We start from the raw sequence: 143,723 nt of genomic DNA on the forward strand, positions 1-143,723 counted from the left end.
GGACAGAGGAGCCTGGTGGGCTGCTGTCCATGTGGTCGCAAAGAGTCGGACACGACTGAGTGACTTCACTTTCACTTTTCACTTTCATGCACTGGAAAAGGAAATGGCAACCCACTCCAGTGTTCTTGCCTGGAGAATCCCAGGGACGGCGGAGCCTGGTAGGCTGCTGTCTATGGGCTCGCACAGAGTTGGACACGACTGGCATGACTTAGCAGCAGGAGCAGCAAGCTGACTTTTTTGAAGGTCTGCCTTGATGCTTCAGCCCATAGAGTCTCAGTCCTTATCAGTCCACACTGTCTGACACTGAGCAAGTGACTGTATTAATCACGGTCCTCTGGAGAAACAGAACCATCAGGATCTCCATATTATCTATCTAAATAAATACAATGATTTATGATAAGGCTGAGAATAATGTGATTATGAAGGCAGAGAAGTCCCAACATCTGCAGTCAACCGGAGATCGGGAAAGCTGATGGTGTAAGTTCCAGGTCTGAAGTCTGGCCGGCTTGAAACTCAAGTAGAGGGGTGTTTCAGGAACAGACTGATGTCCTAGTCCAACGGTCAGGACATCGTCCTTATCATCCCACCTGCCTAGGACTCTGACTTGAAGGCCTGCAGTCATAATCCCACAGATGGTAGCTTCACCCCACTGACTCCTCAGCCAAACACATACACCAAAGGCATGTTTCTTTAGCTGTTACCTTTCCATGAGGATAGGTAATTTTGCCCTCTAAACTCTCTAAGGACAAAGTTTTTCTTACAGTTTCTGTTGTGCGTGGGTGTGTTCATTCCTTGTTCTGCCTACCTCCCTATTATGGACAACTTGAAAGTTGTCTACCAAGGGCCACTCAGAAGCATGTATACTTATACAGTATCAACTGTTATTTCAGGAGTCAATGAAGTTTAGAGACGTGGCTGTGGTCTTTTCTCCGGACCAGTGGGCTCATCTGACCCCTGAAAAGAGAGAACTGTATCGGGATGTGATGCTGGATACCTGTGATCACCTTGTGTCACTGGGTAAGAGACCTTTCTTTGTTAGTTTAAAATTGCCCAAGGTGGAATTTTTCCTTCCATGGGAATATCTGCAAAGGCCCTAGAAACACTTGGCTGAATTCAACTCGATGTTCCTCAGTAAAGCACTGGTGCTGTGTGATGATTCAGTTCAGTTCAGTCACTCAGTCGTGTCTGACTCTTTGCGACCCCATGAATCGCAGCACGCCAGGCCTCCCTGTCCATCACCAACTCCCGGAGTTCACTCAGACTCACGTCCACTGAGTCGGTGATGCCATCTAGCCATCTCATCCTCTCTTGTCCCCTTCTCCTCCTGCCCCCAATCCCTCCCAGCATCAGAGTCTTTTCCAATGAGTCAACTCTTTGCATGAGGTGGCCAAAGTACTGGAGTTTCAGCTTCAGCATCATTCCCTCCAAAGAAATCCCAGGGCTGATCTCCTTCAGAATGGACTGGTTGGATCTCCTTGTGATGACAGGAGAGGGCATTATCATTCGGTGATGATGGATTCTTCATATTCGCCATCGTCTTCCAGACGATCACACTTTTTAAAAAACATCAGGCCTCTTAGGCTAATGTCTGCCTAAGAAATACCAAAAAAAAAAAAAAAGAAAGAAAAAAGAAAAAAAACCTAAAAAAAACAAAAACAAAAACAGCTCCTGAAAGATTTTTGAGGTGATAATGAATCTCATTAGAAGTCTAGGTTGGATTTCTGTAATTACTACAGCATGGTGAAGATCATTTATTTTTCTTAGGACACTGGGCTTACAAAGCAGAAGTGATGTCCTCTTTGAGGCAAGGGAAGGAGCCCTGGCTACTGGAGAAAGAGGTGACGAGTGCTCCATGCCCAGGTAATTGACAAGGAACAAACATGTGGAGGCTGTCCCCACTCATACCCTAACTGGTCAGAGTGACCTGGACCCCCAAGGTGACGAGAAGTGAGCTCCCCAAAGAAACCCTATTCCTACCCCACATCCATTCCTCCCCCTGTACTCCCCTTGATCTCTGGCCTTAGGATGCTAAATGGTGCGCTGGGAAACTTCTGAAACTTAAATGACCACACGAAAGGACAGAGGTATGAATTCTTGCTATCCACTCAGTATTCAGCTTTTCTGAATCGCCTCTTTGTATTCTTTGCCCATTTCTAATGGTTTTCTCTTTTCTTTGTTGGAAATTGAATTTTCTTTTATGTTCTAGATAATTTTTGCTTGGTTTAAGACATATGAAAACTTCCACCAATCTGTCATCTGCCTCTTGATTCTGAAGCTTTTCTTGACCAGAAATCTTCATTTTGATGTAATCACATCCTTCACATTTTTGTGGTAGCTTTTACTTAATATCTTTCTGTTGTTGTTTAAGAAGCCCATTCCATCCTAGGTAACACACATAGTTTCATGTTAGCTTTGCGTGCGTGCTCAGTGGCTTCAGTCATGTCTGACTCTTTGTGACCCCGTGGACTGTAGCCCGCCAGTTTCCTCTGTCCACAGGATTCTCCACTCAAGAATACCAGAGTGGGTTGCCATTCCCTCCTCCAGGGGATCTTCCCAAACCAAGGATCGAACCTGCAACTCCTACATTGCAGGCAGATTCTTTTACTGCTGAGCCACTGGAGAAGCCCCTTGTTAACTTTTGAGGCTTAAAATTCATACTTACATCTTTAATCTCTCTGGTTTTGAAAGAGAGAGATTTTTGTACACAGTGTAAGAAATCAATCAGCCCCATTTTTTTTCCTGGATAGTGAGCCAGTTTTTATGACACTACCAACTCACCCATCCTGTCCTCACGGCCTTGTGATGCCGTCCTTATCGCATACAAGGCTGCTGCTTACTCGCTCAGTCATGTCCAACCCTTTGCAACTCCATGGACTGTTGTTCGCCAGGCACCTCTGTCCATGGGACTTTTCAGGCAGGAATACTGGAGTGGGCTGCCTTTTGCTTCTCCAGGGACATATAAGGTATCTATACAGATAAGGCATCTTCTGAACTTGTTCTTTCATTCCATTAATGTATTTGTCTGTTCTGTGTTAGTGCCATATTCTTCCTGTTAGTTTCCTAGGGAGTATTCATTCATACTTGGGAGGTATTCCCATTGGTTCTTTTGTCTAAAATCAGTTACCTAGCCATGGACTGGATTCTTCCCCTGATGTTTGTACTGTATTTTAATACTTTTACTTGATACTTTAAAACTGAGCCTCCTCCTGCTTTGGTTCTTTTATTAAAACTATTCAACATAACATTGCTGCTAAGTCGCTTCAGTCGTGTCCGACTCTGTGCGACCCCACAGACGGCAGCCCACCAGGCTCCCCTGTCCCTGGGATTCTCCAGGCAAGAACACTGGAGTGGGTTGCCATTTCCTTCTCCAATGCATGAAAGTGAAAAGTGAAAATGAAGTCGCTCAGGCGTGTCCGACTCTTCGCAACCCCATGGACTGCAGCCTACCAGGCTCCTCCGTCCATGGGATTTTCCAGGCAAGAGTACTGGAGTGGGGTGCCATTGCCTTCTCTGCAACATAACACAGTAAAGGCCAATATTCAAAGTCTCAAAAATAACAATTATGACCATAACAAATATACATGACCTAATAGATGTGTGCAAAAATGAATGGTTTTATGAACTAAATTAAGTGGCTCTGATAGTTTAAATTGTGTGCGGTGTCTTATAATGATTACTCATTCATGAATGACATGGGAAAAGACCATGTTTTTAAAAGAAATGCTTAAAACACAACTAAGTTTATATAAGTGTTATTAATTCAGTCAAATAAACTTTCTCAATAAGGAAAAAAACTCAATAGAATACAAATACCAAGTCTGTAAGTCCATAAACATTTAAGCTTGCCATGCTTCAGATTAAACCTCTTTATCATTATTAAACAAACTTACATATTTAGCATATAGGTATGGTCTCTGATTTCTTTTTTCATTCCTTTGGTTAAATTCAAATTTCGTATGAGAGAAAATGTCTTTTTTTTTTTTTTTGCTTTCATTTTTGAAAGGGTTTTGCTGGGCATGAACTCTGGTTGACAGATTTTTGTTTTCTCTTAATACATTAAAGATTTTCCTTTTTTCTTTTTTTGCTTGCAGTGTTCCAATGAAGAATCTGATGTACATGTACAGCATCTTTTTCCCCTCTGGCTGATTCTACAGTTTTCTCTGCATCACTGACTTTGAGCAGTTTGACAATGATGTCTTGGTGTGATTCTCCTCATGTTTCCTATGCTTGACTTCATTGGACTTCTTGGATCTGTGGGTTTATAAGTGTTCACTCGGCTTGGACATTTTTTGGCCATTACTTCTTTAAGTATTTTTCTCTCTGGTCCTTCTTTCTCCATTTCTCATCTCTTTTCAGAGATCCTAGTTGCCCATATATTAAGCCATTTGAAGTTGGCAAATCTTCTAACATTTTTATCCTTCTTTTGGGACTTATATTAATGGATGGTAATACTTCTCTTTGAATCCTGACTGTTCTAGCTTTTGCGTTCTAACTATTTCTTCATCATTTTCCCTCCGGGTTCTCCAACAAGGTTTCCCATGTTACTGTGTTGTCTTTGACCATATAATTTTGTCTTTGGCATACAATGTTTCTATGCATGTGAATTATTAGGTTGAAATATTGTATTTCCAAACCAATTTTCACCACTAGATTTCATCTTACGGGGCAATGTCTCATTGTTTAGACAGATCACTTGTGTGTGTCTTTAAACTGTTCCTCTGCATTCATACATTTTCTAATAACGTCAGTAGCATTTTAAAATCTAGAATCATAAAGTTAACAGAAACCCATGCTAATTCTCCACCATCAATTAACCTTCTTAATTAAAAATTTCCTAGCAGTTAATCTATTTTATTTAGATTTCTTTATTACAAAAAAAAAAACCCTAGAAATTATCTTTTTTGTCAAATTGGGGGGGGTCATAAGGTTGATAAAGTCTAGAGTGATTAAGATATGGAAAGTAATGATGAGCTCACGCAATGTAAGAACTTGAGTAGGTGTGGGTATACATAAACAATAAGGCTCCTTTTCATTTCGAAGAATCTATGTCTAGAATACATTTCAACAAATTAACAAAGATGTGTATATATGACTGTTCTTAGTGTTCTCAGAAATAACAAAATGAACAGAACTCAAATATCCAAGTAGAGCTCTGGCCCAGTCAATAATAGCCCTGTCCTGTAGTAAAATGTTAAATATTAATACAGTGGATAGACCAGGTTCATATTTACTCACAGAGAGACCCTCTCCCAGTTTGTTGCTCAAAGGAAAGTATTTAAAGTCTAATTACTTTCACAAATTGCTGTATCTCTAGAGAGAAAATTTAAAGGACCTTAAGGAAAGTAAAACTTTAATCCTTGCTTAGAATCACCTGTGGCTGCTTTTAGAGTCTTTAAACATTTCTGTTTTGGTGATTACAATGGCAACAAATCATTTTTCAGTTACAAAAAGAAGTATTTCAAGTTTAAAGAAATTTTTCATTGGATTTATGTTGATCACTTAAATTATTCTTGTGCTCAGAGAACACTTCTCTCGCGCTCCTCTCCTGGTAAACTCCAGCTTCTCATCCCACCCCTCCCAAGTCCCCAGTCGCTGAACCCTTCTGTCCCCGCTCCCCCACTAGCAGCCTCATTTGCTGTGATGCCTGGCTTTAATTTTATTTTTCTCCCGCTGTCTTCCCATCAGCATGTCAACCAGCACTGGCGGATTATCAGGCCCTTTATGAATCTATGAGTACCTGCAGGCAGAACCCTCACCAAGCAAAATACCAAGAACTTTCTGTTTTCGTTCAGCGTCATGAATGTGATGACTGCAGCACGGCATTCAGCTGTAGCTCACAGCTTGCTGAACACCAGCGGATCCACCAGGTAGAGAAAGCCCCCAGAGACGACGAAGAGACAAAGGCCTTTAGGCATCGCGCATCATTTACAAGGCTCCAGAGCATCGACACTCTGGATAAACACCTTGAATGTGACCAATGTGGCAAAACCTTTAACAGAGCTTCCAAGTTCATTCAGCATCAGAGCACCCACAGCAGGCTGAAACCACACAAGTGTGACGTGTGTCCGAGGGCCTTCCAGTTCCTTTCATCCCTGATTACACATCAGAGATTTCATGCCGGCAAGAGCCCACGACTGGCTCAGCATCAGAGAACTCCTGAACGAAACAAACTCTTTGTCTGTACGTTTTGTGGAAGGGCCTTTCACAGTTTCTCAGAAAAAATTCAACACCACAAAACTCATACTAGAAAGAAATATTACACATGTAATCACTGCAAAAAGGACTTCAACCCATACTCACAGTTTCTCTTACATCAAAGAGTTCACTCTGGAGAGAGACCCTACAAATGTAATGATTGTGAAAAATCCTTTAAAAGCCAATCGAATCTTAACAAACATCAGAAAACTCATACTGGAGAGAAGCCCTTTTCATGTGATGAATGCGAGAAGACCTTCACCCAGCTCATAGATCTTAAGCGTCATAAACAAATCCACACTGGGGAGAAACTTTACAGCTGTGATCATTGTCAAAAGACCTTTATCCGTTTCTCATATCTAAAGCGACATCAAAGAACCCATACTGGAGAGAGACCCTACAAGTGTAATGTTTGTGAAAAAACCTTTAAACATCAGTCAAATGTTATTAGACACCAGAAAAGTCATTCTGAAGAGAGGCCAGAGACACCCTTTCCATGCGATGGATGTGAAAAGACCTTTCGTTATTACTCTGACCTTAACCAACATAAAAAAATTCATACTGGAGAAAAATCTTATAAATGTAGTGAATGTCAAAAGGCTTTTAACCATAGTTCAAATCTTAGTAAGCACATGAAAATCCATACTGGAGAGAAGCCCTTTGTATGTGACCAGTGTGGAAAAGCGTTCAGTCTAAATTCGAAACTGTCTCGACATCTGCAAACTCATGATAAAAAGAATCCCTGACTGCTTAGAAATCACTTACCTTTTACTAGAAATCAAAAATCTAAACCAAATAGATCAACGTGGGAAGGGTGTTAGCCAAAGTCCAATTCTTCTGCATGAATTCATCCCGTGTGGAATATTTTAGAAATTTAAATACAAGTTGAAGAAACGGGGAGATGCGATCAGAGACATATTCTCTGTATTTCACTGACTCAGTTCTTTGAGCAAAAGCAGCTAAACGGGCCCAAGCAGAATTTGAACCTGAAAACAGCAGTTCCTCTGATGGGAAGTAGACTCATAGGCAGCTTGAGGGTGGAGTAACAAGAACAGACTCATTTTGCTGATTGTTCATTATCTATTTTCACTGGATGAGTAAAATCCTAGTTTTAACAGAGGTGGCTCTCTATTTTGTGTGGAGGGGATACAAGTTTGATCCAGGTGTAAGTAAGGACCACAAAAGCCATTTCTTTGGAATTAAAACTTCAGAGAAGAAGAAACTTTGCCAGTGGACAATGAAAACAAAAGGTGGGTCACGATTTAAAAACCTAAGAGAAAGTTAAGAGGGAAGACATGAGAAATTTAAAGGCGGTGGGTCAGTGGGCTACCAGACAGTGTTTCTGCTCCATGTCTAAATGGATAGAATTCATAGGCATCCAGCTTCCTGGAGTAGTTGGCACCATTATTGAATGTACCCAGAGAACCAAGAGGAGACGGAGAGATGGCAACAATTCTATGACTTCGATTCAGGACTTGGAGAATCCATAGTAGTGTTATTCAAAATGAGTGGATTTCCTGTATTCCCTGATAAATAAGTCACAAGTTTTCCAGGGCCTGCTAACACTGGTGGGAAATGTTGCAAACATTCAAGTCTTGTGTCAGAAATCTACACTTTTCTGAATCAGTTCCCATAATCATTGGCAGCAGCTTAGCCCTGTTCAGTCAAGTGGGGTTGGGTGTAGTCGAACACGTCTCTTTAGGACTGGTCTCAGCCATAGAAATTGATGGAAAGACATTCAGTTTCTTCTTTGAGGGTCATTCTCGCATCTTTCTGACCTCCGCTTTCCCAGAGTATTATAGTGGCTGCCACATAGCTACATTGTTGTGTAATCATTGGAGGCAGCTCCTCATCCCATGTTAATTCCTTACGTGCTTTCTTTTTAATCTCTAAGAAAGGGTATGGACATAAGCTCACTTTTTGCAAATCACCTATGAAATTATGTGTCTGAGTTATATATACAAAGAAAATGCAACTGAAGTAAGTTTAAAAGATGGGTATAAAATAAATGTGATCAATGCAATTATGAAAGTGTAAAATGATTATTGGGGTAAGGAGGGGAAAATGGGGCAATTACTCCTTTGGTTTTCAAAATTCTGGTTTAAAGTCAAATTAAACGGGAACTATTCTATGTGTTTAAAATATATTAAGAATTTCCAACATGGCTCTTAACTCTGGAGTCTTTATTATAAGGAGGAAAGAAAGAAGCTTAACAGAACAGCTTGTTCTAAAAAGTCTAGTATTCCAAATTTGCTAACAGATTTAATAGAAACCTAGATTCCAATAAATGTCTTTCTTTGGGGTGGTGGGGGAGGGCTTCCCTGGTGGCTCAGAGGTTAAAGCATCTACCTGCAATGTGGGAGACCCAGGTTCGATCCCTGGAGAAGGAAATGGCAATTTTTTTTAAATATCTGTTGCCATGATTCCTGGGAATAATCACTATAAACCCTAAGTCTCTAATTACATGAAAAAGGAAAAAGTTAGAAAATAAAAACAGGAAATAGCCATTATGCAAAAGTTAGGCCATTCAAGACATTCTCATTGGAAAGTTTCAGCTGAAAAAATTTCCTATTGGATTTTAACATTAAAACCACGTAAGATATTTCTACTGTTTAAGAAAATAATAAGAGTTGTTGGTATGATAAATGGAGAGTGAGCTAGAACTGCTTATATAGAGATTTAAAATGTCATCTAAACACTAACTTAGCGTGTACAACTTTTTCTTTTTGCTTTTAATAATTCCTTATTTAAATTGAGTTTTCACTGTCACACATTTGAGGATAGAATCCAACAGGGTGTTGATGTGAGCTACCCCCTGGCCCCCAACGAAAGATACATTGAAGTCTTAACCCCCGCGTGCAGGAAAAACTCAGTTCTCCTGTGTTCTCCTTAACTCTCACACTACCACCACACTGACACTTCTCGCACCAGATATGTGGGGGGTTTTCCCACACCAAGCCATTCTGTGATATTGCTTGGGGGTCATAATTCAACCCAATTCTGACTATCTACCTGGGGATTGTGTCAGATTAAGGTTAAGGGCCCAAGTCCCAAAAGACTGCCCCTCATCCCTAACTTCAAATCCCAAGTTAAGGTGGTCACCTGTGCTTTGGTAGGTTGACTCTAAATCAGAAGTTCCTCTGACCACACCCCACTCCCTGCTGGAGTTTGCCTGAGCAATTCACAGAACTTGCTTGAGCAAGTTGCTAGAGCAACTCAGGTGAACAGCTTATTGTAAAAGGAAATTAGCGATATGGACAAACATTCAGATGGAAGAGATGTGTAGGGCATGTATGTGGGAAGGAGCCTGGGGTTTCTGGGCCTGTCATTCACCCAGCAACTCCACTTGGAAGCTCTCCAAATCCCATTCTGTTGGGATTTTTATGGAGGCAGCATCATCATTTCTCCATTTCTATTTCTCCATTTCTCAAATCTCTTGAGATCCACTCCAAAACGTGGGAAGTAAATCCCTAAACAACTTACCTGGGATTTGTTCATCTTCAAAGAAGAGAACCAAGAGTGATGACTTCAAAGCTGGATAAGAAAGAATGAAGAATGGAATCATGAGACATCTAACATAGCAGCTCTTACTATTATTTACCAAGAAAATGGCCCTTTGATCCATCTGGTCCAAGAAGCACAGGAAACAACGCAGTGAGGGAATATCCACTTGTCAGAATTCTGGAATGATCATGTAGAACTTTTTATACTGAGAAAATGGAAGTAGTGGGCTTGCTTCCCTGGTGGCTTGGCAGTAAAGAATCTGCCTGCCAATGCAGGAGACTCAAGTTTGATCCCTGGGTCAGGAAGATCCCCTGGAGAAGGGAATGGCAAACCCACTCCAGTATTCTTGCCTGGGAAATCCCATGGACAGAGGAGTCTGGCGGGCTACAGTCCATGGGTAGAAAAAGAGTCAGAGGTGACTTAGCAACCAAAGAAAAAAGGTAAGCGATGGTTTTCATATGGAATGAGTCCTCAAGAAGTGCCTTTTTCTCTTTAACACATCTGCACCCTTCCTTTGCCCTTCCATTGCAATGCACATTTTTTCTTCTGAAAGTTGAACGGAGGCTTTCATGAATCACAATGATCAATCAATGGTCTTCGAATATGGTGCGATCACCCAGGTTTTGCTCACCCTGGAGAGGAAAATTCTGACCCCCAAACTCTTCTTTCAGGGATTCTTCTGTCTCTGCCTTAACATCCTAGGGAGAGGTTTCAGTTTAGAAATATGTTCTTCCAGGTGTGATTTCTGTCCTTGGGGCCTCCTGCTTTTTCCTTCACTGGGATGGTTTTCTCTCTACCTGGGCAGAGCAGCCACATTTCCATCAGCTGGACTCTGCATTTGGACTCCCAGTGTTCAAGTGCCTGCTGAGCTGGACCTTTTCTAAAGTCCAATTAAGACTGCAGAGTGAGACAAAGCTGCAGGAGGCGGAACGAGCCTAGAAGCCTCGATTATACCTTGTGACCTAAGGAAAATAGGTCCAATGCTGTGATTATCAAAATACATAGTATAATTGCTTCCTAGGGCACACAGAAGGCAAGTCATCATGCCAGAAAAAACCCAATGAGGGTAAGCAGGGGGGAATATATATTACAAAGATCATGCATGTGTGCTAGGTTGCTTCAGTCATGGCCAACTCTTTATGACCCCGTGGACTCCTGCCAGGCTCCTCTGTCCATGGGATTCTCTAGGCAGGAATACTGGAGTGGGTTGCCATGCCCTCCTGCAGGGGATCTTCCTGACCCAGGGATTGAGCCTGCATCTCCTGCATTGCCAGGTGGGTTCTTCGCCACCAGTGCCACCTGGGAAGCCCCACAAATAAAGCCCCACAAAGAGACTGGGAGTAAAACAGACCTCACTAAAACAGATTTTCAAACAGTTTTAAAATTTATTCATTTACCAGGGAATAAATCACTTTAGCTCCCTGTAAACGAAGTTTCAAAATGTGCTCCTAAAGGTGGGTAATGCCAACTTCACAGCCTGACTGGGTGGACTGAGTGAGATATCTAAGTCTTTATAACACTGATCGCAAGGGATACAAGTCCGAAATGTATTGTATTCTGGCTTGCTCCCGGCAACACGTGGGCTCTTATGTTCCCTGACCAGAGATCCAACCCAAGCCCCGGTGGCGGAAGTGGGGACTTAACTCCTGGACTGCCAGGGAAGTCCCACGGGCTTGCTTTTTACAAGCGCTCTCTCGCTTTACCTCAGAACAACCCAATGAGGCAAATATTATTCCTAGGCTCACTTTTCAGATGAGAAAACACGATGAGTGTAAATAAGATGCCCTGGGAAGCAGTGCTCTACTGTGACAGGACCTGGTCTAAACACAAACATCGTGCTCTGAAAACCTCATGCGGCACAGCAGACATCACCCCCGCCCCCCAGCCCCCTGAAATCTTTTCCGGTCGAATCTGCTCCCTGCCCATTCCCGCCAACTGAAGCTCACATTTTTTTCTTCCAATATATGCGCAGTATAAAACAACTAATACAATGATTATAATATTTGTTTCTAAAATAAATATTCCTTCCCTTCCTGCTGTTTTCCACTACTCTTCAACCCAGCCCAACAGGCTGCAGATCTAAGTTGCATCAGTGGAACTTTGGGGACAAGATTTTAGCTATTTGTTTACTGGCTCAGTTGTGTCCGACTCTCTGCGACCCCATGGACTGCAGCACATAGGGCTTCCCTGTACATCACCTGGAGTTTGCTCAAACTCATGTCCATTGAGTCGGTGATGCCATCCAACCATCTCATCCTCTGTCGCTGCCCCCTTCTCCTCTTGCCTTCTTTGCTGCTGCTAAGTTGCTTCAGTCGTGTCCGACTCTGTGCGACCCCACAGACGGCAGCCCACAAGGCTCCCCCATCCCTGGGATTCTCTAGGCAAGAACACTGGAGTGGGTTGCCATTTCCTTCTCCAATGCATGAAAGTGAAAAGTCAAAGTGAAGTCGCTCAGTCGTGTCCGATTCTTCGCGACCCCATGGACTGCAGCCTACCAGGCTCCTCCATCCCTGGGATTTTCCAGGCAAGAGTACTGGAGTGGGGTGCCATTGCCTTCTTGCCTTGCCTTCTTTAGCCATGTACAAACCTTGCACCTTCTCAGAGCACCTTCTTTTTTCAAAAGGGGGGCTGCAGGGAGCGCCCGTCAGGAGGCCTGCAAGTCAGGAGCTCTGCCCCCTGTCGCCTTTCTCCCGACCATCGACCATAGGGGAACCCACCTCGGGGAGTCCTTGGAAAGGGATGTGGGCAGAGAGCACGTCCACTATCCGAGTACCAAGGCCAGCTCTGCCCAGCCCTTCGTCCCCGGCCCCGAGGGCTCAGAGCTCCCTGCCAACCCTTTAACTTGCGGGTGCACCTGCTTCGCCCAGGTGACCGCGGAAGGGCGGGTTCCGGACGCTGCAGGACTCTTTCCCCTGAACAGCCTACAGAACTGGAACACGGACTCGGCAGAAAACTGGAAAGCACGGTAGGTAGCTCACTGGCAACGGCGCGTGCGCAGAAGAGGCCGCCGGGCCGTCCTCCCCAGGGTTCCCCAAGGGGGGGTCCACGCTTTTCCGGACTACATTCTCCATAAAGCGCCGCGGCCGCCGCCCACAGCGGGGGCTCCTTAGAGGAGCTTCTAGGGTCATCACCCGGCTTGGGTGATTGCCCGGAACCATTAATACAAAAAGAAAAGGTGCAAATGAACTTCATCGAAGACTACAGACGAGAAGTGAAGATGACAGACTGTGAAATGTCCCCCCAAATGCAAGTGATTCCCCAGGCCTTATGCTTCTCTTAAACCTCGAGGAACATCAGAAGGCCTTCCCAGGTGGCGCTACAAGTAAAGAATCCGCCTGTCAACGTAGGAGAAGTAAGAGATGCGGGTTCAATCCCTGTATCCGGAAGATCCCCTGGAGGAGGGCATGGCAGCCCACTTCTGTGTTTTTACCTGGAGAATCCCATGGATTCTAGCCTGGTGGGCTAGCTCAATAGGGTCACACAGAGTCAGACAGGCAAAAGCGACTTAGCAGCAGCAGAAACACTAGAGGCTGATAGTCTCTTATTCTTCCTGCTGTTGTTCCCACTCAACATCAGAAAATGCACTGGGGAGTATGCCCACTGAGCATTTCACATGTGAGAAAGCTCTCTGCCATAGCCTGGATCTCATAGGGGAGCAATCAGAAAAATGTGTGTTGCATGGTTGCCTGGTTTAGTGGCTTGGAAAGAGTAGGATTGAAGCATTGAGTGCAGACAAGAATATTAGAGGAAAAAGAGGAAATTTATCAGTTCAGTTCAGTTCAGTCGCTCAGTCATGTCCGACTCTTTGCGACCCCATGAATTGCAGCACACCAGGCCTCCCTGTCCATCACCAACTCCCGGAGTTTACTCAAACTCATGTCTATCAGTTGGTGATGCCATCCAGCCATCTCATCCTCTGTCGTCCCCTTCTCCTCCTGCCCCCAATCCCCGCCCTGCATCAGGGTCTTTTCCAGTGAGTCAACTCTTCACATGAGGTGGCCAAAGTATTGGAGTTTCAGCTTTAGCATCAGTCCTTCCAATGAACACCCAGGATTGATCTCCTTTAGAATGGACTGGTTGGATCTCCTTGCAATCCAAGGGACTCTCAAGAGTCTTCTCCAACACCACAGTTCAAAAGCATCAATTCTTCAATGCTCAGCTTTCTTCACAGTCTAGCTCTCACAACCATACATGACCACTGGAAAAACCATAGCCTTGACTACACGGACCTTTGTTGGCAAAGTAATGTCTCTGCTTTTGAATATGCTATCTAGGTTGGTCATAACTTTCCTTCCAAGGAGTAAGCGTCTTTTAATTTCATGGCTGAAATCACCATCTGCAGTGATTTTGGAGCCCCAAAATATAAAGTCTGCTACTGTTTCCACTGTTTCCCCATCTATTTCCCATGAACTGATGGGACCAGATGCCATGGTCTTCGTGTTCTGAATGTTGAGCTTTAAGCCAACTTTTTCGCTCTCCTCTTTCACTTTCATCCAGAGGCTTTTTAGTTCCTCTTCACTTTCTGCCATAAGGGTGGTGTCATCTGCACATCTGAGGTGACTGACATTTCTCCCGGCAGTCTATGGCACTGGGCAAAAACTGTGAAGATCTTTGTGTTTGTATTAGTTTTCTATGACTGTGTAACAAAGTGTTAACGACCAGGGTTCTTGGTCTCCTTAATCAATAGGAATCGATAAGAAGCCAGACAAGAAATTCAGGCAAGGCTTTATTGGGGCCCCTGCTGCAGCAGTGGGGAGTGAAGGCAGAGGATACAGGTTAGATTCCTAGTCGGGGAGCTAGAAGGCCACGTTCCTGTCAGCCAAAAAGCCAGCCTATAACAACAAGAGAAATATTGCAACAAATTCAATAATGACTTTTAACATTGTCCACACATAGTATTTTTTAAAGAAATAAAACATAAGACAAATCTATTAAGCATAATTCTGTGGTTTTTTTACATATACACGTTTAGATAAAGTTATGTACATAAAATACATATGATTGTGTAAATTTAGATAAAATGTAGAAAGATATTGCAAGAATGAGGGGGAAACAGGGAAAGGGGCTGGGGTCTTGAGTTCTATAGCTTCCTAGGTCTCCAACTCCATGCCTCAGGCCTGTCATCACAGAGCTCAGGGACTGGTCCTCGGAGGCGATGATCAGTCAGGGAGTCTAGGGGAGGGGAGGGGAGAAGTAGGGAAGGGGTGGGAGAGGAGGGTAGATGGCTGGAGGGCAGATGGCTGGAGGGCAGATAGGAAAGAGAAGAAACCAATAAAAAGGCAGACGAGCAAGCAGATATTGGATAATGCAGTTTCCACTGTGGCCACTAGGTGGAGGTATTATCGCAGATCAGCGGCCATTGAGGGCAGGTGCACTTCTTTCCCCGGGCAGAAGGCTCCGGGGCTGTTAATCTGGGTCGGCTCCTCTGGGGTGGATATCTGTTATTGCTGGTTGTTTCGCTCTTTCATGTGTTGGAGAAGGAAATGGCCACCCACTCCAGTATTCTTGCCTGGAGAATCCCAGGGACGGAGGAGCCTAGTGGGCTGCCGTCTATGGGGTCACACGGAGTCGGACACGACTGAAGCGACTTAGCAGATCGCTTTTGTTTGGTCCTCCTGACATCTATACCACTTTTCCCTGATAACAAGCACGTCCATGTTTCTTTGGGGAACAGCCCTATCCCCATTAAGGTCTACCATATACGCTCACACAGGCTGCGCACTGCACAGCTTCATGGGATCTGTCCATGTTAGACTGCTGGGTGGTGCCCACTGGAACCGAGCAGTACTCAGCCCGCATAGCCGTCAGTGTCAGCCATGGAACGATGGTCCAGTAAGCTACCCATCCTACTTCTAGCCTAGGTGGAGTTGATTCATTCTGATATGGATGCCATAAAGTCACTGCCCATGAACTCCTGCTGTGTGGATCCCTGGAGTTATCCTGGTTACGATTCTTTCCAGCTCCAACCAATTCCTTTCTGATTTCATTAGCCAGAGATACTTTCTGCTGCCAACAAAGAACTTAACAAGTCACAATCTGCACCTCAAATCTTCCTCAAACTGGAAGCCAGATCTCAACAACGGGTCTTGAGTATTAGGATGAAAATTTGTTTTTATTCATTATCTATTCATTTGTGGCTCAGCTGGTAAAGAATCCGCCTGCAGTGGGGGAGACCTAGGTTCGATCCCAGGGTTGGGAGGATCCCCTGGAGAAAGGGAAAGGCTACCCACCCCAGTATTCTGGCCTGGAGAATCCCATGTACTGTATAGTCCATGGGGTCATAAAGAGTCAGACACGACTGAGCAACTTTCATTTTCATTCATTCATTTATTCATATAATAAATATTTGGGAGCATCTCTTAGATTTGTATATTTATTGAATTTGTATATTTATTTAAATATTTGTATATTTATTGAAACTGTTTTACTAAATACACAGATCTAGGCTGTCTGTGATGTAAATAGAGATCCCTAGGGTTGTGCAGTGCACAGCTCATGCACCTCTCCCAAGCAGCCCTGGACACCATTCTCTCCTCCAATCCCATGTCTCCTCCGATGCATGGAGACCCCTTCACCTCAATAGGGGTAAATGGGGGGTCTCGCCGTGAAGTGGCAGGATCCCCTTCCCGTATGGACATCACGCTCCCTAGTTTCTTCCTAGAGCCCAGTCTGTCCTGGGAACAGTCTCCGATGACCCTGTCATAAACAGGGCTGGCCTCCTGGGGAGGGGGCTTGGGCCGGGCCAGGTGGCACTGAAACAGTCCATGGAAGGCCTCCCGGAAATGCTGGGACATGAGGGCATAGACGATGGGGTTGACGGCGCTGTTCACGTAGATGCAAAGGCGGCAGAAGAGAAGGAAGCCAAGGTTGAGGTAGGGCGGGCTCAGGAAGGAATTCACTACCACCAGGGCGCAGTAGGGCAGTCACAGCAGAGCGAGAAGGACCACCGCCACAGCCAGCATCTTGGTGACCTGCCGGGTGAGACAGGAAAACAAGAAACGCGTGGGTGCCAAGGGAGAATCCTGGCTTCCAGGTCTCTCTGTAACACAAGAGTGTCCGGGCCTGGCCAATCTGTGATTGCACGCATGTCCTCACTTCAACTCCATCCTCACCGAGAAAACCGCTCCGCATCCTTCTCTGCTCTGCTCAGGTCTTCGGAAACCTCCCAGCGCCAATCCACCTCCAAAGCCTTTGAATGGGCGGCTCCCACATACTGGACGCAAATTCACTCATCCACTGAGCTTCAGGCCCTTTCTCTATAGGATGGAGACACGGTACTGCTGTCATCATAGGTGGACACGAGGACTGAAGGAGTTCATGCCAGTAAAGAATGTAGAATAGTGCCAGCCATATGAGAGATGCTTTTGTGGGTTTATTGTGGGTTTACTGCTGCTGCTGCTGCTACTAACATAACCTCTACTACCACTATTGCAACTGTGTGAGGTTCAGAGCTGGCACAGCTGGGTTAGAATCCTTGACCACTGCAAACCAGCTGTTTGGCCTCGGACTGTCCCTCTCTCCAGCTACATTGCTTCTCCCCAACAGACCCAGCCACACGCTTCCTTCCGGTTCTTTCACTCACCCTGCCCCCTCCCTTCTGAGTCTCCTGCCTTTGCTCTTGGCCACCTGTTTGCCCCTCCCTGCTCCCTGCTCTTCACTTCCTAACTCTTCAGATCTCCGCAGCACTTCTCTCAAAGCACAGACTAAATGAAGCCTCCAAGAGGAGTGCACGCTGGAAGGTGTTTCAAAAGATGCAGTTTCTAAATTCTGGAATGAAATCGCCACAAGGGGGCGTCTGTCAAGGGAGCCGGGACATCACTAACACTGCGGAGGCTAGCAGCGCCCACGAGCCCCGGACCCTGGAGTCCTCAGTGACCCCTCCAGAGACCAAACATGGTGGCAAACGTTATGAGCTTCAACTGCTCAAATAGTCCTTGATGAGCTTAATGAGCTGCAACTGCTCAAATAGTCCTGTCACCGGTTCTGTGACCAGCAAACCCTGGATACATTCAATCAGCTCTGGGGAACCGGGGAGAGACAACTTTCTCATCAAGGCAGAAGCTAGCCTGGTTTTCCAGAGTACAATTACTTCTTAGAGTCTGTGAGTTTAGTTCCTCTCCTAAGAGGCTTGGCTCTGGCTGAGTCAATAAATTCATGTTATATAATATTCTCCAGGAACCATGAAAAATCACAGGAATTCCCTAGAAGGTCTTGACTTCTGACTGTACCAAATTCAGATCCTGTTCCATTCTATTTTACGTTCACTTGAGTGAGAAATACCAGCAGTGTGGTGGGCCCTGGAGCCAGGTTTCCTGGGTTCAAATCTTGGTTCTGTCACTTACCAACTCTGTGACCTTGGGCAGCCTTTCTGTGACCCAGTTTCCTCTGAGATGATGACATGATACATCATGGAGTTGGTGTAAAAACTCAATGTTATAAAAATAAAACATAAATGCCCCAGCAAAACAATAGCAATAGGTACCATATATTGACCACTTACTATACGTCAGATTTATATTTACTACCATCCACTGAGGTAGATAGACACTATAATTATTTTTATTTCCCAGTGGATGAAATCAAGTCTCAGCAAGGTGAAGTGACTTACCCAAAGCCACACAGCAAGACATTAACAAAGCTAGGGGCCAGAACCTAGGTCTAGAATACTCTTTTTACTTCTAGAAGTTTCACCTACAGCATAGGTCAGGCAGGATTTTGATCCCAGTCCTTCCGGGTTGAGCCTGAGAGCAGAAACAGTAGTAAATAAGTGTGAGGACAGGAGTTACATTTGTCTGGAACCAAAACTTTCTATTTTAGACTTGTTCAGCCCATGTCCTGCCACCTTCCCTCTAAATACTACTTTGATCTAAGTTGTTTGCAAGCAGGATGGGCCAAAGGGGCTTTTTGGGGCAGTTGGAAGAGCCCCCCCCCAACAGTGTGCCCATTCCAAGAGGGAGGGAGATGGCACAGATGGTTCTTGCCTGGCTCAGGAGTGATTCAGCCAGGACAAGGTGCCTCCGCCTCCCACACGAGCTGTGGGTCGGGGTGGCAGGCTGAAGATAAAGACCAGCTGGACCCAGAGAGTGGTCCTCCCACCTCTATTCCTGGAAACCCCCGTGGTATGGTGAAACTGCTGGAACAGGGGTGAAGATACAGGGATGGGCAGTTGGGTTCCTGCTCCCAGGTCCCCTGCCGTGTCACCTCAGTCCCTCCCTTGTCCCCTCTGCCTGTTGCCTTGTCCGTAAATTCAGGTAGTAAACCTCCTGAACAGGAGTGATTTCAGGAACCATCAGATAATCAGGCACACAGCAAGCGCTCAGTAAATGCTGGATTCCTCCCCAGGATCCTTTCTCCTCTTGTGCTTTCAGACTGTCCACTGAAGCAGCTTTAGCACCAGAGGGTGTGGAATTGCCTTGGAAAGTCACTTCACCTCTCTGAGCCTCACTTTCCTCATCAGTAGAAGAAGGGGAATAATGGCTATGGTGGAGGGACTCACTGAGGAAGTATAATAATAAATCAACATGAATTTAGCCTTTAGCGTCTGACTCTTTGCGACCCCATGGACTGTAGCCTGCCAGGCTTCCCTGTCCATGGGATTTTCCAGGCAAGAATAATGGACTGGGTTGCCATTTCCTTCTCCAGGGGATCTTCCCGACCCAGGGATTGAACTTGGGTCTCCTGCACTGCAGGCAGACTCTTCACCACACGAGCCACGAGGAAAGCCCAAGTTTGTGACATTGACTCTAAATGAATTTTTCCATTTCTGCGGGCACTCCAAAGTGCTGCACATTGCCCTTATCTCGTACAACAGGAGAGGAAACAAGCTCAGAAAGGCAGAAGTGATCTCTCCTCAAACAAGCCCAATAAGTGTCACCACCCGGATTTGAGCTTGACTCCAGAGGGCTTCCCTGGTGGCTCAGACCGTCAAGAATCTGCCTGCAATGCAGGAAACCTGGGTTCCATCCCTGGGTGGGGAAGCTCCCCGCCCTGGAGAAGGAATGGCTCCCCACTGCAGTATTCTTGCGTAAAGAATTTGGACAGAGGCTCCTGGTGGGTTACAGTCCACGGGGTCGCAAAGTCGGACACGACTGAGCCACTAACCCTTTCACTACATTTTTGACTGCAGAAGGGCCCAAGGTGCCATCCACCAATCTGCTGCAGGCTCAGTACAGGGGTCTGAAAGAGGGGGGAGGAGGGCCCTACCTGCTTCCAGGAGTTGAGGGCGCCCCTCCTGCCGCGGGAAGACAAGCGCCCTTGGCCAGCGGGGCCGCCCTGGTGCACAGAGCCCGACCGTCCCGGGTCGCCAGGAGGCAGCGGCCCCGCGAAGAGGACGCGCGCTATGAGCGCGTAGCACACGGTGGCCAAGCCCACGGGCAGCACGTAGAAGAGCGCGAAGTCCAGGAAGCAGACAGGCAGGTAGAGGGAGCGCGACACGCGGTAGCCGCACTGCACCTGCACGCCGTCGGCGTACGCAGTCTCGCGCGTGTCCACCAGGAAGAGCCAGAGCACGCAGTAGGCGCCGGTGCCCAGCCACACCAGCGCAGCGATGCGCTTGGCCCGCGCCGCCGTGCACAGAGCCTGGGCGCTCAGAGGGCGGCAGATGGCGAGGTATCGCTCCACCGTGAACGCGGTGATGGAGCCCGTGGACGCGTTGATGCCCACGTACTGCAGGTAGGTGATGCCCAGGCAGCCGGCGTGGCCGAAGATCCAAACCCGGGCGGAGGCCGCCTCGGTCACAGCGGGCACTCCAGCCGCCAGGAGCACCAGCAGGTCCGCGGTGGCCAGGCTCACCAGGTAACAGTTGGTGGACGTGACCATGTGGCGGCTCCGGGCCACCACCAGGACCACCATGGCGTTGCCCGCCACCCCCACGGCGCACACGAGGGGCACCAGGGTCAAGGTCACTGCCTGGACAGTCAGTGGGGGGCGGGGCATGAAGCCCGGGCCCGACGCGTTTACGCGCTCAGAGTGCTCGGAGCGGGGGGGGGGCTTCTCCATGCGCCCCGGTCCGCGCTACCCCCCGAAGGCTGCAGCGAGTTGGGGAATGACTCCAGGTGCAAAGGTGTCCTGGGAGAATCTCCCTGAAGGAAGCTGCGCGCGTCTCGGGGAGGAGGGGCGGGTCTAGCAGCTGTCTCCAGCTTAACTGGTTTCTCCAACTCCAGGCAGGGTCTCACTGCCCCCACCCGGGACGCTGGGAACTCGGAGGCATCAGGAATTAGGCTTGTGCTGCTCAGTTGGCGCGATCGCTCCCGGGGTGGGGTTGACTGCAGTAGAGCATTCTGGATTGTAGGGTGGCGCTCTAGCAGGGGACCGGGCACCCGAATGCCGCGTCCTTCAGGACCAACTGCTGGAGCGCTCTCAGCTCCTACCTTTCCTCTCCGGTTCTGGAGGCTCAGGACTCGAGACTCGGGGACCCAGTCGATGAAGCTCGGTGCGCGGACTGACCGATCCTTTGCCTCTGACCTCTTCGCTCGGCTCTGCACGACTCCCGCAGGCAGGCTCCCCTACTGTCGCCTTGTCCTCTCCACAGATGTCACTTGGCTCATTCCGGTTGCCCCAGCTCGGCACCAGTTCTTTCCACCAGCTCCTGGCACCGCACGAGGTCAGATCGGGGACGGTGCGGTGGGGAACGGAAGTTGAAAAAGGAACGGTGCGCCCTGCTCGCGCCCCTACCCTGGGCTTTGCTTCCTCCCTTCTTTCTCTACAGGAGCATCTCCTCTGGACCCGGAGGTGGTCGGCGAGATAGGGGAGGAGTCGAAGACCCGCTGGCTTTCCAACACAGTTCCGGGATCCTATCCCATTCTCCCTGGCAGAAACCTCTGCCCTGCTCCTGACAAATGGGGAGCAGAGACCCAGAGCTGCCGGAAAGGAAAGCTACTTGCTTCTCTGTACTTGGGTTGCTCCTGTCTCCTCCTAAACCAGTGAAGTTGCTCAATCGTGTCCGACTCTGCGATCCCAACGACTGTAGCCTACCAGGCTCTTCCATTCATGGAATTTTCCAGGCAAGAGTACTGGAGTAGGTTGCCATTTCATTCTCTTGCTTACTTTTCCCAATTTTCTTTTCTTCCTCCTGAAGCTGACCTGTAAATTCTTGGAGGGTGCCCCGCCCCACAAGAATCTCTCCCGTCCAGATGGTGCCATTCACAGGGCGCAAACCTGTTAGGAATCTTAAGCTCTGTTCTTGCTGTCGAAAAGATGCTTAAGGGTAGTTGAATGAATGAAAGGACTTGTCTCTTCACTAGAGGAAGCTCCTTGAAGGTGGGACCACACTAAGCTTCATAAGAGGCATAGAGGCTGCTTCCAGGGAGCCTAGCTTCCTGCCTGCACCTAGCAGATGCTGACAGTTGTTTGCTGCTGACGATCCGTCAATTATGCTCTCTAAAAATTATTTCTTCATCAGTGAAATGGAATAATAATGATAAAACACATCTCGGAGTGTCCTTGGGAGGCTCATATGATTGATGTGGGGAAAATCCATGTGAAACACTTAGCTGTGCTTGACTGTGGCAAGGGGTGAATATATGGGTAGTTACAGTTCTATCCCTGTCTCTCCATCTCTATCATCCATCTATCTATCACTGTATCCCTCTCCTCCCCCTTCTTCTTCCCCTTCTTCTCTGAAGAGCTTGCTCTGTCTACAAATCTGATAAATGGACAAAAAAAGAATGAGAGGGAACTTACCAGGGGAGTATTCTGGGGGCACCAGCCAAAATTCCATTGTCCCCATTGTCAGTCTTTATCACAAATGATGACTCATGTGTATGAACCACCAGATATTGCCTGGCGATGCTCTGTGTGCTCCCCAAATATGTAATTCTATACTCTCTGTGTCCTATGGGGAAAGTACTATTAGATCCCCACTCTGCCCTGTTCAAAGTTCTGACACACAATCCATGAGCTTTATAACATGGGTGGTTGTCAGATAATGATAACGGAACACAAGTGAACCAAACTGTCCTCAATTATCAGAAAGCAAAGACTTTCCAAGTGGGAAGGGAAACCCACTCAATAATTTAACACATGTGCACTGATGGTCTTCTGTTGTGTTAGGGTCTGAGCTGGGTTGTTGTTATGAATAGCCAACTTAGAATTAGGCAAAGTGGGCATGATTGCTCCCCTTTTACAGATGTGGAAACAGGGTTTTAGAGAGATGAAGTGATCTACTTGGTGTTAATTGACAGTAGAGATAAAGTCGGTGTTGGAACCAGATCTATCTGGTTCTAAACCTTCCACCAGACCCTGCCCTTTGGAAGGCATTTCAGTTAGGGGGCCACTGTGAACACAAAAAAACTTGGTCCTTGGCTTCCTAGCACTTATAGTGTAGTAAGGGAGGAAGGCAGGAAGCAAATAGATAATTACACGTTGTCATAAGAGTTTTGAAGACACTACAGCAGTGTGAGTTGGAGAGCCATAGTTTTTTTTTTTTTTTAGGTTTTGACCACACCGTGTAGGAAGTGGGATCTCAGTTCCGCAACCAGTGACTGAACCCGCACCCCCTGCATTGGAAGCGCAGAGTCCTAGTCACTAGACCACCAGGGAAGTCGTGGTAATGCAATCCCAAGAAAGTGACATTTAAGCAGAGTTCCTGGTCATTCTATTTGTCCATCATCAATTCTATCCCAAACAATTTAAGTTACTAGTTTTCTTTTCACCCAGGATCCACAGAAAATAAATTTCATATAGTATCTTAGTATACCTCTCACACTCACATGCACGCAATGAGCTGAAACGATTTTTACAAAATTACACTTGGGCTTACTAGGAGCAACGTGTGCTGGTATTGTCTATTCTATTTTATTTTTTAGAAAGACTGGTTGCCATCTGTTAATTTGGTTCCTGATCCACATTTTGTGGCCCATCCTTTGAAAAACATTTCAGCCAGTCTTGCTAGTCCCGTCTCCCCTCCCAGTGATCAGGGTGGAAAGAAGCAAGAGACTAATTCTAGTTAATGAATCATGAAGGATTATTGCTGCGGGGGGTGGGGGGGTGCTCTGGGGAGGTTATATTCTTATATAACCAGCTCTAGTGGAAGGGAGGGGTGGGGCAGAGAAAGAGAGAGAGAGGGAGAGAGGGGAGGGAAGACTCTAGGAGAGTCACGGGAGGGACACACCGGGCCGTCTGCAGTCCAATGGTTGTGATGGTGTTACAAGAGGGAGCCTTCTTCCTCTCACTCCTGTAAATTGCTGCATGAAGAACCTCTGGTCTGAGACCTGAGCACAGGTGGGTGGTCTTGCTGTTTCACAGACTGCTTCCACCCTCTTTGATCAACAGGGAAGAGACAAGAGCCCCTGAGAGCTGATGCTACAGAGTTGCCCAGTCCTTGACCTGAGATTGGAACCCAGCACTTGAACTCACGTCTAGGATCAGCTTGGCATTTCCAGGTGGGCAGTGAGGCGGGGCAGCAGAGTTGTTGGCCTTCTTACCTGGTACCTTTTCCTCCCGGCAGTCATCCCAAGGATGTTCCTGTGGCAGCCAGCAGAGGGCGTCAGCTGCTGCCAGCTTTCCAGGTCCCTGGACCATTCACCATCTCCGGCTGGAGACCCCAGGGCTCTCTCCATCACCTCAATCAAGGGAAATTAGCACCACCTCGCCCATCTGACTTGCTCTGAAGTCAGAGTAGGAGAAAGGTCAACATTCACATTTGTGACTCTGGGAAAAATCCCATAATCCTCTCTGAACCTCAGGCTTCTCATCTGTAGACTGGGGATGACGATGGTGCCTTTGCTCATGTCAGAGGGCTCTTGGGATAGAAGACAGAAGGAGGTTCCAGCCCCGTGTTTTCCAGTCTCTAGGCCAAAGAGGAAGAGGCTCCTGAGGTACAGTGTGGGACTGTCCGGAGAGCTGGAACTGGGCTTCACTCTGCTCCGTCCTTCTGGGCCGGGCGCCCAGCAGGGAGCCTGGTGGGTGTCCTGAAAGGAGCTAAGCCTCAGACAAGCGATCTGACAACCTCCTCCTCCTCATTTCTGTCCTTCACAAACATCAAACTTGTCTCCACTTCAGGGCCTTTGCACTTGCAGCTTTTCCTGTCTGGAATGTTCTTCCCCTTTCTCTTTGCAGGTCTGTCTCCTGCTTATCCTTCAGGCCTCAAATCAAAAGCTATCTCCTTAGAGAGGCTGTCCCTGACCACCCCATCTAAGATTGCTGACCACTCTCTTTGTCTCCAGGTGAAATTATCTTGCTAACTTATTACCTTGTTTGTTGCCAGTCTTTCATCTAGGATGTAAGTTTCATAAGGAGCTTCATGTGTCCCTTTTACCGCCGGATCACCAGACCTCAGCACAGGGCTTAATGTACAGAGTTGTCCAATAAATATTTGTTGAGTAAACATAAGAAATGTTGGACATCTCAGGTGGTGCTAGTGGTAAAGAACTTGCCTGCCAGTGCAGGAGATGTAAGTCATGTGATTGTGACTTAATCCCTGGGTTGGGCAGATCCCCTGGAGGAGGGCAGGGCAACCTAGTATTCTTGCCTGGAGAATCCCATGAACAGAGGAGCCTGGTGGGCCGCAGTCCATAGGGGCACAAAGAGTCAGACACGACAGAAGCAACTTATCACAGCACAGCACACAGCACGTGAAATGTTGGTGAATTCCGTGCATTTGTAAAGCCTGGGCCAGACACTTCTTTCCATGCGTATCTCACATGGATAGAGGAAAGTTCTGTTAGCTCCCATTGAAAGGAAGGGAAAATGACGTACAGAGAGACTTAGTGATTTGTTCAATGTCACACAGCTACTAACTAAGTGGTGGAGTCTGAACTCTGCTGTTTGTTAGCTGTGTGGCTTTGGGGAAAATAGTTAACCCCTCTGAATCTCAATTTCTTTGCCTCTAAAAAAAGATAACAATAATACCATTGATCTCATACACTTCTCTGAGGTTTAAACCAGATGATGTACATGGGGGTTTTATAGAGTTTGGGACACATCTGATGGCGTGCTGGAGCCAGCTCATGAGAGTCAGTTGCAGGCATCTATTCCTAGGTCCTCTTCCAGTGACAACATGTGGGTTGCTTGAAATCACATGGTAGGTGTATTTACACCATGGAAATCGGCAAACGCTATATATGAGGGCTTTTTTTTTTCTTAAAGAGCCAGTTGTTAAGCATTTACTAGCAAACTCCCCACACCCAGCAACTGCTAGCTATTATTATCTGTAATGCTCTCATTTTTATAGGGGCAAAAGTTCATGTAACACTTGGGAAATTTTTAAAAAATGTGTGGGTGAGTTACTGCCCACGCAAATGACAAGGCAGCTTTGTGAGAATGGACGTGATGGGGGCTGGGTGTTGGGGAGACCAGCGTGCTCCTCGGGGATGAGGACAAACACCTTTGGGGAGTGGGTGGAAGAGTGGCTGGAGTGCGGCCAGCTCAGTGCAATTGCTGACTCACAGCTGAAAAATACCCCAGAGCTGAGGGCGTAGGGGTGGAGGGGGCGGATGGCAGGATTTCTGTTCTCCATCCTTGTGAAAACCCAACCACCGGGATGTTCCTTTGGATGTCAGTTCCATTAAAGGACGGATCAGAGGCGCTGGCTTGAAGCTCCACCTGTGTGTCCTCCCTCTGTAATGACATGTGACTGCAGGGAACCCTGCTCACGGGGCTCGCCTTGAGTCCTGGCATTCAGATAAACACTTTGGTAGCAACATAAAGTGAAAGGGAAAGTAATTTTATTTTTAGTGGAATTTCTGGAGAAAACCCCAAGGGGAGTAATACACCACAAAAATGTTTTTAAAAATCCCCTTTTCTCATCTCTGTGTCTCAGTGTTTCATCCTCCAGGTAGCAAAGTTATGAATATTTTCTCTTTCCCTCTTATTTCTAACCTGCCTGCCTCCCATCTGAAAAGTATCCATCTCTAGGGCAAATATGATACGCAATCCATTCTTCTTCCTAATAGCCAATCAATCCTCCTTTTCAATGGGGTTTTCAATTGGGTAAAACCTTAACCCGTACCATTCAGTAGAGTAGAGGAGACCAGAATGGAACAGATAGACTGCGCTAGAATAGAACAGAACCGGATACGATTACATGGATTGGGACAGAATAGGACAGGAGAAAAAACATCAAAGTGCGTTGCACAAGTTAAGACTAAATGTGGGGTCTTCCCTGGGGGTCCAGGTTTGATCCCTGGTCAGGAAACTAAGATCCTATTTGCTGTGGAGCAACCATGCCCACGTGGGGCAAATACTGAGGCTGTGAGCTCTGGAGCCTGTGTGAGATGAATGAGTCCACGTGCCACAACCAAAGACCCTGTATGACACAAGGAAGACCCCACATGCCACAACAAAAACCCGACGTGGACAAACGAATAAATAATTTAAAAAAACTTTTTCATTAAACTTTTATTTTAGTTTGCATGTGTGTGTGTGTGTGTGTGTGTGTATGTGTGTGTGCACGTACATGCTCAGTTGCTTCAGTCATGTTCAACCCTTTGTGACCCCATGGGCTGTAGCCCACCGGGCTCCTCTGTGCATGGGATTCTCCAGGCAAGAATACCGGAGTGGGTTGCCATTCCCTTCTCCAGGGGATCTTCCCCACCCAGGGATCGAACCCAGGTCTCCTGCATTGCAGGTGGTTTCTTTACCACGGAGCCCCTGGAAAAGCCCGTGTGTGTGTATGTGTGTGTGTGTAGTTGCAAAGAAACAAGTATTTTCTGTGTGGGCCGAGGTCAAAAAAGTTTCAAAGTCATTGTTTTGGCATGTCTTCTCAAAGTATAGTTTTTCAGTCTTTGGAAAACTGAAATCTGTTTCCCAGCCTTACAGATTGGATTCCAGTGTGATTGTGGTTCTCTCGCTAGTGGTAAAGAACCCGCCTGCCAATGCAGGAGATGTAAGAGACACGGGTTTGATCCCTGGGTCAGGAAGATCCTCTGGAGGAGGGCATGGCAACCCACTCCAGTATTCTTGCCTGGAGAATCCCATGGACAGAGGAGCCTGCTGGGTCAGAGTCCATGGGGTCGCACAGAATCAGACACCCCTGAGGCAATACAGCATACACGTGCAATTTGTGAAGTGAAAGTAGAGTTGCAGTTTCGTTGCTTCTATTTCTCTTGGTAAGCAGTGTCCTGAAAGCCCGATCACCGTGTACAGCCATGCAAGGCAGGGATGCTCAGCCCTTCACCTGGGGATGCATTATTCATGTGGCCGTGCTATGGACCGCTTCCCCTACAGGTGCGCCTGTGGGATCTCAGCATTAGGGGACTAGTATTTTGGGAGTCGAAAGGCCAAGCCTGGGCATCCAGGTTTTTGGGGCCCAGTCTCCCACATGCAGCCTGGCTCTGGTCACAGAGGCATCTTTCTCATCTGTCGACCCAGCTAAGAGAGTGCATCCTGAGAGCCAGCAGTTTGAACCCTGCTTCCTGATTTCGTACCTTCCTGATTTATTCCAGAGCCAAGTTCCTTGGTTAAGGCAGCTCTGGACCCTCATTCCTGGAAGTCCTTTCCTCTAGTACTTCCAACCTTTCATAAGGACTCATTCCCTGTGTTAAATATCTCCTGGCTTAAAATATCTAAGGAATTTTCTTTAATCTGTAATCAAACCCTAACTGAGAGGGCACCCAGTTCAGGTCACATTAGTTCTTTTCAAATTAGATCAAATTAGTTTCATATTTCTTTTTTTTTTTTTCAAACTTCAAACTTTTTATTTTGTATTAGGGTATCAGTTCAATTCAGTCACTCAGTCACGTCTGAATCTTTGCGACCCCATGGACTGAAGCACACCAGGCCTCCCTGTCCATCACCAACTCCCAGAGTTCACTCAAACTCAGGTCCATCGAGTTGGTAATGCCATCCAACCATCTCTTCCTCTGTGGTCCCCTTCTCCTCTTGCCTTCACTCTCTCCCAGCATCAGGGTCTTTTCCAATGAGTCAGTTCTTCACATCAGGTGGCCAAAGTATTGGAGTTTCAGCCTCAGCATCAGTCCTTCCAATGAATATTCAGGACTGATTTATTTTACGATTGACTGGTTTGATCTCCTTGCAGTCCGAGAAACACTCAAGAGTCTTCTCCAACACCACAGTTCAAAACATCAGTTCTTCAAAGTACTTAGCTTTCTTTATGGTCCAACTCTCACATCCATACATGACTACTGGAAAAACCATAGCTTTGACTAGACAGACCTTTGTTGGCAAAGTAATGTCTCTCTCTGCTTTTTAATATGCTGTCTAGGTTGGTCATAGCTTTTCTTCGAAGGAACAAGCATCTTTTAATTTCATGGCTGCAGTCATCATCTGCAGTGATTTTGGAGCCCAAGAAAATAAAGTCTCTCACTGTTTCCATTGTTTTCCCATCTATTTGCCATGAGGGGATACCATGATCTTAGTTTTTTGAATGTTGAGTTTTAAGCCAGCTTTGAAGTCAGGCGTATACATGTAACCACACCCCCCTCCCATCCAGGTTGGCACATAACATTGAATAGAGTTGCACGTGCTATACAGTAGGTTCTAGTTGGTTATCCATTTTGAATACAGGAGTGTGTACGTGACCTTATCTATTACTCAGATTGCACACAAAGGAAGACCTAGAAACTGACTCAGAAGCAAGAAAACTTTTTTTAGATGTTTAGGAGTGATGATGAACAGATTCCATCTCCTATTTTGTTTTTTAAATCTCTGTGGTTATAAACAACAGCAAAAGACAACTCATGGCTTTATGGTACTTAATCAGGATGTGGGCTGCCATCTATGGGGTCGCACAGAGTTGGACATGACTGAAGCGACTTAGCAGCAGCAGCAGATCTGCTCTAGCCAGAATCTGGAGGGGAGCGGAGGGCATCAGGGGAGAGAGGAGTGCTTGCCTCTGGGGACCCCACAGCCCCACTTTCTCCTACTCTGCCAGCCTGGGACAACAGGCTGCCCACACTCCTTGGCTCACGGCCCCTCCCTCACAACAAAATCACCCAAACCTCTGCTCTGGCCATCATATCCCCTCTTCCCGACTCTGTCCTTCCTTCTCCCTCTTGTAAGGACATTGTGATGACATTGCCCTCCCCCGCACACGATATTTCAGGATAATCTCCCCATTTCAAGACACTTGACAGTCACATCTGCAAAACCCCTTTGGCCATGTCAGGTAACATACTCCAGGTTTTGAGGATTAGGGTGTGGACCGCTTTGGGGGGCGTTATTCTGTCCACCACATGCTTGGTCCTGAGGGAGCTGGCCTTGGCACGCAAAGCTGATGGCTGGAGTCTGATGCGATTCTCCCAAACATACTGGCTGTTCAAGTGCAAACACTTGGCTTGGGATGTGCTCTTACTGCTTAGCATCTTCCCCTTTGGCCACAAACTCAGCCTACTTTCAGTGCCTGACCATCTCCTCCTGCAAGCCCCAGATCTTCAGGAAGGAGCTGAGACCAGAGAGAATGCAATTCTACCTCCTGGGACTTCCCTGGTGATCGAGTGGCTAAGACTCCGAGCTCCCAAGGTGGGTGGCCAGGCTTCGATCCCTGCAGGGAACTAGCTCCCACATACCTCAACTAAAGATCCCGCGTGCAACTAAGACCCAGTGCAGCCAAATACGTGAATAAGCAAGTATTTTAAAACATTCTACCGCCAGGTATCTGGCTGTGGACCTAATCATTACTGAGCCCTTGCTCAGCTTCTGCTTGAGATGCTAGGAAAACTGTGGAAGACCAGACAGATAGCATGGAGTTTGCATGCTTGTGGGCATGTCATGAAACACACCTTCAAGTAAACAAACAAACAAAAGGAGAGAGCTAAGTATACAAATGCATATGTAAGACAATAAAGGATATTGGTAGAATTATGTATAAAGATGATGGAACAATTTAATACGAAAGAGCAGGGGTCAGCAACCATTTTATTTAAAGAGCCAGATGATAAATATTTCAGATTTCCTACACCATGTCTGAACTACTCATATTTCCCATCACAGCAAAGGAAGTCAGAGACTACTTAAATAAGTGTATCAAAAGTCCAATAAAACCTATTCATGGAAACAAACCTGATCTGGCCCACAGATTGGAGCTTGCTGACTCCTGCGATAGAGGAGAACTCGGTGGGATGGGACAATTTTAGGTAGAGTAGTCAGGGAAGTCTTCTCTGAGGAGGTGATACTTAAGCTAATGTCCCAATGATGCAAAGAAGCTGGCCTCGATTGAAGCAAGTTCTAGGATGTGGGAATAGCAAGAACATCACCTTGAGGTGCAAACCAGCCTCTGGGGAGCTTAAGTCCATGCAAGCGAGGGAGAGGCTGACTCGGTCAAGAATTTGTAACACTGGCAGGAAAGAGATCTCAAAGGGATAACTTAGGAGAGTTTAATGAAGACACAGAGGTGGGGACTTGGTGAAGGGAAGGATGGGGACACCCCCAAAGACCTGTACCTGGTAGACTGGTACCAGGAAATGCAGCAGGGATTGCAGCCACAGGGCAGGGGTCACGCAGAGCGGGAACACGGGTCTCTGCCAGGAGGTCTCCCAGACTAACATCCTGACCTCTGTCCCCGCTCCCACGTTAGACCTCCTGCCAGCGTATACTGTTGGCTGAGCCCAACCAGAGGTCAGAGGTCAAGGGAGTGACAGAATCACTAAAGGTCAGATGCCTGGGAAAGAGAGCAGTGAGAGAAGGGCAGAAAATGACCTACAGGGAAAGACAGGGAGTACCAAGCCCACAGGGTAAGGAGTTGCAACAGTATTATAATTTCGATAGGGATGAAGTGGCCATAAACTACAATTATCCATCAATTTGAATTTCAGATAAACAACAAATATGGGTCTCATGTAAGTATCTGCAGGATGTACTTATACAAAACCTGTATTGGTGTTTATCTGAAATTCAAATTGAACCAGGTATCATGTACATTTATTTGCAAAACTTGGCAACCCTAGTTTGGAAACCCCTGAAGGAACTGGAAGGAAAGGAATAACAATCAAATTTAGAATTTAATAAATAAAATATATTTATAAAACCGAGAAAATTTTAATGACTATAAATAAGTCCAGAGGATTCAGGAACATATGGATAAGTTCCAGGGGGAATTTCAGACACAATGAGGGTGCAAAGTCTCCAGCTACGGGGGACAGCAGCCAATGCAGCGGGCAGCCTGGACGGAAGCCCCCCGACTTGCCCAGAGGAAGCCTGTCTGCACCGTGTATCATCCTTTTCTGTTTATCCAGGCCTTGGCTGCCCACCGTCTCATCCCATCCTTACTACGTTTCCATGAGCAAAGCAGGCCGCATTAATTGTTGTTGCTGCTGCTGCTAAGTCTCTTCAGACGTGTCCGACTCTGTGTGACCCCATAGACATCAGCCCACCAGGCTCCCCCGTCCCTGGGATTCTCCAGGCAAGAACACTGGAGTGGGTTGCCATTTCCTTCTCCAATGCATGAAAGTGAAAAGTGAAAGTGAAGTCACTGAGTCACGTCCAACTCTCCGCGACCTCATGGACTGCAGCCTACCAGGCTCCTCCGTCCATGGGATTTTCCAGGCGAGTACTGGAGTGGGGTGCCATTATGCAGTCCTTATTCAGATACAGAAACCAAAGCTCAGAGACGGGAAGCAATCTACCCAAGGTTACACAGGGAGGCAGCAGAGGGACCAAGGTTACAACTCAGGTCTGGGCAACGCCAAAGCTCTTTCCCCTCAGTCTCACTGCTCCGTGTCCTTCCAGGCGTCCCGCAGGTCTGTCTACCTGTGCTGGGCGCTTGCTGCCGGCCTGGGGGTCAGGAGCAGGAGGAAGCGTCTTGTGGCTGTGCTGGCTGGCCTCGGTGCCTGTCATATCTTCGCTGGAGGCGGGCATGAAGGTGGCGGACCCTCCTGGCCTCCTGGGTCCTGAAGAAGGAGGCAGCGATGCTGTGCCGCAAGCGGCGGGCATAGGTCTCCAGGAGGACCATGGAGCAAGCCACGAGCTGCAGGGCACCTGCAGCCAGGAGCGCGGCCATGTGCGGGCGCTGGGCGGGCAGCAGCGGGCAGCCAGGGGCAGTGAAGCGCAGCTCCCACTGGAAAGAGTTGTGGGCAGAGAGGTAAGGGTTTTCTGGAGGCGGCTGATTGAAGAGGAAGGGGATGAATCCCAGGACGGTGTACTTAGCCTTCAGAAAGGAGGGAAAGGTCAAGTCAGCAGACACCCCGGCCATTCCCTCCCCGACAAACAGATGCTTCTGGGGCTGGACGGGTCCAACTTTCCCTGCCTGTGTGTCTGCAAACTGGGCGCAGAAGTAACTCCTACTTCCTGGGCTTGAGGAAGGCCGAATGAGATCAGGAATCAGAAACAGGCTTTTTGCTGAATGAAAAGCACCAGACAAATGCTATGTTGTTATTATTATTATTCTCTTTGCAGAGAATGCTTTAGAGAAAGCCAATTCATGCCTATGGGCATTTTTCTCTCCTTTGAGCCTTTAGTGCATACTTCAGAGATTCTAATCCATCAAATAAACACAGTTGTATGAGGTTGATTCTATTAAGAGCCTCATTTAAAAGATGGGAACCTAAGGTCACACTGAGAGTTACATGCAACCCACCGAGGGATCGGTCCCAGCCAGAGTGGGTCCCAATGTCCTGCTTCTATTACTATGTCTGTACATGCTCAGTCATGTCTGATTCTTTTGTGACCCCATGGACTGTAGACCACCAGGGTCCTCTGTCCACGGAATTTTCCAGGCAAGAATACTGGAGTGGGTTGCCATGCCCTCCTCCAGGGGATCTTCCCAACCCAGGGATCAAACACACATCTCTTATGTTTCCTGCATTGGCAGGTGGGTTCTTTACCACTAGCGCCGCCTGGGAAGCCAGAATAAGTATTCAATAAATATTAACTACTAATATTATTAGCTCAGAGTCTGATACTTTGGCATGTTTTACACAGTGGATTTCTGTGTGAGATCTCACCATTAAAAAGAAGATTTGTGGCCAAAGAAGATTAAAAATCACAAAACTAGATGAGATAGTAAATTTTTCCAGTAGTAAATAGATGGTATTTTATATATCACTATTAAAATAGTAAATATTTCAGGGTTGGAAGGTCATACAATCCCTCTTGCAAATATTCAGCTTCATAGAACAGGCATAGACAATACATGGACATGGCTAATTTGAGCCCAATAAAACTCAATTTACAAACACTGCAAGCTGGCAGAATTGGCCTGTGGCTCTTGTTGGTGGACTCCTGATCTTGACCATTGGTAAGGTCACCTCTAGTCTATTATATATAGATGTGAGCTGTTAATAACAGCCACTATTTATTAAACATCTCCTATGTGGCATGGAGCCTACTAGATACTTCTAGAGACTACCACTTTTTAAGGCTCATGGTCATCTTGTAGGGTGAGGAGGATTGATCCAGTTTGTACACATGAGAAAAATGAGGCTGGGACATGCTGTCACACGTGAAGAGTGACTTTGGGGGGCAAGTTATTGTAAATGTCTCTGGGTATCAGTATCCAGAGTGATAAAGGGTGAAAACAGAACCCACTGCCTTAGTCTGTCCTGAGAATTAAATGCGTTCATCTGCCAAAGCCTCTGGATCTCATGCTTATCCAAGGACAAAGACTTGCAGGCAAGTAAAACTCCATTATGAGTCAAGGGTTTAACAAACCCTATCCTTTCCCTTAGGCTTCCCTGATGGCTCAGACTGTAAAGAGTCTGTCTGCAGTGCAGAAGATGCAGGTTCGATCCCTCGGTCAGGAAGATCCCCTGGAGAAGGAAATGGAAACCCAGTCCAGTATTCTTGCCTGGAGAATCCCATGGACAGAGGAGCCTGGTGGGCTACAGTCCACAGGGTTGCAAACAGTCTGACACGACTGAACGACTAAACAACAGCAGCAATCATTTGCCTCAAGGAAATGACTCTGTTTACACCTTCCGGTCACAGCACTTACATCGTACTTGACGGTGAGCGTGACGGGCATAGCGGGCAGCTCCCGAGCCCAGCCCACGGCTGCCTGCGCCAGGAGGAAGGCCACGTGGTCCAGGGCCACCGTCACCGCCATGGCCACCAGGAGCAGGGTGAACAGCCCCAGCCTCACCAGACAGCTCAGCAGTTCTGCCTGGGACAGCCTCGGCCGGGCTGCCCAGAGCAGCCAGGCTGGAGGGGAGGCCGTCAGATGGGTGGCCCCGACCTCTGCCAGCCGCTGAGTCAGCTGCCGGGTGGCATAGATGTTATCAAACCGCAGGTCGGTCAGGTAGCGGTGGAGGTACCAGGCTGAGTCCAGCAGGAGGCCCAGCATAAAGAGCCCAGTGACCACCCTCTGGGTCCCCAGTGCTACCACCCGGGCCGAGGACTCCAGGCCAGAGAAGTCCTCCAGGACCTGCCGGGTGACCCTGAGCACGTGGAGCCGGAAGGCGGCGGCGCTGTCGCCCTGGGCCTGGAGCGTCAGGCCTTGGCTGCCCGCCTGGCCGTCACGGCTCAGGGCCTGCGATCCTGTCTGCAGCCAGTGAGTGGTGTTGAGCAGACTCTCCAAGGAGCCCTCCGTGACGCACCTCAGCACCTGCCCAGCGGCACGCAGGTTGGCCAGGACATTGGGCACCACGGCGACGGTCAGTGTGGCGGTGCTCCAGGACAGGAGAAGCCGGCGGCCTTGCTCTGTGCCCAGCGTGGGCACACTGAGCGCAAACAGGCAGCGGGCGGGGGGCACCAGGACCAGCCCCAGGAAGGCCAGGAGGCCGCAGACAGTGGCCACCACGGCCGAGGGCCCGAGAGGATAAAGCAGCGAGGACGCCAGCCAGCAGTAGGTCAGACTCGCGGCAGCAAGGGCCAGGGCACCACACAGGAGGACCTGGGTCAGCAGCTGGCCACAGCTGGCTGGGACGGGCTGGGAGTAGGCAATCCAGGTGGCCTGCAGCAGGGCAAGGGCCTTGCGGAGCCCCAGGTACCAGTATCTCCACCTGCACAAAAGTAAATCGGGGGAACCTCTATCAGGAGGGTTGGAGGGTTGCCTGTTTCCCCAGGGGTCCTGTCCTAAAAACTCTTCAACTGTTAACAGGCTCCCCCCGCTTAGCTACAGAGGTGGGCACACCTCCCAATTGGTGGGCCAATCAGAGTAACCCATCCCAAACCCACATGACCCAAGCTGAGCCAATCAGAGCCTTCCCAGGACTATTCTCACTGAGTTATGAGGGAAAGAACCCAGATTACTGAGGATGTGTATCAGGGCTGTTTATGCCTTGTGAGGGCAACTGGTACAGGGGTCTGAAAGAGTCATGGAGAGAGAAGCACAGATGAAAGAGAAAATGCACAAGAGAGAAATAGGGAGAGGTGCTGGGTGTGTTAGTCACTCAGTCGTGTCCAGTTCTTTGCAACCTCTTGGAGTATATAGCCCCACCAGGCTCCTCTGTCTATGGAATTCTCCAGGCAAGAATACTCAAGTGGGGAGCCATTCCCTTCTCCAGGGGATCTTCCTGACTCAGGGATCGAACCCAGGTCTCCCACATTGCAGGCAGATTCTTTACCATCTGAGCCATTAAGGGAGTCCCAGGGAGAGGTGCTATTTCACTTGACTTCATAGTTTTGGTCAGCTCATTATGTGACCCTGGACATTCCTTCTTTATAGACCTCAGTGTCTCCTCTATAATTTAGAGGATGGAGAGAGTGGACCAGCTGATCTGAGGAAAATTTCTCCTCTATTATACTCTTATTTATTCATTTGACAAACATTTGTTAAGCAATTGTGCTAGTCCTTGGAGAAACAGGAATGAATAAAACAGAGGAGAATTTCTGACCTCATAGAGCTTCCTCTGAAGCGTGACAGCAGAGGAATAGTAAGGAGAGCTGGGTTCTGGATATGTTTTGTTGGAAAAACCAACACGACTGGCAGACTGATTGGCTGTGGGTGGGAGAGAGAGAACGGGGGAGTCAGCGTGACAGGGAGGTTTTGTGCCTGACCAGCTGAAAGCCCTGAGGTGATGTTTCCTGAGATGGGAAACCTGGGGTTGAAACAGGCTTGAGTGGAGGGGGCAGAGGGGAAACTGAGACAGCGGTTTGGCCATTTGGCAGAACTGCCGTGTGTGATTGAAAACACAGTCTGGAATTCAGAGGAGAGATCAGGCAGGAGATAGAAAGTTGGGAGTCATGGGCTGATAGATGGTCTTTAAAGATGGGGAAGATGAAATTCTTTAAGACCGCGTGTAGCCAGGAAGGAGAGAGCTCCAAGGACAGACCCTCGTGGCACTCCAGAGTTCATGGGCTGGGAGCTGAGGAGGGGATTGAGAGTGAAGGAGACTGAGAACCAGGCCAAGTGGGGCTTGGGAAGCCAGGTCAGTGAAGTGTTTGAAGAAGAAGGGAGTGATCCAATGTGCCAAGTGCTGCTGGTGGGTCAAGAAAGATGAGGGCTGAACAATGACCATTGGATTTAGCCACCTGGAGGTCACTGGTGACGTGGACAAGGGCAGCTTGGAGGCATGTTGGGCCAAAACCTAGCTAGAGTGGACTCATGGGAGACTGGACAGAGAAGAACGTGAGACATAAGTGCAGACAGCAGTTCCAGGTCATTTGTGCAGTAATGGTGCTGAGAAATTGTATAGTAGCTGATGTGGGAAATGGGACCAAGTTCATTTAAGTTAGAGAAAGTCCAGCATGTTGGTAGATGGAGGATCCAGTCAAGAGTGGAGACAGTGATGAAGGGGAGGACCCCTGGAGTAATATCCTTCAGTGGGTGGCAGGGCATGGAAGCTAGGGCTGGTCTTAGAAAGGAGCAGGGGACTTTCATCCTCAGTAGTAGGTAGGATGGCAGAGAAAATGGGTACAGGTGACGATGAATGGACAGGCAAGGTGTGGTACACACGTGTCAGCATCGTCCGATCCACACAGAGCAATAGTTAAGGGTGTGACCTCCAGACTGCTTGGGTTCAAATCCCCACTTCACCACTCACCATCTGTGTGACCTTGGGCAAGTTTCTTTCTACCAGCCTCAGTTTTCTCATCTGTAAAATGGTACAACAGAAGTGGTACCTCACAGGGTCGTTTTGTGTCTGGCACATAGCAAGTACCACGTCAGCCATGATCTATCATGAGAGCATCAATTTCACCAGTATAGGGACTTGGTCTCTCTTGATCACTGATATACGCCAAGTACCCAGAATAGTGCCTGGTGTATAGTGGGTGCTCCGTAAATATTTGTAGACTGTTACGTGTTTGTTTCTGTTTGTTCAGGGTAACAGGAAGCCAGATCAGCATTGATGGTGAGAATGCTGGAAGAGATGATGGAAATTTGAAGATGGACAAGAAGGTGTAAACTTTTTGTCCAGGAGAGTCAGTGAGTAAATGAACTAGGGAAGTTATATACATGCTGGGCAGCGTTGAGGACCCACTTGAGGATAGGGATGATGAATTACAGTCTTCCCAGCCCCTGATGGCATTTTAATTTGGGACTAAGCTTTCTATTGTATAATTCATATTCAGAACATGATAGCTGTTAAAATGATAGCTAATAATTTAAATGATATTGGAATGGAAAACCAGTTCTAAGTCATATTGTGTACCATGGTGTGCATTGAATGTTGTAAAGGATAAGGAGTCAGCTGCCATTCACTGGGTGTTTACTCTGAGCCAAGCACGATGGCAAGCAGTAAGTGTGCATTTTCTCATTCAGTTCTCACAACAGCCTCACAGACATTATTATTACTCCCATTTCACAGCTTAGGAAAGTGAGACTTAAAGAGGTGAAGATTTCCCCAAGGTCACACTACCGGGGAACAGCAGAGCTTGAGACCTAGGCTCATACCCATCAGGCTTGTTGACTGTGTTCTTGCTTGTGGCCCCCAGTGTCCCAAGTCCCCAGACCTACCTGGTCCTGATGAGGTGTTCAAGTGTCCCCCTGGGGGGCCTCATGTTTCCTGAACAGCAGCAGATGTGGGCAGGCGGGCTCAGGCAGCGATGGCAGGTGGAGGGGAAGTGGGGGGAATTGCGTCCTCCAGGACTTGGGAAATCCTGTCACTTCTGCTTTTCTGCCCTTAATGAAGTGCTCCTGATGGCCTTGTCCCGCCCTGCTTGGGTCCACCTCCCAGGGGGTTGGGCAAGCTGCCTCATCCTCTTCTGGCCGGCAGGAGCTGCTGGAAGGTATGGGAGGAGGGAAATGGTCTTTTACAAGCAACACTACTAAACCTGATAGCAGGAAGGTAGAATTAGTCCCATTTCACAGAAGAGGAAACTGAGGCTCAGGGGAGCAATGCAGCTCATTGGTGGTGGTGTTGGGGATAGACCTCAGCTCAGCTTCTCCTTTCCCTCCCACTGAACAGTTATGTGCCCCCAGAGGAGCCTGGTCCCTAGCTCTTAGCGGGTGGAAACCCACAGGAGGCCACTGGACCTCTGCTATGATTCTTTCTGACCGTCAGTGGCTCTGGACCCTCTCTCAGCTCCCTTCCTGTCTTTATTCCAACGTGGACCTGGCTTTGAATCACAGCTCTGTCCCGCCGCCACCCCCCACCCCCACCCAACCAGCTGTGTGACCTTGGGCAAGTGACCTCACCTCTCTGTCTCAGTTTCCTCCTCTTAACAGAGAGTGCTTATAAGAACAGTTAGCATTTATTGAGCACTTGCTAAGGATGAGGCAAACTCCTAAGTAGCTTCTGTTCGTGCCCACAGAATTGCTTCTCCCAACAATGCTGTTATTTCCATTCTTCAGTTCAGAAAATTGATCCAGAGACTTAAGTCCCTCAATCCAGCCACTTAGCTACTAATAGCTAGAGCCACAGTTTATAGTCAGTAGTCTTGCTCCAGAATTTCCTGATCAGCCCCTGGGCCCTACTGGTGAGGAGGGAAGAATTCACAAGATTCACATTGACCTTGGGATGCATCCGGCCCTGGCAAGAGCAGGCACTCAACATGAATTCCCTGTGTGGGGGCTCTACTGCAGTCACTGCCCTGCGGGTACACTTCCAGGCTTTTCTGAAAGCCAATCTCTCCCTGGAAAGCAGACACCCCTCCCCTGCCCCTCACCCGACCCAGGGTCTCTGTGCCCATCACTGCCAGCAGGACCATCTGCCCCAGGAGGCCTCTCCTGAGCCCCCAGCACCCCACCCTGCAGGACAGACTGGTGCAGGGGGCCGACCCAGGGTCTCTGTGCCCATCACTGCCAGCAGGACCATCTGCCCCAGGAGGCCTCTCCTGAGCCCCCAGCGCCCCACCCTGCAGGACAGACTGGTGCAGGGGGCACACCTAGGTGACATTCCAGACTCCCTGTCATTTCCCTTCTAAGGACATCGGCTGGGTCCCTTGCTCAGGCCTGAGGGAGGGCGTCCCACGGCTCAGATAAGGGAAGTGACATTCTCATAGTCACACAATTGGGATGAGACACCTGCAGCCCTCAGAGGGCTGAACATCCTGCCCGGATCACAGCCTGGGAAGCCGGGCCACCGTCAAGTCTGCCAAGAGCTGGGGACCCAGAGTAGATCAAGAGCAAGAAATGCAGGCACCTGCAAGGCAAGGAGCAGGGTGAGCCCGATGGAAAGAGCGGTGAGCTGCCACGTGGAGACCCTTCGAGAAGCATAGCTTCTACTCTGCTCCCTGAACAGTGTTGAAGCCCCTTGAAAATGAGGCCTAACATTACCAGAGTGGCTTGTTTTTCCAAAGAAGCCACTCATTCCCATTTTTATGGAAAGTCCCCCAATTTAAAAGCTAGCTTTTTAAAAAAAATGCAAGACCATGTGCAGGCCAATCTTGGTAGGTCTGTGGGCCCGTGTGAGGGTCACTGGACCACAGGCTCTGCAGGAAACCTCAGCAGACTGGTGCAGGGGGCTGTCTTGCTGTTTCTCTGCTGCAGGGGCTCTGGGCTGGAGGCCGTAGACCTGCACTGAGATGCCAGCTGTGCCTCTTAGTGTGCTGTGTGTCCTTGGGAAAGACACTGTCCCTCTCTGAACTTTAATATATTCTGCTATGAAGAGAATACTAGTAACTACTTCTTAGGGTTGAGAATTCAATCTGATAATGTATGTACAGGGTCCGGTAAACAATATATAAACTTTCCAGGCCTGTTCCTTTCAACCTGGGTTAACAGCTTGGCCTGAGTGAGCCCCAGGCTTCTCAGATCAGATTGTACAGGCCTCTGCGATGCCCACTGGACCAGAGCCCTGGCTTGGGCCTCATCACAAAGGAAACTTCAGATCCTTGTGGTGGTTGGAAGGGAGAGTCTTGGGAAGACACTGTCATTTGCTTAGTTCTCACACTGGCATCAAGGAGCTGATTGATTAAGAAGCATGTTGGTCATCTTTCCAGGGCCTCTAGTGGATGCATAAAATCTGGGAGGATGGGAGCAAAGGGAGGGAAGGGGCAGAAGATATTTTTGGCTTTTTTCAGCAAATGTAGGCAGTCAATTCTGCCTATATAAGTGCTGGTCTGAGTTCAGGCCCACAACATCCAGAAGGAGGGTCTGAATCATCAAAAATAGAATGAACTTTGTTGAGGGGAATTTCTGAGTAGAGGATTCAGAGCCATAAGACAGAACAGAAAGAGGAAGTGGTAAGTCTTCAGATCTAGAATCATAATCAGAAAGAAGTCCATAGAATATCAGAGTCATTGAGTTTTACAGCTTGTGGGTATAGTATGTTGCCACCATCCATCCCGTTGGCTTGAGAAGGTAGAGAGGTGGCTAGATTCTTATCAAGTCGGCCGTGCTAGCCAAGAGAAACGATGTGAGTCACATACATAATTAAAAGATTTCTAATAGTCATACAAAACTGAAATTAATAAAATATTTTATCCAACCTACTACCTCCCAAGTATTATCCTTTCAACATGTAATCAATATAAAAAAGTATTGAGGACCTGGATGAGGTCCACCAAAGAATCCCCGTGCATCCTGGCTTCTGTTGGTATGATGGTAAATTTTATGTGTCAACTTGGTTGGGCCACAGTATCCAGATATTTGGTCAAATATTATTCCAGGTCTTTCTGTGAAAGTGTTTCCAGATGAGATTTTACATTTAAATCAATGGAGTTTGAATAAAGCAGATTGCTCTATCTCGTGTGGTGGGCCTCATCTAATCAGTTGAAGGCCTGCAAGGAACAAAAGACTGATACCCCCTGACTCCCTTTAGACTTGAACTGAAACTCTTTCCATATATACGCATCTTGTTGGTTCCAGAGAACCCCGAACAATACAGCTGGGTTGGGGAGCCCCAGGAGAGCTGAGAGAGAAAGGGGAGGAGGGAGATCCAGGGTGGCTACCTCCCTATGGGGTCACCAAGGACTGGATATGCCCCTGGACTAAAGTTTCCAGCTCCAGGTCAGCATCTGTCCTTGAGCCCCAGGGCTGGAAGGTGCTTCTCCATGGCTGGTCCTATCGCCCGTCACCACCAGGGTCCATGCTTTCTCTTGTGGTTTCCATAAGCGACCATCTGCTCACACCTTGCAACTAAACCTTCTACTAAAATCTCCTCACATGAGCTAGTTTATGTGTAAATCTCTTTTGGAGACACTGACTATGATGCCCATCTCTCAGAGAGGGAAACCAAAGTCCAAACAGACAAGGATCTGCTTCAGGTCATACAGATGATGTGGGTGGAGCCAGGTGTCCAATGCAGTTCACTGAACTTCTACCCAATGATTTTTATTCCCCTCCCCTCCATTTCCCATCAGGGTTTCCATTCCTCTGCCCACATGACTCTGCTCTTCCATTTGATGCTGAAATCTGTCCATTTCCTCCTCTCTATCACTCTGCATCTCATCACTTCCACCTGTGGCCATGTTTCCCCAGTGTGAAATAACCCCCCATTCTCCAGTGATGGCCTCCATCCCCGTGGTACCTCAAACAACACTGGCATGAATATCCTGCCATATTCTCTCTTCAGGGATCCAGGTGGTAATTCTGCTGCGATATAAGCCCAAGAATTGGATGGGCCACAGGGAATGCCAATAGTGGCTCTCCCTGATGACTCCCAAGGTGCTTGCCAGGACGACAATGATAGTTCGCTGTCTTGCCAACAGAACATGAGGGTTTCTGTGTCTTCCCATTTCACCATCACTCACTGTCTACTTCTCTAGTTTTTGCTAGTCTGATGGGTGCATTATTGAGTCTTGGTTTAACTCGCACACATCTGATCACAAGCGATTTGAGCATCTCTTTAGAAACCTGCTGGCCACTTTCACATCCCTTTTCAGAATGGCATATTTGTATCTTTCACTCAGTTTTCTCTTGAGTGCCGTGACGGAAGGCCTCCAAAGTTGGTGGCCAGCCATCTTCTCCCCTGTTTGTGGGTGACACGCCTCCCATCAAGGAGCGAAGTTATTTCCCTCCCGTTGAACCAGGCTAACCTTGTGACCTGCTTTGACCAATAGAATGCATTAACCACTTGATGTTTTGGACTCCCAAGCCCAGGCCTTAAGGGGCCTTGTGGCTTCTGCTTTTGCCTTCTGAGAAGTCCGCTGTCATGTACAGCAGTCCAGGCTGAGCTCCTGAGAAGCCACATGACCCTTGAGGTGTCCAAAGCCACCATGGACATTCCAGCTCCAGCAAAACCCCCAGAGGAGTGGCCCCACCCACACCATGTACAGCAGAGAGAAAACCATGCTGCTGAACTCTGACTAAATGCAGAAATGTGTGGCATTTTTAGGCCCTGAACTTTGGGCTGATTTGTTATGTAACCACTGGTAAGCCCTGCTAAGTTTTTGTCTCTTTGGAGTTCTGGGTGTTTCTTGTGAGTTACAGATGAGTTACTGGTATATTTCTAACGACTCTGTACCACCCCTGCCATCCCCCTTCCTCCCACAGTAAGGTGAGCACATGGCTGACTCTTCCTGGCCTTGGTCCTGTGCTGCTTCCTCAGAGAAGCCCTCCCTGACCACCCCAGCTAACATAGCCTCAGAGTAGGTTTGTCACACTGGCCAGTTCATTTTCTTCTCAGCCTATGTTATGACCCAGAGTCACCTTATTTGTTTACCTGTCTACTGCCTGTCTCCAGGGATACGTTCTATGTGGCTAGGGACAGTGAACTAGCATAAAATAGGTTATAAATAAATAATGTTGGATGAATAAAAGGAAGAATAAATGAATAAAGAAATAAGCCGAAAAAACCCTGGGTCAAAGAGTAAGATTGTTTTGTCATAATTTCTAGCATAGATTTATTTATCAAATATTTACTGAGTACCTACCATGTGCCAGAAACTGTTCTAAGTATTGGACGTCAGCACCGAACAAAACAAAGTTTGCATTCTCATAGGTTTATATTCTAGAGGGTGAGAAAATTAATAAAAAAGAAAATAATACAGCATCCTGACTAAATACTAAGAAAACTATAGCAGGGCAAGGGGTTAAAAAGTAATGGGGGTAATATTTAGACCCGATGGTGAAGGAAGCCTCGCTGGGGAGGTGACATTTGAGCAGAGACCTGCATAAAGTGAGGAAACAGGCATAGATTTGGGAGCAAAGTGTTCTAGGCAACGGGAACAGCACGTGCAAAGGCCCTGAGGCAGGAGAGCTGGAGTGTGTGGCTGGAGTGGAGTGGAGAAGGGAGAGCAGTGAGGACATAAGGTCGATTCTGTGACACCCCAAGTTCCAGAATGTGGGGCTCTGCGGCCATAAAATGGCTACCAAGGCAAATGATTTCCAGGCCCAGGGTTGATTAACATTCTTTATTTTACAGCATTTTCAATCAGAAGTATTTGAAATCACTGTTCATCTGGTGATAAGCCCCTTGGGTTTCTCTGTGAATGAACTTCTCCCCTACCCCTTCCTATGGGAGGGCACCCCCCAGTCCCAGTGGGCTGTAACTGTGACTAAATCCTGAAGGAACCCCGTACAGGAAGGACGGGAGCCTCTTCTTCCTCCTCCCTGCCACTTCCAGGGAAAGGTCCATGACTCACACGTACTGTTCCAAGAACAAGTATAGTCCCCAGGGTACGGCTCCCCAGCGGAGCTGCTCGGGGAACCGCATCCCCCGGAGGAGGCGGAGGAAGGCAGGCCGTGAGCTTTCTGGGCCCTCAGCTGAGCTGACGACTGGCTGCTGATTGCAGAGAGATTTCCTGAGTGCCTGTCGTGTCCAAATTGCACTGTTCCCGGGGGTGGGGGGGTGCCGAGATGTTCCCACTTGAAACATGGAAGGAGCACATCCTTCAGGACGGGCCCCACCAGCCCCCAGCTCAGGGGACATTATCCTTGTCTGTAGAAGAGGATTACGGGGTTTCCCTGCCTAAGACACTGGACGTTTTACACGGCCTTGATTTTTCTTTTGACTTTTCTCTCTCCCCTGGAAAACGTGGCCCTTGCTAATCACACACGGTTACCACCTGGGATGGGGGCAGGGAGGTAAAAAGCGGCTCTGGGAATAAGAAGGCGGCCCGTGTGGGAGGCGCCTGGCTGGAGGAGCCATGGGCCACCTGTTAGGGGGGAACGGCCCACACTTGGCCTGACCCTGGAACTGTGGCCACACTGATTCAGACTAATCAGGAAAATCTGAAAAAGCTTGGGTAGAAAGGTCTAGAATCCCCCCTTGTGTGCTCGGGAGCCCAGAGAAACAGCAAAGAGGCTCTGCTCAGTCTCCATGTCCTCAGGATGTCATCGGTCTCTCCCCCGTCTCCGGGGACTGAAAATAAACCTGGCTTCTAGGTATCAGCAAGGCCGATATTCAAACAACTGGTACAGAAAGGGCCCCCACCAAGCAGAGCACACACCAGCTGGGAACAGCTGGAACAGCTGGACGGGGACATGGCAGCCCCAGTCTCTGGAAGGAAGGTGACCCCTAAAGGCAGGATGCTCTCTCCAGATGAACCTTGCGTTGTCAGTGAGGGATGCTAGTGATATCTCCTGCCCCTGCTGTTCAAGACAAATGCCATTCCGGATTGGCTTACTGTTGCTGAAACTGGGCTTTCTTGCATCCTAACCACAGATCAACTCAGAGATAAAGGAGCTTGTTTCTCAGGCAGCAGAACTGGGAGGAAGTGGCTCCCTGAACTGTGTGGGAGACGAGTAGGTATCCTAGATAACAAGACTGTGGACCCAAGTAGACCACTGGAAGTCACCCTTGCTTGCTGTGTACTGGATCACAGAGAAGAATTGCTTGATCAGCCTGTGGGGTCCCAGCAGCAGAGGATGGCGAAACCCCTGGGAGGCCCCAGCCCGAAGAGAGTTCCTGAGGGGGGCTCAGAGGGTCCGATATGTGCCGTTAGCCAAGCTGGATGGCAGTGCTGTGACGTTGGCTAAGTGGAGGTCGGCCCAGTCTGGGAAGGTGCCCAGCTGGAAGATGGTCTGTGCCCAAGTATTCATGGCCAAGCTGAGCAGCAGGACGCCCATCAGGTTCATCAGGAGTCCCGTCCGCACCTGCAAGGGAGCCCAGAGTGAGGCAGGGTTCTACTCGACGCCCATTATACAGATGGGGAAACTGAGAGTCAGAAAGTCTTTCACCCAATATGGAAGACCTGGGAGAGATGGAGGGGGAGCACAAACCCAGGACGGTTGATACCCAAGACCCTTCCATCTTTACACGCCCTAGGCTGACCCTCAAGGAGCTGAAAATGTCCCCTTTCGTTCAGTGGTTTCTAGATGGCAGGCATTGTGACATACAATTGTCATAGAGCAATGTCATTTACCCCAAAAGCAACCCTTTTAGGGTTGTTCTTATTATTATTCCCATTTTATAGAAGAGGAAAATGAGGCCCAGAGCAGGTGGCTCACCCAGCATCACACAACTTGAAAACAACCTGCTTTGATCATTAAACATCCCCTTGGGGCTGGTGCACGGTGATGACCCAGAGAGATGTTATGGGGAGGGAGGTGGGAGGGGAGTTCATGTTTGGGAACGCATGTACACCCGTGGTGGATTCATGTCAATGTATGGCAAAACCAATACAGTATTGTAAAGTAAAATAAAGTAAAAAAAAAAAAAAATCCCCCTTGCTTTGCATTTCCTGTCTCCTTGGAGGCAGGCCTGTGTCTCCCCTACCCGGTACCACCCCCGCGCCTGGAACACGGAATGTGCTCAGCAAACACTTGTAAGATGAATGAACCAACGAAGGAATGAATGTCTGTCTCCCCAGGTCCCTGCTGCCTCTTTGCTCTGTCAGCTCTTCCTGCCACTCACTCTTGTTTTCTCTCCCTTTGTCCTGCTTGGGTCTCCGTGCCTGGAGACCCTACATCGGCTAAGAACATTGAGCAGACCCCTCTCTCTGCAGCCCCTGAACTGCGCGGTGCAATCATCCGAGGCAGCCAGTGGAGGGAGAAGGGCAGTAGGAAGCAGGCCGAGGAAGAGGCTCAGCTTGGAGGAGAGCCTTGCTAAAAACTGGGATTCCACCCACCACCGTCCTTGGCTTCTGTCTCCTCTCCAGGTGACCGGGCAATGACGTGCACCCCTATGTCCCTGGTGTGGTCAGCTGTTCCGTCTCCCCTAGAGATGCTGCCCAGCCCGGAGCACTTGGCCAAACAAGTCAGAAGACGGTGGGGGTTGGGAGGGGGTGGCCCAAAGAGAGGGGAAGGCCCTCATCTCCGAGGCAAACTTTGGAAAGCAGCGGCCGAGTCAGCACTTCCTGAAATCACCTAAGCAATCATCCCACAGTGTTTGCTAGAAGTATCAATTCTGGTCCCACTCAGAATGACCTGTTCTGGAATTGGGGAGCAGGGGAGAGCGGGAATTCTGCCTCGGTCCCTTGCCCGCCCCTGGTCCACCCAAGGGACCGCCCCTGGTCCACCCACTGCTCGGGGCCTCTGCTGGAATACGCCTGCACTCACCATGTCTTTGACCAGCAAGTGTCCGGAGGCGAAGGCGATTGAGTTGGGGGGCGTCGAGACTGGGAGCATGAAGGCGTAGGAGCAGCCGACGGTGCCCGGGATCATCAGGTACAGGGGGTGCACCCGCAGACGGATGGCCTGGGCCCGGCGGTCAGGGACGAGGCCGAAACAGAGACAGAGAAACACACGCGAGGTGGACGAGACCGAAACAGAGACAGAGAGACACACGCGGGGTGGACGAGGCCGAAACAGAGACCGAGAGACACACGCGGGGTGGACGAGGCCGAAACAGAGACCGAGAGACACACGCGGGGTGGACGAGGCCGAAACAGAGACCGAGAGACACACGCGGGGTGGACGAGGCCGAAACAGAGACCGAGAGACACACGCGGGGTGGACGAGGCCGAAACAGAGACCGAGAGACACACGCGGGGTGGACGAGGCCGAAACAGAGACAGACAGAGAGACACACGCAAGGTGGACGAGGCCGAAACAGAGACAGAGAAACACACGCGGGGTGGAGACGGGAGGGAAGCGAGGGGCTCGGCGAGAGATGGGGAGACGGAAGAGAGCCAGAGATGTCCGGAGAGGGATGCGCCGGAGGGACAGAGAACAAGCGAAACAAACGAGAAGGTGAATTTAAAGGCGCACGGAGAGAAGTGCAGCCAGAAATACAGACACGCAGGCCGAAGGAGAGACACACAGACAAGAGGACCACACAGAGGGAGACAGGAGAACGCTCCTAGGTCAGCAACGTTCCAAGGTCCCGCGCAGGTTTATCAGGGAGGACGGGCAGGGGAAATTATTCTAGAACTCTCCCTCTCCACCTTGAGTGCGTATCAGAGTCACCTGGAGGGCTGGTGGCCCCATCTCTCGCAGAGTTGCTGAGTCAGCATGTGTGGGGTTTGTTTCGGCTGGGGGCGGGTGGGAGGCTGGTGGTGGCAAGAATTTGCATTTCTGACAAGATCCCAGATGGTGCTGACGCTGCTGGTCCACATTTTGAGAATTTTGAAAATGTGCTGGGACCACATATTGAGAATCACAATTCTAAAACCTCATGCCCTCTGCCTGGTCCTTCTCAAATGGTCCAAACAAGTAGGTAGAGAGCAGGGATGCTGCTAAACATCCTACAATCCAGAGCTTCACATAACAGAATTCTCCAGCCCCAACTGTCCATAGTGCTGAGAAACTCTGCTTTAAAGGGAAGCTAGAGCATTGCCTACCATTAGAATTTCTGGTATTGTTATCTGTCTACTCAGATTTTCTACTTCTTCTTAGTCCATATTTGGTCATTTCTGTTTTCCTAGAAAACTCTTTATGTCACCACGGGTTGCTTTTCCCAAAGGAGGCCCTCTGGTGTGCTTTGAAAATATTTACTGTTTATGCATTTCTTAGAGAAAAAAAGTATTAAAAAAATCATGGTTCTGACACTTTTATGCATTTTGGACAAGAATGATGACAATTGTGGCCCCCGTAGAGCTCCAAGGATCAAGGAAGAGACTGGTGAACCTGTGTTGGGGGGGATGTTGCCCTCCCATCCCAGGACCCTGTAAGGACCCTCACCAGCTCTGCCAGGACGGGCAGAAAGATGATGATCGTGGCTGTGTTGCTGGCGAACTCAGTGAAGAAGGCGACCACCACGGTGATAAGCAGTACAGCCAGCACCGGGGGCACGTTCTCCAGGGGGTGCAGCTGCCCGCCGATCCACGCCGACAGCCCCGACTCCTGCGGAGGGAGGAAGCAAGAGCACCTCTTTACACCCAGCCTACCGCCGCCTGCCACCCCTGAGCCTGGGCCACGTGGGAGGGGGTCAGGACTGGCTAAGAGTGACAACTACACTCTTTCACATACAGGTTGGCTGAGGCTCAGAGAGGGCAGGCCAGCTGGCCGAGGTCACGTATTCAATCAGCCTCTCTGCTTCCCGAGCTGCCCTCTACTCCATACTCCACAGGCCCAGGGCCCAAACCCCTGGATCCTTCAAATAATCCATGTGGTTCTCCCAATAGTTCATTTGGTTTGGGTAGCCCTCATTTGAGTGGGAGAGGGGCACTGGAACCTCCATGTTAAATCTTCTCATTCCTCCAATGCTAGCTATCACTTCCAAAAATGTTAACATATTTATACAAAATATTCATTATTAAATTTTATAATTATTATGTATCAGTACATATTAAATATATAATATATGTGAAATATATATCATATATAATAGAAAACATGTATCAGCTAGAGGTCAAATACAACACAATGAATGTGTGAGTGCTCAGTTGCTAAGTCATGTCTGACTCTTTGCAACTCCAGACTATAGCCCACCAGGCTCCTCTGTCCATGGGACTCTCCAGGCAAGAAAACTGGAGCAGGTTGCCATTTTCTTCTCCAGGGGACCTCGCCAACTCAGGGATTGAACCCATGTCTCCTGCACTGCTGGCACATTCTTTACCACCAAGCCACCAGGGAAGCCCAGCACAATGAATAGGATTACCAACAATAAAGATATTTATGATAATTATTACAATGATGGTACACAAACACTACCATTATTATTTGTATCATTACTCATTAGCATAAGAATCATTAACCGTTCAGCAAAGTAAATATTCCTTCCTGTGTTACACAGAAGGAATCCTAACTTGGCGAAGTTTTTGTGACTTGCTCAGTGTCCCCAAAATACTAAGATGTGTTTTGCATTCAGGGCCACGGAGTCAGTATACTAACATTCTCCTGCAAAGCGCCCTGTCACCACGTACTCTCCAGTGGACACACCAGACTGTCACTGCACCTCTTAATGAAGGCCAGTGCCCAGAGCTGACCACAGCTCTCCAGGGCAGTAAACACAAGGTCGATTGTCGTCTCTCTGACTCCAGACTCCACCTGCCATCAATGCTGCGGAATTATCTCCAAGCTCTCTCTCTGCTGACTTCTCCAGGAATTACTCTACTTGCGGGTATTTCAGAATGATACTCTCCCGTTTCCGCCCTCCAGGCTTCAAATGTATCCTTAGTAACCCAGAATCCAATGCATCTTCGTTAAGTCCCCAAAGCAAGAAAACGGATGTAAAATTGTGCTCGATGCTGCCCCCTGGTGGTGCCACGCGGCAATATAGCAATAAGGCTACAGCGGCGCCACCTGTAGGTCGTTTTGTTGACAAAGATAAAGCAGCTGGTGGCTCAGATGGTAAAGCGTCTGCCTGCAATGCGGGAGTCCTGGGTTCGATCCCTGGGTTGGGAAGATCTCCTGGAGAAGGAAACGGCGACCCACTCCAGTACTCTTGCCTGGAAAATCCCACGGACTGAGGAGCCTGGTAGGCTACAGTCCATGGGGTGGCAAAGAGTCGGACACAACTGAGTGACTTCACTTTCAGACTTAGGAGCAGATCAAGGCCAGGGTTGGGTTAGACCCCTAACACTTAGCCAAGTGTACGTCTGAGTTCAGTTCAGTCAGTTCAGTCACTCAGTCGTGTCCGACTCTTTCAACCCCATGAATTGCAGCACACCAAGGCCTCCCTGTTCATCACCAACTCCCGCAGTTCACTCAGACTCACGTCCATCGACTCAGTGATGCTATCCAGCCATCTCATCCTCTGTCATCCCCTTCTCCTCCTGCCCTCAATCCCTCCCAGCATCAGAGTCTTTTCCAATGAGTCAACTCTTCGCATGAGGTGGCCAAAGTACTGGAGTTTCAGGTTTAGCATCATTCCTTCCAAAGAAATCCCAGGGCTGATCTCCTTCAGAATGGACTGGTTGGATCTCCTTGCAGTCCAAGGGACTCGCAAGAGTCTTTTCCAATACCACAGTTCAAAAGCATCAATTCTTCAGCGCTCAGTCATCTTCACAGTCCAACTCTCACATCCATACATGACCACTGGAAAAACCATAGCCTTGACTACACGGACCTTAGTCGGCAAAGTAATGTCTCTGCTTTTGAATATACTATCTAGGTTGGTCATAACTTTTCTTCCAAGGAGTAAGTGTCTTTCAATTTCATGGCTGCAGTCACCATCTGCAGTGATTTTGGAGCCCCCCAAAATAAAGCCTGCCACTGTTTCCACTGTTTCCCCATCTATTTCCCATGGAGTGATGGGACCGGATGCCATGATCTTCGTTTTCTGAATGTTGAACTTTAAGCCAACTTTTTCACTCTCCTCTTTCACTTTCATCAAGAGGCTTTTTAGCTCCTCTTCACTTTCTGCCATAAGGGTGGTGTCATCTGCATATCTGAGGTTATTGCTATTTCTCCCAGCAATCTTGATTCCAGCTTGTGCTTCTTCCAGTCCAGGGTTTCTCATGATGTATTCTGCATATAAGTTAAATAAGCAGGGTGACAATATACAGCCTTGACATATTCCTTTTCCTATTTGAAACCAGTCTGTTGTTCCATGTCCAGTTCTAACTGTTACTTCCTGACCTGAATACAGATTTCTCAAGAGGCAGGTAAGGTGGTCTGGTATTCCCATCTCTTGAAGAATTTTCCACAGTTCATTGTGATCCACATCATCAAAGGCTTTGACATAGTCAATAAAGCAGAAATTGATGTTTTTCTGGAACTCTCTTGCTTTTTCGATGATCCAGCAGATGTTGGCAGTTTGATCTCTGGTTCCTCTGCCTTTTCTAAAACCAGCTTGAACATTAGGAATTTCACAGTTCACATATTGTTGAAGCCTGGCTTGGAGAATTTTGAGCATTACTTTACTAGCGTGTGAGATGAGTGCAATTGTGCGGTAGTTTGAGCATTCTTTGGCATTGCCTCTCTTTGGGATTAGAATGAAAACTGACCTTTTCCAGTCCTGTGGCCACTGCTGAGTTTTCCAAATTTGCTGGCATATTGAGTGCAGCACTTTCACAGCATCATCTTTCAGGATTTGAAATAGCTCAACTAGAATTCCATCACCTCCACTAGCTTTGCTCGTAGTGATGCTTTCTAAGGCCCACTTGACTTCACATTCCAGGATGTCTGGCTCTAGATGAGTGATCATACCATCGTGATTATCTGGGTCGTGAAGATCTTTTTTGTACAGTTCTTCTGTGTATTCTTGCCACTCCACCTGCCATCAATGCTGCAGAATTATCTCCAAGCTCTCTCTCTGCTGACTTCTCCAGGAATTACTCTACTTGCGGGTATTTCAGAATGATACTCTCCCGCTTCTGCCCTCCAGGCTTCAAATGTATCCTTAATAACCCAGAATCCAATGCACCTTCGTTAAGTCCCCAAAGCAGGAAAACGGATGTAAAATTGTGCTCGATGCTGCCCCCTGGTGGTGCCACGCGGCAATATAGCAATAAGGCTACAGCGGCGCCACTTGTAGGTCGTTTTGTTGACAAAGATAAAGCAGTTGCAGGCTTAGGAGGGGATCAAGGCCAGGGTTGGGTTAGACCCCTAACACTTAGCCAAGTGTACATCTACCACAGCCCTTTTATCAGTGCAATATCTTTTGGTACTAACACAGTTCGCTTTATCAGAGAACAGGTATGCATTTCTTTTGTGTTGAATAGAAAATTTGCTGTTTATCCAAAACTAAGCTTTCACCGTGGATTCTAGAATATAGTATACTATTTTGATACAAATAAAATAAATTATTTTATTTGTCCCTACACCATGACTTAAAAGTAATCTTCAAGGAATGAATAATAAATGCTTAAAGATAATTCCCTAGAAGAGACCTTATAAAAAGTAAGGTTCTTCTTTCACACCAGCACTGTTTGATAACCTAGAAATTATAGTGTATGGCAGAGTCCAGACCCTGGCTGCTCCTCTGGTGCAGGGAACCCTGCAGGGAAAAATGGGGCCACTAGTTTTTCTCAGAGGCCACGGCTCTGGCAAAGAGACCGACAGCAGTGTGTGTAATTAAATGGAGAAGGGCTGGGGAGAGGGAATATTAATGACTTGGATGAATGAGGAGCCAAGAGCTTCCCTGTAGCTGGGCCTCTGGGTGCCAGGCTTCCAGCCAACCTCCCCACAGCCACTCAGGGGCCTTGGCTCACTTTCCGTAGCCGGAGGGAGGTCTGGCAGCTTCGCGAGAGGAGACTCCCCCCAACCAGGGGCTCTCGGGGGGACTCAAGGGGCTTCACCTGCCCTATCCTGTTCCCTTAGGAATCCATGGTAACACACACAGCCACAAGGTTTTCCCAGGGACTCCAGGACCAGCAACTTGCAAGGGCAGAGGCGGCATGCCCAGGAGGTGAGGAGAAAGGGCTCTGGAATCAGATTAGACTTGTTCCCCCACTTTCATCCATTCTGCTGCGTCTTCCTCGGCAAGTAACTAAACCTTTCTGTGCCTCAGGTCCTTATCTGTAAATTGAGATGTGGTAGTGCTTGTCCGCGGGGTTACAGACTCTCCCAGCTAGTTCAGCTGGTAGAGCGTGGAAGTCCTGATCCCAGCGTTGTGGGTTCGAGCCCCACACTGGGCAGCTGTTCTTCAACATTTGGGCTTCCCTTGTGGCTCAGTTGGTAAAGAATCCGCCTGCAATGTGGGAGACCTGGGTTTGATTCCTGGGTTGGGAAAGATCCCCTGGAGAAGGGAAAGGCTACCCACTTCAGTATTCTGGCCTGCAGAATTCCATGAACTGTACAGTCCATGGGGTCACAAAGAGTCGGACACGACTGAACAACTTTCACTTTAGGGGGTTATGGTTGGGAGAAAAGGAACTAATCTCTAAAGTTCTTATAAAAATGCTTGGGTACCAGGTAAGTGCCCCAAACATGCCATTGGCCATTAGTGGCATCCAGTCACGAGATACCAGCAGTGGTGGCACACTCAAGAAACTGCCTTGAGTAGTGGTTGTCAAACTGTTCCTTACAGCCCCCAGGGTGCCAAGAGGTGCCTCAGGCCACTGATGCAGCATGAGAGGGGAAGGTGGAGCTGGCAGGACGGTGACCCTTCTTTCTCCTCCTTTCTCACTTCTATGAGGTCCTTTCTTCCTGATTTCGCTGATATACAGAACGAGCAGATCTTAAAGGAGGATATTATGGTAGAATTGAAATGTTTCAGGTTGAAATCTCCATAGAAAACCCTTGAAAAATCTCTTTCAAGGCCTCATAAAGACAGTAGGCTCAGCCGTGTGTGCACAACTCGACATAAGAATTCTCAGGTAGGGACTTCCCTGCTGGTCCTGCGGTTAAGATGCAACTAAAGACCCTGCATGCCATAACCAAAACCCAGTGCGGCCAAATGAAATAAATCAATAAAGTAATAAAATAAATATTTTACAGAAGACTGATACTAAAAAAATAGAATTCTTAAGTGGAGAGAGCCAGTGAACTTGATTAAAGGAAAAGAAGAAAAGACTTCATGTACATGCCTGAGCCTTCAAACCACTGTACTGCTACCGGCTGTGTGGCATTGGGCAACCTAATGAATGTCTCTGCTCCTTGCTTTCTTCAAAGTACAAGTAAAAACAATTCCTATATATAAAAGTACCAAACAGGGCTTATATTACTTATTTAATTTAATAAACACTTAATACAGTGCTTATTCTATGCTGAGAACTCTCCTCAGTATTTTGCTAACATTAACTTATTAATCCTCAGAACAACTCCACGAAGGAGTGGTGATGTGGGTGTCTGTGTGCCCAGTTGTTCCAACTGTTTGTGACCCCATGGACTGTAGCCCGCCAGCCTCTTCTGTCCATGGGATTCTCCAGGCAAGAATACTGGAGTGGCTGCTGTGCCCTTCTCCAGGGAACAAACCTGTGTCTTCTGCACCTCCTGCGTTGGCAGGCAGATTCTTTACCACTGTGCCACCCGGCAGGGAAGTAGTAGTACAGTCATCCATATCTTATGGTTGAAGAAACTGAGGCACAAAGAGGTTGTGATATGCTCAAATAAGTGAAATGAGTTTGGAATTTTGCGCTCAGAATCTGGCTCTTACTTCACAATGCTATCTCTCCAATAAAATGATAAGAACAGTAAGAACAGCAATAATAACAACTCTCCCGCAGAAAATGAGGGATTCAGGAGAATACACATGTTTCTACTTGCCTGTAGGGTCTAACTCAGCAGTGGCCACAGGGCTGGAAAAGGTCAGTTTTCATTCCAATCCCAAAGAAAGGCAATGCCAAAGAATGCTCAAACTACCACACAATTGCACTCATCTCACAGGCTAGTGAAGTAATGCTCAAAATTCTCCAAGCCAGGCTTCAGCAATACGTGAACCGTGAAATTCCAGATGTTCAAGCTGGTTTTAGAAAAGGCAGAGGAACCAGAGATCAAATTGCCAACATCCGCTGGATCATCAAAAAAGCAAGAGAGTTCCAGAAAAACATCTATTTCTGCTTTATTGACTATGTCAGGGCCTTTGACTGTGTGGATCACAATAAACTGTGGAAAATTCTGAGAGAGATGGGAATACCAGACCACCTGACCTGCCTCTTGAGAAACCTGTATGCAGGTCAGGAAGCCACAGTTAGAACTTGACATGGAACAACAGACTGGTTCCAAATAGGAAAAGGAATACGTCAAGGCTGTATATTGTCACCCTGCCTATTTAACTTATATGCAGAGTACATCATGAGAAACGCTGGACTGGAAGAAGCACAAGCTGGAATCAAGATTGCCAGGAGAAATATCAATAACCTCAGATATGCAGATGATACCACCCTTATGGCAGAAAGTGAAGAACTAAAGAGCCTCTTGATGAAAGTGAAAGAGGAGAGTGAACAGTTGGCTTAAAGCTCAACATTCAGAAAACTAAGATCATGGCATCTAGTCCCATCACTTCATGGCAAATAGATGGGGAAACAATGGAAAAAGTGGCTGACTTTATTTTTTTGGCCTCCAAAATCACTGCAGATGGTGATTGCAGCCATGAAATTAGAAGATGCTTACTCCTTGGAAGGAAAGTTATGACCAACCTAAACAGCATATTAAAAAGCAGAGACATTACTTTATCAACAAAGGTCCGTCTAGTCAAGGCTATGGTTTTTCCAGTGGTCATGTATGGATGTGAGAGTTGGACTATAAAGAAAGCTGAGTGCCGAAGAACTGATGCTTTTGAACTGTGGTGTTGGAGAAGTCTCTTGAGAGTCCCTTGGACTTCAGGGAGATCCAACCAGTCCATCCTAAAGGAGATCAGTCCTGGGTGTTCACTGGAAGGATTGATGTTGAAGCTGAAACTCCAGTACTTTGGCCACCTGATGAGAAGAGCTGACTCATTTGAAAAGACCCTGATGCTGGGAAAGATTGAGGGTAGGAGGAGAAGGGGACGACAGAGGATGAGATGGTTGGATGGCATCACCAACACAATGGACATGGGTTTGGGTGGACTCCAGGAGTTGGTGATGGACAGGGAGGCCTGGCGTGTTGCAGTTCATGGGGTCGCAAAGAGTTGGACATGACTGAGCGACTGAACTGAACTGATGATAGGGTCTGTTCCACCCTGATTTAATACCAACTTGTATCACCTGAATATATTTGTAGATTGTTGTAGACAGAGATTAAACGAGATATGCATGAACGTGCCAGAATTAGACCAATTTTTAATTCATGAGACAGTAAAACTCTAACAACAATAAAAGTGGTGAGCCCTCTGCATTAGCTGCCTGCCAGGTACTTGCCATCCATCATGTCATCCGTCCTCAGAACATCCCATTTTACAGGTCATGGCCAACAAATGCTTACTGAGAGAGCATGTTAAGTACCAGGACTTTTCTAGATGCCTAGAAGAGTGATGGAGAAGACAGATATGGTCCTTGCCCTCATGGAGCTTACATTCTAGTAAGAGAGACACCAATAAACAAATGAACAGGATTTCCTGGGGAGTGGGGGGGGGGGCGAGTTGTTGTTTGCTGTGTTTAGTTGCTCTTTTGTGAGCCCCGTGAACTGTAGTTGGCCAGGTTCCACTGTCAGTGGGATTTCCCAGGCGAGAATCCTGGAGTGGGTTGCCATTTCCTTCTCCAGGGTGGGGGGTGGTCTTCCCAACCCAGGGAGTGAACCTGCACCTCCTGCACTGGCAGCCAGATCGTTTACCACTGAGCCACCAGGGAAGCCCACAGCCTGAGGGGTAGCTATGGCTACAGGAAGTACTCAGGGTGATGAGAGAGGGAGGTGCTGTGTGTCGGGCGGAGGCTACCTTAGATATGGTGCCAGAGAGGGTTTCTCTGAGGATGTGACCTTGAAGCTGAGACTGGAGGGTAAGGACTCAGAGATCTCAGGGGAGAGCATCCGGCAGAGAGGAAGCAGGTGCAAAGGTCCTGGGGGTGCAAATGAGTTTAGTGTGGCTGAGGAGCAGGCCAGTAGGGCTGGAGAGGAGCCCTGAGGGGACAGAGATAAGAGCTGATGTCGGGGTGATGGGCGGGGGCTGTTCTCTGGAGGTCCAGGCAAACTTTCAGACTAGAGTCTAACTACATGGGGGAGGCATGGACAGGGGGCTGGAGGCGGGGCTGTTCTCTGGAGGTCCAGGCAAATCTTCAGACTAGAGTCTAACTACGGGGGGGAGGTATGGACAGGGGGCTGGGGGCAGGGGCTGTTCTCTGGAGGTCCAGGCAAACCTGTAGTAGAGTCTAACTATGTGGGGGAAGCATGGACAGAGGGCTGGGAGTGGGGCTGTTGTCTGGAGGTCCAGGCAAACCTTCAGACTAGAGTCTAACTACGTGGGGGAGGCATGGACAGCTTTGCAGCAGGACTGGCGAGAGCATCAGGCAGGTTTAAGCAAGTTACTCAAGCTCAGCGCAAGCACTGGGGTCTGCTTCCAGCCCCTCAGAACCAGCAGGTGGGCATCTACACATCCAGGCTTCCTGTGGGCCTGGTCCGAGCGCCTCCAAGCCCCGGGAGGCCTGGCAGTGACCTGGCGAGGGCACTGGGCCGGGGCTGGGAAATAGGACGTGCCATGAGCACTCTGGTCCCTCCTGGGACAGGCCGCCTGGGGAGGGGATGGTGTGATTAGGGGTTGGGGGAGGGGGCCGCTGTCACACAAAGTCTTTATTGCACAGAAACCCCGGCTGGCTGCCCAAGGCTGGGCCGGGAGCCAGACTGGCCTCCCCAGCATGCTCAGCGGTCCTGCAGCCCAGCCCCCACTGTGAGCTGGGCTTTGTCCACCACTCCGAGCACAGAGAAGTCTCTGGGGTGCGGGTCAGGCTCAGGGTGAGGCAAGGGCCATGTCCTCTCATTAAATGGCACCATTTCCACTGAGTTGCTCAGGGCAAGAACCTCCACTTTTCCAATCCACTTAGTAATTGTCACAACTCTATGCGATGGGCACCATTACTGCGCCCATTTTACAGATTAGGAAATGGAGGCACACGGCTCAGAGGTGGAGGACTGACGCCAACCCAGGTGGTCTGAGTCCACTGCCCATGCTTTCCACTTTTGCCCTGCACGGCCTCCTAAGACCTGGCTAACATGCCACTTCCTCCTGGAAGCCTTCCCTGCTATGTCCCAAGCAAGAGGCAGTAGTGAGAGGAGTCTGACAAGTTCAAATCCCAGCTCTGCCCGTTGTGAGCTGTGTTCCCTCATGCTCTGGAGCCCGTGTGCCACATTTGGAGAATTGGTGTGCTGCCACGGAAGATCCTGTGTGACACAGCTAAGGCCGGTGGCTCAGACGGTAAAGCGTCTGCCTGCAGTGCAGGAGACCTAAGTTCGATCCCTGGGTTGGGAATATCCCCTGGAGAAGGAAATAGCAACCCACTCCAGTACCCTTGCCTGGAAAATCCAATGGACAGAAGAGCCTGGTAGGCTACAGTCCATGTGGTTGCAAAGAGTTGGACATGACTGAATGACTTAAAAAAGACCCAACACAGCCAAATAAAAATAAATAAATAATATTTTTAAAATCCTGAATTTTAAAAAGTAAGCAATCTGAGAAGTAATTTCAGCTTTCTTTTACCTTAATTTCCGATTGACCCTTAACCGGCTGTGGTTTTGAAATCTGGGGGTAGGGTGGGGCCCAACTTCATGAGCTGTGGGTTCAAATACAACTCTGCTGGCTTTTGGTTGCACAAACATGGGCAACTTATTCAGCCTTGAGTTGCCTCTGTTTCATCTTTGAAAGGAGAATGACCACAACATCTACTTCAGCGGTGCCTTTGAAGATTAGCGGAGTCAATATTTGCATAGTGCTTCCTGCGGTGCCTGGCACTTGGGAAGTTCTCAAGAGTGAGTGTTAGGAGGCTGTACTCTGAAATCAGATGGACTAGAGTTCGAACCTCAGCGCCCAAGCAGAGGGCAACTGCATGACATTAAGAGAGCTGCTTAATTTTCCCAGGCCTCAGTTTTCCTACCTGTAAAATGGGGATAAAAATATTCCCTAGCCCTGAGGGTCAGTGTGGCGATTTCATGAGCTAATAGGTTACTACATGTCGGACACTGAGGCTGCACTTCCACTGAGCAGGTCTGGCTGTGCTGAAAACGTGTGCCTCCCAAAATTCTTCTCTGTCAGTGCCTCGCTCACCTCAGTCCAGTCCTGGCTCTGCCTCCGTGCTCACAGAGCCCTTTCAGTTCAGTTCAGTTCAGTCGCTCAGTCGTGTCTGACTCTTTGTGACCCCATGAATCGCAGCACACCAGGCCTCCCTGTCCATCACCAGCTCCCAGAGTTTACCTAATCTCATGTCCATCGAGTTGGTGATGCCATCCGGCCATCTCATCCTCTGTCATCCCCTTCTCCTCTTGCCCCTGATTCCTCCCAGCATCAGGGTCTTTCCCAATGAGTCAACTCTTCGCATGAGGTGGCCAAAGTATTGGAGTTTCACACAGCCCTTTAGAACCGCATTAATAGTAATACCAAGTAGTTAATAGTCATAATATCTGGGCTCTAGAGCCAAACTACCTGGCCTCTAATCCTGAGGACATAGCTGTGTGGCCTTAGGCAGGTTACTTTACCTGTCTGTGCCTCAGTTTCCTAATCTACAGAATGGGGATAATGGTGGCATCGACCTCCTAGGCTTGCTGGGAGGTTTAAATACACTAATATGTGTAGAGCATGATGAACAGTGCCTGTGGCAGGGTCAGCCTGCTAGGGTCATCCTCTGTTCGCACAGGACCCTCGGGTCATGATATTAGTATTAGCAGTACTGGCACAATACTCACTGCCAGCTCCTTGAGGTCCCACACTGTACCACTTTCCTCTCTCTCTGGGCAGCACCAGGCACGGCAGGGAGCTGTGATCACCCCCACGTGGGAGATGGGGCGTCTGTGCGGCCAGTGGGGCTCGCTCTGTCCCACGCCTGCAGCTGCCCCAGGACGGGCGCTCACCTCCCCAAGCTGCCTGCCGCATGCCCCTTTTACCTCGCAGCCTTTGGCCATGGCAAAGCCCCCTCCCAGGAGAAGGATGATGTTCCAGGGCACCGTGTCCTGGGCCCTCTTCCACGTCAGCAAGGGCACTGTCTCCGTGTTGGGAGCTGGGCAGAGAGAAGACACTCAGCTTGGGAGGGGATACCCAGCTCCTCCCACCACACCCCCACCCCAGGCAGGGAAGGGACCCGACACACTCTCAGGACCCTCAACCGGAGGAGGGAACATCAGCCCCTGGAGCCCCGTCTCCGTGGGGACACACAGGGGTCTCCAGGAAGCCACAATCTGGCTTCAGCATCCCATTTAGGAGTTTCAGGGAAAAAAGACAGAAGCATCATGACGGGGCATTTGCTCTACTCAGAATCTTCTGGAATTGCACAGTTCACATGCAGAACATCCTTTCAGTTCCTAACAGCCCTTCTGGGTAAGTGTTACTTTCACCCTCGTTTACATGAGAAAAGGTCCTCTTTGTAAATGAACGTGTACAGAGACGAGAAAAAAAGAGGAAGGAAATTCAGGATAGTAGAAACCGAGGGAATGTCTGGTCCATGGAATCATGAGGCAAACTGTATTTCTTCAAAAGCAGAGATGTCTGCAGTGGATAGACCAAGGGGCTGGTGAACGTCTGCTGAAAAGGGCTGGAGAGGCACTAATTCAGGCTCTGCAGGTCTCTGTTGTGGTCAGGCTGCCACGGAAGCATGGAAGCAGCCACAGAGATGGCAGACACACGTGGACGGGGCAGCGTTTCCAAGAAATTCTATTTTCAAAGCGGGTGGCAGCCAGATTTGGCCCACAGGTGGTAGTTTGTCATCCCTGCACTGAGAGCATCCTCCTGGACCTTGGTTCGCTGCGGGTCCCTGGAACATGACCTTGCCTCTCAGAGCCCCCATATCCTCAGCTGACCCCGACACAATAATGGAAGCTGGTAGGTCCTTGTGGGCACTGATGAGGCAGTGATGGAGCTGTGGGCGGAGGGACATTTCGGTTCAGTTCACAGCTGCCTGGCACCTGGAAGTCACTCCATAAACACTTGTCAGATGATACATACAACACACGGAGCCCAGTGCCTGGCACCGAGTAAGCTCCCTGGAACCGGGCCTTCTCACTGCGGGCTGCCAGCAGCCTCCCTGGAGGAGGATGGGTCTGACCCATTCAAGGTTCCCCCGCTGCCAGGACAGTCCCTGGTTAAACACTTTTTGATATTTTTGTTTCCCCTTTTTGCTGTTTTTCAAAATTTTATAGCATGGTTATCTAAAACAAAAGTTTCTAACTGGATAATAAAGACAATCCAAAGCTACTTAATAAAGCCCCTCTACTCAACAGTCCATGGGGTCACAAGAGTCGGACATGACTGAAGCGACTTAGCACATATGAGATGCACGCAGACCATGGGTGAATACACGTGGTCCTGATGTCACACACCGCCAGCGGATTCACGGGCCAAACCCAAGTATGAGTAAGCCCAGAGCTGGAAGAGGCAGCTGGAGACATCAGGTGGCCCAGCCCTTGGCCTTTAGGTGATAAAACAGTATTTCACTAAAGAGGCACCCAAGGTCTGAAAAAGTGACCCACTTAGAAGGTAAGGGTTGTACAAGCAGAGGCAGGAGGCCCTGAGGATGAGTTTAAGGGAGTTAAGATAATGAGGTTAAGTGAGTTAAGTGGTGAGAGTTTATAAAACTGCTCACCATATGGTGAAGTCAATTAATGTCAGCTGTTATGGCCTTTGTTATCTTCCCACCCAACCATGCCCTTGGCACTATTTCTTATAAACGCAGCCTCTGACTGAATTTCTCACTTCTGGCTCTACGTTATACTCTCTGCCTTCTAGAGCAGGAGCTGAAGGCACAGACTTTGAGACTGAACTAGAATTCACTCCTGGCTCTGCCATTCAGCTGTGTGACCTGAGCCAAGTGCCTCTACCTCTCTGAGCTTCAGAGTTCTCATCTGCCAAAGGGAGCAGTCATACCTCCCTGGAGACCAATTCGGACGATGACCTGGGCTGTGTGTGCAACGGGCTCAGCATGGGGTGTGGGCCGGAGTGAGTCCTTGGTCATTCCATTAGTAAGTGTATACTGGGGACCTACCCTAGCCCCTGAGGATATGGAAGTGGCCAAAACAGGAAAAAAACAAAACAAAAAAAACCCTCCTGTTGGAAAACTTACATGTTGGGAAATTTTATGTGCTATGGAAAAAAAAAAAAAGAAAATATAGGAAAGAGACTGAGAGTGCAGAGGAGGAGTGCTTTTCTAGATGGTGTAGTCAGAGAAGGCTTCTTCTCTGGAGAGGTGACCTTAGGACAGAGTCTGGAGAGAGTGCTGGAGTGAGCCATTCGGATGTCTGGAGGAAGAGCCTGTTGGGCAGAGAGGGAGCGGAAGCGGTCATCATCACCCCCATCACGGTCATCCTCTTTCTCCACTTCAGCAACACCATCCACAGCAGCCTCCTCCTCGCCTTCCTCCCCCTCTTCATCATCATCGCCATCACCAGCCACAAGCACAGTGCACAGCACCCAGTAGGCGGAGCCTCAGTGCTTGGGGAGCAGTCATAAAGGGAGCCGCAAGTACCACTGAGACCCGCAGAGGAATGGGAGCCAGTGGGCAAGATGAAGAAAGTCAAGCTTGGCTTGGGTGTCTGGGGTCCACCTCCCGTCTCTTTTTAACTGGCGGTGTGACCTTAATCAAGTCACTTTCTCTCCATGAGCACTGACGGACCACTCTCTAAGGCAGTGTGGAAGGCATGGGTGTCGAGTACTGGAGTCAACGCTTTAGGAGAGTAGCAGAAAGTGTGGGACTCGATGCTTCGAGGGACAGAAACCAGGGGCAGGAAGTAGGAGGAGCAGCGGGAGTAGGTACCGTGTGGGAGTGGGTGTTCTCAGGGGGACCACTCTACCGCGGAACGGAAGCTAGAATTAGGCAGGAACGCTAATGAAGTAGAAGTTACACAGATGCCAAAGCTCAGAAACAGGAGAAACTCTGAAAACAAAAAAGTTAAAAAAAGTGAAAGTGTTAGACAATCAGTCGTGTCCAACTCTTTGGGACCCCATGGACTGTAGCCTACCAGGCTCCTCTGTCCATGGAATTCTCCAGGCAAGAATACTGGAGTGGGTTGCCATCCCCTTTTTTCCAGGGGATCTTCCCAATCCAGGGATCGAACCTGGGTCTCCTGAACTGTAGGCAGATTCTCTACCATCTGAGCAGAAACTCTGAACAGATCAAGAGATGATACAGGGAGTGGATGGTGAGGAAAGCCAGCTGGAAGCAAGACAGAGAAGCAGGGATGAAGGAACAACTGACTCCCGTTCAGTGGCAGAGCCTCAAAGCCCACAGTCTAAGCCACCTGACCCCAGGCTTGGGGTCCACCTCTGCCAGAGTAAACTCCACACATGCAGACCCCCACTCCTCCTGGAAACAGGAGCTGCCACTGGAATACGCGTTTCTTCCCCCAACAGTAGGGGTTAGATCACAACCCCTATTTCCTGACCTCTGGCCTGGAGCTCATCCCACAGCCTCGGAGGGTGACGGGCCAGCAGCGGCCTCTGTCACCGGGAGCAGATGTTAGCACCTTCTTCTGCAGACACCAGCTGAAACCCCAGTGGGGTCATAATCTGGAGGTCTGAAGGCCAGCCTACAGACGCTTTGGTTTGGGTGCTCAGTGATTTCCTGAGGCTGGAATTGAATGCCTGGGTCTAGGTTTGCCGCAGTCCCCTGCTTCCTCTCCGTCTAGAACCCAGCAGGAGATTTCCATCTCCGGCTCCTTAGGCTCTTGCTTTGGGCCCGGAGTTTTTCTGGGCAGAGCCGAGGCTTTAATAGAGGCACTTACACGACTAAAGAAAATAAATGTCCACGAATTTCTTCGTCAAGAAATAAAGATTTTATTTGTGGACACTGAAATGTGAATTTCATGTCATGTTCACGAGTCAGAAATATATATATATATATATTTATTCTTTTCAACCATTTAAAAAATGTGAAAGCCATTAGTCTGAGTTCAGGGACTGTACAGAAACAGCCACCAGCTGGGTTTGACCCAGAGACTCTAATTGCTAACCCCTGCCCTGGACTATCACCTCTGGCACCTCTGTACCCAGACCTGGTGAAAGCTCAGACAGGGAGAGGGCAGCAGTGGGATCATGCGTTTGTACAATGGGGCTGTCAGTCTCAGGAGGGCCCCGCCTTCAGGCCACTGATCACCACGCTCCAGGCCACCGATGCCCTGGCCTTGCCCACCTTACCTTTAAAGTCAAACCACCACTTGAGGGACGGCTTTTGTGACGGGAAGAAGAACAAGATGGTGACAACGGACACGCCGGTGACAGCGTCAGAAATAAACCTGCAAGGACAAGGCATCTCAGAAGGCCAAGGCTTGGCAGCTTTGCAGCTGAGGATCTGTGGCAGGGGCTTAGGCCCACTGGGAGGGGACGCTGTTGGAGGCCAATGATCGTTCTGCACTGCGCTCGGCAAGTGAGCCGCCTGTGGACGCGAAAGCTCTTTATCCACAGCTCCCTGGGACGTTTAGACTCTGCTGGAGCCAAACCAATATTTATCCTCCCACTTCAAGGACCCTAGGAAGAGGGATTTGATCAAGGAGGGGAGAATCTGAGAGCCGCCAAAGGCTGGAGTCTGTGGAACCCCTATGCATCACTATAACTGGGGCTCCTGTGAAGCCCTGAGTGTATTTGTTCAGTTCCTGTTTGCACTCCTTTTGGGGTGGGCAGCTTAGCGCACAAAGATGCAACCCAGAGATGAAGCTCACACCAGCAGAGCCCACCTCACAGCCCCTTGAAACCTCCCTGCCACCTTCCAAGAATCCACAATGTGTCTGGGGGGGATATCAACCACACCGAAGTCTCAGAGACAGTCCTCAGGGGCAGGTATCTTCCCTTTCAAATAAGGAATCTGAGTCTCAGAGAACAGCAGCAACTTGCTCAGGGCCAGACCATGGTCTGAAGAAGAGATGACTTTGAACGCAGATATTTCTGGCTCTGAGTTCAATAAAGCACAGAGCCAAATGCCAACAAAGGCGCTTTCAGCCCACACATTTGGGAAGAAGAGTATTCAAATGGCCAAGAAACTGGGAAAGATGGTCAGTATCAATGTAATAGAGAAACACAGATGAAAACACGTGCTAACAGACAAGTAAAACGTGAAAAGGCTGACAATATCTAATGGGGATATTGAGAAACACAGGCTATTGGTGGGAAAATAAACTTTCTGAAGGCGGAGTGGGGGAGCTGGCAGTACGTTTCAAAACTTTACGTGTGAATACCCCTTGATCCAGTTCTTGTACGTCTAGGAATTTATCTTCAGGGAATAACTGGGCTCTTGTACACAGATTATGTACCAGGATGTTCATTACTGATAAGAACAAAAAAAAGGGGGGGGCGGATTTTTAGTAGGGACGTTTAAATAAATTGTGTATTATCATATGTATAATGAAGTACCCCTTGCTTGTTTTAAAAAAAGATAAAAAATAACATCAACTGTTATGTTTGACACGGAAATTCAACTGAGATACCTTGTAAACTAAAAAAAAAAAAAAAGCAAGTTTTTGACACTTTCCTGGTGGTCCAGTGGTTAAGAATCCACCTGCAGGGGACATGTGTTCCATTGCAGTCCAGGAATATCCCACATGCCGCGGGGCAACTGAGCACCTAATAGGTGCTCAATAAAAGTTGACTGATTGAATAATGGAATGAATGAATGAACCACGTGCTCAGGGTTGCACAGTTTGTAGTGGCGGAACTGGCATTCGAACCCAGTTTTGTCTGATTCCAAAGGCAGAGCTCTTATCACACGAGAACCCAGATATTTTATCATCCAAACTTAAGCTCTTTTGAGAGCAAAAGAAGGAATTGGTAATAACCACAGGGGATGAGAGGCGGAAGCCTAGCCCAGCTCTCCCCAGCGGCTCTGCCTCCTTAGCTCCGGGGGGCCCAGCCCCGAGGCTCCCCTGTTGGACTCCATCCCACGGGTCCCCAGAGTCTCACCCAGGGGTGAAGAGGCTGGCCCAGCCAGGGATGAACTTCGGGTCCCGGGAGAAGAGGAGGATGGCGAACACGCAGAAAAGGATGAACACGGCCTGTTCAGCAAACCTGCGACGCAGAGATGTGAACACCGCGGTGACCCTGGGCTTTGGCCCGACAGCAGCAAGGGAAGGCCTGGGGCGGGGGCCCACTGGGTGTGGGTGTGGCTACGCCCAGGCCCTGCCTCTGAGAGCCGGAAGTAGTGGTTCACTGCCTCGGCGGGCGGGCGGTCCCGAGAGTGAGGGGCGGGGAGTGCCCGGTGTAACCGGTTCCTTTCCTGAGGCTTCCATGTGCCCCCAGCATCCTTCCTAAGCATCAGGCCCGCCTCCCTGCAAACACGTCATATCATTCCCAGGGTCCTAGGGACAATCCAGAGAGAGAAAGAACGCGAGACACGGACAGAGTCAGAAAACCAGAGAGAAAGGCAACTGACGGGAACAGAGAGGTAGGCGAAAGAGGGGAACAGTCAGATATCCAGAGTGGGGCAGATACGGAGAGCGACAAACACGGAGGGAGGGGCAGACAGAGGCAAAAGAGAGACCCCCAAATGTTGGAGTAAATATCTACCCAGTGTGCCCATCTCACAGATCAGGAAGCAGCGCCCAGAGAGGGTTAGTGCTTTGCCCGAGGCCACACAGGAAGTTAGTAGCAGAGTCAGACCTGTGTGTGGGCCTGCTGACTCTTGGTTATTTTCACGTTAACATGCACTGAAGGAGGTGCTGGGAGCCACCTGAGGCAGGAATCAGGAGGGAAAGCGGGCACTAGGCAGGAAGGTGACATGTCCCCACTCCAAGCCTGAGAGGTTTGCTGTCCTCGGGGTATCGACCCCAGTGCCAGGGCAAGAGGCTGACGGTATTAGTCATCTCCCTACCCTCCGTCTCCAGGCTCCCAGGCTTTTGGTCTTGAAATTCCCTCTGGACTCAGTCCCCAAGAGGTAGCTCTCCTGAAAGTCTAGCGCCCAGTTCTCTTCCCACCCCAAGCGAGGATCTCTGCGCCACGTACTTGATGGGCCCCAGGCTCTGGAATTCCTCCCGAATCGTGTCTCGAGCCCTATTTTCTGCATCAGTTCTGAGCTCAGATTTCTTCTTCCTCCAGCCCCTGAAACAGAAAGCGGGGAAGTTAGGAGTGGCCAGTGCAGTCTAAAACACCTCAGCGACCCACCTCCATCTAACCAGGCCTCTTTGCCTCTGTTTTGGAGACTGTGACAGCCTGCTGGGTGGTCACTCTCCCTTCTTGTTCCCTTTCTAAAATCTGTTCTGCCCACCTATAGCCTGGATGGTCTTTTAAAAATGTGAATCTGATCATTTGGCTCCCAGACTTGAAATCTTTTTTGGGGTCAAACAGACTCAGGAATAAACCATACACACCAGGGAAATAAAATACAAAGTCCAGAAATAGACCCCACCATAAATGGGGATTTAGTCTATGATAAAGTTGGTGCCCCAGCTTGTTGTAGGAAAGATGACCTATTCAGTCAATGATGTGAGACATACAGATCAATGGAATCTAATAGAGCGTCCAGAAATAAGCCCACACTTCTACGGTCAATTGATTTCTGATAAAGGTACCAACACCATTCAACGGGGAAAGAACAGTCTTTCATCAAACGGTCTTAAGACGACTGGACATGTGTGTGAGAGCTCAGTTGCTCGGTCCTGTCTGACTCTTTAGAGACCCCATGGACTACAGCCCACCAGGCTCCTCTGTCCAAGGGATTCTCCAGGCAAGAATACTGGAGTGGGTTGCCATTTCCTTCTCCAGGGAATCTTCCTGACCCAGGGATCGAACCCTCATCTCCTGCCTTGGCAGGCAGATTCTTTACCACTGAGCCACCTGGGAAGGCCCAAGACAACTGGACAGCCACATGCAAAAGGATGAACGTGGAACCCCCTACCTCTTGGTACACACAAAATTTAACTCAAAATGGTTCAAAGACCTAAACATAAGAAGAGCGAGACCTATAAAATTTTTAGAAGAAAACATAGAGATAAATTCTCATGGCCTCAGATTAGGCAATATTTCTTAGATATGACACAAAAAGCACAAGCAAACAAAAATAAATTGACTTCATTAAAATTAAAAATGTTTGTGTGTCAGGAAAAGGTATCGAGACAACTCGATGGTTATCTGGAACAACAAAAAATGCTGACTCCAAACCTGTACCCCAAAGTTGCATCCTTACACTGCACCCTAAAGGACAAGCTCCAAATAGATGAAAAGATGTAAACGTACAAAATACAAAAATACTAGAAGAAAACATGGGACTGTTCTTTCATAACTCTGTAATGGGAAGGAAGACCTTTCTAACTGCAATTGAAAATTTAGAAGCCACATGAGAAAAAATTGATAATTTCACCTCATAAAATGTTTCTAAAAATTTATGCACAGAAGAAAGCATAATAAGCAAAGAGAAAAATCAGAAAAAAAAGTTGTAACTCATACTCAAAATAAGCACTAATCTTTCAATACAGAGAAAATACTAGAAATCAATAAAACCAAGACCAGCAATCAAGTTTTTAAATGTACAAAGTGTATAAACACACAGTTAAACAATTCACAGGAGAGGAAATACCAGGGTCTCATATGAATATATGAGGGTTTCATATGAATATATGAAAAGTTTTCATCTTACCCCTTAGTATGAAAAGTTCTTCAAAATTACTCCTAAAGTAAATGCAAATTATTTTTCTCTTATCAGATTGGCAAAAATCCACCTTGCTGCATGGAAACAGATGCTCTCAAATATTGTATTTATTTTTTATTTTTTTGGCCGCACCTTAGAGGATGCAGGATCGTAGTTCCCTGATCTGGGATCGAACCCAGGCCTCCTGCATTGGGAGCACAGAGTCTTAACCACTGAATCACCAGAGAAGTCCCTTATATATTGTAAGTAGGGGAATGTGTGTGCTTAGTTGCTCAGTCGTGTCTGACTCTTTGCGACCCCATGGACTGCAGCCCACCAGGCTCCTTTGTCCATGGGGATTGCCCAGACGAGAATAATGGAGTGGGTTGCCTCCTGTTGGTTGGTTCCTCCTCCAGGTAATCTTCCCAACCCAGGGATCAAACCCCTGTCTCCTACTTGGCAGGCAGATTCTTTTCCACTGAAAGTGAAAGTTGCTCAATTGTGTCCGACTGTTGCGACCCTATGGACTATAGTCCATGGAATTCTCCAGGTCAGAATACTGGAGTGGGTAGCCTTTCCCTTCTCCAGGGTATCTTCCCAACCCTGGGATCAAACCCATGTCTCCCACATTGCAGGCAGATTCTTTACCAGCTGAGCCACAAGGAAAGCCCAAGAATACTGGAGTGGGTAGCCTACCCTTCTCTAGCAGATCTTCCTGACACTGGAATCAAACTGGGGTTTCCTGCATTGCAAGTGGATTCTTTACCAACTGAGTTATCAAGGAAGCTGTATTCCACTGAACCACCCAGGAAACCCAGACTTCATTTTTATCCCCTATCTACAAGTGAAAATTGTAGAAATTAAAGAGGTAAAGCCTCAGCGAGGGGACAGAGTCGCTCAAAGTCACGCAGAACCATGATGTGAAATCTGGTTTATCTGAGTCCAATGTCTGCGCTTGCTTCTCTGGACTAAGCTGGGCTTTGAACCCCAAGTTTCTGCTCTGACAGGTCAAGAAACACCACAGTCAGAGCTTTTCTATTCTCAAGGGGTTTTCATATCTCTTTGATCTTGAATAGCTCTTACTGGTCCCATTTTACAGATGAGAAAAATTAAGGCCCAGAGAGGTGAGGAAACTGAGTCAGAGAATGACTTTATGACATGCCTGCTACTCCAGCCCTGAGCTGAAGCTCCTATGTGAGTATTTTCCCAGACCCACACATTCATAAAGGAAATCAGTCCTGGAAGGATTCACTGGAAAGATTGATGCTGAAGTTGAAACTCCAATACTTTGGCCACCTGATGTGAAGAACTGACTCCTTGGAAAAGACCCTGATGCTGGGGAAGATTGAAGGCAGGAGGAGAAGGGTGCAACAGAGGATGAGATGGTTGGACGGCATCACTGATTCAATGGACATGAGTTTGAGTAAACTCCGGAAGTTGGTGATGGACAGGGAGGCCTGGTGTGCTGCAGTCCATGGGGTCGCAAAGAGTTGGACACGACTGATCGACTGAACTGAAGTGAACTGACACATTCATAACTCCCTTCACAAATGTTCCTATGTTCACGTGCCATGGGCTCCAACTAGATTTAGCATTTTAATTAAAGGCAGATATTTAAATAGGAAGCTTTCTATCAGTGCCATAAATAGCAAACAAGAATCACTTGTCAACCCATAAAAAGAAAGAAAGTACCCATAAAAATAAAGACATGAAAGCAAAGCTACATTATTACGTTTGGCTGGATACCACTGCTGGCTTAAGTCTCTGGGCCTGAGACTTGCTCTTCCTTTTTTAAAAGGATGATTTGGAAATGTTCAGTTCAGTTCAGTTCAATTGCTCAGTCGTGTCCGACTCTTTGAGACCCCATGAATTGCAGCACGCCAGGCCTCCCTGTCCATCACCAACTCCCGGAGTTCACTCAGACTTACATCCATCGAGTCAGCGATGCCATCCAGCCATCTCATCCTCTGTCATCCCCTTCTCCTCCTGCCCCCAATCCCTCCCAGCATCAGAGTCTTTTCCAATGAGTCAACTCTTCACATGAGGTGGCCAAAGTATTGGAGTTTCAGCTTTAGCATCATTCCTTCCAAAGAAATCCCAGGGCTGATCTCCTTCAGAATGGACTGGTTGGATCTCCTTGCAGTCCAAGGGACTCTCAAGAGTCTTCTCCAACACCACAGTTCAAAAGCATCAATTCTTTGGCACTCAGCTTTCTTTACAGTCCAACTCTCGCATCCATACATGACCACTGGAAAAACCATAGCCTTGACTAGACGGACCTTTGTTGGCTAGGTAACATCTCTGCTTTGGAATATGCTATCTAGGTTGGTCATAACTTTTCTTCCAAGGAGTAAGTGTCTTTTAATTTCATGGCTGCAGTCACCATCTGCAGTGATTTTGGAGCCCCCCAAAATATAAAGTCTGCCACTGTTTCCACTGTTTCCCGATCTATTTCCCATGAACTAATGGGACCAGATGCCTAGAGAGATGTTAAAGTTTTTCCCCACCTTACTGAGACTTTCTCCCCAGCATAAGCAGCGTTGATAAAGGAATATTTTTCTCACTATCAGAGTCAGTGTTATTTGATACCTTGTCCTCAGGCTGCCCCAAATTACCTCCTGTACTGAGGCCCCATGAAATGAGAAACACTGCACAGCATTCCCTGTGGTGTGAGTGTGGACCTGACTTAAGGAATAATACAATTAGTGATTATTGACGGTGGGTGGCATTCACCCAGGGCCTGAGCTCAGCAGGCAAGATCCCACACCACCTGTAATCCCCACTCCCTGGGAGGCCAGGATGACTACGGGCACTACATCCAACTGGAAACTGGAAGGACTTAGGAGGGTCACTCGCAAGGGAGCGGGAAGCTGGGACCCCAGCCTGGTTCCATCTGCTTCAAAGCTCAAGTTAAGTGCCCGGGTACCTCAGGGTTATCCCTCCATAGAGGAAGGAGATCCAGAGCCAGCCCACCAACAGGAACAGCAGCATGAGAGGAAAGGCGAAGATGAACCAGGAGCCGAAGTTCACCACGTCGCACTGTGGGAAGAAACTGGAGAAAAGAGAGAGGTGAGAGCCCGCCAGCGTCAGCCAGACGGATGGATGGACACATCCCTACAGAGGAAAACTGAAGGAAGTATGCTCGGTATTCACAGGGGCGCTGAAGCGCTTCAGATTTTTCCCCACTGTATTTTCTGAGTAATATATTGTGTTGCCCAAAAAGTTCATTCCATTTTTTCATGGTCTGGAAAAAACAACCCCAAACGAACTTTTTGGCCAACCCAATATAAAGTTCCTATATCAGGTGTGATCAGAATAAACCAATACAATGTACTTGGGGAGCAAAGACCAAGGTGAACACTCAGGGCAGCCATTTCCCTGTCTCACCACATGCCCTGCTGGAAAATCAGAACCTCATATAAACCCCATATTCCTTTCAAATACCTCCCTTCCCGATGAGAAGGCCCAGGCTTATGCAATTAAATGTTGTATACGTTTTGCATGTAATTTCCATGCCCTTTACTCAAAACCCTTCATGTTGGATATTTTTACTTAAAGTTCCAGCATTTTCTCCCTAATCTCTTTTCAAGGCTTGCTCACATCAGAGTGAATAGGCAGCCTGAAAACCCTCTGACAGCAAATGCCCTCCCATGTCCCCCATCTCTCAACTCAGGACCAACCCCCGAGGGCCTCAGAACCCCAATCTTTCCTGTCCATCCCTGTGGACAGCCTCCAGCAAGAGCTAACACTGAACACCCTGCTTTGTCCTCCTAGCTGACTGCCCCTTTGCTGGCACTTCCTGCTAACCAAGGAGACAAATGGGTCATCCTGGATGGTCCCCATATCTGAAGCAGAACCATCTTGGCTTCTGGTTTTCAGTCTCACAGCCAGGCTTTGCTCAAAGAATGGAGATGAAAAGACACCAAAGGTTTGCAATGGGGGCTGAAATCAACTGGGAAAAGACCAATGCCTGGCCCCCATGCCCAACCTCCGAAATCAGCATCTCTGCAGCTGAGACCCAAGCAAATGTTTTTTCACCTTTCCTGGAGACTCTAAACACACCCATGGCTGAGAATCACTGTTTTTTACAGACCTGCCTCTTGAGAAACCTATATGCAGGTCAGGAAGAAACAGAACTGGACATGGAAAAACAGACTGGTTCCAAATAGGAAAAGGAGTTCGTCAAGGCTGTATATTGTCACCCTGCTTATTTAACTTATATGCAGAGTACATCTTGAGAAACGCTGGGCTGGAAGAAGCACAAGCTGGTATCAAGATTGCCGGGAGAAATAGCAATAACCTCAGATATGCAGATGACACCACCCTTATGGCAGAAAGTGAAGAGGAGCTAAAAAGCCTCTGGATGAAAGTGAAAGAGGAGAGTGAAAATGTTGGCTTAAAGCTCAACATTCAGAAAACTAAGATCATGGCACCTGGTCCCATCACTTCATGGGAAATAGATGGGGAAACAGTGGAAATTGTGTCAGACTTTATTTTTTTGGGCTCCAAAATCACTGCAGACGGTGATTGCAGCCATGAAATTAAAAAATGCTTACTCCTTGGAAGGAAAGTTATGACCAAGCTAGATAGCATATTCAAAAGCAGAGATATTACTTTGCCAACAAAGGTCTGTCTAGTCAAAGCTATGGTTTTTCCAGTAGTCATGTATGGATGTGAGAGTTGGACTGTGAAGAAAGCTGAGCCCTGAAGAATTGATGCTTTTGAACTGTGGTGTTGGAGAAGACTCTTGCAAGTCCCTTGGACTGCAAGGAGATCCAACCAGTCCATTCTAAAGGAGACCAGCCCTGGGTGTTCTTTGGAAGGACTGATGCTGAGGCTGAAACTCCAATACTTTGGCCAACTCTTTACGAAGAGTTGACTCATTGGAAAAGACCCTGATGCTGGGAGGGATTGGGGGCAGGAGGAGAAGGGGATGGCAGAGGATGAGATGGCTGGATGGCATCACCAACTCGATGAACATGAGTTTGGGTGAACTCCGGGAGTTGGTGATGGACAGGGAGGCCTGGTGTGCTGTGATTCATGGGTTGCAAAGAGTTGAATATGACTGAGTGACTGAACAGAACTGAAAATCAAAGGATTTGAGAACCTGAGAATATGGTAGAGAGTTAAGGTTTTAAAATCAGCTTGTGAGGTAAGACATGGGTGTACCTAAGTTTTCTCATGAAAATAACTTTGACTACCCACAAGTATAGAACTGACTTACGTACATCAAACCCACTCTCAGGAAGACCAATGCAGTTAGCTTTTCCTCCATCATCCGTATAAATCCTTGATTCTTTGGCTGAATACCAGATAAAGACGTCAGCCTGCACATGGAGCCATGTTGAATATCATGTTGTTGCTGTTGGTTTGTTAAATGCTTACATTTGGATTCACATGGATTAATTTAATATATGAAACATTTCCACGGTAACAAAACCTTAGAAACCCCACCTCTCAGAATCTTGGAATCTGAAAGTACTTAGAATCTTGAAATACAAGGATTTTTGGAAGAGGTTTGGAAAAAATGGAATTGATGTCAAACCATCAGAGAATCCATCTCTTTGATTCTCATGCCCTGACAAATGGCCACTCAACCTCTGTCTGAACAGGTTCGGTGATGGGGAGATTTTACTTGGCAGAGTCCACTCCACTGCTGGCCCATGTGCCTGGCTGCAAGGCTTCTCACAGGACATCACAGCCACACACCAGTACCTCCCACTGGGGTTGGTTTTAGAAGGAGATGTCAAGTCATGTCACCCCTCTGCTCTCAGCTCTCCTCTGACTCTCCTGACAGTGCCTGCCCTGGTCTTCTTACCTTAGCCCCTTCTGCACCCCAGCCTGGCCAGTCTTTGTGCTGCTTCCCACCTTTGTACAGGCTATTCCTTCTGTCTGAGGTGCTCTTCCCTCCTGCGTCCACAAAGTTCACCCCATCACTTCTGGGTCTCTGCTCAAATGTCACCATATTAGAGGGATGGCACAATACCGACCAACTTAGATAAAACAGCACCCACTCCTCTTAACCTCTGCCCCCTTCTTCTGCTCGATTTTATTTCATAACGTATCACGCCAACATATTATATATTCCCTTGCTTTTCCCTTTATTGTTTGTCTCTCCCACCAGAATGGAAGTTCCCCAGAGCAGGGATTTTGCTGGGCTTTGGGCATCGCCGGGTCCCCAGAGCCTGGACAATGGTAGACACCCAAGACACATCCCTGGATGTTGGGTGAAGGAGGAGGAGAGGAGTAGAAGAGGCAGAAGCCCCAGTGCCGCGGACGGGGAGCACTCACTCTTACCTCTTGAGCTGGCCGAGCAGGATGAGGTTGGGGGCTGTGCCCGTGAGGGTGGCGGTGCCCCCGATGCTGGCCGAGTAGGGGATGGAGATGAGGAAGCCCTTCCAGATGTTCCTGCGATATTCCTCCTCCTTCTTGGAGGTAGGGTGGAGATCCGTTGGAGCCTCTGCCTCCTCAGGGCAGTCTTTGCTTTAAACAAACCCAAAGAGAAGCCATTCAGAATTCCTGGCCTTGTGGAGAAACACACTGCCCGGGATGGGAGAGCTAAGTGAACTTTCTAGAAGGCAATTGGCATGGGAATCAAACTCTTCTAAAAATGTGCAACCCTTCAGCTTAAGCATTCTACTCTAAGAAGTTGTCCTAAACTAATACTTGATATTAAATATAACTTAAATGGAAAACTTCATTTCAATATCCATCAAAAAAGGATTGGCTAGATTAAGACGATCCTGTTTCTCGATGGAATACCAAAGCAGTTATTAAAAATGGTGATTTAGATGGGTATTTATTCAGATGAAAGATGCCCATTATATAAAGTGAAAAGGTAGGTAACAGCACTACTTACTTCTTTTATTTTAAAAATATACACATATTTCATGAATATATGAGTATTAAGAAAAGTCTAGAATGATATACACAAAGTTGCTTTGGGGACTTTCGTGGGGATGGAATTACGGATTTTTTCCCCTCTTTTACTTTTTATTTGTATTTTCTGGGTTATTTTCCTGGTACCTTTGTGGAGTTTGGGAAATAATATAGTCAAAAATTGTTAATTATATAATTAAAAGATAATGATGCTGACACAAATTTATTGAGGTGAAAAGACATCCACTACACTCAATTAGCTGAGATAATAGGTTATAAAATGCATGTATAGCATGGTCAGTGATTTTGTTAAAAATACACACACACACACACATGCACACACATGCACACACACATAGATAAATGGTCTAGAATAGTATCCACTTAACTCTTCTAGTCTATCTTTGGGAGTGAGGTGCTGAGTACATTTTTGTTTTTGTTTAAGAGTTCTTTTTCTTTTACCTGTGCAATTATAAAATGTTTATTAGTGGATGAAATTAAGAATTATCTTTGTGTAAAAATCAATTTTTTTTAAAGAATGTAAGACACTTCAACTATCTTGGGGCTTTAATTACTAACATGAAGGGCCATTTCTCCATTGGGTGGTGAGGATGTGATCTGGGGTTTAAAAGGAAGACAAGGGCTGGAAGCAGCTGGAGACAGATGCCATGCTTGGTTATCCAGGGTGAGAGGCCCAGTCAGGGACCTGTGGGTTCCCTCGGACCTAGGGCTCCAACCAGACTGAGCCTCACAGGAGACTAAGAGCAGAAAGTGTTCTTCTCGTGCACTCCCTTCCTAGTTTGGATGGAAAACTGAGGCCCAAAGTGGGGCTTGAGGAACGTAGGGAAAACCATTAGGTATGACCTAAGTCAAATCCCTTCCGATTATACAGTGGAAGTGACAGATAGATTCAAGGGATTAGATCTGACAGATAGAGTGCCCAATGAACTATGGATGGAGATTCATGATATTGTACAGGCGGTAGTGATCAAGACCATCCCCAAGAAAAAGAAATTTGAAAGGCAAAATCATTGCCTGAAGATAGCTGTGAAAAGAAGACAGTTTAGTTCAGTTCAGTTCATTTCAGTTGCTCAGTCGTGTCCGATGCTTTGCAACCCCATGAACTGCAGCATGCAGGCCTCCCTGTCCATTACCAACTCGCGGAGTTCACTCAAACTCATGTCCATCAAGTCGATGATGCCATCCAGCCATCTCATCCTCTGTCATCCCCTTCTCCTCCTGCCCCCAATCCCTCCCAGCATCAGAGTCTTTTCCAATGAGTCAACTCTTCGCATGAGGTGGCCAAAGTATTGGAGTTTCAGCTTTAGCATCATTCCTTCCAAAGAACACCCAGGGCTGATCTCCTTTAGAATGGACTGGTTGGATCTCCTTGCAGTCCAAGGGACTCGCAAGAGGCTTCTCCAATACCACAGTTCAGTTTGATTCCTGGTAGGGGTGGCGGCTGAGAGGAGCAACCCTATGTCCAAGGAGCGGTGACTGCGCGGGTGCAGGAGGGCCGAGAGGAGCTACTCCATGTTCAAGGTCAGGAGGGGCGGCCATGAGGACATACCCCTTGTCCAAGATAAGGAGCAGCGGCTGTGCTTTGCTGGAGCAGCTGTGAAGAGATACTCCATGTCCAAGGTAAGAGAAACCCAAGTAAGATGGTAGGTGTTTTGAAAGGGCATCAGAGGGCAGACACACTGAAACCATAATCACAGAAAAGAAGACAAGCTAAAGGCAAATGTAAAAAGGAAAGATATAAGCATCTGAATGCAGAGTTCCAAAGAATAGCAAGGAGAGATAAGAAAGCCTTCCTCAGTGATCAGTGCAAAGAAACAGAGGAAAATAATAGGATGGGAAAGACTAGATCTCTTCAGGAAAATTAAAGATGCCAAGGGAACATTTCATGCAAAGATGGACACAATAAAGGACAGAAATATTATGGACCTAACCTTGGAAGAAAAGTTATGACCAACCTAGATAGCATATTCAAAAGCAGAGACATTACTTTGTCAACTAAGGTCTGTCTAGTCAAGGCTATGGTTTTTCCTGTGGTCATGTATGGATGTGAGAGTTGGACTGTGAAGAAGGCTGAGCGCTGAAGAATTGATACTTTTGAACTGTGGTGTTGGAGAAGACTCTTGCAAGTCCCTTGGACTGCAAGGAGATCCAACCAGTCCATTCTGAAGGAGATCAGCCCTGGGATTTCTTTGGAAGGAATGATGCTAAAGCTGAAACTCCAGTACTTTGGCCACCTCATGTGAAGAGTTGACTCATTGGAAAAGACTCTGACACTGGGAGAGATTGGGGGCAGGAGGAGAAGGGGACGACAGAGGATGAGATGGCTGGATGGCATCACGGACTCGATGGATGTGAGTCTGAGTGAACTCCGGGAGTTGGTGATGGACAGGGAGGCCTGGCGTGCTGCAATTCATGGGGTCGCAAAGAGTTGGACACAACTGAGCGACTGAACTGAATTGAATGGAACTGAACAGAAGCAGAAGATATTAAGAAGAGGTGGCAAGAATACACATAAGAACTATACAGAAAAGATCTTCATGACCTAGATAACCACGATGGTGTGATCACTCACCTGGAGTCAGACATCCTAGAGTCTGAAGTCAAGTGGACCTTAGGAAGTATCACTACAAACCAAGCTAGTGGAGGTGATGGAACTCCAGCTGAGCTATTTCAAATTCTAAAAGGTAATGCTGTGAAAGTGCTGTACTCAATATGCCTGCAAATTTGGAAAACTCAGCAGTGGCCATAGGACTGGAAAAGGTCAGTTTTCATTCCAATCCCTAAGAAAGGCAATGCCAAAGAATGCTCAAACTACTGCACAATTGCACTCATCTCACATGCTAGTAAAGTAATGCTCAAAATTCTCCAAGACCGGCTTCAACAATACATGAACCAAGAACTCCCAGATGTTCAAGCTGGATTTAGAAAAGGCAGGGGCACCAGAGATCAAATTGCCAACATCCATTGGATCATAGAAAAAGCAAGAGAGTTCCAGAAAAATATCTATTTCTGCTTTATTGACTATGCCAAAGCCTTTGACTGTGTGGATCACAACACTGTGGAAAATTCTTCAACAGGTGGGAATACCAGACCACCTTACGTGCCTCCTGAGAAATCTGTATGCGGGTCAAGAAGCAATGGTTAAGCTGCAACAACGGACTGGTTCCAAATTGGGAAAGGAATACATCAAGGCTGTATGTTGTCACCCTGCTAATTTAACATCTATGCAGAGTATATCATGCGAAATGCAGGGCCGGGTGAAGCATGAGTTGGAATCAAGATTGCTGGAGAAATAGCAATAACCTCAGATATGCAGATGATACCACCTTTATAGCAGAAAGTGAAGAAGAACTAAAGAGCCTCTTGATGAAAGTGAAAGAGGAGAGTGAAAAAGTTGGCTTAAAGCTCAGCATTCCAAAAACTAAGATTATGGCACCTGGTCCCATCACTTCATGGGAAATAGATGGGGAAGCAATGGAAACAGTGTCAGACTTTATTTTGGGAGCTCCAAAATCACTGCAGGTGGTGATTGCAGCCATGAAATTAAAAGACGCTCACTCCTTGGAAGGAAAGCTATGACCAACCTAGACAGCATATTAAAAAGCAGAGACATTACTTTGCAAACAAAGGTCCATCTGGTCAAGACTATGGTTTTTCCAGTGGTCATGTATGAATGTGAGTTGGACTATAAAGAAAGCTGAGTCCTGAAGGATTAATGCTTTTGTACTGTGGTGTTGGAGAAGACTCTTGAGAGTCCCTTGGACTTCAGGGAGATCCAATCAGTCCATCCTAAAGGAAATCAGTCCTGGATATTCTTTGGAAGGACTGATGCTGAAGCTGAAACTCCAATACTTTGACCAATTGATGCAAAGAACTAACTCATTTGAAAAGACCCTAATGCTGGGAAAGATTGAAGGCAGGAGGAGAAGGGGACGACAGAGGATGAGATAGTTGGATGGCGTCACCAACTCAATGGACATGAGTTTGAGCAAGCTCTGAGAGTTGGTGATAGACAGGGAAGCCTGGTAATCTGCAGTCCATGGGGTCTCAAAGAGTCAGACACGATTGACCAACTGAACTGAACTGAACTGAGAGTGGGGCTGGGGTCAGCAACCAATGGACACAGAGTTCCAGAGGGTAGGGATCAGTGCTTTTCCAACAGACTCAGCACAAGCTCTGCCTGGGTAGATGGTTAAACAGATTCCCAGGTTGCAAGGCGGTGAGTGGTGGGGCCAACTACAGAACCCGTATCTCAAATGTGGACTCAAAGCTCCCAAACATGGTGCCAGGGAGGAGCACAGGCCTCAGGATAAGACAAACTGATGTAAAAGCATGTCCCTATCTGCTAGACCCTTCATCCGTTCCCATCTCATTCAAAGTAAAAACTACATCAATGGCCTGTGGGGTCCCACATGCCCTGTCCCCAGCCAATGCCCTCCTGCCACACAAGCAATCTCTGTGACCCCCACCTCCAGCCACACTAGCATCCCGGCTGCCCTGAACTCTCAGGGCTTTGTACCTGCTGGCCCCTCTGCTAAGAATACTCTTCCCACAGATTCCCCAGGACTCTTTACCTTCCCCCGGTGTTTGCCCAAGAATGACCTTCTTAGTGAGGTCTTCCCTGACACACATTTAAATACTGCCCTTTCCCTCCTCCAACCCCCTCCCTAGCCTGCTTTCCAATGCTTTGTTCTCCTGTTCATTGCCATGTGCCTGACAGTACCTGGCTCATGGTAAGTTCTCTATAAATTTGCTGAATGAAGGAAACAGACCTGACTGATGCCCAGCAATGATGCCTTGAGCAAGTCACTTTACTCCCTGCTGTTTGCTTCATTATCATGAAATTGAGATAACGATACCATTAATAACAAGCATTACCATCTGTGCATGGAAGGCCTAACAACCGGCCTACATGATCTCATTTAATCTCAAAAACAACCCTCAAAAAGAACCCAGGTGGGTTCTGACATCATGTCCAGTTGGTAGGTGAAACTGAGTTTCAGAGAGGGGGAGTGACGTGTGCAAACCAACAGAGCTGGTAAGTGGCAAAGCCAGGGTTCAAAGTCAAGTCTGCTTGACCCCAAACACCCAGGTCTTATATCCTCGCTGCTGTATACAAAAAACACCAAGACTAACTGTGCCATCAGTGTCCAGATGCTTCCTGAGTCACACAGGTGTGAAGGGCTGCTACTGTCTTGGGATCTTTTGTCTGCAGACAAAGCTTTAGCTTGGCCCGGTACACCCTCTCCTCCTTGACGATCGTGTGGTTTGCGCCTCCTGCTCTTCTGGTCCTTCCTTCCAGACCCTTCACCTCAGCAGACCTTTAGGGGCTTACTGTACTCCCCTGCCCATCCCATGTTTTCTTTTTTCAAGGAGTCTGGAGCTCAGGGAGAAGTGGTGGTAACTTGGGCATCGGGTCACTGGGAGAAGAATGGGGGGTGGGGGTTGCCTGCAGCATGGAATTCTTGTTCATCCTCTCCTTGGATCAAGCATGGGCTCCTCTATGAATTTCACCAGGAGAACTCACTCTTCTGTGCCAGCAATGAATTGCATCTCCGTGGGCACAGTGTGCAAGCCGTTTTTCCGCACAGCAGCTAGGAGAAAAGAGCATGATGTCTTTAGTGGGATGTCGTAGGTGGGACAGAAGCGTCCCCTTCTTGTGCAGTCAATCAAGAGTACTTCCTCAGGTCCCAGCCTATACTAGTCATTGGACTAAAAAAAAAAACACTCAAAATTCCATCCTTCTACCCAACTTGTTCCTATTAGGAGAGGGCTTCAGGCCTGGGGGAAGGAAGTTAGCTGCAAGGCAGATGGACAAGCCATAACTCAAGCCTAGGCTAACCTCGACTGTTATTGTCAAGGGGATGTTTGGGAAAGACCAGCTATGAGTGGTAATGGATCAGCAATGGGATGGGTGACCCCAATCTGCCACTCATTCAAAACACATTTATTGAGCACCTACTGTGTACTATTGACCATCAGCTTGGGGTACACAGTGAATAATATAGGACAATGTCCTTGCTCCCACGAAAGCACTATTCTAGAGAGGATGACTGACAATAATCAAGAAAGAAAACTTCGGGTGTCAGGGAACGTTTAATTTTAAGGAATCCTATATGTTGTTCTCTGTTTCTCAGGGGCCTTCTGTTCCTTATCAGTTCCTGGAAAACAGGAATGAGCAGAGCTGCACGCAGTTCTCAGGACTGAGGTCATGACCTTTCAGTAACCTTTTACTTTTCTATAAAACTACTTAGTCATGTTCCTATTTCCAATACACGGGTTGTCTTCTGGCACTGTGATGATTGTTATTCCCATAGTTACTGTTGTTATGGCCCCATGACGATTGGCATTCCCTTGGTTACTGTTGTTATGCATTTGCTTTCTGTGGTTTTGCTCAACTTTATATTTTTCTGCCTAAAGCTTCCGTGTATAACAATATATACGCACACGCCACCATGATTAAAGCACCCTTGTTCCACTAGAGACTTGGGTCCCCCACATCCTTCTTTTCTTCGTCTTCTTTTCATCAACTCCTGTCCCCAGGTTCTGGTCTGTCAAGACCAAAATAAGTGGCGCCCGAACAGGGACCTGGAGTACTCCCTTGGCAAGCTGATGGAGTGACTGCGGACCTACTGAGGTCGGCAAGTGTGGGGCAACGGGATGAACGGCTGGAAAGCCCCACCGCTTTTCTACTTTGCTCCATCATTTATTTAAAGTTCAAGGACTCTCGGTTTCATGTCAGTGAATAGAGGCTTGTCTCCAAATGGTAACTGAACATAATCCCTGGTTCCCTGATGAAGGTAGTTTTGATTTAGAGATTTGGAACCAGGTTAAAGAGAATGTTGAATGAGCTGCAAGATGGGCAAAAAATATTCCAATAAATTTCTGGCCATTATGGGCCCTCATTAAAGCTGTAATTTTGCCATTTCAAGGAAATTCTAGCCCCTCAATATTTGACAACAGGCAGAACACTTGTTACATGAATATGAATTAGATGATGAAACTTTACAAAAGGCCCAATTAGAACAACATAAAATATTTCAGAATTTTCCCACCAGCACTGCTCTGGTTGCCCCAAGTGCTCCTCCTCTTGCAATGGGCGCCAAACCGAACGTCCTCTCAAGGACAAGATGACTCTGATAATGACTCTTCCGAAGCTGACAATACTTTCCTTGATGACAATGATAAGCCTTTAACTTGTACTCGTATTTATGAGAAAACACTATCTACTCATTCTCCTTCATGACGAAGGCTTTCTGGATTGCTGGCTTTACAATCTCGAATCTCTGAGGCTGATGACTTTTCTGCGTTTCCTGTTTTAAAAAATCCTTATGCTCAAGGCCAAAACATACCTCAACATCAAGACATTGATTTTTCTCACATGCAACAAATGAAAAAAGTTGGAACTATGTACAGCCCTCATTCGCCCTTTACTAAGGAACTTTTAAATGCTATGGCATCTTCTGTCGGAAATTTTGTTCCTTATGATTGGCGACTTTTGATAAAGGCTCTTCTTAAGCCAGGAGAATATCTTCAAAGGACAATGTGGTTTCAGGATGTAGCCCGAGATCATGCCAATTCTAATACTCGAGCTGGTGCTCCCCCAAACCAAATTACTTTTGAAATGTTAACCAGTACAAGGCAGTTTGACGCAGTGAAAGCCCAAATACAATGCCTTCCCTTATTACATGGACAATTGAAAGAAGTTGCCCTTGAAGCTTGGGATCAAATTACTCCTCAGGGAGAACCTAAAGGCAGCGACACAAAAATATTTCAAGGACCTAATGAAGCCTATGCTGTTTTTTTAACTAGATTGGAAGTTTCTATTTCCCATAGTGTTATTGGAAAAGAAGCCGAAAGGCAACTAGGAAAACTGCTTGCTTATGAGAATGCAAATCAGAAATGTCAAAGAGCTATCTCTCCAATCCGTGAGACTGGGGCTATTATCGACTATTTGATGGCTTGTCGCAATTTAGGACCAGAAACTCAAAAAATGCAAATGCTAGCTGAAACAATGGCTTCCGCCTTTAAGAAGGAGAATGAAAGATGTTTTGCATGTGGAGATAAAACACATTTAAAAAAGGATTGTCCTAAAAAGCACACATAAAAAATTAAAACTGTTGAAAAACCCCCAGAAATTTGCCCTCATTGCCATAACGGGATACATTGGGCCAGGGAATGTCAGTCTAAATATGATGTTGAAGGAAAGCCTATTTCGGGAAACTCCAAGCTGGGGACTCCTCAGGTCCCCATCAACAAAAACCAGGGGCAAACTTCATCTTTTCCCTCAAACCCTCAACATCTGGCAGTGCTGCCATTGATATACCAGGCCTAAATGATTTTCTCCTTTTTCCTCAAGCAGTCCCTTTTAGAATACCTACCAGACTTTTGGACCCCTATCCCCACAAACCTTCAGTCTTTTACTTGGCCAATCTAGTCTGACTTCTAAAGGAATTACTGTTCACCCTGGAGTAATTGATTCAGATTATAAGGGAGAAATTCAAATTATGATGTCATCTCAGATATTATGGCAATTTAAAAAGGGAGATAAAATTGCTCAATTACTTCTTTTACCTTACATTTCTATTAACTCCTCTGATGGTATGTGGACAGATGGATTTGGCAGTACAGATTAAAAATAATCCTTATAGACATCAATTATATCTGAATATACCTGACCAAATATAAATATCAAAATTAACGGCAAAAATTTTTCTGGTCTTCTTGATACTGGATCTGATATTACTATTATCTCCAAACATTTATGGTCCAAATCTTGGCCTATCCAGAGAATTTCTTGCCAGATTGCAGGAGTTTCTCAAACCAAATACAAGAGGTTTATCAAAGTGTCCAAATACATCCATGCGAGGGACCAGAAGGCCAGCCCACAACATGATGACCTTATGTGAAAGATGCACCCCTTAATTTAATAGGAAGAGATTTACTTATGCAATGACAAGCTCAAACATGTATTCCACATTTTTCCTAGGGGCCACTGCTCACTTAACAAACAATGCAATTATTAAAATTACTTGGAAAGTGACAAGCCTATTTGGACAAAGCAGTGGCCCCTTACAAAAGAGAAACTAGAGGCTGCTAAGGAACTTGTCTATACACAATTGAAATAGAAACATATTGAGGAATCTTGTTCTCCTTGGAATTCTCCCATTTTTGTAATAAAAAAGAAATCTAGCAAATGGCATCTCTTAACAGACCTTAGAAAAGTTAATGCATCTATGAAACCTATGGGTGCATTACAACCAGGAATTCCATCACCTACCATTATTCCTCAAAACTGGCATATTATTATTATAGATTTACAGGATTGCTTTTTTACTATACCTTTACACCCTCTAGACTGAGAAAGATTTGCCTTCTCTTTTCCTTTTCCTAATCACATTGGGCCTCATAAATGATATCAATGGACTGTATTGCCTCAAGAAATGATTAATTCTCCCACCCTGTGTCAATATTATGTAGCCAAAGCCCTTGAACCTGTGGGAAAACAATTTCCTGACTTTCCTATTATTCATTATATGGATGATATATTGTTTTTGGCTCCATCTGTTTTAGAGACTCAACATATGTTTGATATAGCTCAACGATGCTTAAAAGACTCTGGATTAATTATTGCCCCTGAAAAAATTCAAACCTCTACACCTTACCATTATTTAGGATCTATTGTTAATAGACAACATATTACTCCCCAACTAACACAAATTCGTACTGATATATTATCAACCTTGAATGATTTTCAAAAACTTTTAGGTGATATAAACTGGATTAGACCCTCTTTGGGCATTGCAAATTATCAACTGACTAATTTATTTAATACTTTGAAAGGAGATCCTGATTTAAATAGCCCTCGTTCACTTTCACAAGAGGCACGAGAGGAATTCTGTTTAGTACAAAATAAATTACAAAAACAATTTCTTACTCGTATTAGGCTTGAATTGCCTTTAAAGTTGTTTAAACTCCCCTCTCTCCATTCTCCCACCAGACTTCTTGCCCAATAAGAACACCCGGTATAATGGATCTATATGGCAAAACCAATACAATATTGTAAAGTAAAAAAAAATAAAATAAATAAAATCTGAAAAAAAAATAACCGATCTATACCCATTTTAGAGGGACAAAGTCATGCCCTATCTTTATTTAATCACTCTAATAATTATCAATGGGAGAAATAGAACTAAGACTTTGATTGGCTCCAATCCCCATAAAATTGTATTACCTATTAATGAAACTCAATTTGAAAATGCATTACAAACTTCTACCAATTTCCAAATAGCCTTCTTAGACTATTTCATTTCATTATCCTTCTAATAAATTTGAAATTTCTTCAAAAATACTGAATTTATTATCTCTCACATTGTTACATCACAACCTATACCTCAAGCTGATGTTTTCTATATAGATGGGACTAAAAACTCCAAAGCCTCATTTGGGTCTCTCAAAAAATATAAAGTCTTTTATACTAAATTTCATTCTGCTCAACAAAATGAATTATATGCTCTTATTCAGGTTATTCACCTACATCCTTACCCTATTAATATAGTTTCTGATTCTTCATATTCAGTTTTTGTATTAAAAATTATAGAAACTTCTACCATCAATTCTAATCAATCTATTATTCGACAACTTTTTCTTGAATTACAATCCATTATTATATATTACTCATATCCAAGCACATTCTGGCCTTCTCGGTCCAATGACTCATGGTAATGAACAAACTGATAAACTTGTTTCTTTTCTACTCCCAAAGAACAACATGCTCTATTCCATAATAATGCTGGCTCCTTATACCAGATTTGGAAAATTCCATACTGCCATGCTAAAGAAATCGTTAATAATTGCTCTACTTGTAGACCCCAACATCTTCGACCCATTTCACAAGGTATCAATCCTCGAGAATTACAACCCAATGAATTATGGCAAATGGATGTGACTTAATGCCCTGAGCTTTCTCCATCTCCTTTTTTACATGTCTGTATTGATACAAATTCTTCTTTTGTATGGGCCACACCTTTTTGAGGTGTGAAGCTACACAACTTGTTATAACTTGTTATAACCCACCTGTTAGCTTGCTTTGCAGTAATGGGAACACCTAGTTCCCTAAAAACAGACAATGGTCCTGCTTATATCTCTAACCAATTCAAAAAAATTTTACAATTTTTTTAATCAAACATATTATAGGCATTCCTTATAATCCACAAGCATAAGACATAGTTGAACGAGCACATCACACACTGAAACTACAGATAAAAATATTTAAAAAGGGGGAATACACAGGAACAATTCTATCTTCCCTATCCAGAGCAGACTTTACTAGATTCCAACGAAAAGACTCTGATGCTGGGAGGGATTGGGGGCAGGAGGAGAAGAGGACGACAGAGGATGAGATGGCTGGATGGCATCAGCGACTCGATGGACGTGAGTTTGAGTGAACTCTGGGAGTTGGTGATAGACAGGGAGGCCTGGCATGCTGCAATTCATGGGGTCACAAAGAGTCGGACACGACTGAGCGACTGAACTGAACTGAACGCAAGATATTCTTTAATCCTATAACTATTGTTAATAGCGCTTTATTTGTTTTAAACTTTTTAAACTTACCACAAGGAGATATCTTGACAAGAGCAGAAAAACATTTTGAGGATTCGAAGGACACTTCTCTTCCTCTGCCCATTTGGTATGAAGACGGGCTAACTAAACAAAGGAAATCTGGGAAATCAATCTTACAGGAAAAGGGGTATGCTTGTATTTCTCCAGATGGATCCAACGAACTCACCTGACTCCCTCTTCAGAAGATCTGCCCCAAGGGAGGCTCTGGCATTCAAAATAAAGATGAAACCAAAAAACCCGCACAAGGAAGAAATTCCAATACAGGCCATGGCGGCTCTGAAAATCTCCAAGAAGACCAAAACATTCGGGTTGCGATGAAAGTGGTGGAGAAAGTAAAACTGGGCGAAGCAATGGAAGTGACTGCAGAGTGGGGAGGAGGAGCAGGTAGACTCGTGATGAGGTCAACAGACGAGACAGATGAGCTGATGGCATTTGAGCTGAGACCTCAAGGATTAAAAGGAGTCAATCATACGGAGAGTTGTGGGAAGAGGGACTGGGGCAACAGGAACAGCAAATGCAAAGGCCCTGAGGTGACGTGTGTCTGGTATGTTGGGAAGCAGAAGGAAGACCAGTGGGGCTGGAGGGGCCTGATGGAGAGGGAAATTAGGAGGAGGTGGGAGATGGGGCAGGGGCTGGGGTAGCAGAAAGTGGTCTGGATCACACAGAGGTCTTGGGGCTCACCATAAGAATTTTAGTTTCTCCTCTGAGCCAGTTGGGAGTGGAGGCAGGGGAGAGTTTGAGCAGAGGAGAGTCAGGAAAGGATATGACTTCATTTCTAAAGAATCCCTTGCTTGACAGGTCAGCCTCCCCACAGGAGAAAACTGAAGAGATTAAAATTTCCTGCAGCTGAAACCATCACCAAGAGCAAAAGATCCATCCCTGGGCATTGGAAGTGTGATTAATAACTGAACACATGGGTTCAGGGGTCAAGTCTCCATCAGTTGCTTTGTGACCTTAGGTCAGTGTGGTTCTCAGCTAGGGTTGATTCTGCCTTCAAGGGATACTGGACAATGTCTGGGGAAATTTTTGGTTGTAGCAACGGGGATGAAGGTGGTGGGGGTGCTACTGTTACCTAATGGGCAGAGGTCGGGGATGCTGCTAAACATCTTGTAGTACATAAGTCAGCCCCCACAAGAAAGAATTTTCCCATCTAAGGTGTCAAATAGTGCCAAAGTTAAGAAACTGGCTTAGATAAATCCCTTAATCTCCTTGAACTTCTTTAATCCATAAAAGTAATAATTCCCCTGGGGTTATCAAGAGAATTAAAGAATTGATTTATTTGCTATAGACAGAATATTTTCATTCCTTCCCACCCCCCTCCAAATTCAAATGTTGAAACCGAATCCCCAGTCTGATGGTGGTGTTAAGAGGTAGTGCTTTGGGAGGTGACTAGGTCATGAGGGTGGAGCCCTCATCAATGGGATTAGTGCCCTTATAAAAGACCTCACAGAACTCCCTTGCCACTTCTACCATGTGACTACACAGCCAGATGACAGCCAGGCGGTCTGTGAACCAGGAAACAGGCCCCCAACAGATGCTAGATCTGCTGGTGCCTTGATCTTGGACTTTGCAGCCTCCAGAATAGGGAGACATAAGTACTCAGCCTGTGGTATTTTTGTTGTAGCAGCATGAACAACTGAAACACCATTTAAAGCAAGGACCAGCAAACTTCTTCTGCAGAAGGCCAGGCAGTAAATATTTTCGGCTTTGGGGGCCATATGATGTCTGTTGTAACTACTCAAATCTACCATGGTATCATGAAAGCAGCCCTAGATAATACGGAAATGAATAAGTGTGACTAAGCCTTTATTTTTGGACACTGAAGATTTCACATAATCTTCACATGTCATAAAATCTTCTGCTCGATTTATACAACTATTTAAAAACATAAGAGCTATGCTTAGCTCACAGGCTAGATGAAAGACAGGTGGCAGGCTAGATTTGGTGCACCCAAGTTTGCCAGCCCCTGAGTTTAAAATTTTAACAGGAATCTGAGCACTAGTGAGGATTCAGGAAATGTGGGTTAGTATTACGAAAGTACAAGAAAATGGCCCCTGGAGTCTGGAACTGGTCTGACCCAGCTACGACACAGCATCCTCTTGTTGGACCTAGATAATCTCACACATCACTGACTCCAGTTACTCTGAGACTGATAAAATGAGCCAGAGTGAGAACACTGTGATCTTGTTTAAGCACAAAGCCACTTGCCACCCACAAAATACCAAGCATCCCCTTCTCTTGCTAAAGAAATGGCTACTTCTTACCTAATCACAGAATTGTCCACAGGTTGTTTTTTTCTTTTTTTTTTCTATTCGCTTTGTTTTCGGCTGAGCTGGGTCATCCTTGCAGTGCGTGGGCTTAGTTGCCCTGCGACATGGGGGATCTTAGTTTCCGACCAGGGATCGAACCCATATCTCCAGTATTGCAAGGTGGATTCTTAGCCACTGGACCACCCGTTTCTGACAGCACCCAACCTAAAGCAAACCTTGCTTCCTTAGGTCCCCATCCCCACCCCAAATGCCCCAACCAAAGTCTGAATAGTGAGAGGTTCTTTCTAATATCTCTGAGTTCCTTGTCATTGCCCACGGTGTGTGTGTTTCCTCACTGCAGCAATGATAACAAACTCAGCCTGTTTAACTACAAATGCGCTTTGGCTGCTTTGGACAAAGGAGGAAGGGTCTAGACTGCAGCTCTGGCCCTTTCCCTGTCTGACCTCAGGGGCTTGGGGAAGTGTCTTCCCTTCTCCACTCTGGGCTGTTCTCTTCCTGCTGGTACGAGGGAGCAGGGTTCCACCGTGGCCGACTGTCGTTTTTACTGTGCCTAAGGCTGGAGTCTGAAGGCTAAATTCAGATCGTCTCACCCTGGGCCATGCATGGGGAAAGGGCCTCAGGGCTCCCATGGTGGGAGCTCACATTCAAATGCAACGCCTGAGGCTGGAGGCCAGGGCACTAAAGCAGGAAGTGAACGGTTGTTCATAGGACACTGATGCTGGGGTGGTGGTGGGATGCAGAGTCACTCCCTGGGGGCTGACCAGACAGGGAGAACTCTGACCCAGTGACTCCCAGCCGCCACCCATCCCTCACTCACTCTGTACTCTTCTTAACTTGGTCAGGAACAGCTGCCCTGCAGCATCAGATACTTGCAAAGCTCACCAGCATCTCAGGTATAACCACAGCCCGCCCTCCTCAGCCCTGGATGAACATTAGAATGTCCTGAGAAAGCCCAGGTCCCACTCTGGAGGTTCTGGTTTAGAGGCTCTGGGACCTCAGTATTTTTCGAAAGCTCTACAGCTGGTTCTGTTGTGCAGCCAGGATTGAGAAAGCATCCTTGAATTTAGAGATGTGGAACTGATGTCTCCAGTGGCTGTCCATGACCGTACGGGGTAGGGGGTTGTGTGTGCTCACCAGTTTGCCACAGTCCCCACCAGGCCCCTTTCTCATCCCTGGAACCTGGTCGCTGCCAGTATCAGATCTGGAGAGCCGGATATAAAACCCTAGGGCTGCAAACAAGGCATGCATGCATGCTAAGTCACTTCAGTCGTGCAAAGTTGACTCTTTGCAACCCCATGGACTGTAGCCCGCCAGGCTCCTCTGTCCATGGGATTCTCCAGGCAAGAACATTGGAACAGGTTGCCATTCCCTCCTCCAGGGGATTTTCCTGACCCAGGGATCGAAACTGGGTCTCCTGCATTGTGGGCAGATTCTTTACCGTCTGTGCCACCGGGGAAGCCCACAGACAAAGCAGAGGAGGATATTCACACACACACACACACACACACACACACACACACACACACACGACTGTAAACAGTAGTTATTGGTAGCAATTAAGATTAAGAAGGAGAGACTTTACTTTTTCTTTATGCAAATTAGTTCCATTCCATTAGTAATGTGAAACAGTTTGATACCAAGTATTATTTCCCTCTAATAACGATGCCTTTAACACAGCTGTTGACTGTGTGGATCACAATCAACTGTGGAAAATTCTGAAAGAGATGGGAATACCAGACCAGCTGACCTGCCTGTATGCAGGTCAGGAAGCAACAGTTAGAACTGAACATGGAACAACAGACTGGTTCCAAATAGGAAAAGGAGTATGTCAAGGCTGTATATTGTCACCCTGCTTATTTAACTTATATGCAGAGTACATTATGAGAAACGCTGGGCTGGAAGAAGCACAAGCTGGAATCAAGATTGCCAGGAGAAATATCAATAACCTCAGATATGCAGATGACACCACCCTTATGGCAGAAAGTGAAGAGGAACTAAAGAGCCTCTTGATGAAAGTGAAAGTGGAGAGTGAAAAAGTTGGCTTAAAGCTCAACATTCAGAACACGAAGACCATGGCATCTGGTCCCATCTCTTCACGGCAAATAGATGGGGAAACAGTGGAAACAGTGGCCAATTTTATTTTTTGGGGCTCCAAAATCACTGCAGATGGTGATTGCAGCCTTGAAATTAGAAGATGCTTGCTCCTTGGAAGGAAAGTTATGAGCAACCTAGATAGCATATTAAAAAGCAGAGACATTACTTTGTCAACAAAGGTCCATCTAGTCAAGGCTATGGTTTTTCCTGTGGTCATGTATGGATGTGAGAGTTGGACTGTGAAGAAAGCTGAGCACCGAAGAATTGATGCTTTTGAACTGTGGTTTTGGAGAAGACTTGAGAGTCCCCTGGACTGCAAGGAGATCCAACCAGTCCATCCTAAAGGAGATCAGTCCTGGGTGTTGATTGGTAGGACTGATGTTGAAGCTGAAACTCCAATACTTTGGCTACATGATGCAAAGAGCTGACTCATTTGAAAAGACCTTGATGCTGGGAAAGATTGAAGGAGGAGGAGAAGGGGACGACAGAGGATGAGATGGCTGGATGGCATCACCGACTCAATGGACATGGGTTTGGGTGGACTCTGGGAGTTGGTGATGGACAGAGAGGCCTGGCATGCTGCGGTTCGTGGGGTCGCAAAGAGTCGGACATGACTGAGCGACTGAACTGAATAACGATGATGATAAGGTCAATGAAGATGAAGTAGAAAAAAAAAAATTGGAAAACCAAGGTGCTACTCAGCCCTTCATCCCTTTGCTTCCTGTGACCACGGTGACTCACATGACCACATGAAAACAGGCCAAAGTCTCCAAAGATTGTAACTTCCCTGGGTCCAGAAATCACTGGCTGGTTAGGAGCTTGGTGCTTATGTAAGGTCTTATTCAAATAATAACAATCCCGGAGCTGGTATCAGGAAGGGGGAGCTGAACATTCACATTTGTAATCTTACAGCAGTCTGGGAACAACCTGGGAGAGCTGGGCAGGGTTATTACCTTCCTCTTTACACCTAGGGAAACAGGCCTGGACAGATAGGGTAAGGTTGGGATTGAGATGACCCATTGGGTCATAATGACCCAATTGAATTTTGGGGGCAGAGTTTTTAATGGCAGAGTCGGGCTTGTTCCCAGGACTGTTGATTTGCCACCCCTGAGTCTCGCCCCATCTCCAAAGGCATCTACCTGGCTCAAACCTAGAACATCTAACTATAATGTAACCTCCCCAGCATGACTGAATATTCTTGAAGTGGAAGGCTCTTAGGAAAGAGTTCTTGTGTCAAATTTGGAAAAGAGCACCCCAGGGAGAACAAAGACCCCCAGGGTAGGTAGGTTTACACCTGTTCATTTATTTAACACTCACAACCACTTGGGCAGTAAGGATTTATATCTCCATTTTATATATTAGGAAACTGAGGCTTAGAGCAATTCAGTAACTGGTTTGTTTATTAATTGATAGATTCCACACATTTATTGATCACCTACTACATGCCAAACAGTGTTCTAGGTGAACAGTACTATAGTTCACAGCAAGGAAAAGGATGGACAGAAGCTCCCTTGGAACTTGGAGTCCATGGAGATGGGTAATCAACAAATAAATCCTTCTCAATTAGGAGTCATGGGAAACTTCAGTCTGAATCAAGGTGGAAGGTCTTATTACCCACTCTTTCTGATTCTTGGAACCCTTATACTGGTTTTTATATAATGGCAACTGTGTAACTGCCACGTATTACCCACGTCTGTGTGCCAGGATCTCAATTCTCATGTACGCTTCACAATGATATACACAAAATGGGAGGTTTTGTCCTCATTTTATAGATGAGGAAACAGCCTTGGGAAGAGGCCCCTCTCCCAGCCTCATGAATGAAGAGGGAAGGAGAGGGCAGTGCTTAGCTCAGCCGACAAGACTGCTTTTGAAATGATGGCATCTTCGGCATTCCTAAAGGAAACACATAGGTGGCAAGCCAGGTTTTTTTCTTTCTTTTTAGTTAATTTATTTGGCTGTGCTGGGTCTTAGTTGCGGCTCGAGGGATCTTTAATTGCAGCATGTGGGATCTAGTTCCCTGACCAAGGATTGAACCCAGGATCGAATTGCATTGGGAGCATGGTCTTAGCTACTTAACTACCAGGGAGGTCCCGAGCCAGCCTTCTTTGGGCAGAAAAAAGGAGGGGAAAGCACTGTAGAGTTTAGGTTCAAAAGCCTGGTGGTCCCCTTATTGGCTGAGGGGCTTTGGGCAAATACTTCACCATTCTGTGCATCAGTTTCACCCTCTGTGAAATGGGCCACCCCTTCAGGCATGAAATGCATTGTAGCAGGATGCTGGAGAAACCACCACCCATGCGGCCCTGGTCCCCCAGCCAGTGCAAGGAGCCAAGTGTGTAACAGAACTTCAGAGAAGCAGCGGGGCTGCCCCCCAAGACTGAGGACCCCCAGGGTCTTGTCCAGCGAGCCCTGCCCTGCCCCAGGCTCTATCTCGTCCTGGCACGTGCCTGTAAGCACAGATTCCAGATTCAGACAAAACTCGGCAACTAATGCACCATGTTGCTTTGGGCAAATCATTTTGCCTCTCTGACCCTCAGTCTCTTCATCTTTAAAATGGGAATGATCTTCTTCATAGTACGGTTATGAAGATTAAATGAGGGAATGGGTCTGAAAAATTTAGCACAGGCACAGGGCGTCTTTAGAAAATGGCAGCTCACATCACCCTCACTGTTGTTGCTCTGGGTTCCCCTCAGGGACCTCAAGCCTCCAGGAGCCTCCACCCTGGCCTGGCCCCTGACCAGAGTCTCCACTTCGTCTACCCCTGCCCTCTCCTCCTGCCACCGGGACAGAACACAGAAAGTGGATGAAAGGGAATGAATGTCTCTTTGCCCTGGAATTACCTGGTTTAGGTCTGAGGGCTGATCATTAACCAGTCCCTGCTCTCTGATCCCACCGCCTATGAAAGCAGGTGTCTGCTCCCGCCCCTCGCCGGGACTCCTGCCTCCCGACATCCTGCAGAGTAAGGGCAGAGACTCTGGATCTGACGCTGTGTGTGACCTTGGGCAAGCCCCTTCCCCTTCCTGAGTCTCAGGTTTTGCTTCTTCTTTCACATAACTGGCTTTCACACTTTTTTCCCCCTTTGCCACTAAACTCTTGGGGGAGGGGGAAGACTTCTGTGGGAGGCATATTAACAGAAGAGGACAGACTGTAAAGTCAAGCAGACTGGATTCAAAATACCGGAGCTGCTGTTTTGAAACCACGTGACCTTGGGGACTACAATCAACCACTTTTTCAGTTTCTCCCTCCTTTTCCACTCTTCTAAATGAGGTCAATGCTAGTTCCATGTCATTCAAGGGTAAGGCCCTAAGATGAGACCTATTTAGCACGAAGTAAGTGCTCAACAAACATCGGAACAGTTACTTGGAAGCTCAGGGTATAACGTATTATAAAGAGGGAGCAGCTGGGTTGAAATGAGAGAAGGAGCAGAGTTAACTACTTGCTGCCACCCTGCAGTGACTATGAGGCAGTCTCTTGGAGCCCCAGGACTCAGGGGAAACAGTTTGAAAACTGACAAAGCCAATACTGAAAAGTGAAAGTGTTAGTTGCTCAGTTGTGGCCGACTCTTTGTGACCCCACAGACCGTAACCCGTCCAGCTCCTCTGTCCATGGGATTCTCCGGGCAATAATACTGGAGAGGATAGCCATGCACTTCTCCGGGGGATCTTCCCAACCCAGGGATCGAACCTGGTCTCCTGCATTGCAGGCAGATTCTTTACTGTCTGAGCCATTACTAGGCATCTGCTAGGGAATACTCAAGATCTGCACACTGTGGTCCACAGGCTGAATCCTGCCTGCTGCCTGCCAGCTATGGTTTTAAGTGGATGGAAAAAAAATCAGTAGAAGAATAATATTTTGTGATGTAAAAATTATACAAGGTTTTAATTTCAGCACCCACAAGCAAAATATCATTGGACCACAGCCACACCCACTCATTTACATATCATCTATGGATGGTTTCTCCCTGCAAGGGCAGAGTTTGAGTGGTTGTGACAGAGTGGCCAGCAAAAGGTTAAATATGTTACCGTCTTGTCATTTACAGAAAGAGTTTGCTGACCCCTGCCATAGAACATCTCTTCCTGCCCACATGGAAGACTTTGACCTTGTATAGATCACGGCTTTGCCACTTCATCAACAATGTGATTGATTCTGGACATACCATGTCACCTCTCTGAACCTCACCTGTAAAGGACATAACTATTTCTAGCTTTCAGGGCTGTTGTGAAAAGAAAATAAGCAAGACCCTTGACTGCATGACGGAGAAATACCCGTATCACAGTAAGTGAGATTAACTCAGATGGTGTGTGCCTGTGTACTCAGTCACTCAGTCGTGTCCAACTCTGCAACCACAGAGACTGTAGCCCCCAGTCTCCTGGAATTTTCCAGGCAAGAATACTGGTGTGGGTTGCCATGCCCTCCAGGGATCGAATCTATGTCTCCTGCGGCTTCTGCATTGGCAGGCAGATTCTTTACCACTGAGCCTCCTGGGAAGCCAACTTAGATGGTACATGAATCAGAGTTTAGATTTTTAACAGATAGGTAATTATTTTCACGCATATTCGAAAAAATAGCACACACAAGGCTCATGGTTTCATGGATAAGTCTTGTTGTGTTTGTTGGGGTAAATGATCGAAAGGTACTGCAGCAGACCTACCATCTCAGCTCTCAACACACACCTTCCATCTTTGGGTCCCAGGTAGCATCTGTCATCTGCAGCATCCTATTCACATCTCAGCCAGACGGAGTAGGAAGCAGGCAGGGAGGGACCAGAAGCTGCACACACCATTCCTACTCATACCCCATTGGCTAATCGCGATCACATGACCATATCTAACTGCGAAGGAAGCTGAGACATTCAGCCTTTTCTCTGCACAGTCATGTGCCAAGGTGGGGGTTTTATTATTAAAACTGCAAAGGAAGAATTGAGATTGCAATCTCTGCCCTCTTATATATCAATTTAAAAACCTCCTTTTGAAACACATCTGCATAAACATCTGAGTTAAATCTGAGTTAAATTCACCCATTCCAGTCCATCTTAGTTCGCTGATTCCTAGAGTGTTGATGTTCACTCTTGTCATCTCCTGATAGATGGGGAAACAGTGAAAACGGCGGCTGACTTTATTTTTCTGGGCTCTAAAATCACTGCAGATGCTGATTGCAGCCATGAAATTAAAAGACGCTTACTCCTTGGAAGGAAAGTTATGACCAACCTAGACAGCATATTAAAAAGCAGAGGCATTACTTTGCCAACAAAGGTCCATCTAATAAAGGCTATGGTTTTTCGAGTGGTCATGTATGGATGTGAGAGTTGGACTATAAAGAAAGCTGAGTGCCGAAAAATTGATGCTTTTGAACTGTGGTGTTGGAGAAGACTCTTGAGAGTCCCCTGGACTGCAAGGAGATCCAACCAGTTCATCTTAAAGGAGATCAGTCCTGGATGTTCATTGGACTGATGCTAAAGCTGAAACTCCAATACTTTGGCCACCTGATGTGAAGAGCTGACTCATTTGAAAAGACTCTGATGCTGGGAAAGATTGAGGGCAGGAGGAGAAGGGGACGACAGAGGATGAGATGGTTGGATGGCATCACTGACTCAGTGGACATGGGTTTGTGTGGACTCCGGGACTTGGTGATGGACAGGGAGGCCTGGCGTGCTGCAGTTCATGGGGTCACAAAGAGTTGGACACGACTGAGCAACTAAACTGAACTGTGTAAACAAAAAGAAAGACGTTTTAAAGCAGACAGGATATGGCAGCCATTTTGAAATTAGGAAGGGAAGACCAAGGGAATCACAGAGAAGCCAGTGAACAGTCTTGACATCCCTGTGTCTGTGAAATGACCTGGCACTGCCCTTCTCTGACAAGGAAGACAACCCTTTGTTCTTTAAGTCACTTGCAGACAGGCATCCTCTTATCTGCAGCCAAAAGAATTCTCACTGATGCTGCTGATTCCACGGGGAAGAGAGTGGGCTCTGTAGCCAGGCTCCCTGGGTGCAAAGCTGTGCTCTGCCATTTGCGTGCTGTGTGACTCAGAGAAGTCAGTTCTCCTCTCTGAGCCCTCATTTAGTCATTTAAAGATACGGCAGCCACTTGTGTTTTGTCGCCTTTAGAACACAATTTCTGAGATTTAACTGAGTCTAATTCCTCAGCTCACAGTAGGTTCTCATTCTGTGTTGCACGAGGCCACTCTTATTTATTTATTAATTTGGTCCCTTTTATCCCCATTTCCCAATTCCATCCTTTTCAAAGCAACCCCTCTGATGCATTGAATGTGTAGCTTTTCCTTTGTTTATGTTCTTGCAAAATGTTCTGTCTTTTCTAAGTACTTTTAATTTACATAATGGTGTTGTGTTCTCTTGGGTCGGCCCAAACATTTGTTTGCGTTTTTCCATGAGGTGTTACAGGTTTCCCTGATAGTTCAGTTGGTAAAGAATCTGCCTGCAATGCAGGAGACCCCGATTCAGTTGCTGTGTCAGGAAGATACCCTAGAGAAGGGATAGGCTACCCACTCCAGTATCCTTGAGTTTTGGTGTAGCTCAGCTTGTGAAGAATCCACCTGCAATGTGGGAGACATGGGTTCGATACCTGGGTTGGAAAGATCCCCTGGAGAAGGGAAAGGCTACCAACTCCAGTATGCTGGCCTGGAGAATTTCATGGACTGTATAGTCATGGGGTCGCAAAGAGTCGGACACGACTGAGCGACTTTCACTTTCACTTTCACTTTCATAAGGTGTTACAGAAAGCCCAGTGAACTTTTGGGCCAAACCAATATAACTCATTCTGGCTTTCCCAATCACAACTAGGTTTTACGAGATTTATATAAATATGCGTGAATGCTAAGTTGCTTCGGTCGTGTCCGACTCTTTGTGACCCTTTGGACTGTAGCCTGCCAGGCTCCTCTGTCCATGGGATTCTCTAGGCAAGAGTATTGGAGTGGGTTGCCATGCACTCTTCCAGGGGATCTTCTCAACCCAGAGATCAAACCCACATTCCCTGTGGCTCCTGCATTTCAAGCGTATTCTTGACTGTTGAGCCAGTGGAGAAGCCTTATATAACTTTATGTTCCTCTGAATCTTTCCTCCAGAAAGCAGTTTGGTGCTCAGTGAGGGTGCTCTCCACAATCTACCTCCTCCATTACTGGCGGTGGTGGCTGTATCTGAACCCTGGCCTTGACCCATCATACCATAGGGACTGCTGTGCCAAAGATGGTCACATGACATGAGTCTCCTTCTGGACTTTTGGTACTTGCATTCAGGGTTAAATTTCTGCATTCCAGGGTATATGAACCCTTAATTTTATTAAATATTTGCAGAATGCCCTTAGGAAAGGGTGATTGTTCACACTCTGTGGCAGCAAAGAGAGTTCAGTGGCCCCCATTCCTGCCAACATTGGGCACTCTCCAGCCTTCTTATTTTTGCCAATCTCACTGAAGTACATTTCGTTGTTGTTTCCATTTACATAGTACCTACTTCATAAGGGTGTTTTGAGAGGCCAAGGAGGTAATGTACGTAAGGTGTTTAACTCATTGCTTAGTACATAGTAAATGCTCAATAAATGCACTTTTAAAAAAGGTACCGTGGTTTGATTTAGCTGATCTTCAGTTATTCTCATTATTAAACTTGGCGCATAGTAGGTGCTCAATAAGTGCATCCCCTCTGCCTTCGCCGACACCGCTTGATCATCCCCACTCCCACTCTTCCACCCTGGTGGAGTTGCTCCCAGTCCCTTCCCACAGACTCACCCACAGTCTCTTCACTCTCCCAGCTGAGGTCCTTATGAGAATCCCTGTGGCCGAAGAGACTCTTCAAGATGGCATTGGCGATGGGCAGCATCATGGCGGTAGAGGCAGTGTTGCTCAACCACATGGACAGAAACGAGGTGGTCGCCATCATCCCCAGGATGAGCCTGGGAACAGAGGGAGTTAGGGGCAGATCTAGAACCGGGGCCCCTGGTCCCAGTTTGCATCCCACTTGTCTACAGATGCAAAGTCAAGGCCCAGCGAGGATGAGCCAGTGACCAGTGGAAACCAAATCTGCTCAGCATGCTTATTCTAGCTCTTAAGGAAATTGACTAGCTGTAGGTAAGTGAACTGACCTCAGGTACCCAAGGTAAAATAGTTCCAGAGGGGAACCAACCCTAAATTTTCTCTCCTTTGCCCCCAAATCCTCAATAGCACCCATCGCAGAAAAAAAGATGCCTTGACACCAAGATTTTTCACTATTTTACCATAAACAGTCTTTCCAGCCTCCTCTCCCTCGTCCCTTCTTCCCAGGCACCCCTCTCAGGCTCTGCTGAATTTCTCATCAGCCCCCAAACATGCCTACTGATGCCCGGACTGCCTGCCATCACTTGGTCCTTCCCACCAATAGGAATCCAAATTTAGTGGGTTTTTTTCCTTTACATTGAACTCTTAATCCACCTGGAATTTATTTAGATGTATAGACAGCATATTAAAAAGCAGAGACATTACTTTGTCAACAAAGGTCCGTCTAGTCAAGGCTATGGTTTTTCCAGTGGTCATATATGGATGTGAGAGTTGGACTATAAAGAAAGCTGACTGCCAAAGAAATGATGCTTTTGAACTGTGGTGTTGGAGAAGACTCTTGAAAGTCCCTTGGACTGCAAGGAGATCCAACCAGTCCATCCTAAAGGAGATCAGTCCTGGCTATTCACTGGAAGGACTGATGTTGAAGCTGAAACTCCAATACTTTGGCCACCTGATGCAAAGAGCTGATTCATTTGAAAAGACCCCATTGCTGGGAAAAACTGAGGGCAGGAGGAGAAGGAGACGACAGAGGATGAGATGGTTGGATGACATCACTGACTCAATGGACATGAGTTTGGGTAAACTCTGGGAGTTGGTGATGGACAGGGAGGCCTGGTGTGCTGGTTCATGGGGTCGCAAAGAGTCGGACACGACTGAGCGACTAAACTAAACTGATAAAGCAAAGTCAGATCTAAGAAGATTTTTTCTAATGAATCAATTATACCAACATCTACCGTTTATTGAATCCTTCCCTTCCCCACAGATCTAGATTTCTCCCAGATTATTTATTATGTGTTTTAAAAATCTGCTTCTGAACTAGTGTCATACTGTTTTCATTGTTATAACTTTAAAACCTTGAATATTCATTGGAAGGACTGTTACTGAAGCTCCAATACTTTGGGCACCTGATACGAGGAGCCGACTCATTGGAAAAGACCCTGATGCTGGCAGAGATTGAGGGCAGGAGGAGAAAGGGACGACAGAGCTTGAGATAATTGGATGGCATCACCAATTCAATGAACATGAGTTTGGGCAAACTTAGGAGATAGTAAAGGACAAGAGAGCCTGGCATGCAGCAGTCCATGGGGTCTCAAAGAGCTGGGCAAAACTTAGTTTCTGAACAACAACAACAAACTCTAAAATGCGTTTGATAGTAGCCTCAGCCTCTCTTCAGTGTCAGATATAACCTCCTCCAGGAGGAAGTCACCTGGGCGGCATCCAGCTTCTCAGCCTCATTTGCTCCCCACGTGGCAGCCAAGAGGAATTTTTAAAAAATGCCAATCTAGTCATGTCAATCCCCAGCTTAGAATTCTTCAAAGCAGAGATTCATAGACAGAGGGGCCATGGATATAATTCAGGACCGAAATGATGGGAGTAAATGAAGCTCTACTTTACTAACATCTAATATTCCCTCATAGGTTAGTTGGTAAAGAGTCCGCCTGCAAAGCAGGAGACCTGGGTTCAATTCCTGGGTTGGGAAGGAATTCTCTTCCCCTGGAGAAGGGAAAGGCTACCCATTCCAGTATTCTGGCCTGGAGAATTCCATGGGCTATATAGTCCATGGGGTCCCAAAAAGTCAGACACGACTGAGCGACTTTCACTTTCACTTCAATAGAAAATTTCCTTCAGTGATTAATGAAAACAATAAAGTTCAGTATTATTAGAAGGGACTTGGTTACAGCCTCAAAACTACAATTACTAGGCTGTCACTAGATCTCATCGTTTATTGTGTTAATAAAGAAGTTCATATGGTATTCTATCAGAAATTTTTTTTCTATCACAAATTTGTGTGGTTTTGAAACATTATTGGCTGTGATTGTTGTTGTTTTAAGTCCTACATGTGCTTTATGCATTTAAATAACATTACTGGGAAGGACGCCTTAAGATGCAGCAAACTGCAAAAAAAAAAAAAAAAAGAACAACTTCATTTTAAAGGCCATTCAATTCTCTTAAAATGAAAGTCTGAATCCTATCCAGGAGCCCCGAGGCCCCGTAGGAATGGACCCTATCTCCTTGTCTCTCCAAGGCCATCTTTCCATCCACTCCCCACCCACTGGGTCACCTTGGCTGGTAAATAGAAAATCAGGATGACAGAGCCAGTACTTACTGTGCAGACTCTCATATCATTATTTTATAGGCAGAGAGAGGGTAGGTCACTCCCAGAGCAGGAAAGGTAGGATTCAGCCCCAAGTCACCTGAGTCAAACTGCTAACACGGCCCCCCTCTAAAACTACTGGACACGAATCCCTGGGGGGAGGTCTGGGAACCAATGTTTCAACTGACTCCCAAGTGATTCTTGTGTAATTTTGAGAACTGCCCAAGAGCCTAGCACTGTGTCTGGCACACAGAGCGGGGCTCACTAAATATTTGGGGAATGAATGAACAAGTGGATGGTGGGACATGATGAGTTTGTCACTCCGGATGACCAGAGCAGGAAGGGTGGGGTTGGGCTCCGAGAATGGGGTCCCTCTGCCTCCCCACCTCTGGGCTGGACCCCATTACCGGCCTTACCTGGCTGGCTGGACCCCGGTGAGCATCAGGACCTTGAGGGCAATTCTCCGGTGCAGGTTCCACTCCTCGATGGCGCTGGCCATGATCAGACCACTGAGGAAGAGGAAGTTGGTGTCCAGGAAGTACTGGGCGCAGACCTTGTTGGAGGGCAGGATGCCCAAGAAGGGGAAGAGGACGATGGGCAGCAGGGCCGTCACCGAGAGGGGCAGGGCCTCGGTGCACCAGTACACCGCCATGAGCAGGATGACGAACAGGCAGCGACCTTCCTGCAGCGGGGAGATGCAAGCTTAGGAGGGTCAGCAGAGCTTGGGGTGACGGGGACAGAGGAGGTCCTGGCGCAAGGCCCATCCCCGAGGCACATTCCTTGGGGAGGCAGTGGAGAGGGTACGTGCCCAAGGCTCAGACCTTGACCAGGTGGTGTCACCGATCTGAGCCTCATTTTACTCAACTATAAAGTGGGGGAGCCATACCTGTCATTTTATAGGACTGTGCGAAGGTCACGTGAAATACCCCCATTGTCTTTGAAGCAGTCCCTGAGATGAGCACGAGAGTGAAAGTGGTTTGAGGGACTTCCCTGGCGGTCCAGTGGTTAAGACTCAGTGCTTCCACCACAGGGGGCACAGGTTTGCTCCCTGGTGGGGGACCTAAGGTCTTTCATGCCACATGGCACAGCCAAAAAGAGAGAGAGTGTGTGAAAGTGAAAGTAGTTTGCTTGACGGGCAATCCTAGAGAGCTCTGAAAGGGCACTGAGGAAGTGAAATAGAGAAGGAAGCCAAGATGACGTCTTAATGAGACGGTTACCACTGTGGACAGGTGGGGTGCGATCTTGATCAGGACTCCTGAAGAAAGGGTAGATCAGGCCTCAGTCCCCCTGGGAGGCAAGGAAGCTGCCAACTCTTGGTCATCATTGGTTGAGGGTTGCTTGTGGGAGCGTTAACTCCCCAGCACTTGGGCCTGCCCTGTGCAGCAGCCGGAGAACATGCTCCTGCCGAGCATCCTGGGTTCAGTAAGAAGCTGCTGGCCTGTGCAGAATGGTGAGTGCCAAAGGGGATGCAGAGAGAGCAGCAGAAGCTACTGCTGCACCCATACACGGCATTTAGCACAATGTCCAATACCTGGTACATGCTCTATGAAGAGTGACAATAGTTACTGATATTTATTGGGTTATTGGTCTTCCCAGGTGGCTCAGTGGTAAAGAATCCACCTGCCAGGGTAGGAGATGCAGGTTCGATTCCTGGGTGGGGCAGATCCGCTGGAGGAGGAAACAGCAACCCACTCCAGTATTCTTGCCTGGAGAATCCCATGGACAGAGGAGCCTGGTGGACTATAGTCCACGGTATTGCAAAGCAGTCAGACATGATTTAGTGACTAAACAATAGCAACAACCTTGGGTTATTAAGTACCAGGTGTTGTTTATTCCTCACAAAATCCCAGTGAAGTAGGTGCAATTAATATGACCATTTGATGGATTGGCAATTTAAGATGCAAGGAGGTCACTAGCGAGGCAATGACTGTGAACCAAAGCAGTCTGCCTCCAGAGCCAACTCTCTTAACCAAATTGTCAGCTGATTACTAGAATCTAGGACAGCCTGACAATGCAATTTCAAAGATCCAAAGCAAAACATATTGAGGCTGATTCAAACGCAATCTATTCCAGAGACATCCTCACAGACACTCGGAAATAATGTTTCACCAACGAGTTAGGCATCTCTTAGCACGGTCAAGTTGACTGATGAAATTAACCTGAAAGCAGATGTTTATACCTTACTGGTTTTCTCCTCCACTAGAATGTAAACTCTAGGAGGGCTGGGATTGTGTCCCTGAAGCCAAGAGCAGTGTCTGGAACTTTTAGTAGGAACCCAAAGTATTTCTTGACGTGACTAATACTTGTAACTCAGAGACAATGCTTACAACACTTACAACTCACTGTCTTCCATTCCGCAAACATTACTCCTGACCAGACTGGGAGTTGAGACTAGGAAAATGACTGAGATATTGTCATGCACTTTTATCAGCAAATCTGTGCCAATCATAGGACCATTTTCAATAGTTCTTCTCAAGCTCAAGTGACCTTATCAGACTCTACCCACCTAGTATTCCTCAAGTGGTGTGCTGGGAAATGTTTAACAACTGACTCTCTGAAAAACTGCAGCTATGTGTGTGTAAAAGTTCTTAATTACTATTCAATTCAGCTAAGAATTCACTCAAGTCATCGATCAATGAGTTTAGTTCCACTATGAATGTGTGTGTGCTAAACTGTGTCTAGCTGTTTGCAACTCCATGGATTATAGCCCACCAGGCTCCTCTGTCTAGGAATTTTCCAGGCAAGAAGACTGGAGAGGGTTGCCATTTCCTACCAGGGCATCTTCCAGACCCAGGGATTGAACCCATATCTCCTGCATTAGCAGGCAAATTCTTTACCACTAGTGCCACCTGGAATGTTAGTTATATTTCCCTTTATATTAATTATTAAGACAAAATGGACTCAATGACTAGTCCATTTATCAATGGTGTGTCTTCTTTATTGAATCAAATGATGGTTTTCAAATACTGGAGGAGGGGACTTCCCTGACGGTTCAGTGGTTACAACTTTGCCTTCCAGTGCAGGGGGGTGTGGGTTTGTTCCCTGGTTGGAGAGCCAAGATCCCACTTGCTTCATGGTCAAAAAACCAAATCATAAGGCAGAAGCAATATTGTAATAAAGACTTTAAAAAAATGATCCACATGAAAAAACGTTGGACCAAAAGTTCATTTTTTGTGCTCTTCATAATGTCACAGCTATAGACAATACATTTTAAGTGTGATCTGCATTATTAAATTTTCCCATCACCTTAAGACTAGACAAGCACCCAAACAATAAGCCAAGCCCTGATTTGTAGTGCTTACTGATTTCTGTGAGATGAGTGCAATTGTGCAGTAGTTTGAGCATTCTTTGGCATTGCCTTTCTTTGGAATTGGAATGAAAACTGACCTTTTCCAGTCCTGTGGCCACTGCTGAGTTGGAAGGAACGATGCTAAAGCTGAAGCTCCAGTACTTTGGCCACCTCATGCGAAGAGTTGACTCATTGGAAAAGACTCTGATGCTGGGAGGGATTGGGGGCAGGAGGAGAAGGGGACGACCGAGGATGAGATGGCTGGATGGCATCATGGACTCGATGGACGTGAGTCTGAGGGAACTCCGGGAGTTGGTGATGGACAGGGAGGCCTGGCGTGCTGTGATTCATGGGGTCGCAAAGAGTTGGACACGACTGAGCGACTGAACTGAACTGATTTCTGTGGTGTGAATACCTCCACATGGCTGATTTCAAGCCACCAAGTTACATCACTGGGCACAGAATGCTCAGAGATGGACAGAATAACAACACTGTACAGTATTTCCACCGTACATTTAGAGGTGAATGATAGTAGAAGTAGATAACCGTAGGTGTAAATAACACCAAGACCTTACAAAAGAGTAACACAACTAGGAAGTAATGAGCTTTGACTATCTATTACCTTTGTTTTGATACATTTTATTTAACACCAGTTCATAAAATTTCACCTTAAATAGTTCAACAACTATGTTCAACAACCAGCTAGCAAAATTCATGAAAATCTAGCCATCGGGTCTCGTGAGCCAGAAGTACACAGGCTCCAGTCACTGTTGTGGGCCTCCAAGCAGAAGAACAAACATGGAAAGCCCCCACGGAGTCAAGGTCATTCTGGTGCAAACTTGACATTCTTCAACCCATGTGTGGTATCATGCTCCATCATGCATCCATCGTTTAAAAATAATACAACTGTTTGCTGTCAAAGCTTGCTGCTGGCTTTGGAAGATACACCACATCTATCCTGTTTTATATACCACCTGACAGGCCAATAGGTATTTCAGTTTGAAAAAGATATGTGTGTCTAATCAAGCAAATACTGTAGGCTGGGTGGCTTAAACAGCAGACAATTATTTTTCACAGTTCTGGAGACCAGAAGCTCTGAGGTCCAGGTGTCAGCAGAGTTGGGGAGAACTCCGTTTGTGACTTATAGATGGCTGTCTTCTCCTTACGTCCTTATTTGGTCCTTCTTTGGTGCCAGGCATAGAGAAACATGCTTTCTTCTAATAAGAGCTATAATTTCATTCCCAGGCTTCCCAGGTGGCGCTAGTGGATAAAGAACCTACCTGCCAAGGCAGGAGACATAAGAGTTTTGGATTCGATCCCTGGGTCAGGAAGATCCCCTGGAGGAGGAAATGGCAACCCACTCCAGTATTCTTGCCTGGGAAATCCCATGGACAGAGGAGCCTGGCAGGCTATGGCCCATAGGGTCACAAAGAGTCGGACACAACTGAAGCGACTTAGCACATAGCACAATTCCATCCCCACCCTCATGAACTGATCTAATCTTACAGCTTCAAAAGGATACTAAATAGTTAGTATGAACCACTTGATACCAATAAATTTGATAACTTGGAGGAAATAGAAAACTTCTTGGAAAACATAACTTATTCAATTATTAGAGAAAGAAATAGAGAAACTATTTCATTGACTTTAAAAGAAATGGAATCAATCATTAAAAATCCCCCTGCAAAAAAACAAAAAATACTTCTAAGCCCTGCTGGCTTCAATGGTAATTCTACCAAATGTTTAAGGACTAAATAATATTTATCTTACCCAAATCCTTCCAGAGAATAGAGGGGAAAAAGGAGCACCTCTCAATCCATTTTGTGAGGCCAGAGTAACCCTGTTACCTGGGTTATCCTGACAAAGGTATGAAGCAAAAGGAAAAGAATATTATAATAGTTGAGGTCACCTGGAAAATTTGAGCTCTGAGAAGCTCTGTTTAGAACTGCCTTCTCAATCCTGCCTCCCATCAGTATGCAGCAGAATAATCATAGTAATAATGACAACCACCAACATGTTTTGAGTATTTATTAAATTCCAGGCATTTGACATGTATTAATTCATTTAACGAGAGGCCCTATTATTTTTCAGAGGGGATTACAGAAGACATTGGTTTAGTCATGCGTGTGAAGCTATGACCCAGATAATTCAGTCCCATGGTGGTGTTGCAATTCGTGAACTGCACATCTAAACAGAAATTCTAATTTTTAAACTCTTTTCCCTTAAACATTTAAAGGACTCCGAGTATAACGAGAGCTAACAAGTGCTTACAACTGGCCAGGTACTTTTCCTAGTAATTTACATGCATTAGCTCTTTCCATTCCATAGCTCCTCTTGGAGGCAGGTATAATTAATATCCATTTTACTGATGGAACAACTAAGGCAAAGGGGGTAAGCTGGGTATCTTGCCCTAAGTTACTGAGGCAGACCCAGGATTTGAACTCAAGGTGGCCTGACTCCAGAGTTTGCGCTCTGTACCGCTCCACATCTCTGCATGATCTGCGGCTGCCCTTGCCAGATTCCTGCTCTAGATCTCTAGCATCCGTGGAATCTCTCAAATTCCTAGATCAAAAGAACCCCTCTGAAGCTCACTGGCCTGGCCTTGCCATCTGTGTCCCTCCATCACGTCTCATCCGTGCTCCCACTGTCCCCAGAGAAGACGCTCTTAATGACTATCATGTTCCCTCCCAATTTCCCCATTCCAGAAGCCTCCCCCTTCCATTTTGTCTTCTCTTCTCTAGAGAATGATCTAACTGGAAGCTATCATCCTTGCTTTCATTCATATGAGAGCAACCACCACCAGCACCATAGTAAGGCTACTAAGAACCAACATTTACTGAGAACGTACTACGGGCCAGACACCATTCCAACTACTGTCCCTGCATGATCTCAGTTTAGTTGTGACTGTCACAACTGCCTTATGAAGTAGGCCCCAGGCTTATTTCCGTTTTACAGATAAGGAAACTGAAGCACAGAGTGGTTAAGTAACCTGACCAGCATTACAAAGGCTCCCAGGTGGCACTAGCGGTAAAGAACCTGCCTGCCAATGTAGCAGACATAAGAGACGCAGGTTCAGTCCCTGGGTTGGAAAGATCTCCTGGAGAAGGGCATGGTGAAAACTGACCATTCTACTTTCTATGCAGAGATCATGCGTGTGCATTCAAGTAACTGGAGGATTTTAATTATTAATACTTCTCAAGAGTGATGGGGAAAGTTGTGGTCTTCAGGACCACGTGGGTTATAGGGGAAGAACGTCCCCTATACATTTTTAGAGCAACAACTGGCGAGAAAAACAAACATGACTTTTAAAATATTAGCTTTATGAGCTATAGTTTACACACAATAAAATGTATCTATTGCAAGTGTACAGTCTGTGTTTCAACAAATATATGAACCCACGCAATCACCATCCCAATCAAGATGCAGAACATTTCCAGTAAAGAAATGTGGTAAATATGTACAATGGAATACGACTCAGCAGCAATATGTATGGACCTAGACATGAGCATACTAAGTGAAGTAAGTCAGAAAGGCAAATATCATATGATATAACTTATATGCAGAATCTAAAAATATGGTACAAATGAACTTATGAAACAGAAACAGACTCACAGACATGGAACACAAACTACCATATATGAAAACAGAGGGCTTTCTATACAGCACAGGGAACTATAGTCAGTATTTTATACTAAATTATAATGGGAATGAACCTGAAAAAGAATACATATATATATATATATATATAATTGAATCACTTTGATGTACACCAGAAACTTGCAAAACATTGTAAATCAACTATAGCTCAAAAAAAAGAGACACAGAACATTTCCATCCCCCCAGCGAGTACCCCTCAGCCCCTTTCAGGTCAGTCCTCAGGACCCCTTCAAAACATGGCTATGATTTCCATCACTATAGCTTTTTTTCTCCTCTTCTGGGAATTTACTTAAATGGAGTGATACAGAATGTACCTTTGTATTTTCTGCTCAGTGTAGCGCCTGTGGTTCATCCATGAGGCTGTGTGTGTTTGCAGTTTGCTCTTTTTCAGAGCTGTATAGTATTCAATTCTGTAAATATACCACTCTTTCTCTGAGATCTTCTTGCTTATGGAAACTGGAGTGTTTCCAGTTTGGGATTATTGTAAATAAACCTGCTGTAAATATTTGCACACTTCTGCTTCAGGGGTGACATCTTGCCAGTCCTTTAGTGCGACGCTACAAATTCTGTGCATTATATGATGGGAGGGGGTGTTGGTAAATTCTGGGCTGCCTGGGTGGCCTTTCAAAGGCATTTGAGTCCCAGGCCTGGATTCTCTCTCTCCCTTTCCTCTCTTTCTCCCTCCCTCTGTTTCTCTCGCTCTGTCCCACTTTCTCTTCCCTCTCTGGGTGCTCTTGCCAGGAGGTCAACATCCATCTTTTGTGGAGAAATGACTCCAGATCGAGCACGTGTCAGCCAGGGGGGGTGACCCAAGGGAAATGGCAGGAACCGGAAAGTCGATCGTTGGCCCTCACGGGGCTCGGGCAGTAAGTGGGTCAACGGTGTTTTGTTGCCTCGCTGGTTAGGAATTGGAGCAGGGCCGAGGTGACCCCAAGTAGCTCCCCTGCTTGGGCTGAGCTTCCTGTGGGCAAACTGGATTCAGAATTGCCAGCTGAGTGCCAGGCATCTGGTGAGGAATTAATAAGTACTGCTGCCCCTCACCCCCACCCCTCCACCCCTGCAGTCCTCTAGGCCAGAGCTGAGTTCCAGAGAGCAAAAGTCGGCCAGGAGGCCTGGAGATAGGACCAGAGAGCTGGTCTGCAGACGCTAAGCTGTGGGCTCTCAGTGATTCAGCCGGCCAAGCCGGTTCCCACCTCCAGGGCTTTGCACCTGCTGCCTCCTCTGCCCGGCCTTCAGCCTTGATCTCTGCCTACCTCACTCCTCCTTGTTCAGCCTCATCTCAAAGGTCACCTCTTCATGGACCACACTACTGTCTACGATCTGATCCCCACGACCCAGCCTCATTCTTGTCAAGCACTTTACAATGACTGGAGAATTTATTCATTCACTTATCATTAGCTCTCTTCCCACCAGACCTCAAACTCCATGCAAACAGCGTTCTTGTCTGTGTTTGCTCACCTCTCTCTTCAGGGCCTCAGTGGACATTTGTCAAATGAATGATTGTGTGTGTGTGTGTGTGTGTGTGTGTGCGTGTTTAGTCAATCAGTTGTGTCCGACTCTTTGGACTGTAGCCTGCCAGGCTGCTCTGTCCATGGGATTTCCCAGGCAAGGATACTGGAGTGATTGCCATTTCCTCCTTCAGGGGATCTTCCCAACCCAGGAATTGAACCCATGTCTCCTGGTCTCCTGCGCTGCAGGCACTGAGCCACTGGGGAAGCCCAAATGAATGGCTAAATGCTCTAAATCAGGCATCACAAACTCAAGTGCAAGGAACAATTTGATGAGTGAAGTGGGCTAGCCTAAGAAAAATCACTTCATTTTCTGGAGTCTGATTTGCACTTCTGACAGTGCTGTGGGTACAGGCAACCAATCTTTCAACACAGGAAAAAAATGACCAAGTTTGTTGATAAATTACAGCTGGCACTGGGCTTTCGTGTCATGGGTACAACAGGGAGAAGTGGGGACTCTGGTGAAGTGGGGCGTATAGGCCCCTTGAAAACAGCAACTGCCAGTCAGCTCCTGACTGTTGCCATGGGGCCCAGGATGCCAGCTCTGGTTTTTCAAGAGAGGCTTGAAATTGTGCTTTTATGTGACAATTCATAGTTTTAAATTATTTGCTCATTAAAATGAAAGTACGGCCAAAAAAAACCCCAAATAACCCATGTCTGTAAAAGGCATGAGACCCATGGTCACCAATGTATGACCTCTCGTCTAAATGGTCTTAATGGGTGGGAAGTCCCAGAAAAGAGCTCACACATACACAATCCTGATCTAATGTCAAGTTGTTCACGGATTACTAGGAATCACAGGATACTCTGTGAGAAGTCCCTGTTCTGTTTAAAAAGCCTCATTTTACAGGCACAGAAACTGAGGTCACAGGAGAAGCCACACGGAGCACAGGAGCAGACCTCACGGTTCCTGGTCCAAATAGTGGATCAGGGAGCGGGGTCCAGTGGGGTTGGTTTTACTCCTCACACAGCACGTGTGACCCACGTCTACCTCTGGGCCCCCTGTTCAGTGAACTCAGACCAGCCACCTGGCCACAGGGAGAGTCAGTCTGCGTGTCTGCCAAATGGAATCTTCCTTCAATTCCCTCAAGGGCAGGTTTGGGTAACGGCTAGTGTCACATGAGCCCAAGGCCCTGTTCCTTTGAATTTTAACCTCTGGAGTCCAGAGGTCGGGGGAGGTGTCTGCTCTTGCAAGCTCACTTTCTGGGTCATCTCAAGAGTCATCAGTATGCCCCTTGGGCACCCTGTTCAGTCTGGATGTTCTGCTTCAGGAAGGGGAATTTGCTGAGATGGCACGGGGTAGACGGAGGTGTAGCTCAAGGTGAAACATTGCTCACAGCCCCAGCCTCTGCCAACAGAAGCTGCCATGACTCAGCTAAAACTCTCAGGGGGGATTACCCGAAGGAGACTGCAGTCCGAGAAGACTGGGGTGAGAAGCCAGAAGGCTGGTCCTAACTATGAAAGCTGAGTGACCCCAGAGGCCAGCATCTGGAAGGACTTGATGCGGACATGGTTGGGGGATGGATGAAATGGAAAGTGGTCAGATTTCTTTTTCAGAAGGGAAAAGAATGCCAAGGAAATCTCTAGAACTGTCCAAATATACCCGCTCTGGGCCACTGGTGGCTGTGTAAGTTTGAATTCATTAAAATTAAGTGAAATTTAGAATTCCAGGTTCGCGGTCACACGAGCCGCATGCCAAGTGCTCCACGGTTACATGAGACGAGTGTCTACCATTCTGGGCAGAGCAGATCTAGACCGTCCCCATCACTGCAGAAGTTCTCCTGGACAGAGTCATTCTAGAGGTTCAGGTCCGAGGGCCAGGAAGCCTGGGTGTAGTGCTTTTGCCCCTGGATTCTTGTGTCACGTCACTGAGTTCATCCATCTGCAAACTGGAAATAATAATAATGGTGCGATACCTACATCCTAGAGGATCCCATGAGAAAGAATGCACGTAAACGCATTCTGAAATACGTACTTAACAGGTAGAGCAGGAGTGAGATTACAAATGAATTTCTTCATTTTTCCAAATTTCAACTATATATGTACATGTTTTTTTTAAAATAGACATTCCCTGAATACATATGTAATGTATCTACAAAATGCTGAGGTTGCATCCTCTTTTCTGAGAATTAGGAAATACTTCATTGTGCAGAAATTTGAGGCCAGCCTGATTTCTTCCCCCTTACAGCTCATCAAATTTTTTGCCTGAATAGCCATAACATTATTTGGTTTAATCCTCAATTCATTCATGTCGCCATGGCATAGCTCAGAGCTGATGAGTCTCTATACATTTTTTTTTTAACTTGGAGACAGAAAATTTGCATATGTTTTAAATTAATTTGACTTCAGAGTCATGTAATTAATTAATCCTCTAGAATTAGAGGTAAATTAATTTTCTACTATTAAAGATTCCAATATTGTTTTCTGCTTTATTTGTTTGATTTCTTTTTCTTTCTTCTTCAGCAACACCAATTACGCAGAAGTTGGATTTCTTCTGTCTTCCGTATTGACCACTTTTCTTTTGTCCTTTCTTACTCTTTCTTACTTAATTTTGTTCCATCTTCTTTAGCCTGTGTAACAAGTTCTTGATTATGTTTTTAATAGTTTACATTTTTCTGTTTTCAGTAAAGCTTTTATAACAGTGTGGCTTCACTTTTCTCTGTCACCCACTTTCATTTCTCTTCCGATGCTGCTTTTCTCAACTCCATCTACTTTTTACTGTCTTCTTTGAACCTTTTATTTCTTATCTTGAGATTTATTTTAGGAAGGTCATCATTTCTTTATTTTTGTGTGTGTGTATTTTACAGAGAAATGTCAGTTCAGTAGTTTCTCCTACTTCATAACACAACTCTTCCAGTATTTTTCTTTATTTTTCATTTGATGCTCTCTTTCCTCTTATTTCTCACACAACGTTTTTGTAGGTCCTATGCTGGCTGCTTATCACAGATATTTGTTAAAGGAAAGTGTGTGGACAGGAGCTGGAAGGAAGCTGGGGCAGGCAGGTAACCCTGTGGATTATCTTAGATCCTTTGTCACCAGAACTGCCCTGAAATATATTAATATCTCTACTCTAAGCAATAGACTTGGAGTGGAGATTAAGTATAAAGACCTAAGAATATCACAGTTCTTCAGTGTCTCCTTGAGTAAGTCTCTGACTCACTGAGAGAGAAAATGAGAACCCTTAGAACCAAATGGCTGATTGCTAGCTATCCTTTCTCTCACCTGCCGCTTTAACACCCTACTTCTTGCCAAGGGTCTTCGAGTCTCTTCATCCGGTTCATCTGAGCTCTGAACTGTCACATACATCTCAGTGACTCTCCCTTCCCCTGTGCATGCTTCAGGCTTTGCCAGGATTAGGAAGGGTTCATAGAGTTGAAAAATCCTTCTGAAGACTTCTACCTCCTGTTCAGGAGCTGCAGAAGCACATGCCACTCTTGGTTCCCTTCTGCACTTTGGTCCAAATCCCACAATCCTTGTCACCTTCACAAACAGGGTGGGATTGTGGTCTGCCCTTCTTTAATCAGATATGGCAATTTCTTCTCCTTTGTTGCTTTTTGTTACTTTTTCCAGACTGCTTCAGAAAGGTGAATGGAATAGAAAAGTCTGGACTCCACCATCGTAGTAATTTTGTCATCAGAAAGTACTATATCTCCTTTTGCTGATCTGTCTTTTCTAATCTTCCTATAATAAACATGCACAGTAGAAACAGTACTGGGCTTCTCAGGTAATACTAGTGGTAAAGAACCTGCCTGCCAATGCAGGAGACGTAGGAGACACGGGTTCCATCCCTGGGTTGGGAAGATCCCCTGGAGGAGGGCATGGCAACCCACTCCGGGATTCTTGCCTGGAGAATCCCATGGGCAGGGGAGCCTGGGGTCACAAAGAGTCGGACATGACTGAAGTGACTTAGCATGCACACACAGAAATAGTATTGGCTTTGGAATCAGACAAGCCGGAACACTAAATGCAATCCTTCCACACTCTAGCTGTGTGATCTAGTTATTTAACTGCCCTCACCATCAGTTTCCTTTTGTGCTATAGGCACGTAATAATGGTCTCTACCTTGGAGAGTGATTTATTTCATATGAAATGACCACTGACATGGGAATGCTCAGTAAATTTGAGCTATTGTTACACTGCAATAACAATACAAGTGTAGGGTTTTCCTGGTGGCTCAGGTAAAGAATCCATCTACCAATACAGGAGACACAGGTTCGATCCCTGATCTGGAAGATCCCACATGCCGTGGAGCAAGGAAGCCTGTGCACCACAACTATTGAGCCTGTGCTCTAGAGCCTGGGGGCCGCAGCTACGGAGCCCACGTGCCGCAACTACATAAGCCTGGGTGTCCTGGAGCCCCTGTTCCATAACAAGAGAAGCCACCACAATGGAAAGCTCATGCACTGCAGCTAGAGAGTGGCCCCCACTTGCTGCAACTAGATAAAAGCCCACGCAGCAAGGAACACCCAGCAGAGCCAAAAATAAAGTTATTTTAAAAATAATAATACAAGTTTAATTTCTTAAAGTGAAAGTGAAAAATTACTCAATGTGTCTGACTCTTTGCAACCCCATGGACGATACAGTCCATGGAATTCTCCAGGCCAGAATACTGGAGTGGTTATCCATTCCCTTCTCCAGGGGATCTTCCCAACGCAGGGATCGAACCCAGGTCTCCCACATTGCAGGCAGATTCTTTTACCAGCTGAGCCACAAGGGAAGCCCAAATTTCTTAAAGCTGAGTTTCAAATAAACTATTTTAAAATCTTTAAATAAATCCGAAAATGTCCGAGCTAGAATTAACCTGAGATTACTTAATCTAGCGGTTCTCAATAGGAGATGACTCTGACCTCCAGGGGAGAAAGGGAACATTTTTGGGCGATTGGAGGGGATGATGCCAGTGGCATCTAGTGGGCAGAGGCTGTTAAACATCCTGCAGTGCCAAGGACAGCCCCCCACAGCAGAAAATGACTTGTTTCCAATAGGAGCAAAGTCACCATTGCTGAGGCTGAGAAACTCTGGTCTAATTTAACCCTTAGTACAGTGACTGCCCAGAGAAGGACAGTGTCTCGCCTGAGGTCACACAGCGAGGCAGATGTAAAGACTTGTTTTACCCCGTTTCGTGGAAAGATCATTGCACTCTGAGGTCAATCAGGCAGCAGAAGTTGGGAGCTGGGCTGGGATGACAGTGAGGCGGGTACATGACCCTGACAGTGAGTCCCTCCTGAAACTTTGTTCCTGGGGTACTTCACCTGGCTGTCCCTAGTCCTGGCCCCGGCTGGGAGCAACAGCTGGGCCAGGGTCCTCATAGTCCCTCACCAGCCCGATTCATGCCAGCCTGACCCAGACATTTCTGACAGAAAGGCTTGTAATCCGCCCACTGAAGAAATCCCAACTTCTCAGGCTCAGCTGGTCCGTAAGCATGGGGATTAAAGTCTGCAGGCGAAACACGCAGAGGTGACAACGAGAAGGAAGAAAGTGCCAGGTCAGGCAGTTAATTTTTGAGCTGGGGGAATGATTTCCAGACAGACACAAGGCAACTTGTCCCCCATTGCCCCCAAGCCTGCCCCCCTCACACAGGAAAAGAAAGAAAGAGCACTGGGGTGTTCTCTGAGTCCGGGGAGGGAGCTGTTCGGAAACCGCGTCCACCCCACCACCCCCTCCCCTGCCCCACATCCAGCTTCCTGCTGGGTTGCGTTTTTGTCAAGGTGCTGGGCTGTGAGTGAGGCGCCATGCCAGGCCCTTTGGGAAGCAGGATCAGGACCAGGTGCTCACAGTGGTGCCCTCCTGCTGCCTACTAGAGGCCCATTCCACAGGAATGTCCAGGGCCAGGGCTGTGCGAAGCCCTGAACTCTAGAATGGCCAGAGCCAGGCCTTCAATCTCTCATTATCCCCTCCAGCCCAAGGCTGGGCCTCCACAGTGGTCAAAACCTCTGAGGCCACTCAGGCTGGAAATATTGGCTCAGGCACCCACGGCTGGTATGAGGGACCTTGGGCAGGTTCAGACCTCAGCTTGCTGATAGATAACATAGGAACTATAGCATCACAGTGCACCTAGAAAATGACCAGTCCCTGAGAAGCAGGAGCCATCAGGATCAACAGAAAGAACAGTGGACAGGGAATTAGTTAGGAGATTTGGTGGGGGGCGGGGGCTGAAATCAGAGCCCAACTTCAAGAAGCAGAGGCACTTGAGTTGCGAGCTTGGCATCTAGTGGTAGAGGGCCTGGGTTTGAATCCTGCCTCTACTGCTTCCTAGAACAAGTGACTTGTTGTGTCTCGGTTTCCCCATCTGTAAAATGGGGATGATGATAATGATGATAAGAATTTCAACCTCACAGAGTTACTGTTACAAGGATTAAATGCAGGGAATGTAGGTTGAGTGCTGGGAGCAGTGCGTGGCAGATTAAGTTATAGAACGTTACCTCCTACTGACAGAATCTGTTACTTCTGCCCATTTCTTGCTTTCTATGCTCGTGGTTTCATCCCAATGATCCGCAAGGCACTTCCAGTCTGCACTTCATGTGCGGTGAAGGCAATGGATGCTGGGTAGATATTAACCCCGAAAGGAAGGGAGTTTGGAGCACACACAGCAGACCCAGGCAAAGGACCCAGCAAGACGAGAGACAATACCAGAGAAACTCTCTCTGCTGAGGCCAAGAGGCATGAGCCTCCACCTGAAAAGAGGGAGTTACGTAAGGCAGCTGGGGCTCAGGGTGACAAGGCCCGAAGGGGTCCCAGACTCCCAGGTCCAAATACTGGTTCACCACCTCCAAGCTTTGACCTTTGGGCTGATCAGTGGCCTTTCTGAGCCTCCGCATCCCCATCCATAAATCAGGGTGCTTGTTCGCCATCCTGACAGAGCTGGGCAGGAAGTCAAAGGGAACGCGGGTGGACGTGGCATGTTTGGAAGCCCTGCCAGGCTGGCTGCATCTCTCCCTGCGGTCTCCTGAGCAGCTTCCCCTGTGACCTCAGAGTACCAGCACTTTTATTTGAGATGGCTGCCCGCACTGGGCACTTAAGACATGCCAGGCATGGTGCCCGTGGACTCTCTCATTCAACCTATCCACAGCCCCACGAGGCAGTAATGACCGCTGTCCCCGGGTTACGTGTGGCTCAGTGAGCTTGAGCAACTGGCCCAAGTTCACACTGCCTCCGTTGTGAGTGGCAGGTGATAGTAATGAAGCTACCGCTCACTGAGGGCTCACTGAGGGCTCACTGTGACCTGGGCCAAGCCTTGCCCTGGACACGCTGAGCTCCCCTGCTCGGCTCACGGCCCTGCTTAGAAAGCAGAAGTCGGAGGCTCAGGGAGGTTCGGCCACTTCTTCACCCACGTGTATGTCTCTAGCAAGGGGCGGAGCGTGATTTCAGCGTGGTGGTCTGAGCCCAGGGCCCTGGGCTCAGGGAAGAGAATTACTGTAATAATGGTAACAGTCAGCGTTTACTGACTCACTGTGTGAAGGTGCTGGGTTAAGCCCTTGAAACTTAACGTGAATGTTGCTCCACCCACATTTGGGTAGGTTTTATGAAGGAAAAGGGAAGGACAGATATTCAACAGAAAAGCACTTCAGAGGTCCTTTCACATCCTTTCTGGGTTTGTTCAGTCCTGAGGATAAGCCTGGCTGATCTCAGAGTTATCTGCCTTCTGGAGGAGGAGACTGAGGCCTGGGGGGTGAAGCCTGAAACTGGCTCAGGGTGACTCAGCAGGAAATACGTAAGACAGCCCAGATTTCCAGCTAAGGCTCCATCCTAACTTCTCCTCAGCCCCCAAACAATCTGAGACAGCAGTTAGAAGCTCCCTGTGTCCATTTGGGCCTAAGACTCAACGGGGGAAACAGGAGAAATGGGAGGGAGAGACTTGCCCCAGAAGACCTCCAAGGCTAGCCACCCCATCCTTCCACTCCTTCCACTTGAACGGACTGTGTTAGACCCCTGGACTTATTAGCAGACGTCACGAGTTCAGGTTCTTCGAACCATTCATGAGAAGTGTTCAAGGGGCAGCTCACACCCCACTGCCCCCTCCAAGCCTCACTAATCATTCATGAGCCAGGCAGGCGGGTGGGGGCGGGGTAGCAGCTGCCCAGTGACCCTCTGCTGCCCGTGGTCCCTCACATCTTAGGGCTTAGGGGCTATGGGCTTCGGTGTTAGAAGAAGAATGGCAAGGGAACTTTCACCGGGATTTTTCTCTGAATAAGCACTATCTCATTTAAAATCCCAGCAACTCCTGGGAGATCAGTTTTTCCCCACTTTATAGAGAGGAGCCCTCCAAAAAACTCCCCCAGTGGCCTGACTCAGCCAGAGGACTGAGAACTTTTGGAACAAGTTCTTCCCAAAAAGAGGCCAAGTGACTGTGTGACCTCAGGCAGCGCCTTCCTCTCTGTGGGCCTCAGTCTCCCCGTGTGTCCCAAGGGCCCTTCAGTCCCCAACACAGGTGGGTGGGTGTGTCAAAGGCCCCCTCAGGGCTTCTCCACCTCCCCCTGCTCCTGGCAGCTGTCCTATACCTTCGGAGGCCTGTACTAACAGAAGGCCTATCTTGGGCTGAAATGAAATCCAGCCTGAAGGCATTATGGTGGGATCTGCCTTTAAATGCCACCTATGCTCTTCACCCGAGTTTCTCTGTGATCAAGGGGTCAGTGGTCAGATTCCTGGAAGGGCTGCCGTGAGGACCCAGGAAGACCATTTGCTATTTCTGAACATCCCCCATGCCCCCACCTCAGGACCTTTGCACTCACTGTCTCCTCACCTGGAATGCTCTTTCTTTATATGCACTCAAGGCGTGTTCCTTCACGTCCTTCAACTCTTTGCTCCAGTGTCTTCTCCTTCAGGTATTTGTTCAAATGTTCCCTTTTCTGAATCTTTCTGACTCTAAAATTGCACTTACCCCATTCCTGGCTCCCTGCCTTCTGTGATTTTATTCTCCATAGTACTGATCATCATTTGACATACTATAGATCTTACCTTGGAGAAGGGAATGGCAACCCATTCCAGTATTCTTGCTTGGAGAACCCCAAGGACAGAGGAGCCTGGAGGGCTCTTTGAACTCCATGGGGTTGCAAAGGGTCAGATAAGACCGAGTGACTAACGCACACACACAAACACACATAGATCTTATCTACTTATGTGTTTGCTTTTTAAAAGAAATGTCTGCCCCTCTAGAATGTCAGCTCCACAAGTAAACGGATTTGTGACTATTTGGTTCATTGCCGTGTTCTCCTAGACTAGTAGCTGGTATGCAGTAGGTGCTCAATTAATACTTTTAAATGTAAGGATCACTCATGGACAGCGCCTGGCACACAGGAAACACTAAAGAAATATTTGCACTGATTCCATATTCATTCTACACATATTTATTAAGCACCTTGTTTGCCAAGCGCTGGGGATATACTGGTTAACCAGACGGGAAGGACCCTTATTTGTACCTTACCATTCGCAGGTACTTATTTCACCCTTTACAAAGTGCTTAGTTTCCCTGGTCCTCAGCATGGCCCCATGAGGCGAGTGGATGCACAAGACAGATGGGGAGACCAAGGATGGCAGGGGAAGTGCCTTGTTCCGCCCACCCCCCACCCCCCGAGCAAGTTCTTGGCAGGGATCCATCCTGGATCAGCTATGGGCCCACCACTTAGCCTAACTTCTCTTGGGCACTGAGGTCTTCCCTGCCCCTGACATTTTAAGTCTCAGCCATTTACCATTGTCCCACCTCCTCTCTGGTCCAGCTCGCTCTGCCCCAGGCCTCCTGGGAGTCACTGCAGGGGATGATGGGAAAGCTGACCCCTGCTGCTGAGGCCTGAGCTATGACGTTCACAAGTCCCTCTTGACAATGACTCTCCACTGCCCATAATCCTTCACTTCTTAGGCCTCTGGGGCCCTAGACTTCAGAGTTAGAGAAAGAATGGCAAGGGAACTTTCACTGGGATTTTTTTTCTGAATAAGCACTATCTCATTTAAAATTCCAGGAGCTCCTAGGAGATCAGCTTTCCCCTATTTTATAGTGGAGGAATTGGAGGCTCAGAGAACCCAACAACCTACACAGAGAGTAAAGGGAAGAAGCCAAGAGGATGCAGAAGCAAGTCCCATCCCCTCTAAAGTACTTCCAGACCCCTAGATCCACAGGCTCATTTGTAATGTAAATAACAATACTACTACTATTACTGTTATACCTGACGCAAATAGCCAACTCACTGGAAAAGACCCTGATGCTGGGAAAGATTGAAGGCAGGAGGAGAAGGGGACGACAGAGGATGAGATGGTTGGATGGCATCACCCATGCAATGGACATGAACTTGGGCAAACTCCGGGAGGTGGCGAGGGGGGAAACCTGGCGTGCTGCAGTCCACGGGGTCAGAAAAGAACTGGACACGACTTGGCGACTGAATAACAATGCCAACAACAGTTCTTGAACTAGTGCCTCTTATGAGGAGGAGCAGCCCAGAGTATTTCAGGTATCAAAACCAATCTTCACAACCCCCCTGTGAGGTAGATCCTATTGGTGTCCTCACACAGAGGAGGAAACTGAGGCACAGAGAGGCTAAGTAACTTATCCAAGGTCACACAGCAAGTGGGGGAGCCAGCGTGGAGTCCGGGAGATCTGGTGCTAGAGTTCATACACTCATGACGTTGCCCCCTCCCCTTCAGAGAGTGATTCTGGAGGACAAATCAGCCCAGTGACTCTGGGCAGACCCTTTGTTCAGGGGAGGAAAGTCAAGGTCTGGAGGAGGTCCAGATCCCATAGAAAAAACAGATCAGGAGCAGGAAACTAAGCCATGTATCCCGGATTGATGGGTAGTTTAGTGGGGGTAGGAAGGGCATCTCAGGACTGCCTCAGTTTCCCCAAGAAGAAGTGAGAGCTGGGCTGCAGGCAGGGCCATGCATTAGGCCTCTGCTGGCTCCCCCAGACCTGGACATCCCACATTCTGGTCTCAGATGTCAACACAGCAGAGCCCATTTCCAAGACTCGTGTCTCAGGAAACTGCTCACACTTCTGTTTCTCGGACTCCATGCTGTCAAACGCTCGGCTCAGGCACCAGGAGAAGTTTTGTTGAGTCCCAGCCCTTTTGAGAGGAATCCAAGGGGGCTCCAGATGGGGCAGAAAATGGCTTAAAGGAGCAGGGAGCTGTTTCCTCCCTTCTCCTGCACTCCAGGCTGCCGGGGGCCAGCTAGCAAGGCGGCTCGTCATGCGAGAAAGGTGGACTGTCATGTGGAGCTGAGGGGACAATCGGGGCTGTGGGTGGCAGCGAACAAGGGCCGCTCTTGTTATTTCTCCCGATCACGGGAAAGGAGGCTGGTCCCGCCCGCTGAGAGCCAGGAGGGCAAAGGGGACCATCAGCTGCACGCAGCAGAGCATGGAGCAGGGCTCACAGGCCCTGGAAGGGCCTTCTTGCCTGGAAGGCCCTCCATTTCCAAATCCCCTCCACCCTGGGAGGCCTTCTGCAGTCAGGCTGTGAGTCCACAGGCAAGCCCTTCCCCTCTTTGGCCCTCAGTGTTCCTGACAGAAAATGGGACCTGATCAAACCTGCCTCATGGGCCTGCTGGGAGAGGATGCCAAGCAGATGCACTGGGCAGGGGCTTCCAGCCTTGGCGCCATTGACGTTCGGGGCCTGAGAGCTCTTCGTTGTGGGGGCAATCCTGTGCACTGTAGGATGTTTAGCAGCATCCCTAGATGCCGGTAGCATCTCCATCGAGCTGTGACAATCAAAAATGTTTTCAGGCCTTGCCGAATGTCTCCTGGAGAGCAAAATGCTTCAGAACCCTGCTTTAAAGGACTCCCCAGAGCCCAGGACACAGGAGGTGGTTTAGCCATGAAGCCAGCCAGCATTTGTTGAGCCCTTTACAACTATCATCACCTGTTATCGTACCCATTTATGGATGAGGAACTTGAGCACAGAGAAGTTATGCAACTGGCCTGAGGTCACACAGCATATTAAAAAACTAGAATTTGCACCCAAGCACCCAAACCCGAGCTCCTACATATCATATTTGACAATTGATGTTTGTTCCTATCTTCAGAGCTCCCAAGACCCCAAAACCTCCAAACTCCCACTCCAGTGTCAGGATGACAGGTCTCTCCACTGGGAAGCCTTTTTACTGTATTCCTTGCCCCTTTCCCCTTGCCGCCACTGAACCAAGAAGGAATGCGGGATTTCAATAAGGCAAACGTAGGCTCAAATGGCAGCCTGACTACTCATTCAGTGAGTGTGAGGTGCTAGGCAAGTGTCTTCATCTCTCTGAGCCTCAGGCTTCTCGTCTGTAAAATGGGTCCATCTCTCTTGTGTCACACAGCAGCTAAAAGCACAGACTCTGGAGCTAGAATGCCAGGTCAGACTCCCAGCTGTGCCACTTCCAAACCATGGGAGCTAGGGCAAGTGACTGAACAATTCTGTGACTCAGTTTCCCCATCTGTAAATGTGGACAATAATAGCACCTGTGCCACAGAGCCGGGACGAGCATACACGAGCTAGCCTATCTCAAGTCCGTTGAACCATGCCTGACACTTCATAAATGCTAGAGAGGTGTTGGCTATGGCTCTCAAGGGGCCTCCTGGGGGACAGAGGAGAGGGCATGAATAAGGCATGTGCCCTGGGACATCAGCAACCTTAAATTCACATCCTGAGCCTCCCAGGGACCGGCACATTCCTGCTGGAGAGCTTAACATGGCTGAAATCAAATCCCTCTCTCCAGTCCAGACCAAGAGAGGGCTTCACAGGAGAGGAAAGGAAAAGGAACTGGGCAGGGCAGCCACTGGGCTGCCAGAAGGGGCACGCTGGCCTCGCCAGCCTTTTTCCAATGTCTTTATTGAGCTGGGCATCACTGTTCTGTCCTGTGTATCAGTCCTCCTGACTCCCCTTGCCCCCAGCACAGGCTCCTTCCCATTGGCTGCCCCTCCCCTTGTGAATTTCATGAACAAGTAGATAAAGTCAAGTGCCTAGTACCCCTATTTTGCAGATAATAGCAATAGCCACAATTCTTTACCAAGTACCTATGTTGCATCAGGCACTGCCAAGCCTTCTGAGCAGGTGAGTGTCGTTATGCCCACTTATCGGATAAGGAAATTGAGGCTTGCCAGAGATGGCTTGGCTTTGTGCATCTCTCTCATCCCTGGTGCATCTCAGCTGGAGGGAGCTGTTGGGACCCACCTGTGTCATTTGTTTCAGGTCCGGTCTAGCTAGGGTGCTTACTTTGCATCCTCAAGGTCTGGGGGGGGCGGTGTCTCACAATCCTGCTCATCAGTCCAGAGGGCATTGCCCAGCTGAGTCAGGTCAGGAAACACGATCTTGCTCCCCATCCCCTCATCAGGAATTGTGTCGGTCTGTTTACACACCTGGCAGGATCTCCAGGAAAGTGGAAAGTTGGCTAGGCCTCAGAGGAGCGGTTCCAAGGCCAAGGGGTCTGTGTGGGCAACGGGTCAAACCTGGCAGGAGAGCATGGAGGCGGCACAGATGAGGGTTCTGGGACCACCTGGCTGGGAGGGGTGGGAAGGTCCTTCCATGTGCCCTCTGGGCCTCAGTTTTCCCCGCTGAAAAAGGAAAGGGCTGGAAACACTGATTTAAGCTTAGATCTTCTACAAATTAGTAGCAGTCTAGGAGTTTAGCAAGTGCATGTGTTCAGAAATCAGAGCTACCTGGCTCAAATGCAAATTCATTCATTGGCTAGTTTACTGAGTACCTACTATGTGTCAGACTCTGTTCTAGCTGCTGGGGATGCTGAGGGAACAAGAAAGACACAGGCCTTGCCCTTATATCACTCATAGTCTCGTGGAGGAGGCAGGTGGTGAACAAATAATGAACATTTCAGGTTGGAATGAATGCCACGAAGGAAATAAAACAGGACACAGTTTTAGAGAGTGTTTTGTACAGTGAGGAGGGCAAGTGTTATTGAGAAGAGGTAATCAAGGAGGTCTTCTTGGAGGAGATGCCTTTGGAGCTAAGACCTGAATGACCAGACAGATCCACCTGTGGAAGATCAGGGGCAAGAGCGTCCCAGGCAGCGAGAACAACAAGTGCAAAGGTCCTGAGGCAGGAACAAGTTTGGCAGGTTTAAAGAACCAAAGGAAGGCCTATAAGGCTGGACCACAAGTGAGAGAAGAGAAGAGTATGGGAGATTGTAACAACCATGTTTTCCAGTTTCTGAATGTGATGCTCTGGCATCTTGGGATCTTGCTAACACTCAGGGCTAGCTCATTCCTAGAGATAGTAAACAACTCACCTGTGTGTCGGCTTTTCAAATGTAAACCAGACAATCCCAGGCCCACACCCTCAACCATCTCCTTTCTTGGACTCTCTCACTCCAGGCCACTATCTGCCTGCCCTTATCACCCAGGGCCAGGGACCAGACAACCAGGGACATCCTCTCTGTCCCAGAGCCCACTGAAATCATTTGAACCAGCCAACTCTAAGCCTGCTTACTCTGACTTGCCCGTTCCTTAAATACATAACACATTGCCAGATAGTGACGAAGACCATGAAGCAAAATAAGGCAGGGAAGAGAGTGTAAAGGGATTTTTATTTTCTATGTTAGATAGGGTGGCCAGGGAAGGCCTTTGAGGAGGTTCATCTTTGAACTAAGATGAATGAAGTGTGGGAGCAAGGCTTGCAGACACATCTGGGGGAAGAGCAGCTCGTAGCGGAAGGAACAGTAAGTGCAAAGGCCCTGCAGGCAGGTGTGCACATGTTTAGTTGCTCAGTCGTGTCCGACTCTTAGTGACCCTCTGGACTGTAGCCTGCCAGGCTCCTCTGTCTATGGGATTTTCCAGGCAAGAATACTGGAGTGGGTTGCCATGACCTCCTCCAGGGGATCTTCCTGACCAAGGGATCAAACCTGAGTCTCTTGGGTCTCCTGCATTGGCAGGTGGGTTCTTTACCACTGTGCCACCTGGGAAGCTGGTAAAGGCCCTGGGGTGAGAGCAATCTTGGGATATTTAAGGAACACCAAGAAGGCCAGGGTGGCTGGCACAGAGGGAGAGAGGGGGCCAGCTTCTAGTAAGTAATCAATAAGTATGAGGTGTTCTTATCCTTTCTTGAGGGCTTACTATAATCTGAACAGAAATATGGGAGCTTGACGTCTACTTCCCTTCACCCCTCATCTAGAAGGTAGGCTTCAGAGATTGAATGAAATGTAATGAACTAAAATGTGAAAGGCATGTAAACCAGTATGGGGCAGATGAGGAAAACACTTGGCAATTATTACTGTTATCAGCTCCCACCCTGTTTTGACACAGCACGGGACAATTTCTGTATCCTAACTGAATTAAATCTCACAGTAGCCATTCAGGGACCTGTGAGTCTTCCCCACTTCACAAGTGAGGAAAACGAGGCTCAGAAATGGGACGTCTCCTGCCCAAGCCCCTTATCTCACAGTCTGAGAGCTACCACCTAAACCCAAGTCTTCCCAACTCCAAGGCCCATGCTCTTTCATCCTCTTACTTCTGAGTCTCAGCTTCCTCATCTGCAAAATGGGAGAGTTAAAACATACCTTGAGGGCTGAATGAAAAATTAAGAAGTTATGATGCCAGTACAACATATGATTTCACCAGGCCCAAAGAATAACCAGGGCAGGAAGGTGATATAATGGGTGTGTTATCACTGAAGAGACTGAGGCCCAGAGAAGTCAAACGACTTGCCTAAGGTCACAGACCAGGGATGTGGAATGAGAATCCAGTTCTGAATTCAAAGCCTCAAAACTGGGAAGGAAAGGCCCATTTTCTTGGTCATCCACCTGAACACCCCCCACTCATGGATTAGGTGGATGCAAAACAGTGGGCCTCTGACTTCATAGGTGTGACTACCAACCCTGAACAAGACTGCTGCAAGCCAGACAACGCCTTCATGCAAGCTGGGGAGAGGGGCTCTTCCTCAGGGGAGTCTGGCCCTGCACCGGGATGCCAGGTTTGCAGGTGGAGTGCAGGTGGATTCGGTCTCATTTCGCCTCCTCCCTTCTCTCTGTGCACTGCACAGCCTGCACAACACTCTGGAGCGTCCTGCCCAGACACTTTTATTCTCATTGTATGTTACATTAAGAAACATGTTAGTCACTAACACCCAAGAATATGGCATTAATATATCATGATAAATATATGCATATAACAGGAGGTTTGAGTGTGCTGATATAGAGACTTGAGGGAGGCTAAAATCAGCGAAGTCAGATTATTTTGCCAACAAAGGTCTGTCTAGTCAACGCTATGTTCTTTCCAGTAGTCACGTATGGATGTGAGAGTTGGACTGGAAAGAAGGTTGAGCGCCGAAAAATTGATGCTTTTGAACCGTGGTTTTGGAGAAGACTCTTGAGAGTCCCTTGGATTGCAAGGAGATCCAACCAGTCCATCCTAAAGGAGATCAGTCCTGGGTGTTCATTGGAAGGACTGATGTTGAAGCTGAGACTCCAGTACTTTGGCCACCTGATGCAAAGAGCTGACTCATTTGAAAAGTCCCTGATGCTGGGAAAGATTGAAGGCAGGAGGAGAAGGGGACGACAGAGGATAAGATGGTTGGATGGCATCAGCGACTCAATGGACATGAGTTTGAGCAAACTCTGGGAGTTGGTGATGGACAGGGAGGCCTGGCGTGCTGCAGGCCATGGGGCTGCAGAGTCGGACACGACTGAGCAACTGAACAACAACAAAAGATCTCCCGAGAAGCCAGACCTGCCGCCTGGGAGGAGGCCCTGCCCAGAGTCCCCCGACTCCTACATGCCGCCGCCTCCTCCTCAAAGCATCCTTAGAAAGAGCCACCTGTGAGTACCCACTGGAAGCACTCTTGATGGCCAGATGGTCAGTCCAGCAAGATTTGCTTTTAGTAAGTTGGGAAAGAAGGTGAGATTCTCTGCAAATATATGGGGCTGGTGCTTATTTACAGGCTTGATTTAATACTCTCCTCTGTCTCCCCTAGCCGCCCAAGGCCAGTCCTCTAACACCCAGCTCCCAGGATGACCATTCTTAGAAAACTGTGAGGCAGTCCCTCCGGCAGCATCCTGACTTCCTCAGTCTCTGGCACTCTTTGGGGTAAGAGCCATGATCCCCGTGGCCCTGGAAATTGCAGCCACTGCATTCCAGAAGGGCATCCCACTCCTTTTCACCCCTGCTGACAGTGTTCCAAGCCAGGAGGACATAATGTAAGAATTGTTCCCATCCCCCGCCCCCAGCCCCTGGCTCTACCCTTCAGATTAACCCCAGCCTCCCTGCAGCCTCCCTCACCAGTCGCCAGGGGACAGGTGCATGATAAGCAACCCTTACAATCATACAGACTTCTGGAACATCAAAGCAGTGATGTTGGACACCTTATCAAGCTGGAAAAGCAGGGCCCAGTGAGGGGCAAATGGCCAATGCCAAGAATCTCAAACTTCTTCCCTGATATCAACAACTTTGCAAAAGTTTTTGGGATATGAACCCTATAACAGGCACTGGCAGTTCCAGAATTTCTAGGCGAGGGAGGCCTAGAAGCAGCAGCCTGATGTTAGGGGTGAGGGTGGACACCGAGCACGCTTGCCTTAAAGCTTCATTTGCACAGAAAGCACACTGTTTTATACTGCCAGCCTTTGTCTGGAGAGGTTATCACAGGGTTAAACTGGTGAAGATTACAGGAATTGCTTTGAAACCATGTGTGCATAGCACACCCACTCTGTTTGCTTTATGTGTATGTCATAGACCAACAAACGCCACAAATTTCTCTGCTCACTATTCTCTAAGGATGCTTTTATTCACCTTCTACACTAGATTAAGAAACATGTCAGTTATTATAATACAATGTGATAAATGTATACATATAACATGGAGGAAGAGAGGGCTTTGAGTGTGCTGATAGAGACTTCAGGGAGGCTAAGATCTCCCAAGAAGCCAGAGCTGCCTCCTGGGAGGAGGCCCTGATTTATTAGCCAGTTAAAAAGACAGTGAGATCTAGAGCCACACAGAGTCCCCACTGGGGATCTGGAGGGAACCAGGAGAGGTTCTCACTCAATTAGAACTAAAGAAAGAGTATAAAGTGAAGTGGTCAGACACAGATAATGCATGCTGGCTTTGTACAGGTTGTGTGACCTTGGACAAGTCACCTAACCTTGCTGAGCTTCCATTTCTTCACTTGTTCCATGCTAACAGCAGTTGGCTCCCTGGTGATGTGGATATTACATAGGACAACACCTGACAAACTCAGCACAGAAGAGTGAAGCACTCAGTGAAACACCTCATCAATCAGACATGCGCTGTTATCTATCCACACTGGGGATCATATGCAAGTGGGTTCACTGTGAAGCTAATGCAGTTTTTAAAGGTTCAAAGCCACTCCCAAGCCGTGTACTAAATTCTGTACTTGTAAATCTGTATGCTTTTTCTTAAAGAAAGCCCCTCAATTAGTACAAGTTTCCAGCCCCATAAACACTTGGACCTGCCCCTGGGTTCATTGCAGAGCAGAGCTTTCAGAACCCTCTGCAGAGGAGAGAAATCCTGTGCATTTCATCACTTCTTCCTCAGAACTCCGCCTGGGACTCCCAGACCCATCCTGCCTTCCACCAGCGATGCTTCACAAAGTGAGGCAACGTCTTTGCTCAGACCCTCACAGCAAGTGTTGGAAGCTAGCAGGGCAATCCTCCACCTTATAGACAAGCAAAAGGAGACCCAAAGAGGAAAGGAGATTGGTGCAAGGTCCTGAAGTTAGCAAGTGGCCAGGGATGGGACGGCTTTTAAATAAGCAACCTAATCCTTACACTAGCATTTACTGTTTTTCTCTCGCATGTCAAGAAAGTCTAATTGCTAGGATAATTCCACACCAAAGAATTTGTCCTGGATCTTTCGACACCATCTTCTTAGTATCACTTCCTCACCCCTTCCTCCAGGCAGCCCTCTCTGAACACTTCTCCCCGCTGCCCTGGTCTCACAAAATTATACCCTCTCTTTACTTTTATTTTTATGAACATTTAATGTTTCGTTGATGGCAATTAAATATCATATTGTTGGACAGTATCACCAACTCAATGCATGTGTTTGAGCAAACTCAGCGAGATAGTGAAGGACAAGGGGAGCCTGGTGTGCTGCAGTCCACGGGGCTGCAAAGGGTCAGACATGACTTAGCAACTGAACAGTATCTCATTGAGGGACAGTGAAACAACTTCCTGGAGGTAGAAGCCTTGTCTAACGGGCCTCATAGCTAACCTTGATGCCCTGAATGTGCTGGGCACAGGTGAGGGACCCACCGGGGAACTTGCGATACCATCTCCTTCTCCCACTGGTGATGAATTTTGTCATGACACTTCTGACCTCAATCTGCAGCCTTTGATCTTCTACGGATTACTTTCTTTGAGAGTCTAGAAACAACCTAGGTTCTAGATTCTGATAAGCCAGGGATTGATCCCACTCAGCTGCCTGTTGTGTGACTGTGAGCAAGACACTTCTCTCCCAGCCTCACTTTTCTCCTCTGGAAAATAAGGCAAATAACCCTCCCCACTCAGAGGGGCATTTTCAGCCTGGATTAAGTCAGATGCTGCACATAGGCAAAGTTTAGCGCTGCACCTTGCCCCTGGTGCTCAGATGGTAAAGAATCTGCCTGCACTGCAGGAAATGCGGGTTTGGTCCCTGGGTCGGGAAGATCCCCTGGAGGAGGGCATGGCAACCCACTCCAGTATTCTTGCCTGGAGAATTTCATGGACAGAGGAGGCTGGTGGGCTGCAGTCCATGGGGTTGCAGAGTAGGACACGACTGTGTGCTTTCACTTCACACTTGCTCCCTGTAAGCATTTCTTAAATCTTGGCTGTCTCCGATGGAGACAGTGCAGTGCAGTCTTCGGCACTTACTGGGTACCAGGCTCAGTTCAAAGAGATTAACATATATTGCCTCTTTTTAATATTCACCACTGTCCAATGGATCCGTATGATCATTTCCCCTGTGTTTACAAATGAACAAGCTGAGGTTAAGCCCCAGATGACACAGTTTGCCACTCATTAAGCTTGAAGCTTGCCAAGCATCAAGTTTCTTGTGATTATCAAGTGAAATGTGCAACACATCACCAAGCACACAGTCAGAGCTCGATAAAGAGGATCATTCCTGCAGAAATGACCGGATCCAGAAGGCTACTGGGACCCGGGCTCCCAGGAGCAACAGCAGCTGGGAAAGGGGAATTGTGTCCACAGCAGCGCAAGGCAGGGAAAGCGAGGGAACGCAGGGGGTGGGGGGTGGGGGGGTGGGGGGTGTCTGGTGAAATCTAGACTGGGACCTCTGCGGTATTCCGTCTCCGAGGCTCGGGACGACAGGGTCCTGACTGTGGCGCGGCCGCCCAGGGCAGGCGGAATGGGGGAGCCGCCCAGGAGAGGCGGCGTTACCTTGGGCGGGAGGGCGAAGACCACCGGCAGCAGCACGAGCGGTGTGAACAGCAGCACCAGCAACCGCCGCGCGCTCCACACCTTCTTGGCCACTGTCGCCAGCGCCGCCATCTGTGCGATCGCCCCGCGGAGCGGGCCAGCCCGGGACTGCCGGCGCCGGCCCCGGCTCCGGGTTTATAGCCTGGGGGGAGGGTCTGGGGAGGGGACTGCGCTCGGGGACCCGCCCCCCCCTACGCGCGCCTTCCGGGGAAAAGGGTGGTGCCTGCGCCCCTGGGACTGGGCGAAAGAGGCCCGGAAAAGTTAGGAAAAGTTGGACCCAAGAACCAGGGAAGCGCACTCTAGCCCAGAAGACCGAGTAGCCGCCTGACTTTCCATGTGGCCCGAGGCTTCACGATTCCGTACTTGCCTGTGTAAAGGGCCACAGCAGACAATCTGAGGACTGAATCACTTACTAGCCTTAACTGGATTCGTACACCGCCTCTGCCGCGTACTAGTTGCGTGGCCTTGACGTTGGCCTCTGGGGGTGATGATAATGTCAGTCGGAGCTACACAAGAGGTCTGTTGGGAGTTCTTGCAGCTGATACTGTTTTACTTATTTTTCTGCCGGTGTGGGTCAGTCATCTGTAGGTCGGAGTCTGTGTGTGTTTGTATCACTTGTCGAGTCTGACTCTTTGGGACCCCACAGACTATAGTCCGACCGTCAGGCTCCTCTGTCCATAGAATTCTCCAGGCAAGAATACTGGAGTGGGTAGCCATTCCCTCCTCCAGGGGATCTTCCTGACCCAGGGGTTGAACCAGTGTCTCCTACTTTACAGGTTGCCTGGAGGAGTCTTTTTGTTCCTTCAGGATAAAGTGCAGGGGAAGACAGTCCTGGGTTGTATGACAGTTGCATCCTTCGTTGTTTTGTTTTGTTTTGTTTTGTTTTAAGACACTGCCAATTTTCCAAACTGTTAGCACTATATTACATTTCTGTTAGCAATGGATGAGTGATCCAGTTTCTCCATGTCCTTGCCAACACTGGACTTTTTTTTTTTTTTTTTTGCCACACTGATGGGGGTGTAGAAAAATCTTGTGGTTTTAATTTGCATTTTCTTAAAGGCTAATGATATTTAACATCTTTTCATGTGCTTATTTGTCATTTGTATATCTTCTTTGGGGAAAACTATCTCTTCCTGTTGTTTGCCGTTTTCTCACTGGACTGTTTTTTCTGCTGTTGAGTTTTGAGAGTGCTTTATATAGCCTAAATACTGGTCTTATGCTAGATATGTTGTTTGCAAAAATTTTCTCCCAATCTATAGCCTGGCTTTTCATTCTTGCTAACAGATCTTTCACAGAGCAAACACTTCTAATTTTGGTGGAGTCAAAATGATGAAATTTTCCCTTTTTTGTATCATGCCTTCAGTGTCAAACTCTTTGCATAGCCCTAGATCCTGAAGATTTTCTCAGATGTTTTTCTAGATGTTTGATAAGTTATACTTTTATGTTTTATATTTAAGACCATGAGTTAATTTTTATATCAGGCACAAGGCTTAGGTTGAGGTTTTTATTTGATTTATTTTTGCCTATCATTGACCAATTGCTGCAGCACCATTTGTTTAAAAAGTTATCTTTATTCCATTGAATTCCCTTTACATTTTTGTCAAAACTCAATCGGGCATATTTGGTGGATCTATCTCTGGGGTCCCTATTCTGTTCCATTGATCTAATTGTCTATCCCTTTACCAATACAGGTTTCCCCAACGGCTCAAGGGGGAAAGAATCCACCTGCAATGCAAGAGACCCAGGAGACTTGGGTTTGATCCCTGGGTTAGGAAGATCCACTCCAGTATTCTTGCCTGGGAAATTCTTTGGACAGAGGAGCCTAGACATGACTTAGTGACTAAACAACAACAACATCTGCAGCTTTGAGCAAAGTAAGTGGTATTCTAATTTTTTCAGGATCCATATGCTCACTGATAGTATATTGAAATAAAGTTGAATTTTGAATGTTTACTTTATACCCTAAATCTTGTTCAATTCATTTATTAGTTTTAGAAGTGGTTTTTTTTGGTCACATCTTTGAGACTTTCTATATAGACAATCATGTCATCTACAAATTGTAAGGCTGGACCCCGGGGCCATGATGGGCTGCCCCTTCTCTCTCCCACCGGAGGGGGACGTCCCTAATGGAAGGAGCCTCCCAGATCCCGGGGACCAATGACAGCACACTTTGCCAGCTAAAGCCGCCCCGCCCCAGCCATGTAGAAGGACCAGTCAGCCCGCGACGCCTCGGCCTTGGCAAGCTATCCGAACCCCCGTTCACTAACCGTACCATTTTTGGGCGATCTAGCCTGACCACCCCCCACAACGAATGTATGTAACCCACTCCCCAGCACAGTCCGGGCGCGGACTTCCTTGACCTGCCTCGTTCGGGTCCGGGAACCCCACCCGGGAGCGCTTCCCATTAAAGCCTGTTAGACACTCTTTTGGTGTCCTGGTCGTCTTTTACCTAACATTTGGCACCCAACGTGGGGCCCGAGGCGAGGGCCCATCCCGCGACGAGCGGAATTTGCGGCCCTCCTCGGGTCTGGCCCGCACCAGACCAGGTGACCCTGTCACCCCTCCGGGACCATTCAACTGTCTGGCAGGATACGGGGTAAGTTCCATGGGTCAGGTTTTAGGGGCTGTTGTTCCCATGGCAATTATTCCTAGCGTGTCTCATACCTTTAAATCGCAGCCACGTCCGGACCCCTCCTCCACAGGCCAGGCCTGCTATTCCTCGGCGCCAGTCAACTCGGAGACGTCCGTCTTGGCTGAGTGGCCTTCCCCTCACCTCACTGGGTTGACGGCCTGTTCGGGGACGCCTGACCGGACTGCTCCCAGCCCCACTAACGATTGGTCCAGGACCTACGTTTCATATTCGCCATGGGGGCGGCTGCCTCCAGGGCCGACCAACCCTGGTCCACACCGCTAGAATGTTTACTCACCAACCTCAGAACTGTACATATCTCTGGAGAAATTCGCTCCAAACGCTTAACCTTCCTCTGTTCTGAGGCATGGCCCCAATATTCTTTAGACTCACAATGGCCGCCAACCAGAACTTTCGATTTTAACATCCTCCGTGACTTAGATAATTACTGCCGGAGGACGGGAAAATGGTCTGGGGTACCCTGCATACAGGCTTTCTGGCTATCGCGCTCCCGTCCCACCCTATATACCCACTGTTCCCTTTCTGAAATTCTCCTAACCATGGCCCTTCCTAGCCCTACACCAATTCCCCCTGTATCGCCCTCACCAACTTCCTCCATATCCATCCACTCCTCCCCCCATCGTCCTCACAGCCCAGCCCTCCTGTGACTAAGCCGCCTCGATATCCACCCCTTCCTTTGTGCCCTACCTCACCAACCTCCCACACACCAACTTCCCCTCTATCGCCCTCACCAACTCCCTCCATATCCTGCCCTCCCTCACCGTCCTCGCAGCCCAGCTCTCCTGTGACCACGCCTATCACCGCTCCCTTGGCTCCCCGTCAATATCCACCCCTTCCTCCGTGCCCACCCCTTTCAGCTCACACACAAGGTCCCAAACCGCTCCCAATCTACCGCCAGCTCCCCTGCTTCCTCTCCGCCAGGTGGCCAGCCCAGAGGGTCTCGCCCACGTCCACGTGCCCTTTTCACTCCAACATCTTGCCCACATTTAACAACGGCTAGGCTCCTACTCGGCCAACCCCTCTAACTACATCAATAACTTCACCCAGCTGCCTGGGTCTTACGCCCTCACCTGGCAGGACATATTTGTCATTCTGGGCTCCATCTACCCCAGAGGAGAGAAAGGCCATTTGGGCCGCGGCAAAAGTGGTGGCTGACCAAAAACATCTAGCTAACCCAGCAGACCCAGCCTGGCCGCCTGGAGCGGCTGCTGTTCCAGATGCAGACCCAGACTGAGACTATCAGGAGGGACAGAGAGGAAGAGCCAACATTTGGTGCATGGTAGAATGCCTATTGGAGGGAATGGAGACCACCTCCCTCAAGGGAGTAAGCCTACTTAAGCTAGATGAAGTAACCCAGGGCCCCGATGAGAACCCGGCAGCCTTTCTTAACAGACTGACAGAGGCTCTCACCGCCTATACCCGGATTGCCCCAGATTCTCCGGCAGGGGTCACCACCCTAGCCAACCGTTTTATATCCCTATCAGCTTCAGACATTAAAAAAAAAAAACAACTCTCCAAGGCTGAGGATGGGCCTCAGACCCCCCTCCGAGACCTGGTAAAAATGGCCTTTAAGGTTTATAACACCCGAGAGGAAGCTGCCGAAGCCAGCCGCAAGGCAAGGCTTAAACAAAAAGCCAAACTCCAGGCTAACCTCCTTGAGAGACACACCCAGGCACTGATAGCAGCCCTGCGGCCGGCCACGGGACAGAAGGTGGGTCCCCAGAAGCCACCGCCGGGAGCCTGCTTCAAATGCGGTCATGAGGGCCACTGGGCCCGCCAATGCCCAAACCCTCGGCTCCCGACAAAGTCCTGCCCTCGTTGCAAACAGCCAGGACATTGGGCGAGTGATTGTCCCCGGGCAACTCAGGCCCCGGCCTTACCGGGCCGAGGTCTGGGCTCCCAAAAGGACATTTCCTCCCCGCACCCCGCCTTGGAACTTCTCTTCTTTGATGAAGATTGACGGTGCCCAGACTTGGGGACCCCCATAACCCAAGTAGAGCCCAGAGTAATGCTTCAAGTGGCGAGTAAGTCTATCAATTTCTTGATAGATACGGGGGGCTACTTACTCGGTCCTTCCCTCCTTTGGGGGCACCTTGCCTCCTTCCCAGGTCTCGGTGGTGGGTATAGACGGCCCGTCTTCATGACCCTGGCAGACTGGGCCACAGCCCTGTCAGCTTGATCACTTCTTGTTCACGCACTCTTTTCTAATAATCCCTACATGCCCCCCTCCCCTGCTGGGGCGGGACATTTTAGCTAAGCTTAGGGCCACCATTCACCTACCGCTCTCACTTTCCCAATCTCTCACCTTTCCCCTTCTCCTCCTCTGCTCCCCTGAGGCTCCAGTTGTCGACCCTAGCATCTGGGACACCGAAATCCCTCTGGTAGCAACCCATCACACCCCCGTCCTGATTAAACTATGTGATCCTTCCCGCTTCCCAAGCCACCCTCAATTCCCCATCTCTCAGACTCACCTATGTGGTCTTAGACCAATCATAGACCATCTCTTAGGCCAGGGCCTCCTAGTCCCCACGGCCTCGCCCTACAATACCCCCATTCTCCCGGTACGGAAAGCTGCTAGCGGCTACTGACTGGTCCAGGACCTTCGACCGATAAACGAGGCCATGATCCCTGCCCATCCGATTGTCCCCAATCCTTATACCTTGCTTTCTGACATCCCTAGCAGTATGACTCACTTTACTGTCATAGACCTCAAAGATGCCTTTTTCACTATTCCCTTACACCCAGACTGCCAGTTCCTCTTTGCTTTCACATGGACCGACCCAGAAACCTGACAGTCCTCCCAGCTAACGTGGACAGTCCTCCCCCAAGGGTTTAGAGACAGCCTCCATTTTTTTTGGCCAGGCTCTAGCCCGGGATCTGGCTACATGCCCTTTGGCCCCTACTGTCCTCTTACACTATGTGGACGACCTTCTGCTCTGCAGCCCCTCACAAGCTCTTTCTCAGACACATACCACTATTCTTCTTACTTCCTTAGCTCTAAAGGATACCGAGCATCTCAACAAAAGGCCCAACTCACCCAGACCTCTGTGACTTACCTAGGTCTAAAGATTACCCCGACAACCAAGGCTCTAACTACTGACAGACTCAGCCTTCTCCAAGACCTCTGCCCCCCTTCCACTGGAGAACAAATCTTGTACTTTTGGGGGTTGACAGGATTCTTCCGGCACTGGGTCCCCAACTATGCTTCGCTGGCTAAACCCCTCTACGCAGCCGCAAAAGACACCCCTACTGGACCACTCTCTTCAGAGACAGAGGTCCAGAAGGCTTTCTACAACCTTCACTCAGCTTTGCTGTCCTCTTCCCCGCTCTTCCTGCCCAATCCCAACCTCCCCTATCACCTGTACACTGATTTAAAAAAAGGGGGCATAGCCTTTGGAGCCCTCATACAGCCTGCTGGCCCTGAAATGCTGCCAGTGACATTCATCTCCAAACAGTTAGACCCCACTGCCCGGGGATGGTTCCCTTGCCTACGTGCCCTGGCAGCAACAGCTTCTCTATACGCAGATGCAAAAAAGCTAATTCTAGATCAACCCCTAACTATATTCTGACCACACCGCCTGGCTGACCTCCTGGCTTCCAAATTCCTGTCAGACCTTAGCGACTCTCAGCTCCAACAATTCCACCTGGTCTTTCTGGATAACCCCCAGGTTACTTTGGGCCGCAGCTCCCAGCTAAACCCTCTATCTTCTCTCCCCTCTCTTCCAACCTGTCCTTCAGGCAAAGACACAGGACCTCATTCATGAATAGAGGTCCTGGACACTCTTACCCAACTGCCCCCAAACCTTTTTGCTACTCCGCTACAAAACCCAGACCTTACGCTATTTGTAGATGGCAGTTCAAAATGAGACCCTAACGGTCGTTGGGCTGCTGTGTATGCAGTTGTGACCACGGATGACATCCTCGAGGCTCGCCCGCTGCCAGAGGGAACCACCTCCCAAAAGGGAGAACTAACAGCGCTCACTAGAGCCTTGCACCTGGCAACGGGAAACCGGGTTAACATCTATACTGACTCCAAACATGCCTTTCTGATTGCACACTCACATTCAGCTATTTGGAGAGAGAGGGGATTCCTCACCACCAAGGGACCACCCATCTCTAATGCCCCCCTAATCGCCAAGCTCCTGGAGGCCATCTCACAGCCCACCCAGGTAGCCATCCTACACTACAAAGGACATCAGACGACTCACGACACGGTTTCCCTAGGCAACAATAAGGCTGACCAGGTGGCTAGACAGATAGCCTTACAACAGGGGCCTCTGCCCATACTATTTCTCAGGACCTCCCTTACACCTAACTACTCAAAGGCCAAGCCTATACTATTTCTCAGGACCTCCCTTACACGTAACTACTCAAAGGCCAAAATGGAGGCCCTCCTCTCACAGGAGGGCGCTTCCAAACACCCCTCGGGATGGATCACGCTCCATGACAAACTAGTCCTACCCGTAAAACAGGCGATGTCCATTATCACCCAGATCCATGACTCTTTACACATTGGGCCCCACGCACTCTTGACCTTCCTTAGCCCTCTCTTTTCCCCGTTACATCTCCAACCTACCGTTCAGGCAGTCCATCGTCGCTGCCTAATCTGTGCCAAGACCTCTCCTCAAGGAAGACTCAGGCTGCCACAAGAAACTCACCAGTTGAGGGGACACCTGCCGGGACAGGATTGGCAGATAGACTTTACTCACATGCCTAGACATCAGACCTTCCGGTATATGTTGGTCTGTGTTGACACTTTTTCTGGATAGGTGGAAGCATTCCCCACTGCCCGGGAGACAACTGATACCGTCGCCAACACTCTCTTAACACACCTCATTCCACAGTTTGGGCTCCCCAACTCCATCCAGTCTGATAACGGGCCTGCCTTTGTTTCTCAAATCACTCAGCAAATAGGCAAGGGTTTAAACATTTCTTGGCACTTACATGTCCCATACAGGCCTCAGTCATTAGGCAAGGTAGAATGGGCTAACGGCATCCTCAAGGCTCATCTGACCAAGTTAATGGCAGAACTTCGTCTCTCCTGGGTCGATCTCCTGCCAGAAGCCCTGACCCGCATATGGACAACTCCTTATGCTAAGACGGGTTTGACACCTTTTGAACTGCTGTACGGTAGGCCATATCTGCTGATTAAGCTTCTGGATTCCCCAGCCCCGCTTCTGGGGACTTACTTGCCCTATTTCACCCTCCTGAGGTCCCTACTTAGAGAACATGCTGACTGTGTCCTCCCACAACCTGTCAGAGATCATGCCCAGGTGATCCCATCCCCCGCTTTGGCACCAGGAGATCACGTTCTCCTAAAGATGCTGACCCCTCAACCCCTCCAGCCCCAGTGGAATACAGCAGCCAGACTGTGGGGACACGAGCCGTGGTATCACATCATATGGCTCAAGCGGGCTCCACTACATGGCCTGCCTTCTCCCAAACCCCCGGAGACTTACACCTCTAAAATCTCGGGACCTACCAAGATCACCATTACTAAGACACCCTTGCCTCCTGCCAGTGAGTGACACGCCCCGTCCAATGCTTGTCTGGCCTCATTTGCTGTGGCTGTTGCCAGTCGCAACTGTGGCCATACTTTTCGCCATTGGACTGGCTGTCACGGCCCCCTGGGACTGGCCGCTCACACTTCGACTTTCACTGGCCCTCGCTTACCTTATTATCTGTTCACTACTCCTGGGGTGCTATTCCTTTGGGGCGGCCCGACCTGGCCATATGTCTCTCACCCTAGTCTGCCTTGAGGACTTTATCCTGACCCTATTACAGGACCTTTAGCTGGCTACCCCGATTATTGACTGTGACTCTTTCTTTCAGGCAATTTCTGATCTACACTTACAGGGGACCTTCCTCCTTTTTACAGAATCACCCCAATCTTCATACTCCCTACCTGACCATTCTGACACCGCAGGCAATGGAAGACCAGATCCAACCAACCCGCTACCACCGGAGGGCACTGGCTGCAGCTCCCCTGCTCCTCGGGGGAGGTTTATTCACGGCCTTAGGACTGGGGGAGGGAGGACTGGGATCAGCCACACACTTCTACTATAAGCTGTCCACAGACCTCAGTTGAGACCTGGACAAGGTAGCAAATTCCCTAATGGCATAACAAACCCAGATAACCTCTCTGGCAGCAGTGGCTCTCCAAAATCGAAGGGCCCTAGACCTGCTAGAAGAAGCTGAAGTTGAACGGTTCTGTGAAGACCTACAAGACCTTTTAGAACTAACACCCAAAAAACATGTCCTTTTCATTATAGGGGAATGGAATGCAAAAGTAGGAAGTCAAGAGATACCTGGAGTAACAGGCAAATTTGGCCTTGGAATGCGGTAAGAAGTAGGGCAAAGACTAATAGAGTTTTGCCAAGAAAATGCACTGGTCATAGCAAACACCCTTTTCCAACAACACAAGAGAAGACTCTACACATGGACATCACCAGATGGTCAACACCAAAATCAGATTGATTATTTTCTCTGCAGCAAAAGATGGAGAAGCTCTATACAGTCAACAAAACCAAGACCAGGAGCTGACTGTGGCTCAGATCATGAACTCCTTATTGCCAAATTCAGACTGAAATTGAAGAAAGCAGGGAAAACCGCTAGACCATTCAGGTATGACCTAAATCAAATCCCTTATGATTATACAGTGGAAGTGAGAAATAGATTTAAGGGCCTAGATCTGATAGAGTGCCTGATGAACTATGGAATGAGGTTCGTGGCATAGTACAGGAGACAGGGATCAAGACCATCTCCATGGACAAGAAATGCAAAAAAGCAAAATGGCTGTCTGGGGAAGCCTTACAAATAGCTGTGAAAAGAAGAGAAGCGAAAAGCCAAGGAGAAAAGGAAAAATATAAGCATCTGAATGCAGAGTTCCAAAGAATAGCAAGAAGAGATAAGAAGGCCTTCTTCAGCGATCAATGCAAAGAAATAGAGGAAAAGAACAGAATGGGAAATACTAGAGATCTCTTCAAGAAAATTAGAGATACCAAGGGAACATTTCATGCAAAGATGGGCTCAATAAAGGACAGGAATGGTATGAACCTAACAGAAGCAGAAGATATTAAGAAGAGATGGCAAGAATACACAGAAGAACTGTACGAAAAAGATCTTCACGACCCAGATAATCACAATGGTGTGATCACTCATCTAGAGCCAGACATCCTGGAATGTGAATCAAGTGGGCCTTAGAAAGCATCACTACGAACAAAGCTAGTGGAGGTGATGGAATTCCAGTTGAGCTATTTCAAATCCTGAAAGATGATGCTGTTAAAGTGCTGCACTCAGTATGCTAGCAAATGTGGAAAACTCAGCAGTGGCCACAGGACTGGAAAAGGTCAGTTTTCATTCCAATCCCAAAGAAAGGCAATGCCAAAGAATGCTCAAACTACTGCACAATTGCACTCATCTCACATGCTACCAAAGTAATGCTCAAAATTCTCCTAGCCAGGCTTCAGCAATACATGAACTGTGAACTTCCTGATGTTCAAGCTGGTTTTAGAAAAGGCAGAGGAACCAGAGATCAAATTGCCAACATCCCCTGGATCATCGAAAAAGCAAGAGAGTTCCAGAAAAACATCTACTTCTGCTTTATTGACTATGCCAAAGCCTTTGAGTGTGTGGATCACAATAAACTGTGGAAAATTCTGAAAGAGATGGAAATACCAGATCACCTTACCTGCCTCTTGAGAAACCTGTATGCAGGTCAGGAAGCAACAGTTAGAACTGGACATGAAACAACAGACTGGTTCCAAATAGGAAAAGGAGTACGTCAAGGCTGTATATTGTCACCCTGCTTATTTCACTTATATGCAGAGTACATCATGAGAAACACTGGACTGGAAGAAACACAAGCTGGAATCAAGATTGCTGGGAGAAATATCAATAACCTCAGATATGCAGATGACACCACCCTTATGGCAGAAAGTGAAGAAGAACTAAAAAGCCTCTTGATGAAAGTGAAAGAGGAGAGTGAAAAAGTTGGCTTAAAGCTCAACATTCAGAAAACGAAGATCATGGCATCCGGTCCCATCACTCCATGGGAAATAGATGGGGAAACAGTGGAAACAGTGTCAGACTTTATTTTTGGGGGCTCCAAAATCACTGCAGATGGTGACTGCAGCCATGAAATTAAAAGACACTTACTCCTTGGAAGAAAAGTTATGAGCAACCTAGATAGCATATTCAAAAGCAGAGACATTACTTTGTCAACTAAGGTCTGTCTAGTTAAGGCTATGGTTTTTCCTATGGTCATGTATGGATGTGAGAGTTGGACTGTGAAGAAGGCTGAGCGCCGAAGAATTGATGCTTTTGAACTGTGGTGTTGGAGAAGACTCTTGCGAGTCCCTTGGACTGCAAGGAGATCTAACCAGTCCATTCTGAAGGAGATCAACCCTGGGATTTCTTTAGAAGGAATGATGCTAAAGCTGAAACTCCAGTACTTTGGCCACCTCATGTGAAGAGTTGACTCATTGGAAAAGACTCTGATGCTGGGAGGGATTGGGGGCAGGAGGAGAAGGGGACGACTGAGGATGAGATGGCTGGATGGCATCACTGACTCGATGGACGTGAGTCTGAGTGAACTCCGGGAGTTGGTGATGGACAGCGAGGCCCGGTGTGCTGCGATTCATGGGGTCACAAAGAGTTGGACACGACTGAGCAACTGAAATGAACTGAACTAGACCTGCTAATGGCTGAAAAAGGGGGAACCTGTCAGTTCCTAAGGGAAGACTGTTGTTTCTTCGTTAATGCCTCGGGGATAGTTCAGAACAAGGTCCAAGACCTGAGAGAGAGAGCATCAGACTTAGACAGGCCGAGTCAGACGGTTTCGATTTCTCGGGATGGTGGAGGTCGTCTTGGGCAAGATGGCTTCTCCCGCTTCTTGGACCCCTCGCAGGCTTGCTCCTCATCCTGTCGATAGGACCTTGTATTTTTCAGATCATCCTCCAGAAGGTCAGGGAGCTGACCCAGACGGCTACTGGACAGATGTTGATGGTGGCCACATACTCCAGACTCCCGTCCAGAGACCCTGAGGCCCCCTAAATGTCACCAGGATCCGGCCATGACCCTCAGCCCTAGTGACACCCCAGTTCAGCAGGAAGTAGCCAGAAGTGATAACAGCGCCCCTTTTCCTATCAAAAGGGACAGAATGTAAGGCCAGACCCCCGGGCCATGATGGGCCACCCCTTCTCTCTCCCGCCAGAGGGGGAAGTCCCTAATGGAAGGAGCCTCCCAGATCCTGGGGACCAATGACAGCACACTTTGCCAGCTAAAGCCGCCCCACCCCAGCCACGTAGAAGGACCTGTCAGCCTGCGACACCTCGGCCTTGGCAAGCTATCCGAACCCCCGTTCACTAACCATACCTTTTTTGGGCGATCTAGCCTGACCACCCCCCACAACGAACGTATATAACCCACTCCCCAGCACAGTCTGGGCACAGACTTCCTCAACCTGCCTCGTTCGGGTCCGGGAACCCCGCCCGGGAGCGCTTCCCATTAAAGCCTGTTAGACACTCTTTTGGTGTCCTGGTCGTCTTTTACCTAACACAAATAAGAACTGGTTTATTTTTTCCTTTCAAATCTGTATGAAACAGGGCTATTTCAATTATCTACTTTATACTGAGTGCACTGCGATAGTTTATATTGAGTTGGCCAGAAAGTTCTTTAGGGTTTTTCTGTAAGACGTCATGGAATTTTCTGAGGAGGTGTTCTATTTCTTGTAAATTGTTAAATGTTTGCATGTGGAGTTTTGAGTACTCCCTTTTGATATCTGCAGGTTCTATAGTGATATCCTTGATTCCTTCATCCATTCCTGATTAATTCATTTGGTAACTTGCATCTTTTCTCTCTCTTTTTATCAGGCTTACTTGAGATTTTTCAA

General features: G+C 47.7%; 3 protein-coding genes across 5 annotated transcripts; all 3 read right to left on the bottom strand.

Annotated features, from left to right (window-relative positions):
* Positions 1–14,495: 14,495 nt before the first annotated feature.
* On the bottom strand, positions 14,496–20,634 carry LOC138091202 (thyrotropin-releasing hormone receptor-like). Its single transcript, XM_068986837.1, is given in 3 exon segments — positions 14,496–14,531; positions 16,275–16,670; positions 19,903–20,634. Coding segments are annotated over 3 exon segments (1,164 nt in total).
* An 11,740-nt stretch (positions 20,635–32,374) lies between these two features.
* Positions 32,375–38,472, bottom strand: OCSTAMP (osteoclast stimulatory transmembrane protein). Its single transcript, XM_068986688.1, has 3 exons — positions 38,429–38,472; positions 34,526–35,531; positions 32,375–32,740 (listed from the first exon to the last, which is right to left on the bottom strand). Exons 1-3 carry the CDS (start codon positions 38,470–38,472, stop codon positions 32,375–32,377), a joined length of 1,416 nt encoding a protein of 471 aa, XP_068842789.1.
* A 7,243-nt stretch (positions 38,473–45,715) lies between these two features.
* SLC13A3 (solute carrier family 13 member 3) lies at positions 45,716–103,078 on the bottom strand. Of its 3 annotated transcripts, XM_068987112.1 has the most exons (12): positions 102,816–103,066; positions 99,780–99,943; positions 81,587–81,653; positions 75,457–75,642; positions 72,086–72,211; positions 67,539–67,634; positions 66,501–66,605; positions 64,746–64,843; positions 60,509–60,621; positions 48,860–49,021; positions 47,297–47,434; positions 45,716–45,892 (listed from the first exon to the last, which is right to left on the bottom strand). In XM_068987112.1, the coding sequence occupies exons 1-12, from the start codon at positions 103,049–103,051 to the stop codon at positions 45,716–45,718; spliced, it is 1,668 nt and encodes a 555-aa protein (XP_068843213.1). In that variant the 5' UTR covers positions 103,052–103,066. The 3 variants fall into 3 exon arrangements, with proteins under 3 accessions (XP_068843213.1, XP_068843215.1, XP_068843214.1); XM_068987114.1 differs by lacking the exon at positions 81,587–81,653 and having other exon boundaries at positions 72,086–72,130; positions 75,459–75,642; positions 102,816–103,078; XM_068987113.1 differs by lacking the exon at positions 66,501–66,605.
* Between the last annotated feature and the right edge of the window lie 40,645 nt (positions 103,079–143,723).

Source organism: Capricornis sumatraensis, chromosome 15 (genome assembly GCF_032405125.1).
Source record: "Capricornis sumatraensis isolate serow.1 chromosome 15, serow.2, whole genome shotgun sequence".
NCBI lineage: Eukaryota > Metazoa > Chordata > Mammalia > Artiodactyla > Bovidae > Capricornis > Capricornis sumatraensis.

Excerpts from the sequence above, each read along its gene's own strand:
- SLC13A3 (XM_068987112.1), bottom strand. The coding sequence starts at position 103,051 with ATGGCGGTGTACTGGTGCACCGAGGCCCTGCCCCTCTCGGTGACGGCC. Across the intron at positions 99,944-102,815 it reads ACCGGGGTCCAGCCAGCCAG|GCTCATCCTGGGGATGATGG; the intron begins GTAAGGCCGGTA and ends CTCTGTTCCCAG. Across the intron at positions 75,643-81,586 it reads TTCATTGCTGGCACAGAAGA|CAAAGACTGCCCTGAGGAGG; the intron begins GTGAGTTCTCCT and ends GTTTGTTTAAAG.
- OCSTAMP (XM_068986688.1), bottom strand. The coding sequence starts at position 38,472 with ATGAGGCCCCCCAGGGGGACACTTGAACACCTCATCAGGACCAG. Across the intron at positions 35,532-38,428 it reads GAACACCTCATCAGGACCAG|GTGGAGATACTGGTACCTGG; the intron begins GTAGGTCTGGGG and ends ACTTTTGTGCAG. Across the intron at positions 32,741-34,525 it reads CGCTCACCGTCAAGTACGAT|GCTAAGTACACCGTCCTGGG; the intron begins GTAAGTGCTGTG and ends TCCTTTCTGAAG.